Here is a 138,137-nt window from a genome sequence, read left to right on the forward strand (position 1 = left end):
CAAAGAGGGAGGGTGAGACAGAGATTTCTTATGCCCTGGCTCACTACTGACCAAAGTAGCTGGGGCTGGACCAGGCCAGAGCCAGGAGCTTCATCCAGGTCTCCCGGGAAGGAGGCAGGGGCCCAGGGACTTGGGTAGTTTTCCAGTGCTTTTGCAGGCCATAACCAGTGAGCTGAGCTGGAAGTGGAGCAGACCCTGGGAGGCAGCAATGAGGGCTCAAGGTGCCTGAGGAGTAAACCGGTAAAGGCAGCTCAGCATGTCTGTGCCCATGTGTCTGCTTCTCCATAAAGGAAACTGTAGCCTGTCAACAAGGCAGCTCCTTTGCTGTGCCCATGAACACAGATGGAAACCAGGGGGCCCAGAAAATGAGCTAAAATTACTGCAGGGACACACAAAACCATTTTAAACAAAGCAGCAGAAAATATTGTGCTCATGCTAACTACAAATAGATCCCACACACACCCCTATGCTCCTCTGGCACAACTCCCTAGTCCAAAGCTAGGCAGGGCTGGGCAATGGAGTGTCCCCGAGGGCCAGTTCCAGCTCAGACCCAGTCTGAACTCCAACTCCATCCATCTCCTGCTGCAGCCATGGGCCATGAGGCAGGTGGTCAGTTGTTTCTGGACTTCAGGATCCCCTCCCACCCCACAAGCTGGGAAATACGCAGAAAGCAGTATTATCAGCCCAGTGAGGCTGTGTTCACCCACATGCCACACCTGTGACTCAGCAAGGCCCACATGCACACGGAGGCTCATCCATTCACTGAGTGGCAAGAACAGCTCCAAAGTTCTGCCCAGTTGTTAAGGCCCATTTCAAAGTTGCATCCTCCATGATGCAAATTTTTACACAGAAAAGGGCTATGAGGATCCAGTGCAGTGACTCAGTGGCTACATCTTGCAAGCAAGTACCAGGATCCCATATGGCACCGATTCATTTCCCGGCTGCTCCACATCCCATTCAGCTCCCTGTTTGTGACTTGAGAAGCAGTAGGGAATGGCCCAAAGTCTTGGGACCCTTCACCTACTTGGGAGACCCAGAAGAAGGTCCTGTTTCCTGGCTTGGGATTGGCTCAGTTGCAGCCATTGCAGTCATTTGGGGTGTGAACCAGCATGTGGAAGACCTTTCTCTCTGTTTCTCCTCTTCATTAGTTTGATCTGCATATGAAAGCATGCCAGACACCTTGGTACAACGGGACTGCTCTGCTTGGGTGGCATTCTTTGGACATCAAGATGTAACTTTGTGGTGTGGCAGGTTGCGCCACAGCCCATACAAGCAGCAGCTGAGTCCTGGCCGCTCCGTTTCTAATTTGGCTCCCTGCTGATGCTCCTGGGAGATTGGAAGGCAGCCCAAGTACTTCGGATCCTGCATCCGCGTGCGAGACCTGGATGGATTTAGGCTCTTACAACCATTTGGAGAGTGAACCAACAAATGCAAGATCTCTATCTTTATTCCTCTCTATAACTCTGCCCTTAACGTAAATAAATAAATCTTTAGGAAAGAGCTAAGTGATCAGTAGCAAAATAGGTACTGAGTGTCCTAAGTGAACTGCAGGTGCCTGTGGGAGGGCATTGTCCTTGGTGCAGCACCTGGCACAGGCAGACACTTAGGCCCAGTGCCTCCCTTGCCCTTTACAGAATCAGAAATCGGGGACCAGAGAGGCCCAGCACACACTATATGCCTCTCCTGGTCACCCCCAGCCCGCCCCTCCTGTAGGGGGAGAAACAGGTCACAATTGTCATCTAATCCCCCTTCTTCCCAAGTCTCTTCTGCACAAAACCACCCCCGACCATGCTCCTTGAACCCCTCGGAAGCTGGAGGACATCAGCACCCACTCCTGGGAGGCCTGGTCCCAGATGCCCCTCCTCACTCACCCTGGACCACACGGTGGCTCCCTGGGCACTTGTCCACAGAACCGTGGAGAAATGCAAGGGCTGTCTCCGCACTAAACCAGAGTCCTCCCAGGACAGTGATGCCAGCCCGCAGCGACCTTACTGGGCACCAGGCAGCCTAAACAGGAGCAGATGTGAATACGGAGGCCACTACAGTGCTGAGGAGGGAATTTCAGTACCCAGGGCCACAGGGGAGAGTTTACACTTCATTTGATGTGCTCTGTGCTTTTCTCATTTTAAAAATCAAGTGCAGGAGCTGGCATGGCACTGTGGATGAAGCATCTGCCTGTAACAGGCATTCCATATGGGTGCCAGTTTCTTCCTGTGTAAGATGGGGTAGGCAGTTGGATTGCATGGGCTCATTGTTGAGATTCAGTGTGAACGAGTGAGCAAAAGCGAGGTGTCACGGGGTGGCTGTGTGTGTCCGTGGCAGTGGTCATCCTGGTTTCTACACAGCATCAATTGAGGATCAGCCTGCCAGAGTGGTGGGGCAGGTCTTGTGTACTGGCCTTCTCTGAGGAGGCCATCTCCCAGCAGGCTGGGTTGTTTACCGTTCTGTGGCTCTTGGCTTGTGTGCACAACCATCCAGCTGTCAACAAACAGGATGCAGTGAGATGCAGGGGCCTGGGAGATCGTAATCTTCAATATTTGTGTCCATGATGCTTTTTAAAAAATTTTTGAAGATGTATTTATTTATTTGAAAGGTCAAGTTAGGTGGGGAGAGGGCATGCAAGCAAGCAAGGACTTTCCAATACTTCAGCCTGGAGGCGCCACTGTTCACTTCTGCCACATTTCATTGGTCAGATCTGATCACAAGACACCCCCCCCTCAACTACCTGCGAGAGAACCTGTTAGGAGGGTTGGTTGAGCAAGAGGCCGAGTAGCATGGTGCTACTGATGGGCGGTAGGGACATAGATTGTTACCCCACTCCAGTCACTGCTGGCCGTGGCCAGTGAAGAGCAGAGCCTTGGAGGGGAACGAGTCTGTTTGCACAGCACAGGGAAGGTTCATTTCTTTGAAAACTTTTTGATTTGGTTTTAAGGAATTCAGTGAAGCATTGCCCTGCCTCTTTCTCCCTCCCTGTCGTAGGAACAACAGAGTGGATCTAGACTGTGACAGTGGGGACTGCGGGAGGCGTCTCAGCACACCTGCAGGAGCTCCTGCCCCACTGGCGTCCTGGCCCCACCCACAGGGCACACGTGTGTGCTGGCTGCTTGACCTTTAATGCGTTTCTATTGTGGCATGGCATGTTCTCTGGGCTTGCAGCATTTCAGGCGTGTGTCTGTGATATAGTTCTAACCCTGTTTGAGTTTATAATAGAGGACTTCATTTCATTCACAAGGGGGCAGGTTTGGGATTTGCATGACACTGAGAGATTCCCAGTGGCTGGGAATTACTGTGCCCCATCCCCACTGCCACCTTTTCTGCGTGGCTCTGAATGGGCAGAAGTCCCTGCCTTTGTCCTGTGTCTCTGTGCTCAAGGATGCTGATGGCAAACCTTGTAACCCAGTTCTCTGTATTTCCTGAGTGCCCTGCAGTAGGCAGGGGTCATGTGACCAGACTTGGCCAATGATGTGCCTTTAAGTAGCAGTGATCCGCTCTGTTTTGTTGATGGTTGAAGTTCTTACTGATACCTCTGGATTCATAGCTAAGATTTGCTGCCGTTTCCCATTTGTTGTCCACATTGTTTCAAGTCTTGTCTTACGTTTTTTGTTCTTGTTTTAAGATTATTTGAAAGTCAGGGTTACAGAAAGGGAAGAATCCGAGTGAGCTCTTCCACCTGCTAGTTCACTCCCTAGATGGCTGCCGTGGCTCGGGCTGGGCCAGACTGGAGACTCCCACATGGGTGATAGAGGCCCAAGCTCTTGGGCCATCTTCCTTATAGAATGGCTGGGATGTGAACCAGTGCCCGTATGGGATGCCAGCGTCACAGGTGGCGGCTTTACCAGCTATTTCACAGCGTCCCCTTGTCTTCTAGTCTTTTCCTTCTGTGGTTTTAAAGTTTCCATTTTCTCTTTCTGGATATATCAGGTGTACTTCGTTGTAAAGCTTTAGTGTAATTGTGCAGTTTTTGATACACATTAAACCAAGTAACTGACACATGTGGAATGCCAAGAGGTACTAAGTATCCAGTCTCCTTTAGTACCTCCTCTAACTGGGCTGTTGTTCACTTCCTTTTTCCATAAATGGTCATCGTTGAAACACTGTTGTTACCCTGGGATGTGGTTCCCTGTGCCCCTGGTAAGAAAAGCAAGTGTGTATCTGACTTCCGCTCATCCCCTCTGAAGCTCCTCCCTTCTGATGGGGGTCTGAGTTTCCCGGTGATGTCATTTTTCTCTCTCAGGAACTCCTTTTAGCCTGTTTCCCAGTCCCATTGGTTTTCAGTCTACCTGACAAGTATTTTGGATTTTATTTTGGCCTGAACCACTACATGTTTCATCTTCCCTTTTGAAGGATAAAAGATTCCAGGATGGAGGGTGTAATTTTTCCCTCTAAAAATCCCAAATATGTCATTCCTTCTTGCTTGCATGGTTTTTGAAGAGAAGCCAAATGTACTTTTTACCTTGCTTTTCTACAGGGAAGGGGTTTTTCCCCCTCTTTTTTGACCTATTTCAGGATTTTTCCTTTTATCTTTGGTTTTCTAACATTTGGATATGATTTGCCTACATGTAACTTTTTTGTTGTTGTCGTTACATTTTTCTTTTTTGATGTCTAGATGAAGATTAAAGATCTGTGGTTTGGTGCCTGACTTTCCCCCCCCCCCTTTTTTAAGGTGCATTTATTTATTTGAGAGAGTAGTAGGGCAAGGGAGACACGTACAGAGCCATCTTCCATCACTGGTTCACTTTGCGTGACTGCCCAGCGCTGGGCCAGGCTGAAGCCAGGAGTCAGGAGCCTCTTCCAGGACCTCCACATGGGTAGCAGGGGCCAAGCTCTTGGGTCACCTGCTGCTGCTTTCCCACGTGTGTTAGCGGGGAGCTGCAATGTAAGTGTAGCAGCCAGGACACCAATCAGTACCCATATGGGATGCCAGTATTGTAGGTGAAGGCTGTTGTGCCACAATGCCAGCCCTGACTTTGATTTTGAAAAATGCATGATTTCATTGATTCGAGAATTCCTTCATGTTCCTTCTCTATTTCTTTTCCTTCTGGTCTTTCTCATTATGTGCGTGTTGCATCTAGCCTAGTTGTTATACTTCCCCCCAAGGCTTTTCTTTGTCCCCCCGCTTCCTGGCTTGGAAGCATTTCTGGGAGCACCTTCAGGCACACTGACTTCTCAGCTGTGTCCAGTCTGCCAGCAAGCCTGTCAAAGACAGGAGGTGTCGGTTTGTCGTTTTGATTTCTAGTGTTTCTTTTTTGTCTTTTCCTGGGAGTTCTATTTCAGCTGGGCCCATCTGTGCCTGCGTGCTGTCTGCTCTTCCTGTCGGAGCCCTCTGCATGTCAGTTGCAGGTATTTTAAAGCTGTGGTCTGGTTGATCCAGGGTGTCCGGTTCTGCAGTCTCGATCCTCTCTCCCCGAGCCGTGTTCCCTGCCCTGTAGTGTGCTTGGTAGTTTTAGTGCTGGTCGTGGTGAAAGCCAAGTGGGTACACTTGGTCAGAGGAACCTGGATTGGTTCCCACGAAAGTATCTTCCCGGGTGAGTTAGCATTCCCTGTTTCCACCCATCTGGGGCAGCCTTTTGCTCAAGGACCTTGGATCTCTGACAGAAAAGTGGCTGGTTTCCGTTTTGTGTGACGACGGTAGTCCTGTGGACTTAACCTTGGGGGAGCTGCGACTTCCACGTTCCTCACGCTGGACCAGAAGCAGAAAGCTGGGTTCAGTTCTTCCCGTGTCCTGCCTCCTCCCTGCTCTCTCTCCCTCCTGTAGGGTCCCCTCCTCTGTTTGTTGCAGGACTTTGGGGCAGGTGACCATACACAGTGCTGCCCTAGTTGGAAGTTTCTCTGGTCCTGTTTGGGGGTGGCATGACAGTGTGGGACCTGGCTTGGGGATTCCTGGAGATGAGGCTAGTGTTGTAGACTCATCCACATTAGTGAAGCCTTTGGTCCCGAACTCAGCTGCACTTGTCTTGTTTGGCACAAATCATGGTGGGTGTGTCGGGATCAGGGGTGGAGGCCGCCCCTGGGCGCTGGGACCATCCCCCATGCCAAGTCTGGCTCTTATGGGGTCCCCTGCAGCCCTGCCCGTGGTCCTGAGCTGTAGAGAAAACTGCTGTTCCTGTGACTGGGGCCGTGACAGGCGATGCTGCCAACTGGAGGTGGCAGGGGTTTGGCCTCTTCCTCCTTGCTTAGGGACAGAAGTTGTGGCCCATGGAGAAAGCACGTTATAACCAATTGTCTGAGTTTATAATGCCTGGGACGTTTCCTCCTAATGTGCGTCTGGAGACACTGGAAAGCAGCTGAGCTGAGTCTGAGCAGAAGGGACCTTGGGCTGTCAGGGGACCAGCAGCCTGAGGGCAGCATGCTAGGTCTTGCACTGCCTTGATCCCATGCCTGAGGCACAGCAGCTGTACAGTGAGCCCAACCAGGGATGGAGTGCTCTGCCCACTGCACAGAGCTCATCTCTGAACCCCTCCCCCAGGCCTGTGGTCTTACAGATGATGACAGATCAAAAGTACACAGCTTTCTCTACCCCAGAGCAAGGCCAGGGACCCCCGAGGGTCAGGCACAGGGCCATATCTAACCATAGAGAGGGTGCCCAACTGGCCAGTGTGGGGAGGGGCCAGGTCGGAAGTGCTGCATGCCCCTCCCCTTCCACACCAGCAGGGTGGGGTCACTGTACCAGTCTCCAGACTTCTGTGTCCCTCCATCTCATGGGTCCTTCTGCCTGGACTCTGTGCAGATGCGCCCTGGAGTCGCTGGGGAGGGGAACTGGGATGTTCCTGCAGCTCAGCAGATGTGCAGAGGGTCCCTGGTGGGGCTGAAGCCCTTCTGCAGCTCAGGTACTTTGCTCGGTGTCTGAGACCAAGTCCCTTAGGAAGGGTAGAAGGTGTAGGCAGACCAGGCCAAAGGTGAGGCTGCCCAGGACCTCACAGGGTGCCCCCTCTGCGTTTGCTGGGCTTTCCTCTGATGCATGAGGGCCACAGCTGGTTGGCTTGCCATTGTGTTTCTATAGCTATTATTTTCTCTTTAAGAAGAAATAACGTTTTTATCATCATTTATGTGAAAGGCAGAGGGAGAGTGACCAAGAGAAATCGTCCATCTGCCGATTCACTCCTCAAATGCCCACAACCCCTAGGGCAGGGTGCAGATGGAGCCCGCAGCCCAGAACTCACTCTGGATCTCGCAGGTGGGTGGCAAGAACCCAAATACGTGAGCCCTGACCTGCCGCCTCTGAGGGCACGCGCCAGCAGGAAGCTGGGTTGGAGGCTGAGGAGCCGGCTCTCAACCCAGTTACTGTGGTGAAAGATGCAGGAATTAGCGTGGGGGCTTAGCCTTTGTGGCGCACACCTGCCCCTGCGACCTCATGTGGGTGTGGGTTGCTCCCCCAGGCCACAAGCTCTAGCCAATGCCCATGAAGATGCCGCTTGGCTCCCCCCTCGGAGCTCATTCTCTGTACCCGTTCACAGGGTCCTGCTTGGGAAGCAACTGCTTTACAGCCATGCTGGGGAAGACTCCCTTGGTGGGCTGGGTGACCACTCCCGCTGTGACCCCTCATCTGTAACTGAGCCTCTGCCCGAGCCATCCTGACTGCTGGAGTCACCGACCTGGAGCTCCATGGCCAGGCAGAAGGCTTCTGGTGGACAAGACGCGTGGCCTGAGTGCTGGGGACAGTGAGGAGGTGCTCGGAGAAGGCCCTGGGAGACACGGAGAGGCACATGCAGGGGACAGCCAGTGAGGCCTAGAGTGGCCCCCACCAGGCTCAGGCTAGGCTGTGTGGCAGGGCACAGTGTGGAGACATGGGTGCTGTGCCCATGGCTACTTCAGCCCATGTGTGTTATCAGTTGGAAGCAGTGGGGAGCCTGCTATCCCAGGAGCCTGGCTGCGGCAATGCCTGGGCCCAGACTCAGAGAGGCTGCAGACATAGGCAGGTGACTGGGAGGCCCAGACATAGGCAGGTACACACACACACACACACACACACACACACACACACACCCCACACCCCCACACTCCCCTCCCCCCCAGGTTACTTGGGAATGGGAATGTGCAGGCCTGGGTCTGTGGGGTTATCTCATCTTGAGGAAGTTGTGGTCCCCTGGAAGCATCATGTGAAACTTGTTAAAAGTGCAAATCTGGTGGAGGTGTGCAGAACTTGCCAAGGGGTTGTGGCTCACATGTGAGAAGCGCTAGCCAGTGCCTTGAGTGGCAGGTGCTGGCCCATAGGTGCCCTGGTTAGGGTGTGCCGGGCCTGCCTCTCACTCTGCTAATTTGGTTTCACTCCTGTCTCCAGGATCCCAAGTGATGGTGGTTTACCTGGAGGATGTGCTGAGCCCCGTGCGACTGGTTAGCACAGTGACGCTGGCAGCCACGCCTGCCGGTGGGCTGGTGTGAGCCTCAGGTTCTCTCCATCCGGGCCCCAGAGGAAGCATGTCGAAGAAGGGGCGGAGCAAGGGCGAGAAGCCCGAGATGGAGACGGATGCTGTGCAAATGGCCAACGAGGAGCTGCGGGCGAAGCTGACCAGCATTCAAATCGAGTTCCAGCAGGAGAAGAGCAAGGTGGGCGGCAAGGGGCCCCTGTGGGCCTCTGGTCTTTATCGAGGACAGGGCCAGGGCCCCTCAGGACAGCGTTGGCCTGGGCATGTGTGTGTGAGGGGATGGCACCATGTCTGCCTGCTTTCAGCTCGCCCTCCTGGACGATGGTGGTGATGTCTGCAGTGAGTGCAGACTGCTGGTTGTAAATCTCCCTGCCGCCTGCTGGCCATGACCCTGGTCAAGCTACTCACTCCCACGCAGAAATCTCCCTAACCTGCAGTTGGTATCCTAACAGTGCTTTCTGGTGAAGCTGTGCTCAGAACTTGGTACAACAGGCCTGGGAGGGCCTGGCTCTGTGCCACGAGCGGGTCGGCCTGCAGGATAGTGCCCGGCTTGGGTGCCAGCATATGCTGTTGGGACCCCAGCCACCATGCCCAGCCTGTCACAGTGCAGGGCAGAGGGGATCCAGGTCTTTGACCCACAGGGTCCTGGCTTCGACCCTCAGCTGGCCCCCAGATGGCCTCATGAATGTGGGCCAGGGGCTTCCAGTCTCTGAACCTCTGTGTTGTCAGTTCACACTGGGCATAACCACAGCTGCCCAGCTCAAGGTGGTCTTAAAGATCCCACATGATGGGCACGGCACGTGTCTAGTGCCCAATCACTGCCATGGTCCTGGCTGCCGCCTGGCTGGCCCGGCCTGGGTGGGTTTGAGGGAAGAGCCAGCCAAGGCCTCTGTGAGTGCAGAGGAGCCTCTCTGTTGAGCATGGGAATGGGAGGAGATTTGGATTTGCCCAGGGGTTGGATGCAGCAATTGGGGTGTCTGACAAGGTCGGGGGGGGCCACACCCAAGTCCCTGAGAGTGGCCTGCAGGCCTTGCTGCAGCACCGGGAGCATGGGAGGAGGCTGTGTGAGGGGTGGCAGCAGGGCTGCCCAGGGTGAGTCCAGTCCTGAGGTGGGGAGTGGGCTGGGCTCTCAGCCCGACCCAGTTCAGCGTGGCTGCCTGGATAGCTTTGACCTTATGTCACATCTCTCAAGACCCAGCTTCAAACAGACTCGAGTTCTGAGGCCCTGGGAGTTAGGGTACCTGCACATGACCTTGAGGTCAGCAGACGTGTAGGTGGGGGTGTGGGAAAGGGAGCCAGCCTCAGGGACCCCACCAACCCCCAGGCCAACCCCTTGCCTTGGGGACACACGGATAAGGCCACCTTGACTGTCCCAGCTGCACCTTCCCCCAGGTGTCCGTGTGTCACTAACAGCACAGCCCGGGGGACGAGGTGATTAGTGGCAGTTTTTTGGAGACTGATGTCACTGTCTGACAAGTGATCTGATGGAACACGTGTTGGAAGGGTTGGAGAAAGCATTTGGGAGCGTTTGACACAAATACCCTCTTGGTGTATTTGATGACGTGTAGACTGTTTGCTGATGAGATGGGCAGACTCAGGCAGGACTGGTGGCCTGGCACCTGCAGGGCACAGGCTCTGGGGAAAGGTGTCCCTGGGCACACGTGGCTGTGCCCCTGGCTCAGGCAGGTCCTGGAGCTGTGTCAGAGCCACTGCTGCATGCTTCCTAAGGCTGGGAGAGGTTCTGGTGGGTCTGCAGCCCAGCAGTGGTGGTCCCTTCTCCTTCCACCTCCGGAGACAGATGTCTGGGGCCCTGGAGATGTGTTTCTGGCTTAAAAGGTTTCAGCCCCTGTGAGAGATGGTTTCTGCCTGGTGGGTTTTGCACCTGTTAACACTGGCCTTGCCCATGTGGGCGGAGAGGCTCAGTGCTGCATCTCCAGGTGTTTTTGTTGTTTTTAATCTCTTGGGGGGAAACTCAGAAACATTTCCCAGTGGGAGAGGATGGGGTAGGTGTTGTGGAGGAAGCAAGAATTTGGGGCAGCCCTGGGCATCTCCCCTGACTGCAGCTTCTCCCTGCTCTGGCTGCAGGTGGGCAAGCTGCGGGAGCGGCTGCAGGAGGCCAAGCTGGAGCGCGAGCAGGAGCAGCGGCGGCACACGGCCTACATCTCGGAGCTCAAGGCCAAGCTCCACGAGGAGAAGACCAAGGAGCTGCAGGCGCTGCGCGAGGTGCTCATCCGGCAGCACGAGCAGGAGGCGGCCCGCACCGCCAAGATCAAGGAGGGCGAGCTGCAGCGGCTGCAGGCCACGCTCAACGTGCTGCGCGATGGCGCGGCGGACAAGGTCAAGACGGCGCTGCTGGCGGAGGCGCGCGATGAGGCGCGCAGGGCCTTTGACAGCGAGCGCCAGCGGCTGCAGCAGGAGATCCTGGAGCTGAAGTCGGCGCGCAAGCAGGCGGAGGAGGCGCTCAGCAACTGCATGCAGGCCGACAAGGCCAAGGCGGCCGACCTGCGCGCCGCCTACCAGGCGCACCAGGACGAGGTGCACCGCATCAAGCGCGAGTGCGAGCGCGACATCCGCAGGCTGGTACGTGCTCTTGCCCGGAGCCTCGCCCGGCCTGAGCGCAGCGCCCCTCCCTTCCCGCACCTCACCCCCACGGGCAGCGAGCGCGGTGTTTCCAGGACCCGCTGCGTTCCAGGGATTGCTGCGGGAATGTTCCCGTCGGCCCAGGGGCCATGGGGTTGTGCACATGTAGTGTGTGGTCTGTGACAGAGCAGCCCTCAGGCCTGTAGTGCAGTTTCCTCTTTGGCAAAAAGGTGAATAGGGAAAGGCTGGGGTTGCAGCCAGAATCTGGGCGCTCACAGGTTCATCTGCTAACCACGGTTAGGTTAAGCGTGTTAGGTGGAGTTCTGACTCCAGGTAAGAGGTGCTCCGCTGGGCACTGCAGCCACCTGGCTGCCATCATGGCTGTTAAGTGCTGCCTGCAGGCAGGCGTGCTGCTTAGGATACTGGAGAGCTGGGGACGCTGTGAGGTCTGACTGGGCCCCAATCCCAGAGGGAAGGACCGGGAGCCCTTCCCAGTCTGCCTGCCAGCCGCTGCCCCTCCCTCCCATGGCTCTGGGGCTCCATGGCTTTGAGGTTGAGACGGCTGGCTCCCATGTCTCTTGGGCTTGGCACGCAGGGTCCTGACTGGGGCGGTTTGCTTATTGGTGCTGGGGGGATGACCAAGCAGCCTGGGCGCAAGGGCAGAAGGACCGCTCCCTCGGCCTTGCCAGCCTGCGCTGGCCTGCAGCAGAGGCATGGCTGGTCTGTTCTCAGACCCCTGTCCGACTGGGAACCTGGGTTGTGCAGGAGGTAAGAGGCGCACCAAGCTGCAGTTCTCGGGCCCTGAGACATCAACAGTGCTGAGCGGAGTCACATCCGAGTTACGGGCACAAATGGTGGGGATGTGGGGCGAGAGACACTGCACGCCCACCAACCGGAAATGGAGCTGTTTGGCTCTTTCAGTGTCTCAGACTCTGAGGCAGAAGGCAGCACTCGGGGGATGGTGACGTTCACGATCCAGTGCAACAGGACTGTGGGAAAGGAAAAGTTACTCAAACTGCAAATAGAGGGGTTTGTGGCACAGAGAGCTAAGCTGCCGCCTGCAGGGCTGGCATCCCATAGCAGAGCACAGGTCTGAGTCCTGGCTGCTTCGCTTCCAAAGCTGCAGGGGGTGACTTGGGTGCTTGGGCCCCTTGCTGCCCACGCGGGAAACCCAGATGGAGTTCTAGGCTTTCTGTTTTTCAAAGAAATAAATAAATCTTAAGAAGCCACCACAAGGAGCAGTAGAATGATCCACAGTTGTAGCTGGGATGAGCACACTTTCATCAGCAAGTGATGGAAACACACTTGAATGAAGAAGAGCAAGTGCAGTGAACTTGAGTGAAACCGTGGCCGTGCATGCCCCCCTTCCGTCTCGCCTCCGCCCACGCTCCTGCAAGCACGGCTCTTGTGACCTGACACAGGGACGTGGGGCTTCCCCAGTGAATTCCTCCACGTGTCTGAGGAGGAAATAAAACCTGGCCAGACTCGCAGAGTCCATGTGCTGACTCGCGGATGAAGCCTGCTTCTGCGACCCACGCTGGTGTACAACGAAGAAGTAAAAAGAAACTTGAGGATTTCTTGTGAACCTAGCCCCGAGGGTGCTGGAGCTGGTCTGCCTGTTACTGCGGGCTCCCTGGCGTGAGTGCCTGCCTGCCTCAGCCCCAGCTGATGGGGCATTTGAGAGGTTCACCAGCAGGTGGCAGACTCCCGCCTGTCTGGGTCTGCCTTTCACATGCTTGGCTCTGTTTTCTAAATCCCATCATTGCGTGTATTTGGTGCAACAGTTAAGCCACAGCTTGGGATACCTGCTTTCCAAATCAGGACAGCTGGTTCAAGTCCCGGCTCTTCCACTGCTGATCCAGCTTCCCGCAGCTGCGCACCTGGCACAAGCAGCAGAAGATGGCTCAAGCTTTTGAGCCCCTGCCACCCACGTGGGATACCGAGGGTGTATTCCAGGCCTTGGCTTTGGGCTGGCCCTGTCCGAGCCTGTGTGGGCATTTGGATGGAAGATCCCCTGTGATGATAATTTTTGAAATGCCTGCCTCTACAGTGTTCGTGATGATAAGGTATTGGGTGTATCCACACAAGCTCAAGGCTAAAACAGACCAACTGCTGCCACCGCTCCTGTTCAGCGCAGCACTGGAGAGGATGCCAAACATAACAGAAGTAAGAATTATGAAGATTGGGAAGAAAGGGAAGCTTGTCAGTTGAGATGCTACAGGTGAGACTCGTCTTGGTCTGTCCCCGTTGCTTTAGCAGAACGCCAGTGCCTTAATTACAGATGTTTTTACTTTATTTCGGGAGGCCGGAATGTTCAAAATCAAGGAGCCAGCAGGTTCAGTGTCTCGTGAGGAAGGGATGGAAGGCGGGCAGAAGGCCGCTAACCTGTTCAGAGGGCTTGGCCCGCTCACGTCCGCCCCACTTCAAGGACTCACCTTTTGATAACTGTGCCTCCCCACCCAAACAATAAGATATTACAGACCATCAAAATTACTGCTTGAGTTTATCTGTCTAGGACAGGTAAATACGCAAATGTAGTGGTTGTGTCTATGTGCAGTCAGTAACTGCAGAAGTGGAGAATTGAAAATTACTGTCTGCAGTGGAACACACACATAATTCAAATGCCTAGAAATAAACCTAGTGAAAATTATATGAGATTGTACACTGAAAACTTCAAAACCCCACCAGGAAAAGTTAAAAAGGGGCAGGCACTTGGCACAGTGGTGGAGACACGGCTTGGGACGCGTGTCCCGTATGGAGATGCCTTTCTGGCATGCTGCTGGTGGCTGGTGAGCAGGTCTGTGTCGCCCACGTGGGGGCCTGCTCTGGGCGTCTGGCTCGGCTTCAGCCAGGGACGGGGGCGCCTGGGGAGTGGATGAGAAGGTTGTAGATTTCCATCTCTCTCCCTGTCTCTGCCTTTCAAAATAGATCAAAATTAAAATGGCGAGATTTTTTTTTGTAGATGTGGCGAGTCCGCTGAAGTACCAGTTTCCTCAGAATCTGGTCATAGATTGGGTCCATGTGATCTCTACCAAAAATCCTCGCAGACTTTTTTTTTCCTTAAGATTTATTTGTTTTTCTTGCAAAGGCAGAGTTTAGAGAGGATAGAGAGAAAGATCTTCCATCTGCTGATTCACTCCCCAAGTGGCCACAATGGTCGAGACCTAGCCAGCCCGAAGCCAGGAACCAGAAGCTTCTTCCGGGTCTCCTAGGTGCAGAGTCTCAAGGCTTTGGGCCGTGCTGTCCTGCTTTCCCAGGTCACAAGCAGGGAGCCATCATGCCACCTCCCCCACCTCCTGACCCCCCCGCCCGCAGGCAGACTTGTGAACTTTGGCAAGCAGATTTTCTAAACAAAACCAAATTAAAACAACAAAACAGACCACGACAGTTGGTGGAATGTTGACCCCGCCCCCACCAGGCCATCTGCTGAGATGAAGTCTTAGTAAAAAGGGAAGCGTTAAAGCTGCTGGAAGGAAACTGAAGGCCCGTGTAAGGATGTGAAGCAGGTGGCGAGCAGGCCAGGGACCGGGATACACTGCAGGAAAGGCGCAGGGCGGACATAGTACCACAGAGGGCGAAGGTACTGCTGGGGCGCACTGTAGTCATTTGAGGAGCTCTTTCTCTGCCTTTTAATGAATAAATCTTTGGGAAAAAGAGCCATATATTCTAGAATCCCATATATATAAGAGTAGTTAAATCTGTGGGTTCAGAAAATCAGGCCTTTCTCGGTGTTGAGTGGGGGTTAGCTGCAAATGGTGTGAGGGATCTTACTGGTGGTGACGAAAACAGTCTAGAACAGATTCTAAACATGATTGCATCACTTGGCAAATTCACTGAAAATTGGTAGACTTAATGATACAGCGCTTATACCTAAAAATGAGAGAAATGGGAAGTCTAGGAAATTAAAGCAGTATTTATGAAAGTGTATATGTGAACCTTTATTTACATTAAGAAGGAGCTCATGTGTGTAAGAGGAAGACTGGCCCGCAGTGCCGCACTGGCCCACCGTCACTGGACGGCCCCTGAAGAAGGCTGAGATGACACGAGTGAAGTCACCGGAACTTGCTCCGTGTCCCCATGTCGTTGGAGTCACCGGAACTTGCCCCATTACCCCGTGTCATTGGAGTCACTGGAACTTGCCCCGTGTCCCCATGTCATTGGAATCACTGGAACTTGCCCCGTGTCCCCGTGTCATTGGAGTCACCGGAACTTGCCCCGTGTCCCCGTGTCATTGGAGTCACTGGAACTTGCCCCGTGTCCCCATGTCATTGGAGTCACCGGAACTTGCCCCGTGTCCCCATGTCATTGGAATCACTGGAACTTGCCCCGTGACCCCGTGTCATTGGAGTCACTGGAACTTGCCCCGTGACCCCGTGTCATTGGAGTTGCCGGAACTTGCCTCGTTACCCCATGTCAATGGAGTCACTGGAACTTGCCCTGTGTCCCCATGTCATTGGAGTCACCGGAACTTGCCCCATTACCCCATCATTGGAGTCACTGGAACTTGCCCGGTTATCCCATGTCATTGGAGTGCTACAAAACTAAAGCCTCTGTCAGCTTGGGATTCCACATCCAGCAAAAGCAGTCTCTAAAAGGTAGGGGTGAAATGAAGACATTCACATGTGCATGGCAGCCAAGCCGAAGTGCCACGGGAGCCTGTGCTCCTTGAAGTGCTAAAGACAGTACCTGAGAAGGGAAGCCGGACAGGTGGAAAACGCCCCAACGAAGGGAGGCAGGATGTCAGACATAGGCAGGATGTGAAGGCAAGCCCTGTTAGCTTCTTGAAAGCACATGTGACCGTTGAAGCAATGACACTGGTACTGGTTTGTTAGGTGAGGGTGGCCTGCTGATGGAACAGTCCACGTCCTCACTTGGAGCTGTGTGGTACCTGATGCTACTGATTCTAGGAGACAGAGAAACCAAGGACTGAAAAGCAGCACAGAGGCACAGCTAAAAAGCTTCTGGGGGAAATAAGACTGTATGCTAAAAATCCTGTGTGTACTGAAGAGGGTAGGAAACCAGGGGCAAGGGAGAAAGAGCAGATGGGACCTGTGGAAAAGGTAGGGCCGACACATTGGCGCATTAGCCTCAGCCTCTGCCTGCAGTGCTGGCATCGCACAGGGTGCTGGTTTGAGTCCTGGCAGCTCCACTTCCGGTCCAGCTCCTTGTTAATGTGCCTGGGGAAGGAGCAGAGGATGGCCCAAGTCCTTGGGACCTGCACCTGTGTGGGAGACACAGAAGAAGCTTCTGGCTCCTGGGTTCAGATCCCCTCAGCTCTGGCTGTTGTGTCTGGGGAGTGAACCAGCGGGTGGAAGATTGTTGTTCTCTTATCTCTCCCTCTCTTTCTGTAACTTGGGCTTTCAAAAAAAAAATTTTTTTTTAATGAGAGAGATGATAGACGGGCAGAATTTGACGATCCTCACAATAGTTCCATTAAACATAAATGGACTGGGGCTGGTGCCAGCCTCCACCTGTGGCCCTGGCATCCCATCTGGGCACTGGTTTAATTCCTGGCTGCTGCACTTACTGCCAAGTTCCTTGCTTATGGCTTGGGGAAGCAGTGAATGATGATTCAAATTCTTAAGCCTGTGTGCCCACATGGGAGACTTGGAAGAAATTCCTGGCTTTGGATGAGCCCAGCTCCAACCACTGCATCTATTTGTGGAGTGCACCAGTGGATAGAAGGTCTCTCTGTTTCTCCTTCTCTCCGAGTCAGCTTTCCAAATAAATAAAGAAAGAAATCTTTAAAGCATTTAAAAGAAGGATTAAGAAGAGATGTGAATAAACGAAATGTGAATAAACTAAAAGGTATTGTTAGACTGGATCCAAAGACACTTCAAGTAGAGTGGCTTTCTTTGAAGTGTGCAGGTGGAACAGGTGTGTGCACCGGCAGCCCAGCTGGGGGATGGATCACGCGTGTGCAGTCGGTTAATTGTCAGGTGTGAAGAGTTAGGTCCGTGTACACGCAGGGACACGGGTCATCTCAGGGGCTGGACGCAGAGCACAGGCCGGCAAGGTCAGCAGAGAGCCTGCCTCACGCCCGAGACAAGGAGGCTTTATTTGTGGTGCCCGGAGCAGGGAGGTGGATTTCCCCGGGGGCTGTGGTGAATGAGGTGTGGGCATGAATTCCTAGATACTGGGAGCGTGTGGACCCTGGCAATGGCTGCATCAAGTGTGGGTACCAGCAGCAGTCCCTGGCATGCAGCCAAACTGGTGCCTGTCTGAGCCGTGTCTGTGTTAAGCTTGAACCTTTGGTGGCCGGGGTCACACCCAGACTCATGCCGTGAGTGGACTTGTTTCTGCTGCGGGACTCGGTGTGGCAGTGGTGTCCTGAAGAGTGGAGACAGCATGTATCAGAATTCTCTATGGAGCCATGTAATACTTCAAGGGGAACAGCAAAAGTTAAAAGGAAAATTAATTCCTGGAAGAGTTGAGTTTGAAGGACGCCACATGCACGCCCTGTTGTCTTCTGTGTATATTGTGGATCATAGAAGAACGAGACAGAAGTGTTGGGAGAGGAAGAAGCCATTGTCACCGTTATAACTGATGAAGGCTGGGTTGGGAGAGAGCATTTGTCACAGGCGTCAGATGGCTTTCTACTCTTCTTGTGCCCCACCTAGACTCGGTGGCATCGTCAGAGGGGATGCCTGATAGTGACGTGCAGTTCCCAGGCCTCACTTGCACTGGTCCCTCGAGATAGGGATGGCGCAGTCCCCCTAATGCGAGAGCTTCCAGGGAGGCGAGTGGGACAGTGACCAGAGCCTCCTCCTGGATCCCTGGCGTGGCTGGACACATACCCATAGCAAGGATGTTAAGTAAGGAAACCAGCCGACTCAGATAACTGCCAACCGAGGGTGCCCGGCTTTGAGCACAGTGGGATCTGGGCCTCCTCCCTATGCCGTCCCTGAGTTGTGGCACTGCCAGGCTCGGTGGGTGGACAGCCTGGCTGCAAGGAGCGTCACTTCCCCCAGCTCTGGTGAGATGGAAACGGCAGGTGGCCAGGGTGGCAGGAGCCGCTATGGTGGGTTCTGTCTTTAGTTTCTGTCTTTGCTGTACTGTTCATTTCCTGATGACTTTTTTTTATCCTTTTAGCAACAAGGGAGTATACCTGATTTTATAAAAAGTGCTGCTGTTGAAAGAGAAACCAAGGTGCAGGGGTGGGGGCGGGTCAAGGACCCAGAGGCAGAGGGGCCTGAGGTGGTCGCCCTCAGGCCAGGTGTCAGGGCCCCTCTTGGGCTGCTGAGCTCCTGTCGGCTACTTGCTGTTCCCTCAACCTGCCTCCTGTTGTCAGCAGAGACTCAGTGTCCATTTTTTTTCTGTTTTATTTTTTTAAAAATTTATTTAGGAGAGACAGAGAGGAACAATGATTCACTTCCGTCCAATGATTCACTCCCCAAGTGACTGCAATGGCTGGTGTTGCACTAATCCGAAGCCAGGAGCCAGGAACTTCCTCCGGGTCTCCCACACGGGTGCAGGGTCCCAAGGTTTTGGGCCGTGTTTGACTGCTTTCCCGGGCCACAAGCAGGGAGCTGGATGGGAAGTGGGTGCCAGGATTAGAACTGGTGCCCATATGGGATCCTAGCACATTGAAGTCGAGGGCTTTAGCCGCTAGGCCACCACGCCGGGCCCTTATTATTATTATTTTTAATTTTTAAAGTTGTGCTATTTATATGAAAGGCAGAGTGATGGAAGGGGAGGCACAGAGAGACCTCACCTGCTGGTTCACTCCCCAGAGGGCTGCAGCAGCCAGGGAAGAACTCCGGGTGGTGTCTCATGCACGGCGGGGGCCCGTGGCGGGGCCTCTTTTGCTGCTTTCCCAGGCATGCTCTCAGGAGGCTGGATCAGAAGCAGAGTAGAGAAAGCTGGGACTCCAGCCAGCGCTCTCATGCCGGCAGCTTGCCACAGTGCTGGCTCTGCAATTCTGATTTATCTGCAGTATTGAAGGACAGAGCCCCCATGTGCCGATTCATTCCCTGGGTGCCTGCAACAGGCAGGGCTGGGCCGGGTGAAACCAGGAGCTGAAAACTCCATCTGGGTCTCCCACGTGGGTGGCAGAGACCCAAGAACTCCAGCCGCCACGTGCTGCCCGCAGGGTGCCTGTGCGCAGGAAGCCGGAATGGGAAGGGAGAGCAGAAGTGGGACCCAGGCACCGCAGCACGGCGTCCAAGTAGTTCCTTAACTGTGCCGAACACCTGCGCTGTGCCGCTGTCTTGCTCTGGCACTCGGTCACCGGTCAGCGCTAGATCCAGTGCACGTTTTGCTAGTCCAATGCCAAGACTGGCAGAGGAGACGTGTGGTTTCGAGGGTTTGAGGTTTCCGACCTCGACCAGTGCCGAGTTCTCAGTGGCGTTCTCCAGCCCGTTTGTTTCCAGTGTGCGGGCAGGGCCCGTCTGTGTGTGTGCTGACATGGCTGACGGCGTGCCTTTGCTCGGGGGGAACGTCTGTCGGCCTTGATTCTGGACTCACCAGCTGTTGGCCCTGTGACTCTGGGCCAGTTACTCCCTGTCGCCGAGTCTCACAAACAGCTTAGTCACGCCCCAACTGCTACGTGCAGGACACTTGTAGAACGTGTTCCTCTTTTTCAGGAGAAAAATTCTGTTTCGGGGTTGACATCGCAGTGTACTGGTTTAAGCTGTCTTTTGTGGTACTGGCATCTCACCTGGGTGCTGGTTCAAGTCCTCAGTGCTCCACTTCCAATCCAGGTCCCTGCTAATGAAGACTGCCCCCATGTGGAGACTTGGATGAAGCTCTTGACCTCAGCCTGGCCCAGCCCCGCCGCTGCATCCATCTGGGAGTCAAGCAGCGGATGGAAGCTCCCTCCTTCCCGCACCTATAGTACATCTGTGCCTCTCAAATAAATAAAATAAGTCTTGAAAAAATATTGCATTTTAACGAGGTGAACCAAGGAAAACCTCCCCATGTGCCTACCTACACAGGAGGGTGCTTGAGGTTAATTTGGGCGCTGCGGGCAATCAGGCGCGTAGCTAGTGAGGAGAGGCGCCAGCTAAGAATCTGCATCCCATGTCAGCGTGGGCGCTTTGGATTCCTGGGTGCGGCTCCTCCTGTCTACCTCCTGCTGGTGTGGGTCCTGGGAGGAGCAGGTGGTCCGAGTGTTTGGGTCCCTGCCGCCTTCAGGGGAGGTCCAGATGGAGTGCCCAGCTCCTGGCTTGGGCCTGGCCCCACCCTGGCTGTGTAAGCCTATGGGGAGGGAGGGAGCCGGCACGTGGGAGCTGTCTGTTCCGCCCTCTCTCAAATGAATGTTATGTGCCAGGAATTGAGCAACGTAGCACCTGTTTCCATCCTGCTGCCCGTGATCTCCAGGTGTGTGCCATGTCCTCTTGGAGTGCCCGGCCCACTTAGGAGAAGGGGTGGGAAGAACAATGCACTTGCTCCCATCACCCTGTTGGGCGTGTGTTACCCCTGCGGCAGAGCTGTCGCCTGTGCTGCTGCCATGGCAGAAGGCCAGCTGTTTCCTGTCCTGGCTGCTGGGGCACGTGAGAGCTAGCATTCCAGGTCTTCACCCGCTCGTCACTGTGCCTCCGGGGCAGTTACAGTCAGCAGGGCCGACAACTGTTCGTTCCTCCTGTTGAGGAGTAAGGCCTGCCTGTGTGTTGTGGAAGACACCCCCAAGTCCGCAGGGGCTGTCACAGTTTCTCTTACTAGCCTGGAGGGTGGCAGAGCTTTGAGCACCTTAAATGTCTGCCAGCTCCTGCCTCATACCTCCTCGTCCCCGCGGGTGCCAGCCATCACTTCCTTGTCCCTTGGTCGTGAGAGGCAGGGAAAGAAGGGTATGTGTGGAGGGGGTGGGGGGTTGATTTCATAGCACTTTGCTTCTCGGAAGTTCTGTGAGCTTGTGCTCTTGCCTCCTGGGCCAGAAGCTGTTCCCTGTGTTGCACCTGCCCGTGAGGTGAGCCGGAAACGGAGTTCTTCCTGCCTGTGGTCCCTGCAGCTCCTGGTTTGTACCAAGCACCTCATGCTTGCTCACCTCAGCCTGGTGTGCCCTCATCTCATACTGAGCCCCTGTTCCCAAGTGAGGTGACTCTCTGGGAAGATACGGCATTTAGGGGGGTCACTTCATCACAGGTGGGGTCAGCATGGGTGTTGGGTGAGTGGCTGCTGCATCAGCCCTTGAGCCCCCACACTTTACAGTGAAGTGGAGTCCACAAGGTTATTCACGGTGGCAATGCGCCGGGCTGTGGTCTCCGCTGACACACAGGTGCTGGTGGTCTGACCACTGAGAAGTGACCGGATCCTGGTCCCGTGGGATAGGGGACCCTGCGGGTTTGCAGCGGCCACCTGTGTTTGTGGTGGCTCTGTTGCTAGATGGAGTGTGAGCACATTCACCTGTCCAGCCTCGTGTGGGATGGGGTCTTTTGGACTGGTGGCACAGTGTACCCTCGCTCCCACTGGCATGCACGCGACATGAAAGGCATCATAAGCTCGTTGGTCTTTCTCTCTGTGTTAGTGGGTTCTTTTTAGTTGCATGTAATAGAAATCCCCCCTCAGGGAAGCTTCGGCCAGAAGAGTGTCAGCTCCGCCTGGTGTCCAGTTGTGGGATTGGCTGCAGCCACAGCACCAGGGCCACTCATGATGTCGCCCAGGTTCTTTGGGTTAGGGTCAGGTGTCACACTGGGCTGCCACATTGGGCTGGTCAGGTGCACTGCTGGGCCAGAGCCCGCTCAGAGATGCCCTCTGCATATCGTTGGCTCTGATTAGACCATGCATCCAGCCCCAAACCAGTTACTGCCGGAGGGCAGGCTGTGTGGGTGGTGTGAGCCGACAGGGGACGCCTTGGGACCTTGAGTGGTGTTAGTTCCACCCCTTACTCTGCATGCTGACTGCGGAGGAGGGAAGGTAGCCACAGGAAGGAGAGGGGTGCAGCCTGCACTTGGTGAAGACACAGGAGACTTCAGGGCGAGTCTGTATTTCATCCTGGTCCTGAGGGCGGGGGAGTGGAGTCTCATGGGGGGCTCAGGAGAGCTGAGAGCCCAGCCTGGGAGCCATGTGTGAGGTCAGCAGAAGGAAAGTGTGTGCTAGAAGCTGTGTGAATCTGGCCCTTTTTTATATTAATTTTTTTACAAGATGTTATTTAGTTGAAAGGCAGTTTATAGAGATGGGGAGAAAGATCTTCCATCTGTAGATTCACTCTCCAAATGGCTGCAGTGGCTGGAGCTGAGCCAGTCTGAAGCCAGCAGCTTCCTCTGGCTCTCCCTCCCGGGTACAGCCCAAGCACTTGGGCCGTCCTCCTCTGCTTTCCCACATGCATTACCAGGGAGCTGGATCAAAGTGGAACAGCCAGGACTTTAATCTGAGTACACGTGGGAATGCCAATGTTGCAAGTGGTATCTTGACATGATATGCCACAATGCTGGCCCTGTGGCCAGGCTTTTTTTTTAAATTTTTATTTTGGTAATCTTTACATAGCTGATTAAGGCACAAAGGGTCAAGGACTACAGGAAAGTGGGTAAGACCATTGTTTCCACAATATTATTATTATTATTATTATTATTATTATTATTATTATTATTTCTGTATCTGGGGTAAGAGAAGAGATAAAGGGAGAAGCCCTACCCAGCCCCCCACCCATCCCAGGTCCCCGAGGTTGGGCATGCTCCGAGGGTCCTGCTCATGCAGTTTTGATAGTTCAATAGTTCTGAATTGCTGTCAATCTTGCCGCTCCAAGCACGATGAAATCTCTTCAGAATCCCCTGACTGACAGTCTCTTCATGGTTGGAGTTCTGAGACCGGCAGCTCAGTTGGAGGGATCCCCAGAGAAACTTCATCTGAGGTGATCCCAGACCTGATTCTTGTGTGTGCTTCCCAGTACAGGATCCGGTACAGACCGTCGCCCCAATCAGCTTATGCACATGCTGGTGGTTGCAATTTCTGGGCCAGTTCTGTTTCCAGCCCTGTCTTCCTCGTGAACCAATGGTTGTTGCAGTCCAACTCAATCCTGCCCACTTCATATCAGGCCCTCACGCAAACCAGAGGGAGCTGCAACCTAGCCGGGGTGACTCCTTATAACCCCCACCAGTCCTGCCCCTACCCTAGTTCCAGTGCTTGCCAGTATGTACTGCTGACTTGTTCAGTCTGTCCCACATCCCATTTAGCTCTCACACATGTCAATGGGCATTGAAGCCTAGTGCAACCCAACCAGCCCTGTGTGGCAGTCAGTGATGCTCTACACTAACAGCCCATCTGAGGATTCCCATGTGACTTGATGAATCAATCTGGCCTAAGTAGAACTTCTGGACTCTCCCCTCCAAACCCTCAGATCTCAGTCCCCATGCTTGCAAGCAACTTCCGTGACCCCATCGCTAGGAATCACACAGAACTCACCTCTCATGTGCACTAACTCTAGCCTTATCCCTGGATGTCCTTAGGCAGCAATTACATACCCTAAACACCCTAGACACGCCGGGTGACCAGCAGGCAGAGCCTGGCACCCAAGAGCACACTGGCTGCCCAAAGCCTAGGACTTGATCACTGTGTGACGATGGTGCCCATGGGCCAAGTCCCGGGCATTGGGTCCGACCTAGCCTGGGTACTCTCAGCAAGCCGGTCGCCACCACTGCAGATCACCAGGGCCGCCGAGGTCCAACTCCAACCCCTAGCCTGGGTACTCTCAGCAAGCCGGTCGCCACCACTGCAGAGAGCTGCTGTCACCGGGGCCGCCAAGGTCCAACTCCAACCCCTGGTTTCCTGCCGCCACAGGTGGTGGTTGCAGGGCGGGGCTAGAGGCCTAATTCCATCCCAGGATTTCCTCATGGTGTACTCACCGTGGGAGGAGAAATCTCTCCGTGTGGAAGCAGGTCCCGGAAACCAGGGTTTTATTCCTTTGATGTTGTGGAGGCCAGGAGCCCCGAATGAAGTGGCAGCCCTGCCACACCTGTCCCGAGGCTCCGGGGAGTAGCCGTGCAGCCTCTTCAAACTTCTGCTGTCTCCACGCCTTCCCTGGTTTGCGTTGCATCCCTCCAGTCTCTACTGCCTTCCCACAGCCTCCTCTTCATCTATCTGGCCTCTCCTCTTCCTATAAAAGCTGTCATTGGGTTAACCCAGGGTGGACTTATTTCAGAATCCTTGGCTTGGTGATGTCTGCAGAGGTTCTTCCCCGGACGCTGACCTGCACAGCTGCTGTGGCCACAGCAAACAGAAGCAGCGTTCCTTTACCACAGACTCAGTGCGCTGTCACCCGGACCACAGTCAGCCGCTGGGCACTAGTTGGGATGGGAGGACAGACTGTCGTCCAGTTGCTGCAGGGCAGGAGGGCACCGACAGCCACAGCCAGGGCTGTTTGGGAATGGGAGGGGCTTGTGGTGATTGAGTAGGGGCCTGGAGGTGCGGGAGCAGCCTGTGCTGCAGAGGAAGCAGGGAAGGACTGGGACACTGGGTGGTCAGTCTTCTTGAATTGTCCCTGAGTTGGAAGGGACACACACAGGTCGAGCTGGTGTCTGCAAATCCTTGAACCCACAGCCCTATCCCTGTGCACGGGGAACAGTGTGTCCTCCCGCGGCTGTACGCCTGGCCACTCCGGCTCCTGGTTGCACCTTCCCTGTGACTCAAGCCCCAGGGGTGGGAGCCATCCCTCTGCCCGGGCCGTGAGTGCCCTCTTGCCCATGCTCCCCCTCTCTCCTCCAGATGGACGAGATCAAAGGGAAGGACCGTGTCATCTTGGCCCTGGAGAAGGAACTTGGTGTGCAGACGGGCCAGACGCAGAGGCTGCTCCTGCAGAAGGAGGCCCTGGATGAGCAGCTGGTCCAGGTCAAAGAGGCCGAGCGGCATCATAGCAGCCCCAAGAGAGAACTCCCACCTGGCATTGGGGACATGGCGGAGCTCATGGGCAGCCAGGTAAGGGCACCCCTTTCAGCTTGCTCCTGGTCCCACTGGTCTGCTGGCCCCGCCTTCCCTCCACCCCATCAGTCCCTCTTTCTTTCCTTCTGGAGTTGGCCACTCCCGGTGTGCCAAGCCGGTGCCAGAGCTGAGTGCCTTCACCTGCTGTAGCCTCGGACCATGCGGGGGGCTCTGGGACCAGGCAGGGAGTGCCTTCAAGCCAGAGGCCTGTGGGCAGGGAGGAACTTAGCCGGGGGCAAAAGCAAGTGCAAGGGAGTTGAGGCCACAGTTTGCTACTCAAGGCCTACAGGAGGTTGAAGCACCATTCATTCATTTATTTTTTTTTTAAAGATTTATTTATTCATTGGAAAGTCAGATATACAGAGAGGAAGAGAGACAGAGAGGAAGACCCTCCGTCTGATGATTCACTCCCCAAGTGAGTGCAACAACCGATGCTATGCTGATCCGAAGCCAGGATCCAGGAACCTCCCCCGGGTCTCCCACACGGGTGCAGGATCCCAAAGCTCTGGGCCGTCCTCGACCGCCCTCCCAGGCCACAAGCAGGGAGCTGGATGGGAAATGAAGTTGCTGGGATTAGAACCAGCGCCCATATGGGATCCTGGCACGTTCAGGGCGAGAACCCCAGCCGCTAGGCCACGCTGCCAGGCCCCCCCCTTCATTCATTTATTAACTCATTGTTTTACCACCGGGGGGCTGTTGCAGGAGCTGTGTGCTGGCCACTTTGCCAGGCACTGGCCCTTCCTTGCTGAGTGTCTACCCTTGAGCAACAGCAGGTGGAGTGGGAGGGATGCAGGGCTGGGCAGGGCTGGATGGTGAGGTCCCAGCAGTTCAGTATCTCAGGTACCTGTGAGATGACAGTGTCTTCAGCAGTGTCTCCTGGCCAAGTGAGTGGCAGACCCAGGGTTTACCCATCTTTGAATAGGGAGCTTACCTTTTATATTATTGCATGGGTTTTCTAGAAGTCTCCATAAAGTGCTTTGAATCACTTCAGCTTCTTTAAAGGATTTTTTGTCTTAACTCTTTCTTTTTTTAGGATCAACATATGGATGAACGAGATATGAGGCGATTTCAGCTAAAAATTGCTGAACTGAATTCGGTGATACGGAAGCTAGAAGACAGAAATACCCTGCTGGCAGACGAGAGGAATGAGCTGGTAACGAGGCCCCGCCCCAGAGAAGCAGCTGGCGTGGGGCTGGGGAGGGGCCCCGCAGCTGGGGAGGGGCCCCGCAGCCGGGAAATGTTCCAGAACAGGACAGACACCTGCTGTGCACGCCTCTGGCTTCCTTGCCTTGCCTTCTCGCTTCTCTGCTATAAAAATGTGGCAGGTGCTCCATGAAGAGGTTGCTGGGGATCTGGGGGACTTGTGTCCCCGGCCAGCTCTGAGGAAGCCAAGTGAGAAGTGTGGGAAAGGCGCCCTTGCAATGCTGTTTATAGCCTACCCAGATCCAAACCCCCGCCGCTAAACACTGAAGTACCAGCTATGGGACATTTCTGTAACGCATTTTAGGCAGACATCAGAATCCATGATGTGGACCATGTTCAGCTGCTCTGGGATTTCATTCATGAGAAATTAACAGATGAAATCATTTGTGGAGTAAAACACACTATTATTTTTTAGGCGATATGATTACAGTTTTATTGACTTATTTCACTTAGGAGGCAGAGAGAGAGAGAGAGAGAGTGGTGGGGGAGAGGATTTCCACCCAGTGGATCACTCCCCGGATGGCCATGATCCAGTCCGCCTGTTTGCCAGAGTCACCTGTTGATAATTCCAACAGCGTCAACGAAAATTCATTTGCTTTCTGTGTTCTTAAAGACGTGTTTTCTGTGGCTCTAATCAGAGTGTCTCCACTTTTTACTTAAATGTTTGTGAGCTAAAAAGACACTCAGGGAGCTGCCTAATCATTGCCTGGGTGATGTGGAAGAGCAGGCTGCCTAAAGCAGCGGAGACCGCCCTGGGCACTGGGGGTGGGAGTCACTCCTCCGGCCAGCGCCTTCATCTTGTTTGTTTCTTTGTTTTTAAATTTTATTTGTTTATTTGAAAAAGTGACATAGTTACAGAGAGAGGCAGGGAGCAACAAAGAGAGAGAGAGCGCAAAAGATCTACCTGCTGGTTTATTCCTCAGATGGCTGCAACAGCCGGGCCCAAGCCAGGAGCTTCATCATGGTCTCCCAGGTGGTGCAGGTACCCAAGTACTTCTGCCAGGCGCATTAGCGAATAAGCTGGGTCACACATGGAGCAGCCGGGGCTCACACCTGCGCATGTGAGCAGGGAATGCCGGCATTACCCATGCGCCATGGTGCTGGCTCTCGGCCCTTGGAGTCAGAGCTCTTGTTGGCGTGGGGCATGGGGCTTTGTAGACATGCTGTAGACACCCAGCTTGAGAGTTGTTTTGTGCTTGCAAAGTGGGACTTCCCCCACCTGCCAGGTACGGTTCTCCCCATGGTGTTCTGACAGCAGTCCTTTGCTCATCACACGGGAAGATCCGTCTGCCATTTTACTTTTGAAGATTCGCTCAATTATTTACTTGAAAGCGTTACACAGAAAGATTTTCCTATCTGCTGGTTTACTGGCCAGAGAGCTGCAAGGACCAGAGGGCTGGGCCAAGCCGAAGCCAGGAGCTTTGTCCAGGTCTCCCATGTGGGTGGCAGGGGTCATCTTCTCTGCTTTCCCAGGTACATTAGCAGGGAGCTGAGTTGGAAAAGGAGCAGCCTGGATGGGAACTGGTGCCCACACGGAAGGTTATCGTTGTAGGCATGAATTACTTGCTAAGCTGCCATGATGGCTCCTGATCTGCCTGCTTTTTTACCCAGCGCTGCACTCTGCTGTGTGCTGGGTGTGCCATAGTTGGTCTGCACGTGGCCTCCCAGGACCGGGGTCGGTGCACTCAGCAGGGCCATGTGTGGACCACCCGCCAGGCTGTCTCCCTCTCTCCTTCATCTGGGACATCCCCTCCACCCCAGGCCACCCCAGGCTCTTTCAGGGGGTTGCATGGTTCAGGGAGCGTCCTGACGGGGAAGTTGGGTTCCTAGGAGCCCCGCCTGAGCCCCCGCCCTGCATGTTCCCCACGCCCACGCCAGCTGAAGCGCTCGCGGGAGACGGAGGTGCAGCTGAAGCCGCTGGTGGAGAAGAACAAGCGCATGAGTAAGAAGAACGAGGAGCTGCTGCAGAGCATCCAGCGCATGGAGGAGAAGCTCAAGGCGCTCGCCCGGGAGAACGCGGAGGTGGTGCGTGCGGACACGCCGCGGGCCTCCCAGGAGCCTCAGGGGCAAGGCAGCGCACCCCACCGCCGCCTCCTTGCTGCTCCCCACTGCAGACTAGGATGCCCTGTCTGTCCTGTGGGTGGGGTCTTACCTCTCTGACCCCACCGTCTCTCTGCCAACTCCCTGGGGTTCTCTCTGACCCTCTCCCACCATGTCCCACAGGGCAGAGGGCACTGTGGGCCACCATCACCCGCTCAGGAGCCCGGTGGCAGCCGCCCGCATCTCCCTACTCCCACCTCTGTGTTGGCCTGGCCCTCGGAGGCCAGGCTGTGGGGAGCCCTTGGCCTTGGTGCACAGGGCGCTGTGGGAGGGTGAGCCGCAACTCGCTCTGTTGCCTCCTGCAGAAAGAGAAGCTGTCGGCGCAGGCTTCTCTGAAGAGGCACACGTCCCTCAACGATCTCAGCCTGACACGGGACGAGCAAGAGCTCGAGTTCCTGAGGCTGCAGGTGCTGGAGCAGCAGCACGTGATTGACGACCTCTCCCTGGTACGGCCTCCCTGCGGGGTAGGGGGAGAACCTGGCACAGTGGGTCGGCAGAGCAGGGGGTGGCATCTGCCTTTGTCCCTCCCCAGCCGGCTCCCCTCCTGGAGGGCGCACTCCTGCTTCATTCTGCCACCAGACAGTCTGGGATGCCTTTGGAAGGCATCCCTGGTAGCAGGTGACAGTTTCCATGGCGACCGTGTCCGCAGGCCTGGTCTCCTGGGTGCTGTGGATAGACAGATTCAGGGGACGTGGTCTGTCCAGAGAGGCCTTTGTGGAGGGGGTGTGGTTCCTGGCCCCTGTGACTCCCCGGGATGAGGGCTGCGCATCTGCGGCCAGTGTGTTGGTGCATAGAGACAGGCCGTCTTCTGCGTCCCCAAGAGCTTGTGGGAGGCTTCTGGCGCCGGGTCCTGGAAGCGCAGAAAAGCCCGTACAAAAGACTTGGATCACATTCAGTCTGCCTTTCTGTTTCTCTAACTTTTCCCTCCCTTCCCCCATCCATCTTTGCTTCGTTACACTCAGCGCAGCTTAGGGTGATAAAGCCACAGTCAGTAAAAGGACAGTAATGTCAGTTTTGGATTGCCACACCCAGTGAAGCCCAGGGCATGCCGCAGCGTGGGTCAGGATCAGGTCAGGGCCGGCCACAGGGCTGCTGCTGGGCACTTGGGTGTGTCCCGTTGCTGTGCCAGATGCCGTTGATCTACCACTCACCTGCAGGGGGCGTGTGTCCGGACCGCAGCCACCAGGCGCCTGGCGTCTCTGTGTCTCAGAGCAGTGCTGTGGGGCAGGAAGGGAATGAGACCTGCAGGAATGAGTGTCGGGGAGGCCCAGCCATGTCGCAGCTGGAACCTATCAGTGCCGCAGAAAGGGGCTCTGTGCTGTGGGCGACCTCCCACCCAAGAGGACAGACTGGCAGCTTCTGGGACCAGCAGGCCTGGGTGGCCTTGGGGAGGCAAAGGGTCAGGTCCTGAGAAGGATGTGGAAACGGAGTAGCTCTGTGAACGCTCGGCTGCCAGAAGGTGTGTCGGGGGAGGGGCGTGGAGCGTGCGGACCCTCCCACGCTGGTGCTGACGGATGGACATGGCAGCTGGAACTGCCCAAGGTTTGCCCATGGCTGTGCTTTGTTGCAGGAGAGAGAACGGTTGTTGCGTTCCAAGAGGCATCGTGGGAAAAGCCTGAAGCCGCCCAAGGTAAGAGGCTAGGGGATGTGGCCACCCGGCTGCCCGTCACTGCTCCAAGGGCAATGGGAGCCCTGGGCACGAGCCCTGTGTGGGAGGCCCGGTTCTGCTCCCCGGTCTGGTGATGACCGTGTTAGCGCCGTCTCTCAAGGAGGCATTAACCACAGTCACGTGGTGTGACCCGGTTATGCAGCTTGTGGGTGGAGCAGAGTCTGGTTTTAAGCCCCAGGGTGTATGCTTCCAAGGTTAGAAACATGAACGCTTAGATTTGAGGGGGAGGATTTCGGGGTCCCTGGGTTTGGTCGATGGCAGCTAGGTCCTGTGCAGAAAGCCAGGGCTTTGCACATCTACAGTGAGGCAGACCACGTCCTGGGGTCAGGGGGCAGTGGGAATGCACGGTGTCTCCTTGCTGGCAGGATAGTCTGAGTGTCTTGGGACCAAGCTGGAGAATAAAAAACCAAATTGGAGTGGGCACACATACACATGGTTTATCTGAGAGCACGCACATGTGCGCGCACACACACACACACACACACACACGGTTTATCTGAGCAGAGTTGGGCTATAGAGAAACTTTCCTTTCTAAAGGGAAGTAGCCGTTAAAATGTGATGGTGGATGGGCCAGGGCCCATGCATGGCACAGTAGGGGGTGGTGGGAACTGTGGCAAGCCAGGCCCTGCATGCTGGGCAGGCCAGCCAGGAGGGCCAGATACCCTAGTTGTTCGGGAGACGCTGAGTGCCTAGAACTGTCTTAACAGTTCTGCCAGCAGGTGGCTGTGGAACTTGGAGAGGTCAGAGGTCAGAGACCCAAGTGTCAGCATGGTCATGCCTTCCCCCTCTGAGACATGTTGGCCATCTTCCAGTATCTTTCCAGCAGTATTAGCAGGGAACTGGATCAGAGGTGGAGCAGCCGGGACTCAAATCAGCACCCAAATGGGATGTTCAGTCGCAGGCAGTGGCTTAACTTGTTAGCTTGGCCTCTGTATGTGTGTTTTTGCTGTAGAGACCATACAGGCCTGTCTACACCGAGAATGGGACTTACCTCATCGTGGCCAGTGGCACCGACACGCATCGCACCACTTGCCCCACACGTCGTGTATTTCCATGCTGTTTTTTTAAAGATATGGTGCTACATGCGTTGAACTCTATATGCGCTGTCATCATAAATAGGAATTTTTCTGGCTGCATGATCTGCCAGACAGACACGCCATACATCTGTTGGCTGTTGTGCTGCTGGGCATGTCTGCATCCTGTCTGTGGCTGTGATGGATGGCGCTGCAGTAAATGTGTCTCTGCCGACGGAGCAGCTCTCGCTGGACCACTTGTGTTTGATGACGGCTGCTGGCATTTCAGTAAGCGCTTCTACTGGGCTTATTTAGCCTTTCCCCTGCCACTGGGCGCTCTCCATCTGTAACTGTCACTCCCTTTGGCAGAAAGTTGTGTCCCTGTGGTCAGGTTCCCAGCAGTGGGAACTGTGGGGTGAATGTGCATGGCCTGCTGGGCTGTGCGAGAGTTGCAGGGGCAATTGGACACCTCCCACTGTTGGTGGGATATTGGAAAGACTGTATCTAAAGGGTGTGGAGCTTGTCCCATTGCTAGACTCCATTTCACAGGGGTCCCTAGATGAGGCCCCCAGGTCTGTGGCTCGGGCGCAGCCCAGGAGGGCCTGAGACCAGGGCCTCATCGTGCTGCTCACCTCTGTATCTTTGCGAGGTGAGTGCCTCATACCACGTGTGCCTGCGGCCTCTGGTCCCGTAGGAGAAATCAAGCTGACCCCTGTCCTTCAGGCCTCAGCCTCCCCAGTCAGGTGGGCCCTGGTGCAGGGCGCTGTGGCTTGTGGCTGTCCATGCCGACATCCGTCTCCCTAGGGAGTGCTCAGAGACTCTGGTCGAACGAGTGAGTGGCAAGGCCGAGGCAGACAGGCTGGGGCCGGCACTGTGTGTCCAGCAGCCTGCTCTGATGGCTGATGCCTGGCTGCTCAGTCTGGTTCCTGGGTCAAGTCCAGGCCAGAACCCATGGCCGTCAGACACCTGCCTTGTCCAAGCAGGCTCAGGCCTGAGGCTGCCCACAATGACTCAGGCTGTGTGTGTGTGTGTGTGTGTGTGTGTGTGTGTGTGCGTGCGCAGGCGGGGAAGGCTGAGGAGACCTGGTTCTCAAGCTGTCCTGTCCCCTGGCCTGTAGTCCTTAATGTGGGCTGTCTGCTGTGGGCATGGCGGGCCATCAGTGACGGGCCCAGCCTGAGAGCAGAGGTGAGAGCAGACCCCGCTGGACGCAGCTCACGTGGGGGCTGACCCTGCCAGATGCAGCTCACGGTTTCTGCAGAGCCGAGGCACCCCAAGGCCCAGGCGGCTGCTCTTGAGGAACCTGCCAGGTGGCGACAAGGTCCTCTGGAGGAGCAGACTGTCTCAGAATGGACTCGCTTGCTAGGCCTAGTCCAGTCCCCATTAGCCAGGATACTTTCTGTTTTTGTGCAAAAAATTCACGTGAAAGAAAGGCGTCCATGTGACTGACAGGCTTCAAGCACAGCTGGATCCAGGTGCTCATACATGGTTGCTAGGAACCCACATCTTTCTCTCTCAGTGCCGTGTGCCCTGGGCCAGCCCCTCAGGTGAGCAAGCTCTGGACCTGGGCTGACCCAGGTGGCCCTGGAGGCTTCAGGCTGGCTCTCCCCCTTGTAGGTGGTTCTGGCAGAAGTGCCAAGGCTGGTCTTTGGCAGCTGGACATGGACCCATCCAGCCCTGGCAGCTTGCAGGGAGGCGTGACTTAAGGGGCCAGTGAGCACTGAACTGACAAGTGTGGGGCCACACTGTGGGGAGGGAGGCCCTGGAACGAAGAGTGGCCCAGAGGCCACTCTCTCTTCTTTTATGAAAAGTGTCTGTTTAAAGCAAACAAACTGCCTATTTAACTTGAAAGGCCAGAGTGACAGACGAAGAGAGGCTGAGAGAAATCTCCCATTTCCTGTTTCATAATGGGCAGCCCCGGGCCAGCCGGAGCCCAGGACTCCTGGCAGCAGTGCCACGCGAGTGGCCGGGGCCGGGTGCCCAGGCTGCCAGTGCAGCTTTGGGAGGAGGACCAGGCCAGGGACGCAGGGTGCAGGCCTCCGTGGCAGGGGTCAGCGTGCTGTGGCCCACGTGCCCCCTGCCTTTAGATGCCGCCTCGGGGTCTGTGGGGGAGCGCCCGGCTCATCTCTGATGCTCACTTTTTCCACGTGGAGGCTTTCACTTTTCTTTTGAAAAATACTTTCCTTTTTAAAACAGATTTTATTCCAAAAATAGTGTTACAGACATCTTCCATATGCTTTTCACTCCCCAGAGGGCCATAACATTTAGGGCTGGGACAGGCTAAAGCCAGGAGCTTCCTTGAGGTCGCCCATGTGGGTGCAGGGGCCCTTCCTCGGCTGCCTTCCCCAGCCCATTAGGAGGGAGCAGGGTCAGAAGTGGAGCATCTGGAACTTGAGCCGGTGACTGTATGGGATGTCAGCACCACAGGTGGCAGCCTAAGCTGCTGTGCTACGGTCAGGGCCCTGAGCTTTTGCTTTTGGGGGATGCTTGGTGAAGTCCTGTTAGGAAGTAGAATTCCCCCACACACACCCTCTCCAGACAGATCCTGTTCAAACAGCATGGCTTCTCAGCTGGATAACTGCTGATGATGAGACCAATGCTGCCAATTAAAGCACCAAGCTTACCCAGTCCAGACCAACGTGGGGCTCACACCGTCCAGGCCAATGTGGGGCTTACCCAGTCCAGGCCAACGTGGGGCTCACACCGTCCAGGCCAATGTGGGGCTTACCCGGTCCAGGCCAACGTGGGGCTCACCCAGTCCAGGCCAACGTGGGGCTTACCCGGTCCAGGCCACACGTGGGGCTCACACCGTCCAGGCTACAAGTGGGGGGTCGAGGGCGATCCTCCCAGATCTGAGCTGCGGCCCCAAAGGAGCACCTTAGTTAGTGCTGTCCTCAGCACCTGGCGCTGCACACAGCTGGCTCTCAGCAAGGATGTGTCCTGGGGGTAAAGTCCCCAGCGGATACACTGGCTGGGAAGCTGTCCCCTGACCCCTAGCCATGACGCACGCAGCCAGCCCTGCTCCTGGAGCTGCCCACAGTCCTGGTTGCAGAGCGCTGTCCTCAGGCTGCTGCAGCAGGTGGCTCCTGCCTGTGGCGGCCTTGGGGAGCACGGCGTGCTGTGGGAGGGGAAGCAGGCAGCTTTCAGAAGTGGGGAGGGAGGGAAGAGTTTCCAGTCGGAGCCGGCACGCGCGGGCCGCCATGGAGTACATCCTCTTTGTACTCTACTTCTCTTTCTTCCTCTGCCTCTGCGCCCTGGTGTGCCTCTACTTCTCTGGCTGTCAGGAGATGACGTACAGGCACGAAGGTAAGCGGCCGCAGGGCTGGATTCGGCTGTGGAGAGAGCAGTCGTCAGAAGGGAGCTGGTTCTGGGTAGCAGGTGTGCCTTGCAGCGGGCAGCTGCTGGACTGTCTGTCCGTTGGAGGTGTCCCTGGAGTTGGAGTAATTGAGATGTCGCAGGCATGGCAGTTCTGGCGCTGGGCCTCGTTTGAAGTGCTGTGCGTGTCGGGCAGTGAGGGGTGGGGTCTTCTGGGTGGCTGCTGGACACTTGTGTCTGGGAAGGGGAGGGGGAGACAGCTTGCACCGTCTTCAAGAGCCACCGAGTCTCACTGTAGGCGTTATAAGGGAGTGATTTTCCTTGTATGTTAATAAAGGTGGAAGCAAGTGGAAAACATTTGGGCTTCTCATAGAACAGAATCCCGCTAACCAGCTAAGTGTTCCCAGGAGCGAAGCAGTGTGCCTGCGTGGTGTGAGAGCTGGGACTGGGTCCTCAGGCAGCCCTGTGCTCCTGGGCGTGTCGGGTGTGCCATGTCCAGCCGGGGGTCCACACCACCGTCAGGCTGCCCTCCACGCCGCTTCCTGTTCCACTTGGGGCCTCCACACTCCACACACCGCTGGCTGGTTGACAGAGCCAGCTCTGCCTGACACGCTGTCTGTTAGCACCTGGTCGAGTCCCTGCCTGGCGCCCCGCGAGCTTTGTCCTGGATGACTCAACATTGAATTGTGAGCCCATGGTGGGTGGTCAGGGGCCAGCAATGTGTGTGTGTGTGTGTGTGTGTGTGTGTGTGTGTGTGTGTGTGTGTGTGTGTGTGTGTGTGTGTGTGTGTGTGTGTGTGTATGACCTGATGTCATCTCCTGGGGCCACATCAGCAGGTGTCGCTGCCATAGCAACAGTCCCGGCCTGTCCCCTGAGGCCTTGGCAATTAACTGTGTTTACTGGAAGCAAAATGGGCCCTGAAGTCCCTGAGGAACATGGGGACTGGCGCTGGGAGAGGTGGCATGTGTGCAGGTGAACTGTCACTTACTGCTGTAAGCAGCTGTCACCACTGCCCTCCAGTGTCCTGGCCACTGCTCTCTGGGGATGCGGGAGAGTGTGTGAACCCGGGTCTGCTCACCTGGAGAGCAGACTGGAGGACAGGGCTGTCTTTGACCCTGGCTGAGAGAGTGATGCCAGCCGAGGTCTGGGCAGCCTGCTCAGGCCGCCCCCTCCACCTCCGTCACTGCTCGCTGGGGAACGGTGCAGCCTGTGTGCAGAGGCAAGGGTGCTATGTGCCAGTCTGGAGCTGCCTGTGGCTGGGCACACCAGCTCAGTTCTGAGCTCCCTGAGAGAAGCAGGTCTGTGATGTCTCATGTGACTTAGGTAGGTGTATGGGGCGGCAGTCAGAGCACTGCGGGGAGCGGAAGGACCACTTCCTGCTTCCGTGGAGATTCCGTTCTGGGGGTGACACGGGCAGGGGTGTGTCTTGTCCCTGGAGGTGCGCAGTGCTAAGAGGAGGATGGGGTCTGGGCAGGGCTGGGGGAGGGTGGTGCAGGGACTTTGCTGTGGTGGTCAGAGAGGCCTCTGCCATGTAGTTGTGTGTGGAGACTGAAGGAAAGCGAGGGAGAGCTGTGGCGGGCATGTGACAGGTGCAGGTGCCTGCTTGGCACCGTGGGAGTTTGCCCGGATACCAGTGGCTGCTGTGATCAGTAGGCAGGACCAGCCCCATTCAGCTCTTGCTTTCTAACACTCTGGCCACTAGGGGGCAGGGTGGAGCAGCGAGTTGGGGTGTGCAGGTTGGAAGCAGGGCGGTTCTGGGTTTTGGGTGCTGCTGCAGGTTTGTGGGGGGACAGGGCTGCTGTGCAGAGCTGTTGGGGACCCTGCTGGCATACAAATCAGGGTTGGGAGAGACACCCGTCCCATGCTGAACAACAGGAATGACCTTAGAGTGGACGCCGTTGGGGACATCCTAGGTGGTGGGTGCCTCCTGTGTAACTCCCCCCCCACCGTGTGAGGGGACAAGAGCACCCCCATCTTCCCTGCCGTTCCCTTGGCTGAAGCTTTTCTGATCCCATTGCTGAATGTGACATACTTCATTTTTCTTGCACTGGCAGACACACGCCAGATTACACAGTGGGGTAGGTGGGGTCATTCCGTCTCCCCCAACCCCGCCACGAGCTGAGAGGAAATGGTTACTGGCTGGAAAAGCCTGCGAGCCAGAGGCTGGGCCCTGCAGTTCCAGGGCGCTTTCTCTGGGGTGAGAAAAATATCCTGATTGCGGAAGCAAGCAAAACCTTTGTTCCTAAAACAGAGGTGTTTGACTGTGGCTGGCTGTTGGCACCAGGTGGCCCCGGGCCTCTGGCGGCTGGGCCTTCGCTGCTTCTGATCCTGCCGCTAGCCTCTGTCCAGCCCCGCACTCGGCCTCTTGCAGGCGCTTGGCCAATGTTTGCTGGATGAATAAATGTGTGCATGAGTGAATGAATGAGCAGAGTTCTACAGGCTCCTGTCTAAGAGAACAGCCGTGCAGGCTCAGCTCAGAGCGTGCGAGCTGCCCTGCGGCTGACTGATGGAGGCCTGAGGGGTTCCAGGTTTCCCACGGCACCCTCAGGTTTGGTGAGGTCTCTGGGCGTGCCCCCGCACTGCCTACTGGCTAGTGTGCTGGGTCACTGACCTCACCCCCTGAAGCCCTGCCCTGTGTGTTGGTGTCATATCCTTCCAGACTCTTCTCTCTGGGGCTGGCTATTGTCTTCCTAGGGCAATAGTTGTGCTGCCTGCAGGGCTGTCTGCAGGGAGGCCCCCATGGTGCTCATGGGCAAAGCAGTGGGTTCGAGTCTGGGCCGGCCGCCTCTGCCTGTGGCCCATGCTACTCCTGCCCCCTCCTCTGCACGTGCTGTCTTACCAAGCGTGCTAGGTGCACAGGTGTCACAGGCAGCAGTTGTAGCGGTGACACCGAAGGCCCCGGGGCCGCGCCCCCGGATTGTCCTTGACGCTACGCCCATTGCCTCTTGCAGAAGCATGTTGTGGAGACATTTTTTGGATTTGACGAGGAGTCCGTGGACTCAGAAACGTTGTCCGAGACCTCCTATAACACGGACAGGACAGACAGGACCCCGGCCACGCCTGAGGAAGACCTGGATGATGTAAGCCAGCACCTGTTTGGGCCTCCCCAGGTGGTGTCAAGGGGCGGGCGAGTCCACCTTTGAGACTCACACGCGTCGCTCCTTCACCTCGAGGTGACCCCAGACCACCCAGCCCTACCTGTGAGCGTCATCCACGCTGGCGGCCCTGGGGGAGGGGGCGTCCACTGACCGGGACAGCACAGAGAAGCATCGAGAATAAGTGGGAGCCTGAAGTCCTGTTGCCCAAGGTCACCTGTTGACCCCTGCCTGTATCTGGACATGCTCAGGGCACAGTCCTGCTGCTGAGCACCCTGTGTTCTCCAGTGTGCACCTGTCGGCTTCCTGGGCTCCTACCCTGCCCCTTGGCATCTTCTCAGCGGCCCCTGTGGGGCCCTGTGCCTCTCCGGAGTCACGTACCTGTCAGATCCCAAACCTGAGACTCAGCACAGGTTCCCTGCCTCCTCCTCCCTGCCAGTCCTAGATCAGGCCCAGCTGCATTGCCCACCGTGCATCGTGGCCTCTCCTCTCAGCAGCCGTTCCACTGGGGGTGGTTTTCTGAGCTCTGGCTGTCTGGACAGGAAGGCTGAGTGTAGACGTGCAGGGGAGTGGGCCTGTGTGGTGAGGGCCCTGGCTGGGACAGGATGTGGGAGCATTGTTGCTCCTCATGGGGTTTCTGTGGGTCTTCACAGGCCCCCACGGCCTGCAGCTGGGGGCGGAGCCTCCCTCCCTGGCTCCTCCCACCAGCACTCCACCCACTCCAGGCTCTTCCCTGGGCCCTGTGGCCTTCACCATGGTGTCCCGTCTTAGAGTGACTTCCAAGATGGTTTTCTTCTGTAGTCCCTGCCACCTCAGACCCAGGGAGCCCTCCTGGCTGTTTGCCCAAGCCTTAGGGGCACATGCCCTGTCTCTTAGATGTGTCCCTCCCCCTGGTACCAGGAGGAAGGGGCCCCTGCTCTACCTCCACCCTCGAACACAGTGGCCACAAACTTGTGTGGGCCTCAGCAGCCCTGCACTGGGCCATGTGGTACCCACTCACTGCTCCCTGCCACGGCCCTGCACTGTACTGGCTCATCCCTTTGATTCCCATGTGGGAAAATTCCAGAGAGAGAAGCCCTGCAGTGAGGGCGGCCCCCTCTTCCTCTTCCCCCTGTTCCCTGAATGGGCATGACTTGGCTCCCATCCTGATAGGGGCCTGTGTCCTGCTCTGGCCAGCAGAGGCGCTGGGGCACAGGTGTTCAGTTGGCCCATGTCCACCTGGGTACATGGAGGCACATGTCTGACACTGTCTTTCTGCCTTCTGTTAAGACCACAACCAGAGAGGAGGCTGACCTGAGGTTCTGCCAGCTCACCAGGGAATACCAGGCCCTGCAGCGAGCCTACGCCCTGCTGCAGGAGCAGGTGGGCGGCACGCTGGATGCTGAGAGGGAGGCCCGGGTAAGTGCCACGGTCCTGCTGGGCTGGGCGTGCCCCCGCCATAGCCGGGTTGTGATTCTGGCAAGGGCCCTGCCCGGGGCACCTGGAGGGGATTCGGGAGGTGTTGGGGAACTTGTAATGAAGTCTCCATGGTGGCCAGAATCTGGAAGGGGCTTTGAGTCCTCCTTCGTGACAACATTCCTGCGTGTTCCAGATGTGAGGAACTGTGGAACATTGAGGAAAAAGCAGCTGCCCCCCTACACAGAAGACACTGATGACCCTGTTGGCTGTCACCCCTCGTGCTGGCCTGAGCTCTTTGCCTTGCAGAAACTTCCACCCACTGGCCGTTCCCCCACATCCAGGAAGCTCGTACAGACCCGGGCCTGCAGGAGCTCGCAGAGGGCCCTGGTGCTGCCAGTTTTCTCCTGTCCCCGTCTGATTCCCACGGTGGCTCTGTGAGGAGTGAGCCCCACCTTCTGGAAAACGACACAGGCCCCCCCAAAAGAAACTCTAGGAGCTTGGACAGAGGTGCTGGAGTAGCAGACAGCTGGGGCGCAGCTGGTCCCCGGGAGGCCGTCTGTGGGGAGACCCCTCAGAGAGGCTGCTATTGGTGGTGCTGAGGGCCGTGTGGGGTGTGGCAGGCCTGGCAGGCCATCCCCGGACCTCACGCTCCTTCGCTGCCCCTCACTGTGTTACTGGCCAGGCCCTGGGCCATTTTGATTTTCAGACTTTTCCTGTAGGTGACAAAGGCTGAGCAGGAGCCTGAACCGGTGGAAATGTGTTTGGCTTGTGGATTGTAGAGGGAGCAGACTCTGATCTTGCAGGAGCTGGGCCTGTGCCCTTGGCCGTGCCTGCCTTCTGACCCCTGTCCCCGACCCACTGCCCCCTTGCAGGGAGAAAGGGGGTCCCTTCCCCCAGGCTCCTGTTTCCACACTGGGCCTGACAGTTCTTACTGGCCGAGCATCCCTAACCCTAAATGGAAGCCCAGAAAGGTCTGGACCGGTGACAGTTGTCAACTCTATGGAAGCCAGCCCTAAGATCTCTGCAGATGTTCCCACCCCCACAGCCTGTGCAACTGGAGCTCCCTGTTGTGGGCATCCTGTGAAGGGCTGTGGGTGGGGAACGGCCATTGGTCCCCGAAGGGTAGTCCCTGCTGGTGTCTGATCTGCTCCAAGTCTCCGTCCATCCTTCCGTCTAGCCCGCTCACCGCTGCTCTGTTTGCTTGCAGACTCGGGAGCAGCTGCAGGCTGATCTGCTGCGATGTCAGGCCAAGATCGAGGACCTGGAGAAGCTGCTGGTGGAGAAGGGCCAGGTGAGGAGCCACGACCATGTACCCCATGACGGGCACTGCCCCTCCACTCGCTGTGTCCCGGGGCTCGCCTGGGTGCCCAGAGGTGACCTGCAGACTGCTACCTTTGTGGCACCTTTATGACCAGGCAGCTGCTGATTGGACAGCTGGTATGGCCACAGAGCCCTGTGAGGTCACAGAGGGGCAGCCAATCGGAATGCTCCCTGTCACCAGGACAGCCACATGGGCTTATACAAGTGAAGCAAGAGTGAGGGCTGAGGACATGGTCCACCAAAGTTGGTGTGCTGTCACCTTCCTGTTGGTCCAACTCATCCATCCCCATGCCTGCGAGCTTCCTGTCATCTGGAGCTCCTCACCACCTGTGGCAGTGGTTTACAATCCTATGAGTGTCAAACGTCTATAATGGCCCACCCCCGCAGCCCCACCATGCCCTTTTTTCCCAACTGCTCTTCATACTCGCCACGCTTTAGGTACACTATGCCGTGGGTGTGATGGACAAGCTTGCTGTAAAGGATGGGATTACATACACGCATCCTCTTTGCTTGGTTAGGAGAAGGTGCGGCCTTGTTTCTATGCCATCGGAAGGGAGCCCTTTTCAATAGTGCTGTGTCACTCGTCTGTGTGTTGGAGGCGTATATGTGACAGTCTGGTTGGAATTAAGAAAACCACGTTTTAAAACTTTTGTCCTGTTCAATGTGTTTTCTCTAGGGTTGCAGGAATGGATTCAAGGACTTTTTTTTTCTTCAGAAGAGGATCTCGGGGTGTTGTGTTGAGTTTGTGGATGTGACTCTGTTGCCCGTGATGGAAGATGGGTTTAGATGTTGTAGTGCCCTCTGCCTTTGTTGGTGTGTTGATGGACGACCTGGTCATCTTATCTCTCCTCGCCTCACGGGGGAGCCTCAGGTTTTGTGTTTTCTGTTGGTCGGTGGTCTCCATGAGCACATTTGCACTGTAACTTGGAGACTGGTCCTGAGAAGATGGCGACCCAGGATGGATCCAAGCCCAGGGAAACACTCAGGAATCCTGTGTTGCTTGGATCATATGGTATAGGTTTATTTTTGACTCTCTGAATGAGATTAAGCAAGTTATGATTTTTTTTAACTTTTTGAATATGTCTTGTGCCTAATTGTGGGAATTCTTCCATTTGTGGTGTGTTTCTTTTGTTTGTTTGCTTGGTTGGTTTTGTTTTGTTCATCGCACCATTTCGCATAAGCTCAGGGACTGCACCCCCTGTGGGAGCGTGTGAAGTCGATGGAAAGCCCTGCAGGTCGAGCGGAATCTCTGTGCCCATTGTCTGCATCCATTTGGGCCAGGCTGAGAGAAAGGCAGAACTGGGGCATGAGACTAAGTGGTTCTTTGGGGCGGCAGCAGCAGGAAGTCTTGGGGCTGCCCAACAGTGAGGTGTTCCACCATCCCAAGTTCTCTGGTCCTTCTGTGGGCAGAGGACCATCTGTTGTATGTGGTGCAGTATGCAGCCACTGCTGTCTTATAGCTATTGAATCTAGAACATTCCACTGCTGGGCATGGGAGAGGGAAAGGCCGAGCTTGCCTTGATGTAAGTCACTGACTGGTGTCAGTATTGGTGCTTCTACCACAGGTGGTGGCAGTGTGTGGGCAGATGGCATGGCTGGTGGCTCCCCTGCAACCCGACGTTGGCTAGACTGGGAGGGTTGATGGGGGCTGCCACAGGGCCTGGTGGGAGCCTGGGAGGGGGTGTGGTGGGCATGACAAGAGGAGCTGTGAACCACTGCAAGTGTAGCAGGGAGGGACTCAGGAAGGGCGTGGTTCTTGCAGGAGGGGGCTCAGGGTCATGGCTGAGACTCAGATGCAGGCAGCCAGGCCCACAGACTGTCCCTGGAAGTGGCATGGCTGAAGAAGTCATGGCATCCATCATGGTGAGGGCGAGGGACCTGCTTGGTCCTGGTCTGATCTTGGACAGTTCTGTAATCTGTGCCTCATCTTTAAAATGGGGCTCACACGCGTCACCACATTTGGAGGAGAAGCTGCAATGGGCAGTAGCCCAGGGATTGGGGGCGTTGAGACTTCTGTCCACCTCCATCCTGACCTGCCGCTGGCCTCGGTTTCCTTCCCAGGCTGAGCTCGCATCCATGAAGCTTGTCTGAACACAGCTGCCCACTCAGTCCCTCCCCGCCACCCAGCCACGTGTGCTGCGTCCTGTTGATTTGTTCACAACATGTATTTATTCACTCTATTCTGTGGGCTGGCTCAGTGGGTGGCTCTTCTGCCAGTATTCCCTCAGTTCTTTCTGGAAGCTTCTTCAGGTGGACTGCAGGGGCTGAGAAATTCCTCCCTATGTGTCTGTCCTGGTGGTAGTTGTGGCTTCCTCCAAGGCGCTAGTCCTCCCTCCCCTCCGACCCCAGTGGTCTCTGCGCAGGAAGAAAGGGTGGGCTGCATGGTACAAAGCCTTTACGAGTCTTGGCATGTGGCACACACCTGCTCGTGTCTTGGTGGCTGACCCATAGACCAGCCAAGGCCAGCCTCTGCAGGACCAAGAGAGTCTGCCTCCTGCTAGGGGTAGCTGTGGGTCCTATGGCTGGGGGGCGATGGGACTTGGAAGCCCACACCAGGTCAGCAGGGCCACTGTACAGACTGGTAAACAGCTGGCACAGGAAAGCCAGAGGTGCTGGGGAGCTTCCGTGTTGCATAGGTTAGACCCAAGGCAGTGTCCTGGCTCTGAGGCATGCCGGAGGTTGGGGCTGGGCCAGAGGCCTCCTCCCCTGCTCCTGTGCCTGCTTGGGTCTGGCTGCGTGCAGGCTGTGCCTGTGGTGGGAGCCGTGGTGAAGGATAGTGACCTGTGCCATGTACACCAGGGACTCAGAAACCCGGGGAGATGGTGCAAGGCCAGGCAGACATGGCAGAGCAATCAGGAGGGGCCTGGGGTGTGTGTGGGCCAGACTGGGGCTGGCCACCGGGAGCCCTGCCACCAGGCACTATCCCCACAGTGGGGATAATGAGCCTGCTGGTGACTGTGCTGGGAGGTGACCACGCTAACCCTGCCTGCCGCCCGGCTGCTCATCTGCGGGGCCGGTGAGCGTGGACACACTCCGTGTTCTCCCTCAGGACTCCAAGTGGGTGGAGGAGAAGCAGCTGCTCCTTAGGACCAATCAGGACCTACTGGAGAAGGTACGTGACCCCTGTTCTGGGGCCCTCGGACCGCCTGCGTCCCCCGCAGCCCTGGAGGTCCTGCCATGTGGGCTCTCCTGACAAGGAGGACTCACTTCCCACTTCCTGGCCCTGGCCTCTGGGAGGGCCTTGGATGTAGACCACTCTCAGGCACCTGTCATCCTGACGTGGACATTCCTGCCCGTCGCTTTGGGTTTCCAGAACCTTCTTTGTCCAACAGCTCTGGACCCGGGGTCACCTCAGACTAGTAGTACCAACCCTAACAGCAGCGGGGCCTCTGGCCTTGGCTCTTTGGCTGTGGGGCTTTCTAGAACTTTCTGAGATGTACATGGGGGTGAGGGCTGATGCTGTGGGCTGAGCTGTTTCTGCACACTGCTGTTCACCTCCCTGTATGTCCCTCCAGCTGGGGGGTCCATTGCAATGTGGTTTCAGACATTCTCAGCACCCATGGACGTACCCTGCCCGTTTGTAGGCCCCTGTCCCCTCTCTCAGACATTTCCTGTGTTGGGATCCCCCACTCTAGATTAGCCTTTGCTTGTGGCCAAGCCTGGCCTTCCCTCTGTGGAAGAGACTTCGCTTGGTTAGGCTCTGCTCCTGGGCCTGCTGAAGCCATGGCTGATTCCCAGGTATGTCTGGGACACCACGGATGAGCCCAGCCCTGTCATGGGTGCAGCCCTGTTGGTGGTGGTCTCGGCACCCTCTGGGTTGTCACTAAATCCTGGGAGTATCAGACTCTCACGTGTTCCCACAAGTCCTGGAGTGGAAAAACCCCACCCTGAGGGCTGACTGTGCTTGGGGCTTGGCAACCAGGGGCATGGCAACCAGGAGAGCCTACTGAGGGCTCAGCCAGGGCATCGAGCTGCTGCCACCAGTGGTGCCACCCTTGCCCGCTGGTGCCTAGGGGTGGCACCCAGGAGGCTCCCTTCCCAGACTTCTCTGTGCGCTCACCCTCAGGGAGTCTGCTGCCCTCCCGGCTTGCCACAGGAGCCCTGTAGGGACTCTGGAGGGACCCGCTCCCCTGAACTGTCTGGTCTGGGACTCTGTCCCTCATGCTGATCCCGGCCGGTTGGGGTGGACAGGCCCAGGCAGCAGAAGCCCCCAACCTTCAGCCTGAGGGGAAGGGGCTCCTCATAGCTGTGTGTCTCAGTCTCCCGTGGGGCTAGGGAGTGTGAACTTGGCATGTTGCGGAGTGCGAGAGAGATCACCCTGGACCCAAGTATAGGATGTTCGGAGGAGTCTTAGTTGTCCAAGCTTGGTGATAGCAGTTCCTGCCACACTCCTAGAGTCACCGTGCCTTACTGCAGAAGTCGAGTTTTTAAGCTCTCATCCTCCAATCAGAGTGACAGCCACAAAGTACAAACAAGTTTCCCTGTGCAGGAGGCAGGAAGGGAGCTGTGGGAGCCCAAAGTTCTCCTGCAGTTAATTAACCTAATCTAGTAGAGTAGGAGTCAGGAGGGGCCGAGTGCTTGGACTCCAGAGCCAGTTCCACTGTCAGTTGACCTGAATGGTGTGGGAGGCAGTGGGGGCTGGGCACACACAAGGAACCCCTGGGGCTGGTTTCTTGGCTCTGTTAACTTGAATGGTGTGAAAGGAGGTAGGAAGGGCAGGGTGCGGAAATTCTGCGCCCTGTCACTGTCCGCTGTCAATTAACCTGACAAGCGGGTGTGAGCCATCACTGGCTGCACCCCGTCACAGGCCCAGCCTCTGAGCCCGTCCTTGCCGCACCGGCCCTTGCTCCCCACTGTCCCCACCTGCTCACCTGCAGATGTCTTCACCCTAGATCTACAGACTGGAACTGGAGGAGAACCAGCTGAAGAGCGAAATGCAGGACGCCAAGGACCAGAACGAACTGTTAGAGTTCAGAGTGCTAGAGCTGGAAGTAAGGGACTCTCTCTGTTGTAAACTCCCCCACGGAGCAGACATTCTGTTTGAGCCCAAACTGAAATTCCTGTGAAGCCCCCACCGCCCCCCGCATGTGCACGGGGATGGTGTGCTAGTTCCTACTTTCTCCCCCTTTTTTCTTTCTTTTTTTTAAACCTGTATGTTCAGAATAATGTCACTGCCTTAATGTGTTCTCGGAGAAGGAGCGCTCACCGGTCTGTGGACTTGTACCAGAGCTCCTAGTTATCGCCTATGGCTTGTTTTTTGCACTTAATAAAATCATTTGTTTTTGCAATATTTTGCCTTTTTGATTTGTGTTTCATTGCCATGACGACTCTCCTGCATGCAGAGCCGCCGGAACGCCCTGCCACACCCGGACAGACGCACTGGTTGCAGTCAGAGACACAGCCTTTTTAAGTGTTCATGCATGCAACCGATCTCTCACCTTTTGAAACAGCAGGGCCTGACCTGGCAAGCCCGGGGTGGCCTTTAGTCCAAGTTCACTGCCACTCAGGGCCTGTTTTCTGTTTGCCAAGGTAACCCCTCCCCCCACCCCAGGTAAGTAAGGACAGGCTGTAATTTGCATAGGTGCTGGAGAAAACCTATGTGTTGCTTCAGCTCTGTAGGGAGCCAGGGATCACAGCCATGCTGGATTCAAGAGATTCTGACTTGTAATCAGGCTGGAGCTAGCACCCTGACAGGGTCCTGTGTCATCCCAGTCTTTGTCCTGTGGGCGCGTCACCCCTCCCCACCCCCAGCCTGTGCACTGAGTGGGACAGAGTGAGCGACCCTCAGACCCTCACAACCCTAATTTTTTGTTTGATGTTTCCAGCATCGCTTGAGTGAGTGATAGTTTTGATGCGGCCCTGCCCCTCCCCGCTGACCGTGCGTGGCATGTGTACGGCTCCCTCTGTCACAGGGGAGCTCCACTCTCACCCTGCAGTGTCTGTGGCTTCTCCTCCCAGCTTGAGTGAAAGACTGTCTGTGTTCGAACCCACTGTCCGCTCCTTGCACTGGCTGGGCCCACGGCCTGAGCCTTGGCGCCCGTGTCGCTCAGGGCTGGCTTGTGTATGGGCCTCAGCACAGATCCTTGCCGCAGGGAAGGGAGGCTGTCAAGACGTCAGCTGCCTGCCAGGAAGCCTTGCACAGGAACCGCACCAGCCCTGCTTGCCTTGTGGAATTGTCTGGCTCTGCCCTGTCTCACGGGACCTGGGAAGCAGGTCTGGGAAAGCATTGCTTCTAGGGCCGCATTTGTAGGGCTTGACCCTCTAGATCGTTGCTAGCCGAGCCAGGTGGGGGCTTCGTGGCAAGTGATGACATCAGCAGCCCTGGCCTCTCCCGGGAGCAGTGTTAGACTCGCCTGGCACACTCCAGCTCATCTTGGGGTCATTCCTAAAGGTAGAGTTAGAAAGAGGGAGAGCTTCCACCCACTGGTTCACTCCCCAGAGGGCCTGGTGGCTGGGCTGGGATGAAGCCAGGAGCTTGGAATTCCATCAGGGTCTCCCCTGTGGGTGGCAGGGGTCCAGGTACCTGGGCCGTTGTGCGGTGCTTTCCCAAGTGCCTCACTGGGAGCCCAATTGGAAGTGAGAGCCTGGATTCAGACTGGCCCTCTCTAGGAATGTCGGTGTCGCAGGCAGTGGCTTAGCTCACCGTGCCGCAGTGCCAGTCCCTGGCTTGAATTTCTTAGTTGGGTCATGAAGGAAACCTGTTGGTTCCACAGATCTCAGATTCTTCTGAGGTTCTGAGCAAATATAAGCTATTTGACCAACACGGTGATTTGCAAAGGCCTGCTATGCTGACACGCCACACCTCTTTGTGCCTAGTTGAAGGGTTGAAGTTTGTTCTTGGAAGCAGACACATTTGAGACCAACCACTGAGCTGTGTGCGTTGTTCTATTCATGATGACGTGGAAACCCTTCTGGGAAAACGCTGGTTGCTTCCTCTCTCAGTCACGGAGCTCTGACTGTGCGTCCAAGGGAGGCGCAGAGCTCTAATCTTTGGTTGTGCCAGTCTGGGTCCCAGAAATGGTGGGTGGAGACCGACAGGGAGATCCTACCGGGAGGAAGGCAGGGTCAGGGCTGGGCTCCTGGCCTGGCTTCTGTGTATGACATGAAGGCGATGCTGCCGCCTCAAGGTGCAGAGTGTGAGGGTCACTGGGGGGTGTCGATGTGCCCAGCCCCAAATCACACTCCACCACGTCCGTGGCCTCCTCCGCCTGTGGTGATGTAGTGTGGTTGTTTTGATTGAATGCTGTGCCTCTGTGACGTCCCGTGGTATGGCCCTTGCCACAGGCAGCCTTGGGACACCTGCTAACCGTTTCCTCATAGCCGAGTCGATGACAAGTCCCCATGTTCCTGCGGGAGAGCTGCTGCCATGCAGACACGTGGGAAGCTTCTGTTTGCCGGACAAGGAGCTCGTGTCAGCATGCGCACTCGGTAGTCACGCTGTGGCCAGCCGGGATGCCCTGATGGCTGCCGGATAACGTGGGAAAATGGCAAAGTGGTGAAGGCCCGGGTGGAGTTCTGTCCTTAAGCCGAATCTTTTCCTCAGGAGAGAGAGCGGAGGTCGCCAGCCTTTAACCTCCAAATCACCAGCTTCCCTGAGAACAGCAGCAGTGCCCTCCAGCTCTTCTGCCATCAGGAAGGAGTGAAGGTAGCGTGCCTGGGGAGCCTCCGCCAGCTGGCACCACTGCCAAGGGGGACGTGTGTCCTTGTGATTGGGCTGGGATCAACTGCACCCTGTGTCAAAGGTCGGAAGGGCTTGTTTTTCTAAAGGGTCACCCCATGGCGCTCTGTACCCTTGTTCAAAGAGCAGGGTTTTGGGATGGAGCCAGCTTCGTTACCACCCAGCCATGAGAGCTGGTGTGACAAGGGCTCTAGATAATGAATGGACACAAGGCACTTGTTGCAGTGCCTGGCCACAGCTCCAGGGAAGCCTGCTTTGGACCAACCTGTCCAGTAAACAGAATGTGTCCTGGCCCTGGTGGCCGAGAGGAGCGGCGGGGAGGATGATGGGCGAGCACTCAGGGTGTGGCACTGGGAAGTGGCACAGTGAGTCTTTGTGCAAAATGAACACTGAACATTTTTTCCAGGATGTGAATATTTCTGAACTTATGAAGAAGCTAGATATCCTTGGTGATAACGGGGTAACTATGACGGTGCTTCCTGGTTCTGTCTTTCCTCCGACCCGGTGTATCTGTGTGACTTCTGTTTCATTTGTTTGGAGTTCCTCTTTTGTTTCAGAGGTCCTAGAAGTACAATGTAAGCTTTTGTATGGCCGTGTTCCTGGGGGTGGGGGCGGGGTCAGATAGGCCATGAGTGACCAGGGCAGGAGGCGCCTGACCGGAGAGGGATGCTATGTCTCCCTAAACCACTGGCTTGAATGGGCCTCGATTTCTTGGGCTGCATTCCGCACCCCGAGGGGCAGGAGAGGCTGGCTGCCATCCATGGGGAGGACGCCCCTCCAAGAGGAGCCCCAAAAATGGCTCTGAGCCACTTGAGTTTGGGACCTGTGGAAAACGTGCTCGCCCATCTTTTGTGTTTTAGAATTTGAGGAATGAAGAACAGGTTGCAATAATCCAAGCAGGAACCGTTCTTGCCCTGTGTGAAAAGGTTAGAGCTCAGCGGCATTGCTGTGTGCACACCTCGGCCGGCATCCAGCACCATACAACAACCTGTACATTGTCTCACCCGGCAGGGGCGGGCGCGCATGCGTGGGGCCATCTGCGTCGGCACGTGCCTGTGCATGCCTTTGTGTTGGGAGGAGAGAGTCACCCTAGCGCGGTGGAGATGGTGACGGGTCGCAGCAGGAGGTGAAGCTGCCTACAGAAAAAGCCTTACTCTATAGGTTTCCCCCGACACTCATTGTTTTCAAAATTTGGTTGAAATTGTAAATGGACATCTGTTTTTTTCTTAATTCTGTTTATCATCCTGCAAGCTGGCCGGCACCTTTTGCTCTGGCTCTCAGCCTCCCTAGCCCAGGCCAGGTTCTAGAAGGGGAACCTGTGGGCCAAATGATAAGAATGTTCCAGAAAAACTGCACCTGTCGCCCTCTGCACTGGTTCATGCCACTAGTGAGGACTCTGGCAGTCAGAGACAGTGAATGAGGCAGTGTTTTAGTTTCCATTGACTTGGGTGCTAGTTTCATGTGTATGATTTTCTTCTCCTTGTGGCTTCTAAGTGTGTTTGCTTTGAGGCTTTTCCTCTGAGTTCGTCCGTCCGTCCATCCATCCACCCATCCACCCATCCATCCATCCATCCATCCATCCATCACACATGCTTTTGTACAGTTGTGTTTCTCATTGACTCCCCTGGGTGTGTTGCCTATGAAAGACACGGACTTTCTGACCCACTTGCTGAAAACAAAGCCCTTTTTTGCCTTCTGCCTTGCTTTGGGAAGTAGCCCTAACTCCAGATGTATTCCTTTCAAAGGCACGTGAGTTGAGCTTGGTGATGTTCTTCCTTCAGGCACTTGTCCATTCCTCCCCTCCCCAAGTCAAGTTAAGGCACTAAATGTTGCAGGCAGACCTATGGCATAGCCCTGCCCAAGTTCCCCCGGGAGTGGGGCCTGGCTTTCTCCTGCCCCTCTCTCTACCTAGTCCTGCTTGCTTCTGGAGGTGTGCGGTGAGGCTGAGGATGGCTCGCACCTGGCTGGCTGCTGGGCCCAACAGGGGCAGGTCCTTGGTACAGTTACCCAGCCTGACACAGCGCCCCATGTGTCGTGACAGGGACTGCTGGATGAACATGTGGGTTTTCAACATTCATCCGAGCATCCACTGAGAAAGAACATAGAGCCTGGCTCCTTAGGACCCGGCTTCTCTATCAGCCGTACCCCTTACCAATGGCAAGGGGTTCAGCACGCACGTCCCCCAGTTTCCTGGAGCTGGGGTGCTAACAGGGCTAGTGTTGGGATTCGGGACACCACATATCTTACTGGAACATGCCCCGCTTCCTGATGTGGTGAAGGCTCCAGGGCTGCGTGGCTTGAGGGGCCACAGCCGGCAGCAGGTTGCAGGCCACGCTGCCTGCTTCCCCCTCCAAATCCTTCTTGATGGGATTCCCCACACCAAAACTCCTTCCTCCTCCTTGCAGTGGGTATCCTGTTCCGTCTGGAATGTGGCTACCACCCACTAGGCCAGCCCTGCTGGCCCCGGCTGCTGTCCTGCCTTGTGCTGACTGCTGACCCCGAGCCTCCAGGACAGACAGACTTGCCTGGCGCCTTGCACAAATGCTCTAAATGTTAGAGAGTGGGGCTAGTTGCCCTGGGGATTTGAGGGTGCAGGGGGTGGGGCCTGAGGCATGATTCTTGCTTAGGGATTGCAGAGAAGCTCAGCCAGGGGACAGGGACCCTGCAGAGACACTGTCGTGCAACCAGGCCCCAGGGCTCAGCGTTCTCCAAGTCACCCAGGAACTGGCTGGAAAGCAGCACAGCTGTGACTTGCACCAGCACTGACGGGGGATACCAGCGTTGCAGTTGGTGGCTTAACTTGCTACACCACAACACCAGCCCCCATTGTTGAGCCTTCTCCTAATTTCTCTTCTGTTAGTCTGGATGGAAGATCCAGGAGAGAGACTGGGTGGCTGGCTGCCCCTGGGGTGCCTGGGACCACTCTGTCTCTCTGTCCTGGGCAGAAGTGGGTAGGTGGGGCTTGGGTGCCTGCAAGGCTCTGTGTGTGAGTGAATATGAAACTTTGCCCGGTCAGCACCTGGGGGCCAAGTCTCTGGGGTGAGCCTGTGTGGCCACAGCTTTGCCAACTCTTGTTCTTCCTATAGAGCCGCCGCCCCTCACGCCCTCACACCCCCTCCATTCAATAGACCTGCGTGCCAGGCCTTCTGCTTGCAGAGCAGGTGCAGTGGGCCCCAGCATGGAGGCTGGGGCAGGGGAGGGAAGCAAACTGCAGCATCTTCCAGGCGGGCACAGTGACTGGACAGTTGCAAGATGGACACAGGAAGCAGGCTGAGCTTCTAGGAGGGGGCGACAGCTCCCTTGGGGCTGTTGACTTGGGCAGGGCCCAAGCTGAGGCTGGAGCGGGGAGAGGCTGAGGTGGGTGTGCTCCCATAAGTGTAGAGCCCAGTGGAGGGCAGGGGTGTGACCAGGGCTTGGGCTGGCTTGCCTTGTGGCAGGGGGAGAGGGTGTCCTGGCAGGATTACAAGTGGAAGCAGGGAAGGTCCTCTAGCAATTGAGTTGAGGATATGCTGTCTGCAGGCCAGGCCAGGCCAGGGCGGGGACAGGAGGGAGGCAGACCAGAGAGGGACTGAGCTGAGTGCTGGTCTTAGGAGGGAAGAACCAGCTGCATCCCCCTGAGCTGGGAGGCCAGAGAGTCCTGGAGGAGGCTCCTTGAGGCCTCGGAGTGTGCCAGAGGCAGCAAGTGCATGGGGCGCGGACCACAGGGGGCTGCATAAGAGAGAGCAGAGACGTTGAGGGAGGGTGGGATCCCATGCCCCTGGTGGAGGCAGAGCCCCAGGGAAGGGCCAAGGGCACCAAGAGGTCAGGGTGGCTGAGTGTGGCTGAGCGCTGTGGCCAGCTGCGGGAGCCTCAGGGTCCAGGGGCAGGGACAGACAGCAGGGGACAGGGTGGCTGAGTGTGGCTGAGCGCTGTGGCCAGCTGTGGGAGCCTCAGGGTCCAGGGGCAGGGACAGACAGCAGGGGACAGGGTGGTGGAGATGGGGCCCGGGATCTGGCTGCATGGCCACCGAAAGGATGCTCTGTGGCTGGGAGGCAGAGGGCAGCCTTTCCATGTTCTAGAATACGCCTCTGTCCCCTAGTTCCTCCCACAAGCAGGGCCCCATGACACACATCTCCTCCCCCTCCATCTGAAGTGCTGCTGAAAGGGCACACCCAAGCCCTCGGCTGCCTTAGCGCCTACCCAGCCTGTACCCCTCAACCACCTGCCGTTCCGGTGCCTGGCTCTCACCCTGTCTGTGGTGGCCCCTGCTCTCACCTGCTTCCCTGCCTTCGCCCAGCCCAGCCCTGGGCACTGCTGCCTGACCTGCATGCCCACTGTGCTCACCTGGGCCGCTTTAGGAGCTGTTCGCTGTCAACGTACACAGCCTCCCTCCCACGCGGCCCCCACGCAACCACAGCCCCCCGTGCATGTGGATCTCTTACCCCACTCTTACCCCACCCATCCCTAATCCAACGCCTGCCATTGATGAAAAGGAGGCCTCTGTGTGGCTGGGAAGGCTCATGCCCCAGCAAGAACCAGTGCTCATTTGCCCCACCCTCCTGCACCCTGTTTTGTAGTGGTTGAAGCAAATAGAGGGGACTGAGGCGGCCTTGACTCAAAAGATGCTGGACCTGGAGAAGGAGAAGGTAAGATACCCCACTGGGGCTCAGGGGTGCAGGGCGGGAGGAGCTGGAATTTCGCCCCCTAGTGGCCGTTCTCAGTATGCATCATCGGTTCTCATTCACTCACCTAATGCATCCTTTGGGAGCCTCTGTTGGGTCCTGGCTGACAGCTCACACCAGCACAGGCTGAAGGAGGTCGGGACACTCAGCTGGGCCACAGGGCTGATGGACCCTGACTTTCTCCTCAGTGGCCTGGGCCTTGCTGGGCTGTGGGGAGGAGACTCCCACAGTACTCCTGGTCATCCTAACCGCCAACAACAGTGAGTGTCACCAGGAAGAAGGGTGCCCACCTAAGCTGGGAGCTCCTGGCCATGGTGTACCTGTGCTGCGATAAGCCGTGGGGTCCATCCAGGGAGGTGGAGGCAAGAGGAAGCCTCAGGGCAGGAGGAGGGTCACATGAGAGGATTAGAAGCAGTCCTTCTGCCTGCTGGGGTTGGCGATAAGGATGGCTTAGGCCCCAGTGTGCTGGCAGGTATCCTGGAGCTGCCTGTGTGTGATCTGTGGTGATGGCCTGATGCAGCACCGTGCATGGTCTCTGCAAATGGCTCCCCTTGGAGGCCACCGGCATCTACCCCAGCTTTGTCCAGGCTTGGCACCTTGGCTCCCCGGAGGTGGTTTAGTCACCAGTTGGCTGGTTTGTGGGGGACCCATCGGAAGGTGGGAGGCCATTGGGCAGAAGGAAGTGTCAGGGCCAACAGCCTGGCCAGGGCAACCAGGGAAGGGCCCTGCGATTTGGACCTGGGACTGTCTCTCTCTGTGGCACGGCCGGGCACTCAACAAGTCCAGAGAGCCCCTGACCCGGCTTCACCTGGGCAGTCACACGGGGCAGCCATTGGAAGAGCTCATGCTGTAGGGCATGCTGGGACAACCAAGGCCCTCGTCCTGAATCAGCGAGACCGGTCCTCTAGTGATGCCATCACCGATTCTCCATCTCACTGTCCCTCCCCAACGGCCCCTCCCTGTCTTCTAGGACCTGTTCAGCAGGCAGAAGGGCTACCTGGAGGAGGAGCTGGACTATAGGAAGCAAGCCCTTGACCAGGCTTACCTGGTAGGACCAGAAGTGGGTTTGATTGACACTTTGGTTCTTTCGGGTCCACGCTAGAGGCTGGTGCTCCCACTGAGGCAGAGACCGTGGGTTGAGTGGCCCCTGGCTCATTGTTTTTGGAATGGCCATACATGTGGCCACTTGTTCCAAGTCCACTGGAACCTCATGGGGGTGCTGCGTGGGGGAGAATTTAGAGTCTGGCGCCATTCCTTGCAGGAAGACAAGGTCTTGGGTAGGTCTTCGCCCAGATCCTTTGCTGTTAAAAATCATTGTTCTGGGGTGAGCATCTGGGGAGCAGTTAGGCTGCTGCTGGTACACCTGCATTCCACGTTGGAGTGCTTGGTTCCCATCCCAGATTCTCCACCTGTGATCCAGCTTCCTGCTAATGTGCCCTCCGCTGAGGGGGGGCAGCAGGTGCCAGGTCAAGGACTTGGGTCCCTGCCTTCCACTTGAGACTTGGACAGAGTTCTGGGCTCATGGCTTCAGCCTGGCCTGGCCCCAGGTGTTGCAAACATTTAGGGAGTAAGCAAGTTGGTGGAAGATCTGTCTGCTGTTCAAATGAAATGTAAATAAATGCTTTAAGGAATTATTTGTGTTTGCACACAAGAGGCGCGGAGGCTGTAACTAAGGTCTACCCTCCAAGCCTGGTTTCCTGAGAGCAGCAGGACGGAGAGCAGACAGCTGGGCTCAGTGCAGGTGGATGCCTCGTGGAGGCTCTCGGCCTCCCCGGGGCCTTGGGTGCCCCTGCAGAAGCTGCAGGGCAGGGAGAGGCTGAGTGGGTGCTGGCTTCTCCAGCCTTCGCTCTCCGTGTTCCACACTGTCATGTTCCCGTTTGTCCTTGCCCCTTGGATCTCCTGGGTCTTCCCTCCCCATTTTCCAGGTGTGGTCCTTCTGTGGATGTCTACCTACAAAGGCCATGGGGCATGGGGCTCCCCACAGTGCCTCCTGCCAGGGATGAATGTGTGGGAACCCCAGACTATTTGCAAAGCAGAGGCCACATAGTGAAGTCTTGGTCTGCTAAAGGCCAGGCGAAGACTCCCATGATGGAGGTGGTTTGCAAAGGTCCCTGTCCCTTTCTTCAAGGGATACCCGGAGGGCTGGCTTTGCCTGTAACGTACTTGGAAAGCCTCCAGCTTTGGGGTTGCCCAATGGAGAGGGGTTGAGCTGGCTCTGGCTAGAAGCCAGGGGTCAATGACCAACTCCTGGTGGCTTCTCCTGGGGTCACTGTGACTTCTTGCCCTTGATCCCTGGTGGGCAGCGGAGGCATGGCTCGTGGCCCTGCCACCCACTTGCTTCCTGTGGGTGTAGCTGACCCCCCCGTCGGCCCCTGCATGCACCCTTCCCCTGCAGTGCCTGTCCATCTGCCCCGGGTGATGCTCAGCTGTCAGTGTCATCTTGGGCTATGCAGAAAATCCAGGACCTAGAGGCCACGCTCTACACGGCACTGCAGCAGGAGCCGGGCCGCAGGGCCAGTGAGGCGCTGAGCCCCGGACAGCGGGAGGACCTGCAGGCGGCCGTGGAGAAGGTACGCAGGCAGATCCTGCGGCAGAGCCGCGAGTTTGACAGCCAGATCCTGCGGGAGCGCATGGAGCTGCTGCAGCAGGCCCAGCAGGTGAGGCGGGCATGTGACTCCTGGGGACATACACTGGGGTCAGGATGATGGTCAGGCTGGTTTCTGGGATGCACTGGGCATGCAGATGCCATTGTAACTCAGCAGGTGCATTCTCTCCGCTGTGATGGGACTTGGCAGGTCCACCTGGGCACTATAGCTAAGCCTTCATGCTTAGCCCACATTGCGGCTGGCTTGCACATGAACCAGTTCTTCCCGGCCCCTCTCTCTCCAGCTCCCTGCCCCGTGGCATGGGTCAGCTGTTGGTCACCATATTTAGGGACGAGAATTGGCTGGGGATGGGACCTGGGCGCTGGACTTGTGGGTTCCTCTGGAAGCCTCAGTGTACTCCAAGATCCCATGCTTTGTGGGATTTTCATGTGTTGCCTGGCATGGAGAGGGGCAGGTCCTGACACTCCTGACAATGTGCAACGGAAGAGGACGGCAGCGGTTGCTTTATATCTTGGGGGATGGGCCGGTCTGGCCTGCAGGACACACAAGGCCTACAATGCCCCCGGTCGGCAGCTGCAGGTGGGACTGGCGAGTCGGCACATTTGTCGCAGGCTGATGTTTAAGTTGATGGTCCTGCATGGCCTGCCAATGATGTCGCAGGCCATGCAGGACCATGATGGAAGGGAGTGGAAGCTGGGTGTGGCTAAGCCCACTGAACAGAGTCCACAGGAGAAGGGTGGTTCGGCAGGCGCAGGACCCAGGGCTGACCAACTGCCCTGCATTGCTAGAGTTCTTACTCCCCAGCGAAGCGGGTGGAGGTCACCTAGTGCAGCAGGGGTGGTGTGGACACTGCAGATTGCAGGCTCCTGCCCTTCCCCCACCCCCAGCTCCCTGGCTAATTAATGTCGGATGAATGTGTGATTGGAGCCACCTAAAATCCAAGACCTGAATCAGTCTACCCACGTGCCTGTGTGTTTCCATCTGCTCTGGCCAGTGGCATTCTAAAATATCTCATCTTTAGGATATTTCACCTTTCTAGTTCCATGAACTTCAAGAACAGGCAAAGCTCATCTTAGCGGTAGAAGCAGAACCGGGAGCCTGGGGTTAGGGGACCTCGAGGGGCTGTCCAAGAGCTGTCCAGGTGGGCAGGGTCCGGCGAGCCATCAAGCTGCCTTGGACCATGTGCTAGGACTGGGACATGTGGCTGCCTCTGCAGCCCTCAGTAAAAGCCCAGCATGAAACTTTGATCATGGGCACCTGTCTGCTTGGCTGACATGTGGCTTGATGTGTTTCAGAGGATCCGAGAACTGGAGGACAAACTTGAGCTTCAGAGGCGGCACCTGAAAGAGCTGGAAGAGAAGGTATCTGCCCGCTGGGTGCCGGGCGCTGCCCGCTGGGTGCTGGCCATGTGGGGCTGGCTTCTGCGTCCTGTCCGTGAGGCCTTAGTGCAAGGGTTTCCCTGCCAGGGCTGAGGTCCAGAGAAGTGGGTCCGTCTCCATAGACTCAGCACCTGACTTGAATAGTTTCTGCTAAAGGTTCCTTCTTACAGGTTCTACAATGCAGGCATGTAAGCGTGTTTGTGCGCACATGGACATGTGTGTACCTGTGTGAGCTGTGACATGTATGCATGTGAGCATGCGTGAGAGGTGTGCACATGTGTCTCTGTGTGTCGGAGGACTACATGTGAGCATGCGCGAGAGGTGTGCACACATGTGTGTTTCCGTGTGTCGGAGGACAACATGTGAACATATGTGAGCGGTGTGCACACATGTGTATGTGTGTGTCTCTGTTGGAGGGCTACATGTGAACATGTGTGAGAGGTGTGCACACATGTGTGTCTCTGTCGGAGGACTACATGTGTGAGAGGTGTGCACATGTGTATGGTATTGTGCATGTATGAGAAAGACTGTGTGCACATGGGACGTGTGTGCCTACGTGTGTGGGTCTTGTTCCACCAACGCCCTCCCCCACTCCCATGCTGCCACCCTCCAGGAAGCTCAAGGTGCCTTTATCAGAGGATGAGTCCAGGGAGGCCGGGCCGTCTCCCGAGCACCCTGTCAGTGAAGTGACCCTGGGAGGGTCCGGAAGGTGCAGTTTCTGCCCCCCTCCACTGCCCACCCATCTCTTAGCTGCTTCTTAGCCTGTCCCCACAGCCCCAGCTCTCTGCAGGCAGGACCATTGTACGGGTGAGCAGGGATAGGACCTGTGTCCACACTGCACAGCTGCGAGGGGGCAGCAGGGGACTCCTGGGCTCGCTCGGGCCTTTGCACCTCTGAGTTTGTTCCTGTTTTCATTGAGGCTGAGAGGCACTGTGTCAGGGTTCACATCTCAGACATGAGGCTCAGGGTGGCTGCCCACCTGTCTGGGGTCCGCTGGCCAGTGGACCCAGCGGGCAGCCCCGTGGGGGTCTCCAGGTGTGATGAGAAGCAGGCCAGGGAACAAAATGGGGGGACACTTGTGGGTTCTGAGTCTGGGGCTGTTCTTGTGGGAGAGAGGGAGTCACCAGAAAGCACTAGAAGGCAGATTTCAGGGCTTCCCAGAGATGGGTGACCGTCGCTGCCCTTGAGGGGATCAGCATGAGACGGAAAGCGAGAGCAAGTGAGAGGCGCATGAGACCAAGCGAGGGAAAACGGAGGTCCCAAGGAACCGAGCCGCCCGTGTGCCTGCAGCTTCGGGGCTCTGCGGCCTGGACAACCAGGCCTGGGGGCAGTAGGGGGCTCTGCCTGAGGCCCCCCCCAGCAACCTCCCAGCGCCGGTGCAGACCACAGGCTGCCTCACTTTACAAAGTGCCGGGCAAGCAAGGCAACTTTGCAGGCAGACCCAGGGGCTGGGTGAGCCCTAAGGTCTTGGGGTGGGGGTCTTCCCTACCCAGGCCTTTTTCTACCTGGGCCTGGCCTGTGCCTGCCCCTCTCCTGGAGTGCCTGTGAGGCCGGTGTTAGGTGGAGGTGCTGAGAGTTCTCGGCCCTAGGCCCAGACCAGGCGGGTGGGTTCTGCCCGCGTTCCATCTCCCTGGTGGCCGTGTGACTTCCGTCTGGTCGCAGAGCAAGCAGGGCCAGACCTCGGCCGCAGCTGCTGCTGATGATTGGCAGGTTCCATGTTGGCAGGTTGGAGACACACATGCTGATGCTGGCTGTGTCCTTGAGGGGAGAGCCTGTGTGGAGCTTTGGTCCACCTTCCTGGCTCTTCCCAGCTCAGTGTGTGTGGAGGGGAGGCCTTGACTCCCCCTGCCTCCCTGGCCTAGACTGGAGCCCAAGGCTACTGTAAGGAGCCAAGGGCTGGCTGGGGCGGACTTGGGTGAGGGTGTGAGTAGGTACCTGCCCATCAGCAGAAACGACTGGTGGCCGCTGGACAGGCTACGATGGAGCGGGAGGGGCTGCAGCCAGCACAGTGCACAGTGGCTGCGAGCTTCTCCTTGCTGCAGTCATGGTTGCTGTGTCACAGGCAACAGCTTAACATGCTGTGCCACAGTCCCCAGCACATGCAACCCTTTGCCCTCTCGACCCCGAATTCAACCAAGGACAATCCTGGAGTGGGGGAAAGCTCGTGAGTGTGTGGGGGCCTGTGGCCTTTTTCTTGCTTGTTGTTGGCTGTTAGAACACAAGGCAGGGCCTGTGTTGGCCGCAGGACTGGCTAACAAAGAATCTTTAGGGCCTTGGCCGTCTGGACTTGAGTGTCCGATGCACCAGTCTGCACTGGGCAGCCAGGGAGACCGGGCCCTGTGGAGTCGTGACCACGGCAGTCCTTCCCGGTCGGGGGTGTCCAGGCGTGGGGCCCTGGAGAGGGTGTCCTGAAGCCCCGCTCCCTCCATCCCTCTCTGAGCCCTGCCCTGTCGAATCGCGCGTCCTCGTGAAATGCTGTCACCAAGTTCCCTGCCTCGCAGCTCACCTCTTCTTCTTCTTCTTCTTTTTTTTTTTTTTTGTCTTTTCTTCTCGTTTTCGTTTGGTCTTATTTTATAGTTTCTGTTCCTGTTTCTGTTTTTCTCGCTAGCCTTCATTCTGTGGCCTTGACGATGCCCGCCAGCTGGGAACGCAGGTTGGTACTCTCATCTTGGCCCTGGGAAAGCCAAGGAATGACCAGACAGGAGCCACTCGGCCCTCTCGGGATCCTGCTGGCCCTAAGGGTTGAAGCTCCTGGTGCTGGGCTCACACTGCTGCCCAGGGGATTCCTGCAAGTCCCACCCCTGGGGCAGGTCCTGGTGGGCAAGGTGACTAGACCCCAGAATCCTGGCCTCCTGCCTGTTCCCACCAAGGGGCTTCAGTGGGTCCTCACAGGTCATTGCCGGCACTCGCTGAGGGCCATGCAAGGTGCAGAATCCTGGGCAGTGGGCACCCTGGACTGGCAGTCTGCAGGGGATAGGGGGTGGGCAACCCCGTGTGAGGCCAGACCACAGCCTGTGTGCAGAGAGCTAAGGGAACTCACCCCTATGCCCAGGCTTAGCTTCAAAGGGTGTCTGTCCTCAGAAACTTCTGGAATGAAGCCGTCAGAACAGCTGATCTCGGTGTGACGCTGGGGCCCTGGCGTCCCCATCACCTGCTGTCACCTGAGTCTCTCTGTTCTCCCTGTGCAAATGCCCAGGTCAGGGTTAGGGTCCTGGACATCCTTGGGCTGAGCGCTGAAGCCAGGGCCGGAGGTCCTCAGGCATCCTCGAGGCCGGCGCCTGCCCAGGAGGGTTCTATTCTGGAACCTTCTGTACCGCAGGGCTGGGCAGAGACTTAGCCTATAGCAGGTCTTTATTCAGTGTTTGGGGAACGGATGCTGGGGTGGTCTCAGGTCTCAGAGGACAAATTAGGTCCTAACTACTTCCCTTCTGCTCAGACCTAAGGGTCCCCTGGTGTGGGGACCTGGGGTCAAGATGACCTGGGACTGCTGCCCCTGTGCCTCAGGTCAGCCGGGGTGCGGTTCAGGACAATTCTGTGGAGGGTGGAGGGCACGTGATCCAGGGGTTCCTCCAGCTACTGTAACCTGTGTGTGTGTGAGAGAGATCTCAGGCTATTTGTTTATCTTATAGGACAAAAGAAGAATTTATGGAACACTCTGAGAACCCCCACCCCCTCTCCTCCTCGAAACCAAAATCCAGCAGCAAGTGCAGACTTGTTCCAAGTCCACAAGCCGCCGGAGAATCCACGCCCACCTGACAACAGCTTTTGGGGGAAACCTGCTGGGGGCTGGGTGTGGCGGGCCCGAACTCTGAGCACCCCAAAGGGGTCGGGGTGTGTTTGTGTGCAGGGGGGTTATGGCCCAGGGGTGGCGCCTTCCGGAACCTGAGTGACAGGAAACGTAAGTGCAATTACCAGAAACCAAGGATCAGAGAGCTGCCTCCCTGGCCAGGGACCGACCCGGGACCTTGTCCCCTCCACAACGCCTGTCTCCCGGTGCCCACCAGGACTTTTCCTGAGCTGGCTCTCTGTCCACCTGCAGCCTGCAGGTATCCTTGTGACTGAAGCCCAGCTCAAGCCCCGTTGGTCCAACCTGGACATCTCAGAAGCAGCAGAATGGAGAACCCACATGGACCTGGCTCACGTCTTGCTTGTCACCTGTAAGGGGATGCTGGAGAAGAAACACTGGATGGGAAGTGGCCGGCACTGCTGGAGCCACTGGGGCTCCTGGTGCGGCTGGAAGCCAGCCCCTGAATCCACTGGGAGGCTTGTGGGTGCTGGGGGCCTCCCGCCAAGGTGCAGGGGGTCGGTCAGGCTTTGGCTGGTGAACTTTAAGTCCCAAGGAGACCCCGGGGAGGAGAAGTTGCTATTGGCTGATGGACGTCCTTGCTGGCCTGTCACCACAGATTGGGAGTGGGATTCCACAGAAGGTGACGCCTGCTGTTGCTGCATCCGCAACATGGGGAAGGGAAGATTCCAGAAAGACGTGGGGAAAGAAGCACTGACCAAGAGGACAGACGGGGCCGCTGCCGGCCGAGGGCAGTGCCGCCCTCCATTTTTCTGGTGCAGAAGGAGCTGATCCTGCACTTTCTGATGAGTACAAATTTGGAGACAATAAACGAAGAAATTCGAGCCGTGGAGGAGAGCTGGGGGCAGGGAAGGGGACCCCACAGAAGAACGGATCCCAGTGTGCCCACCAGGTGGGAGGCCTGGGCAGAGACCACCATCCAGCCAGCCAAGAATGACCCCTTCTGGTTTTAGAATCCAAATGCTTCACCCCAAATTGTGCTGCCCCAGCCCTAGGGACCACCCAACAGCTGGTGGCCAAGTCTCCATGCACTGAAGTGCTTGCCTGGAGAACAGACCCTGGGACAGTGTGCCTCTCCCATCTGCTCAGTGCGCGTACACACGGACACACACATGCACACACACACACAAACACCCTGGACACCCTGGCTTGGAAGTCCGACCGTGTATAGTCACTCGCAGCCTGGTTACCTCCCTGCTGTGACAGCCGGGATGGTGCCTGCAGCTCTGGGTAACCAGAATCACAGGCCCGAAGCCTCGCCTCCTGAAGCGTCTGCTGGGAGCACCAGGGCAGGAGCCCTCTGCAAGCCCTAAGAGCCCAAGGCTGCTGGCAGGAGAGGCGGCACGAATTGTCTGCAGAAGCATCCGCACAGCCCATCGGGGGTGGGGAGAGCAGGACCATTCTCTCTGGCACAGGTGTAAGGGGACAAGGTCCCCCAACAAGCACAGGAGGGACCCTGCTGGCACTTCCTGCTGGTAGCCAGCCTTGTTGTAACTGCCCGTTGCCTGGGAGCCTTGGTGCCATGATGGCCAAGGTCACACTCAGTTCCTCCACAGCGCCCAGTGCACAGGTGAGCAGCGCCCCGCACCCCACCCTCTGGGGCTGTGGTTGTGGCTCAGGGGTGGGCCGTGGCTTCCTGGGCAGCAGGAAACAAAGTCGGGGCGAGCCGGGCCTGTCATCACGAGGCCCACATTACCAGAAGACATTGAGTGCCGTGTGTGGGCCTGGCTCAGCTGGGTGCCTTCCTCTGTGCACCTTCCTCTCCTACGGAACAGAGCAAGCTCCGGTCTTAATGGCAGGAGGAAACTCAGCCACGTGGAGTCGGGCACCTGCCACTGAGGCCACCTCCTCTGGCCGGGATGGGAGCTGAGTGCTCAGGTTTCACCAGCAAAAGGCTTGTTTAGCTTCTAGAAGGGTTTGCTGTCAGCCCTCTGTAACCATAGACTCCCCCTCTATAGGGGAGAAGATGCTGTGTCTGGAACAGGTGCAGGCCTTTCAAACTCTGCTTATTTGAGAGGCAGAACGAGACAGGGAGTGCTAGTTCCCTCCCCACATGCGCCTGGCTGAAGTCAGCAGCCCAGACTCCACCTGGGTCTCCCACTCGGGTGGGAGAAACCCCACATCTGTAGAGCTTCACCTGCTGCCTCCCAGGGTGTGTGCGTGCAATGGGTGGATGGGGAACGAAGTGGGACTGCTACGGCATATGGGCGTCTCCGGTGGCGGCGGTGGAACCCCCTGCACCACTCTGCCGGCCCCTCCGCTTTGTCTTGGCGTGATTTCCTGAGCAGCACAGCGCATGCGCCAGCGTCTGTGCAGCCCGCGCCTCGTGAAAGGTATCCTGGAGTACCATGGAGGTGACCGGGCTACAAGTGACTCCATACCTGGAGGAGACCTGAAGCCTGGGGGAGAGGCCGAGTGCAGACACAGCCTATGACAGAAGGCACTGGAGCATGTGTGGGCTTGGGTGCCTGGGGGGAAGGGCCTGGGACCACCCCCACCCGCCCCCGACACTGGGGCCGACTGCTCAGGGCTGAGGCAGGAACTTCACAGCTTCCTTCCAATGCTCCCAGCTTCACCAAGGTGCTGTGAGCACCCATTTCCAGCTCGTGCCCGTCTGTATGTCGCTCCGCCCTGGCCCGCCTGTGGCACCTGTCCTCTCCATGCCTCCTGGTCTGGCTGGCCCTGGGGTCACCCCGCTGTCCAGCGGACAGACACTGAAGCCTTTGAGACCTGCATGGATATGGTCTGCACCTTCGGGAGCCCCAGTTCCCCTTCCCTGTGCCCACTGGCTCAGTCCCTCTGTTCCTGTCACCTGCCATGCTCCTGCCCCAGTAGGTCCACGCCCACAGGTGCCCATCTGAAAGTCCTTTCTCCTGGGATTTCCGAGCCTCAGCCTCTTCTGGGCTTCAGGCTCCATAATTCCAGGTCACACTCAGAAATGTGTCCTGACTGTGCAGGACCCTTCCACCTGCTCAAGTGTCAGCCTTACCATCTGTGAAATGGACCCATAAATGCTCCCTTCTTAGGACCCTGGGGAGAATCAGAATCAGTCAGGCATGGGAGGACCCTGGGGCACAAGTGGTGCCCCAGGCAGCTTCACTTCCCAGGCCTTTCGTCTAGGCCCGAGTCCTCCATGAGCAGGGTCTGGGCTCAAGGAAGTTTGGGACACAGCTCACTGCAGGGAGGACACCCAGGCAGCTTTAACTGCAGAGGATGGCAACATTCTGGTTGCCTCTCCCGGAGCCCTTCCTCCTTGTCTGCCTCATGGGGCATTTAATTCCAAGTGGGATTTCTGTCTTCTTGCTGCAGGGAGCCTGGGCAGGCCGGCCTGCAAGACGAGAGGCGTTCATGCATATTGCATGGCCTTCGTGCGAGGGACACCGAGGCACTGCTCATGAATAATCCACCAGCCCCGAGCCTCCTCGGAGGATTTTTCTGTGTTTTCCTGTGGCCACCTCCACATCTCCGGTCCATGCTGTAAATTCACTTCATCAGAGCTGCGCCCCACACGATACCTGCGGGATGGAGCCAGCCACGGCCAGAGGTCCGACTGAGAAGAGCTTCAGCTACGTGGTCCAGACGCCCAGTGGTGAGGGCTTTGACACAGTCACTGTGAAGGTCCACACACACTGGGTGTTCCAGGACGCGGAGGGCACTGGCGAGGGGCAAGGTTGCCTTTCAGAGACAGCAGCTGGTTGCCCCGACATGGCCGTGCCTGAGGAGCAGTCCTCCGAGCAGAAGCCGTGGGCAGCTGGGGACACAGACATGGATGAGTTGGAGTCTGTGCTGAGGAGCAGGTAATTGTACTGCCAGAACTCTGTGTGTGCACCTGCACAGCCTGGTGTGCTGTGATCGTGGGAGCTGGCAAATCCAGGTGGACATAGATGCCGCTGCTGACACCCTGGTCCTTCCTGCTCGGCTCCCGTGGGCCCGGCCCCTGAGCTTTCCCAGGCTTCTTTGTTCTCTGCTTCACCAGGGTCTAGTCGTGGGAAGCCTGACAGGGAGGGAGGGGCTGGAACCCTGGTCTCCTCTGCTCTGACTGTAGCATCCCCTGGGGCTCGACACCTGCTGGTGGCCTTGACCCTGGCTCCTCCGGCTCCTGCACATAAGTGCCTTTCAAGTGGCTTACCCAGGCTGTGGAGACACACCTGAGATCTTGGAGCGTGGCTGTGATCGCTGGAGCACGCCTTCTATGTTTGCTGATCTCTGTGGGGTTTCCTTGATGCTGCAGCTGGCAGGGTCCCAGGGTTGGACACAGGATCCAGTTCATTTCTCCAAACCCACGCTTTCTCCTGGAGAGGAGGCGAGACCTTCCATCAGCTCTACCCTGAGCACTCCCTATGTCTCCGTGTGGCCACCCCTCTGCCTGAGAGCCCCTTCTTAGAAGGATGTAGTCCCCTGCGGTCAGGGCCCTGCTTGGCCACCTGCTGCGGTCCTGGCTTAGGCCTGCAGGTGGGGGTTTGGGAGAGATCAGCCCTGCTAGTGACTGAGCCCTGGATGTTGAACGCTTGAGGCAGGAACAGCTGGGCAATGTGCACCTGTTGGCACAGTTAACTCTTCCTCCAGAGACTGACCAGGCCAACCAGGTCCCGGGGCGGTGGGGTGGGGTGCCCCTCCACTGGGAGAGCCATGGAGGCGGCCAGGAGGGGGCCTCTGTGCTGGGCTCCCCTGAGGTTGTTCTTGACCATGTTGAGCTACTGTCTTTGCTGATGGGAGCCCCAGCCTGCAGGACAGGGGTGCGTGGGGGCAGAGGTGTGTGTAACACGGGGGTGCTGGATTTGTGGCAGGGGTGAAAGAGGAGAGGCAGCTGGCATGGAGTTGGGCTCCCTCCCCTGTCCGCATCCCACGTGCTCTCATGCGTGGGTGGGCTCGTATCAGCTGCACTTGCAAGGAAACAGGCCTGAGCCCGTTCATCCGGGGCTGCCAAGAGCTGAAGCCAGACTCTGCTGTGCAACCCTGGCACAGGCCACAGGCTGCAGGCTCGTCTCCGAAAGGGCTGGCCTAGCTGGGGCAGGCTGCCAGGTTGTACTGCCCCTCGGACTCCCTCCCATGGCAGCGTCCACCAGTGCAAATCTTAAATCTACAAAGAACACAGCGGCTCATCAGAGATGGGGGAGGACAGCCCACCCCCACTGCTCCACAGGCGGCGTCATGCATGTTCGCTTCCAACCTGAATCCAGCTAAATGCACGGCCACGTGCTCGGTGCCACACTGCATGGCAGTTACCCACTGTAATGTAGTGTTATCACCAGCACTTACAGAACAGGTCATGCAGAGTGGCTGAGCCTATCTATCCACACAGGGGCAGCTGGGACCTGCATCCAGGCAGTCCGCTGGGCAGTGGGGAAGTGGCCGTCCTGGGCAGGTGCACCTGCTGCCCCAAGGGAGTCTCCCGAGGCAGAGCGCTCCTCACACTTCTGCAGGTGGCTGTTGTGGCAACTGGTCATTCCTCAGGGAAGCGTGACCTTCACAGTCCATTTGGTAATTGTGTGTGCCTCGGTTTCCAGTGGCAACAGACAATCACAAACCTGGTGGCTTGGAATGATACGAGGTGGATGGCCCTATGATGCAAGTCAGAGATGAGCCTTATGGGGTTGGCATGCTCAGGAGCTGGCATCAAGGTGTGGCTGGGGCTGTGCTCTGTCGAGTGGCTGTGGTGGCGTCTGTGTCCCTGGCCCCTGGCTCTCCCTGCATCTTAGAGGCCAGCACTGCTGCACCTTGTTCCTGTCTGTGAGGATACTGTGGCTGCAGAGGATCCCCCACCCCGCGCCCCGTGGGTGGCCCGGGAATAGCCCCATTGCCAGGCCCTTGACTCAATCACCTCTACAGCCCTGGGCTCCAGGGGCTGGGCCTGGGACTCCTTGGTGGGGTGGGGGCCGGGATTCACCCACTTGGGCTGAGTCCTTCCTAGCCTCGCATAGGTGTGGCAGAGGGCCAACGTCAAGTGTAGGCCCCTCTTCCTGTGTCCCACAGATGAAGGAGAGATTTTCTTTCCAGAAACAGAGAAAATGTCACAGCCAGCCTGCAGGTCCCCAGCCCTCCTCATGGAGACCCCAGGGGCAGCTGCTCTGGGCCAGCTGGGACAGTCTGAGGCCATGCACACAGCAGAGCTCTCCCCGCCCCTCCCTTCTGGGCTGACCGGTACTGCAGCTCACCTTTACAGGCTTGCGCTGAGCTGCACCCTGTGGCCTCTCTGCTCACACAGGAACACAGAAGTGAGGGTCCCAGGGGTGGGCTAGTCCAAGGAGGGCCCCGAGGTCGGCTGGATGGCAGGATCTGGAGGAAAAGCTAGGGTATTGCCCCGGGAGCAGAGAGTGTCCTGGCCAGTCTGCCAGTGGGCGCTCAGATGGGGGCCAGCAGCCAGGCAGAGAATGTCACAGGGGTGCCATGGGCTCCCATCTTCCAGGCAAGGGCGGCGGCTCCAGGACCCAGGCAGGGACAGGCAAGCCTCTGTGTTCACTCTGCTTCTGGTGGGAGCTGTGGTCCCACTTCCTCTCAGGCTTTCTACCTCCATCCTGCGTGGGTCTCCTTGCAGTTGAGCTCTGTGAAAGCCATCCACTTCCAGCTGGGGGCTTCCCCTGTCTCACCTGACCTCTTGGATTCCGATACCTGCGTGTGGTTGGGGTCACCTGCAGGCTGGCCATGCGATGAGGTGGGCCAGTGCACAGACGGTCCTACTCAGTGGCTCAGCTTAGTCGCTCTCAGCCAGTCTTTTCAGAATGCAGGTGACTGCTTTCAGGGTGAGAGCATCTGTGGGTGGGATGCTCCACTGTCGTGACACCAGAGGAGGCAGAGTGGGTCCACCCACGTTGCACCCTCCCCTACCTACCACATCTATGTGTTCTGATCCCAGCCCGAGCCCATGCCTCCTAATGCCCAGGCCCTGAACCTGTGCCCCCTGCTGTTTCCCACATTGCAGAATTCAGGAGCTGGAGCTGTCAGAGAGGAGGCTCCTGCAGAAGCTGGACCAGCTCGGTGCCCGCGTGGTCCGGGAGAGAAGTGCCTCGCTCCGCACCCGGGAGACGCTGCAGGCGCTACAGACAGAGCTGGCCGGCCGGGTACAGCATTCTCTCTTCTTCCTGCTTGGGTGGGGACATGTGCGGTCAGTGTAAGGCAGGCCTGGGGGGACCCCTTCCAAGGGTACAGGGAGTGGCCTTGGCTTCACCCTTTCTTGCGCTCCTCCCTAGTCTCCTTTGGGATGCCCTGGGGCAGGGCTGGTGGGAGAGCATTGCTGGGAGCTCTCACCAGAGGGTCGTTGTAGTGGACTCTGTGCCTGAGGTGGACCAGGGCCAAGACAGGAGGAGCTGTGCAGACCTGTCCCCAGGGAGCTCTCCTGCAGACGGGGGCTGGGACAGCCAGGAAGCAGGTGCAAGCACTGCAGCGGGCGGGAGGGCTGGGACCCCTGTGCGGGCACTAGCAGGTGGGGCCAGGAGTGGGTCCAGGTGAGTTGGACTGTATGGGGAACGGTATGCTGGGCCCAGGGAACAGAAGTGTGGAGGAGGTGTGGATGAACCTGCCAGAAGGGCAGAGGGAGAGTGGGCAGGAGGGAAGGAGAGGCCAGCTGCAGGCGATGGGACGCGGGCTGTGGGGGATGGTTCGGGGTCACCTGGCTGTGTTATGGACAGCATTCTAATGGCTGGGGACAGAGACATGAAGGAGCCTGGGGGCAGTTAGAGAGGTCCCCAGAGTGGTCAAGGGGTGGCCCCTGGAACCGGGCCATAGCTTTGCCAATTACTCGCTGTGTGGTTTTCGGTAGCAATGGTCTCCATGCAATGGGAATAATGTGATATTGAGCCCTGCCCTGCGTGGCCGTGAGGGTCAGTGAGCTGACAGTGCGGCGCCCTCACAGTTAGGGGTGGGGGCGTTTTGCCCACACTGTCCGCGTTGGGAGTACAGCGTCTCGGAGGGAGGAGAGCCGTCGCAGAGCAGAGGCAGCTGCCCGCGGTGCGCTCAGGTCTCTGGTGGCTCCCGGCTCAGGGATGGTGGACATTCAGAGCATGGGCTGGGGGAGGTCGGGGCGGGCGAGGTTCAGGCTGCAGGTTGCACCCTGCCAGCCAGTGGGATGGGAACTGCATCTGGTGGTGGGACTCGGGGCACAACTCATGTGGAGATCAGGGGGCTAGAGACGGCCTCGCCCGCACTGTGGGGTGCTATGGGTGGGTGTGAATGCCAGGAGCTGGGGTGCCACATATGTTCTTTATGGTAAGAAGTCCCTGGGGAGCTGGGGGGACACTAGTCACTGTTAAGAGTGGGGGTGGGGAGGAAGAGGCCAAGGAGAATGCAGTGAGTCACTGTTAAGAGTGGTGGGGGAGGAAGAGGCCAAGGAGAATGCAGTGAGCCTCTGAGGTGCCCCAGGGGACGGCCAGGCCCGTCCCCCATCCGCACTGGATCCCGGCAGGCGCAGGAGGTGTGAAAACTCCCACTGGGATGGTCCCGAGAGGGTAAGAGCCGTGGGGCGTGAGTCCCCACCACCAGGGACAGGCGCCCTCTGGGGAAAGTTCTGGAAGAGTTTTTGAGTATAGCCCTCTATATGAAGGGAATTTGTTCAAATTCATGGAACACAGAATAGGAATGTAACTATTTTTGGCAGGACAAAAACCCTAAATTTCATGCACCGGGTTGGGAGGGGGTCCTTACGAAGTATCTGGAAAAGGTGTGCTGTGGCAGACCAGGCACAGAGGCAGCTGTGTCTGCAGGCTAGGGAGCTCTCAGTCCCGCGTGCCCGTTTATCACCGACAGTGATGTGTGTGCTGGGAGGGCCCTGTCGCCAAGCCCCATTTCTAGCTGAGGGGCGAAAGTTCAGAGATGTGGTGATGGAGGCAGGGGAGGGCTTGCATAAGCGCCCCCCCCACTACTACCCAAAACCCAACCTCCGATCCTAAATCCACGAGAGACATCTGTGTTTTGAAAAGAGGTTTTGCAGGAGTTCACGAACAAGGCTCCTAGGCCCCATGTGTGTGGCTTGGGGCCCGGGGTCCCCCAGGCATCTGTGCATGCCCACCAGTGGGGGCCATGGTGCACCCAGTAAGCACACTGTGCTGTCAGGCTAGGGTAGGCTTGCTTCCAAGAGTTTGGCCCCCAGGTGGTCATCTGCTTCCCAGTGCCCCGGGCTCAGTGTTCCCCAAACCTCTCCCTCCCACCCTAGGAACCTGCTCCTTCTTGGGGGGGGTCTGCCCACAGCAACCCCAAACAATGCTTGACCTGGAGGTGGCTGCACCTACTGGCCTGAGCTATTTTGGAAAAGCAAGAAATTTTGCATGCTGGGGTGTAGGGTGTTGGGGTGCGCCCGCAGGCTGGCTGGCTCACAGCCAAGGGAGGGGAGTGAGACCAGCGTGAGAATGGACACAGGCCGGTGGCCCCATGGGACGGGACAAAAGGCTGAGGCAGAAGAAAGGGGCTGCCGGGTGACCCCTCCCCAAATTATTTCCAAGGGTGCCTGCAGAGGCAAGAGCCAGGCTGCTGCCAGGTGGCCCTGACAGCTGATTCTGGGTGAGTGGTGAGGCTGGAGTCTCTGGCAGCTGCTCTTTGCAAACACCTGGATGGACGCCCCACACCGTGCTTGTTGCTGCCTGTCTTGCCTGCTGTACTTCCCTTCCAAGGACCCAGGGGTCTGGTGGGTGTACAGGCCCAGTATGGGAGCGGCGTGTCAACTGCAGAATTTAAGGGGATGTCCCCATAACCCTCCAGCTAGCGAGAAAAGTAATATTTTGATGCAAAAAAAAGTTGATGGAAAAATGCATCGTGTGTGCAATATGGAAGTGTTTACGACCAGAGCCACTGCGACTGCGTGGGGGAATCCTTCCTGACCCCTCCTCCCCGCCAACTTATAGGTCCGGGAGCAGGAGAGCACCGCCCGGCGGCTGCGGGAGCGGCTGCGGCGCAAGGACGAGCTGCTGGGGCAGCAGGCGGTGGCCTTGGAACGCTGCCGGCGGACCCAGAGACGCCAGCTGGGTCTGGTACGCCAGCAGGAGCGCGTCCTGCGGGCGCAGGTGAAGCGGCTGGAGCGGGACGTGCGGCGCCTCTGTCGCGCTGCGGGTCGCCTGCTGGCCCAGCTGGATGTCGGAGCCCCAGCGTCCGTCACCCGGGGCAGCCCCCAGGCCCTGGTTCCGGCCCACGCGACAACGGGAACTGCGGAGGAAGCAGCGGCGCTGGCGGCTGAGCTGCGCGCTTTGCAGGCCAGGGCGGAGCAGGAACGGGAGGAGGCGGCGCGCCGGCTGCGGGCGCAGCGTACCACCGAGTGCCGGCTCCGCGCGCAGCTGGAGGAGCTGCGATGCTGCGTGTTTGGGCTGCAGCTGTCGGAGATCGGGCTGCAGGGCCGCGTCGAGGACCTCGCCCAGCAGAACCAGAGCCTGCGAGAGCAGCTCGGCGCCCAGGCAGCCCCTGTCTGGGGCGGTAGCCTGGTAAGTGGCCAGGGCCAGGGGTAGGAGTGGTGCGTGCCTTTCTTCTCACTTTCCGGTGCAGCCAGCCACGTGGCCAATAAGTCCCTCCTCCATTTCTCCACACCTGCCCATCCAGGCACACAGCCTCACCTACCCGTTCAGTTTCACATCTACCTCCCTACCCGCCTGTGTACCCACGGTTGCGCCATCTGCCCATCCTCTCCCCTTCCCATCGCAGCCACCTCTGCACCTGCTGCCCACTTGCTGACCAAACCAGCCGGTGTCTGTGATCCTGGCACATCCAGGCCACCCTGACCCGGAAGGGGCAGCTTTGTAACTGCAGAGGTTTCTTGTGTGGCCAGGAGCCCCAGGTTCAAGGCCCTGGCCCTGGAATGTCATCATTCGCAGATGACTCTGCCCCCTGTGTCCTTCCATAGGTAGATGGTAGAGGGGGAGTGACCAGGGCCTGTGCCCCCCCCCCTTTCCATGAGCTACAGTTCCATCTGGTGGGGGAGTCCACCCGCATGGCCTGGTCACAGGTCTGTTAGTGCTGCCACTCAGGGGATTCCACTGTGGGCTCTGCCCACCTGCAGCCCCCCAGCTTCTTGTGTACCCCAGCCTCTGTCCTCCTGTCCTCGTCCAGCGGACAGCACACCTGCCACCCTGTGTCCCTCTGCCCCTTTAGCATCTAGCCAGGGCTGCAGGTCCCCAAAGTCCTTCCTGGCTGTCCCCCCTGTGTAGCTTGCAGTGTCCAGGGCAGGGTCCATGGCAGAAGCACCCAGGAAGCACCTGCCATTGGGTCCCTGCATGGGTCTTGATGTGGCCAGCTAGATGACCCGGATCGGTCCTCCACTTAGGGGTAATATCTTCCTGTCATGTGCTTGCTATCTTCCTGAGTGCTTTGAAAGATGTCATTTTACTTTCTGCATGAGGTGGCTGTGAGGGCAGGTACTGCCGCAACCTCCATGTGCGCATGAGGCAGTGTCTAGCATAGCTGTTGAGGGTCAGAATTGACATTTGGCCAGGATTAGAAGTGTGTCTGCACAGCATTGTCCCCTGGTGTCCTGGCTCATAAAACCTGAGCCCAGCCTCCCCAGGGCCACCTGGGTTCTGCTTCTCCCCGTGGGCTGATTTGCACCTAAAGGAAAAAAAGCATCCATGCACAGCCTTAGCTTGGAGAAGAGTGCCTGTCACAAGGAAAAGCACCCAGTTCCCCTCAGGCTCGGGTGATCTTTCCTGAGCAAACTGGCCCTGGGACTCTCCTTGTTCTCTCAGGGCGACTGCCTTGCCCTGCACTCTGCATTTCCTGTCCCCGCCCCTTCCCTTGTGCTGGCATGAAAGCAAGGTGCGCCTCTAGCACTGGCACCTCATGACTTTTTCCAGAGAGAGAGATTTCCCATCTGCTGGTTCACCCCCTGCCCCGATGCCCACGACAGGCAGGACAGTCCAGGAGGAAGTCAGGAGCCCGGAGCGTTGTCCGGGTCTCCTCTGTGGGTGGCGGGGACCCAAGCCCTTGAGGGGCCATCTGCTTGTTACCTCCTGGGAGCTGAGAGAAAGCTGGCTCAGGCGTGGAGTGGCCAGGCCTCGAAGCCTGGCACTTAGCCATAGGGTATGGGCACTTAAAGCAGGCATTTCAACCATGGTGCCCTCATGCCTACCCCGCTGCCTTGTAATTATTTGGTAAATAAATTGTGCATCCTTGTGTCTTTTGGAATTCTTTCTGTAATTTTCCTTGGCTTAAGACCCTCCATCTATCCCGTATGTTCTGCTACCTGCTGTTTCTTTGGGCTGATTGCTGGAGACCTAGAGTGAGCACTAACGGTCAGGAGGCACCTGCTATGTGCCAGCCCCTTTGGTCCTCAGCCTGGAGAGCGAGCGGGCAGGGCTGTACCCTCCGAAGGCACACAGAGAGTGCCAGGGAGGGTCCTTGGCCACAGGTGCCAGTGAAGCTGCGGTTTGGTGCGCAGCGGTCTGGGGCAGCTGGAGTGCTGCCCACTTGTATACTCCTGCCCCTCGGTGTGCACTTGTGAGGTGGTCTGTGTTTCTGGTCCCCTTCCTCTGCCTTCTGGGGCTGCGACAGCTAGAGACCACCGCAAGAGCTCCAAGCCCTGCAGCCCTCCGGGCTGGAAGCCCAAGGTTGGGCAGTGCCTCCAGTCGGCTCCTAGTGAGGGTCCCTGGGCTGCTTCAGCCCTTGGCAGGTGCAGAGAGAAGCTGGACACTGGGCTCCAACTGGACTGGCAGTAATCCCTCCACGAGTGCCCCCTGGTGACAGTTTGACCTTCGAGCTGGCTGTGTGTGTGTGTGTGTAGATTGCCCACTCGGGGCAGTAATGGAGTCCCACTCTCCCCATATGGCACGTTGGTGTCATGTTTCAGCTTGCCTTTGTCTGGGGACAGACTTCTCAGGCTGATGTGCAGCCAAGATCTGCTACCTGCTGTGTCCCCAGCCAGTGCGCCTGGCACCAGCTGAGCCACACAGGAAGTGCGAGTTGCCTGTTTGGAACCTCTGGGATGCAAATGTTCTCCTTAAACACCGGTAGCGGGGTGGGGTGATGCTCCCAGCTCAGGTGTAAGTGGGCACCCTCGAGGGAGACCTGGCCTAGCTCTGCTGCTCCAGGCAAGCCGCTGAAGTGTTGGGGCCTTGGTGCTCCCAATGGAGTCAGTACTGGGCTGACAATAGTAGTGATCAATGCTTTGGTGACAAAGTTGGCACAGAAGGTGCCTGGCCTGGTGCCTCCTGAGCAGCCGACCACGGTCAGTCTCCGCCCCATCATCGTCACGACCACCGTCGCCGCTGTGGAGTCCTGGGTAGAGTGCCCTGTACTGCCTGTGGGGGACTTGGTGAGGAACTTGATGGGCAAGCAGAAAGGGGTTTGCTCCCCACTGACCGTGCGAAATGGAAGCCTCTGGCTGCAGGGATGGCCTTGTTACTGCAAGGCCGGAAGCTGAGCCGTGAACCCTGGGGGGGGAGCACCGGTCCAGCCTGGGGATGTGGGTGCTGCCTGAGTCTAGTGCTAGTTGCTGCTCAGTTAGGGTTACTGAGGCAGGGTTTCGGCCCATGTAGGGCGGCTCAGCTCTCCCCCCAGGATCCGCCCCAGGCTCTCCCCCCGACCCCCAGGCTGTGCCAGGAGGTTACCCCATTTCTGATTGTCTTTGAGCACTTGCTCAGGGTCCGGGTCCCCGGAGGAATGGGTCACCAGCAGGACAGACCTTGACTGAGGTGGGGGCGGGGCTGAGGGCATGGGAGGGTGTTTCAGTGAGGGTCCTGAGTGGGAGGGGCCGTGGATGGCAGGTCACCACGATGCCCAAGCACACACAGCCCCGTGCTTTCCCCTGAGTGTGCGATGGGTGCTCCCTATGGACAGGCAGAGTGTGGGATGGGAAGGAGAGAGATTCTTGGCTGGGCTCCTGGCTCTCGTGGCTTGCTGTGTGACCTCGCACAGGCTGCTCTCCCTCTCTGGGCCTTGTGAAGGGGAAGGGGGAACAAGCCGGACGGGGGGCAGTGACTGTTTCAGCATCGTTCACCTGTGTCACCCCTGCGAGGCCAGGACCTGTGTGTACCCGCGCCAGGGTCCCCAGCTGTCGGCCCTGTGTGTGACATGCTCAGCATGTTGGATTGACCTGAGGCCGGAGTGTCCACATAGGCTCCAGGTGGGGTTCGCCGTGGAGGGTGGGCGACAGTGGCCTTCGACCCGTGGGAGATGTGGACACCCCCAGCTCCAGCGCCTCTTGTTTCTGGTTTGTTTGTTTGTTTTTGTCTTCTTGTATGTCCTCTTCTCCACCTTGCTCCTGGGGTGACTTCAGGCAGGAAAGCATACAGCAGGAGCAGGGGGAAGGGTGCGGGCTTCGGGCCAGCCACAGACAGGTGCCCGTCAGGACAGAATGCTGCTGCCCTGGCTGTGTGGTTCCATTGGTTTGGGTCAAGGCACTGGGCTGGCTGTCTGAGCTTCTGGGTGACTCTGGTGTGGGCAGGACTGAGGCCCCTGGTCTGGGAGCAGAAACCGCTGTGGCACAGCTTGTAGCCGGGTGGTCTCACTGCTGGGCACGAGGATGTATGCCTGGGACCTACCCCTGGGGACACTGGTTACGATGTCACCTTTACACTGAGCCCAGAGGGGGCAGCCAGCAGGGTCGTGAGTGCAGGAATGAGGTCAAGGCTGCCCCGCTGTGTGTGCCGGGCCCTGAGGCAGGTGGCAAGAGGTCTACTCCAGGAGCACAGGCAGAGAAGTGGGAGGCTTAGCTGGGCTTGCTCTGCAGGACAGGGGGAAGCTCCGGGGCTAGCAGCCTAGGCCCTTGCTGTCTGAGTGCTGCAGGGAAGGGAGCAGCCTAGAGCCACATGCTGGGAGGCTTTGCCCAGCAGGCAGCAGGCTCAGAATGTGTCAGCCAGGCCCAGGAAGGACATATGTAGAAGCACAGAGGCAGGCAGAGGGCAGCCAAGCTGACTGCAGAGGGGACTGCGGGGGGCGGGGGGGGGGGCGGGTGGCAGGGAGCTGCTGAGGGCAGACAGGCAGACCAAGAGATCTGGTTGGCTGTGGCAGCCTGTGGGTGACCTCCAGCGTTCGAGGGGCTCTGGGAGCCTGCCAGAGCCGAGAGGGGTCTTGCAGGTGTGAGGTCTGGCAGGATGCCTTACTGGCAGCGGAGAGGATGCACGGGAGGCAGGAGGCTGGGGCTGAGGGTAGGCGGGGACCAGCCTGCACCTGTGGCCTTCTGGAATAGCACCTGCTCCTGGTCAGGTGTTAGCAAGTGTGTGTCAACTCAATGGCCGAGCATGCCTCCAAGCTCTGCCTCCAGCAGGTGCTCCGTGCCCATCCCTCTGTCAACCCTCTTCAAGGTCCTCTAACGGATAGGGGTGTGGACAGTGCGAAGAGGCTCCAGCCTGGTGGAGAGCCAGGGCAGTCAGGCAGGGGTCCCTGGGAGAACATGGAGATATGGGATACTGGGACCCTGGAATGCCCAGCCTGCAGCCCCCCGTGGGTGGGTTGGCAGGGAGGGGTGTCTCTGAGGGCCCAGGGAAAGGGGCACTGTCCAAGGTAGCCGGCTGCAGCATTTGGGCCTTGCTGACCTGAGATGGTCCAACATCCTACTGGGGAGGGTGAGAGAGGAACTCCCAGTCACGGCTTCCGCTGGCACTCACGGCTCTTCTGAATGCTTTATCTCCCTCCAGGGATCCCTGGGCCTTGTCCAGGGTGCCCTGCTTCCCCCACCTGGGGAGGAGCTGCTGGGCCTCTGCAGCAGCCAAGGCCAGAGCGATGGCATGCCTGGACAAGCAGCCCCCACAGGTGCATGGGGGCCGTGGTGCAGAGGGGTAGGGGCACCACCTGCTGACCACAGGTGGACTCACTTCATCTTCTTGATGTCCCAGTGATGCAGAAAGGCTGAGCCCTTGCTTCAGGGTCTCACACGGCTGTTCTGGCTCAGCTGGAGATGGAGACTGGCACCCTTGATCACCTGACATAGCCTGGGAACAGGGCGGCAAGAGGGACCAGTCTTCTCAGAGGGGACCCTGTGGTGACCAGAAGGTGTTGTGTCCTCGCTCACACCCTATCTGACCGCCTGTACCTGGAAGGACAAGGCCACTGGAGCTGAGAGCTCTGTGCCCCACCTGTGCCCAGCGTGAACCTTGTCTGTCCAGCTCAGACTCAGAGCTGTGGTGTCCAGTGGGGCAGCTGTGGGCAGTGGAGCTCTGGCCCAGCACAGCTTGGAGACCATGTGCATGGAATCTCTATGCTGTAGCCACTGCCCACGCCCCTCTGGAGCCCGCTGCCAGGTCAACCCCAGTCTGGGCTGGAACTAATGCATCAGTTTGCCCTTCCCCTTGCCAGTTGTGCAGGGCTGGGCGTGTGGGAAAAGGTGCACCTGTTGAATAGACAAGGATGCTGAGGCTGTGACAGGGTTTGTGGACTGTGCCTGCCCTTGGGCTTTGTGGTTGGTAGAGTGGCCTGGGTCCCCCGCTCCGTGGGGACATGGGTGTGGAGTGTCTTCAAGCCTCAGACTGTATGTGGCAGCTCTGTGTTTGTCTCCAAGAGTGAGAGCAGCCACTTAGGGAGGGAAGGCGGGGGGAGTGAGGCTTCTCTCTGTGCACCAGCTGGAGGCTCTTGGTCCCAGACGGGGCAATGCTTTAGCCTGAAATCTGAATAGGATGGTGGGTTGGCAGGACATGGCCGATGAGGGACCACGTGGTAGCTGGGAAGTGGAGAGGGGTGGGGAGCAGCAAGGGACAGGAAGAAGAGAGAGAGGAGAGAGAGAGGAGAACGAGAACGCACACCGAGATGGGCAGGAAGTGGACAGGAGGCTCCTCCTTGCCCACATGTCCGCCCTGTTGTGGGGCTTCAGCCCAGCACCCTGATGGGATCTGGTCCCTCCCTGGAGGCCCATCCTCAGACACCTTCCCAGGGTCCAGGCTCCACCTAGATTTAACCCATTGACTGTGAACATGAAGGCATCGATGGTTAACAGAGCGCTTTGGGAGTTCAGTATCTGCCTGGGGTCTGGAAGCCACATCCCTCTGGAACCCGCCCACGCTGACGGAGAGCTGGGACCCTCAAAGCCACCTTTGGGAGAGGCGGGAGCCCCGAGGCTGTGGTTTTGTCCCCTACTGGCAGATGGTGTGGCTAGTGGCAAGCATGCTCCTGTTCCTGGAAGTGTCTTTAATCCCTGGGTTCACGTTGCTTCCCAGGCCTACGGAGGGGTCCTGTGTGGGGGGCTGCATCGGGGCTGGACTAGACCCCCGTGTGCTGTTGCCAGGCCCAGGGACTGTGGGCAAGCTGCCAGGAGCCCCTATGGGCTGCGAACAGGTGAGGCCCAGGGCCTCAGAGCAGGCAGGGTGGCAGCCAGGTCCTGTCAGCTCCACTGTGTGCACAGCACCAAGTGCGTGAAGGGTGTGGGCAGCAGCAGGACATGGAGCAGGGGCTGAGGGGTGTGAGAGTATGTCTCCCATTGCCCAGCCCTCCAGGTACTGCCAAGGCCCTGGGGCGCCAGGAGCAGCAGTGAGGGCTGACAGTGGGAGCCAGGCTCCCATGCCTATCCCACACCCCGTCCGAGAGGCCCCTAGGTCGCCCAGCTCATGTCCTTCCTGTATGGATGCACAGATGGCATAGTTAGTAATACAAATCTTTTCAGAAATAGCCAGGCAACACCTCCTGTGCCTTGGGTCAGCTTCGGCCACGAGAGGGCGCTCACGAGCCCAGCGGCCGCCTGTCCCACTGCACACATGCCAGCTTCGCCACGTGCTGCTGGCTACTGCACCGTGAGGGTGTGAGGCTGCAGGACCACTGCACAACGTGGATGTGGCCACGCGAGGATGACTGATGGGGACAGACGGTGCTGCAGGAGAGGAGAGGTGTGAGTGGCAGAGCTGCAGAGCTGCTCTGGGAGGAAGGAGCTGCAAGGGCTCTGGACGAGGCCATCTTCTGGGCAGAGTTGGGGGCAGCCGTGGCCTGTGGGCAAGAGCGGGGAGCAGGTGCCACAGGGTGAGCGAGCACAGGAACGGCGGGAGGTGAGGTCATGGGCTGGGTGGGGCTGCTTCACACCCACTCTGCTTCCCGCAGGTTCCTCTGGCTGAGCCTGATTTGGATGAACACAGCTTTCTCCTGGTGTGCGGCGGCCCCCCAGGGTCTCTCCCCCCCGTGGACCTGGCCTGGATGTCAGAGAGCCTCCCAGCCAACCCGGCCCAGCAGCCCTCGGTCCTGGTGCAGACTGTCACATGGCCTCTCGGGGAGTCAACTGGGGACCCCGCTCCCCTGCTGCTGCTCCTACAACCTCCCCCGGAACTTCACACTGAGGAAGGGCTGGGCACCGGGCACCCCTGTGCGGCTCAAGTCAGCAGACACCCTGGCTGGGCCCGTCCCCGGACTGCGAGCCAGGATCTTCACCTCTGCCAGGAGTCCTCACATGCGTCCGAGCGTGTGTTCCCCAGAGATGCTTGGGCCTGGGGAGGAGGGGCCACTGAGACAAGGACAGAGGCGGAGGAGGCCCGGAGGAGGGCTGCGGAGACGACCGATGGAGCTCCCGGCAGTGAGTTGCAGCTGGGTCAGGGAAGCCAGGAGGCCATGACCTTGGGGAGTGGGCTTGGAGTCCTTGAGGGCGTGCAGGGCAAGACCCAGCCTTGGCAGGGGTGCCCAGTACCTCTTCTGCAGGGTGAGGCTTCTGTACCCCTGCAGGGGAGGGAAGGAGCCGGCAATGGTGGGTGGGGTGTCCAAGGGGGGCTGTCCTTGGAAGAGACAGCAACGCCCTTGGCTGGTCGTGCTGGGACAGGAGAGCCTGGGCCCAGAGGGCAGGAGAGAGCAGCCAGGTGCAGGGGAGAGTGTGGGCTGGGGCAGCTGCTGAGGTCTGCAAGTATGCCGCTTCTGTGTAAAGACCGTTGCTGGGAGGAGGGACAGGAGCCAGGGGTGCCATGTCAGGAAGGGTACATCCCCGAGGAGGTTGACCCTGAGGACTGGGAAGGCCTGGGGGCTTCGTCTGGGGGAAAGCGCAACTCACTGTCGTGGCCCAGATCAGTTACCTCTGCCAACAGGCATGGTCCATGGGCTGCTGGCCAAGGCCACCACAGGTTCACCCTTGAGCTGGAAGAACTGGAGCAGGAGCTGGAGGCGTGCTTCCAGCAGCTGGCCCTCCTGCAGCCTGAGCAGGCGGCGCCTCCGGCTTGCAGAGAGACTGGGAGTTTCACTGCCAGGCCCGATTTGCCCCAGGTTTTTGGAAACAAACATTTGGAAGTTTGTGCCAACGAAGCAAAACCCCAGGAGGGCAGTGGCCTTGTTAAACAGGGACAGGCTGCGGGTCTAGCTCCAGTGTCTGGCTGGGAGGAAGCAAGCTCACATCCTCCAGAAGGGCCCTCGGGGTTTGGGGGCCACTGGCAGTCGCTGCCCTGCAGGGCCCTGAAGAGGATGAGGTATCAGCTGCACCAGCTGCTCCCTAGACTAAAGTCAATCAGGAGCCTGGCTTTTCACTATAACACCAAGCTTCAAGGGGGCCAGGGCAAGCTGTGCGTGCTGGAAGAGCAGAGAGCGAGCGATGCAACAGGCCTCGCCAGCCTCGTGGAGCCTCACAGCGTGCTGCAGGGGGATGCCACACGCCTGCAGGGAGAGTTGGCCCAGTGCCTGCAGGTCATTTCTGACCTGGAAGACTGCAACAGCAAGAGTTACTGCAAGATCCTAGAGCTGGAGGAGGAAAACGCAAAACTGAAGGAGCATCTGGGTGCTGCCGAGCGAGCGGTCCTGCAGAATCAGGGGCTGGAGGCGCTCCTCTCGGGGCTCAGGGCCAGCTACAAGGAGCTGACCCAGAGGGTGGATGGCATGACCCAGCTCCTCCTGAGCAGGCTCCACGTCCTGGAGGCAGACGTGGCCGCCAGGGCGGGCCCGGACGCTGTGCAACGTTTGGTGGGGGAAGGGGAGCCGTTCCAAGAGGCGACGGGGAGAGTGGAGAGCAGAGTGCATGCTGTGGACAAAGAAGTCCAGGCCGCTCCACCCTCGGGGCCGCTGATGGCCAGAGCCCACGGGCCGCCCAAGGAGGAGACAGCAGCTCCAGCTGCAGGGCCGGTGGGTCCCTGCTCAGGTGTGGAGAATTCCGGATGTGGTGTTGGTTCCATGGCTGTGGCTGCATCCAGTGGCCTGCAGGGAAGCCCCATTGGAGCAGGGGACCAGGAGAAGCGGCTGCCAGGCCCCGGCCTCCAGGTATGGTGAGTGTAACTGCTGCTGTCCCATCCCCCAAACCCTCCGCCATTCCCACACCCGCCTGCCGACTCAGGTGGTCCGAGGAGGAGTGACTTGCCAGGGTTGTGCGGTGGGTGAGACTCAAGGCTCCCCTGGGGTGTGTCCACTGTGGGCATGGAATGGAATATCATGCTTTGTGTTCGGGGCAGAAGTGTTCCAAGCGACCTGTTGATGAGGCAGGGCCAGCCCCGGTCCTGCAGGTGTGGATCTGGGATCAGAAGCCCGGCTGTAGTCCCTCTGCTTTCCCAGCCACTTCTGTGGGCAGTGCTTGGCCCGTAAGAACCCCAGGATGTGCTGCCCAGGTGACCTGAGGACGCCTCCGAGTCTGCAGGGTGTTGTTGAGTTCTTTGCATTTAATCATAGCCACTCTCTCTCTTGTTTGAAGCTTCACTGATTTATTTTCATTTGTTTGGAAGAGAGCGAGAGCTCTACCATTTGCTGGTTCACTTCCTTAGTGGTCGTAACAGCCAGGGTGGGGTTAGGCCACAGCCAGGAGCCAGCAACTCGGTCCAGATCTCCGTGCGGGTGGCAGGGGCCCGGGCGCTTGGAACATCTGCTGCTCCCCCAGGTGCGTTAGCAGGGAAGTGCCCTGCTGGGAATTGAACCAGTGCCCATATGGGATGCGGATGTCGCAGACCATGGCTTGGGCTGCTACGCCACAATGCTGGTCTCTACTTAGAAATTCCAATGCTGAAGCCTTCTGATGTTTAGCTCCACACGTTCTCTTACTTATTTAATTGTTAATTTAAAAAATTTACTTACTTGAAAGGCAGAGTTAGAGACTGAGAGAAGTCTCCCACGTGAGGGCAGGGGCCCTACTTGGTCCATCCTCCACTGCTTTCCCAGACTCACTAGCAGGGGCTGGATCAGAAGCGGGGCGTCGGGGACATGAACCAGGACTCGGGGACGTCAGGGCCACCAGCAGTACTTGATCCACTAGGCCAGGGCGCCAGCCTCCTTATTGCTCATTTTTGCTGTCTCTGTTACTTCTATGTGTAGTAAACCTTCCTGGTCATTGTGCTTGTTGTTTATGCAATCGTCAAGCAATAATTCCTGTGTCTTCACTGTTTTTGTGGTATTCATTCTTCATTCTGCTGTGGCTCTGTTGCCGTCTGCCTTAAGAGCTGTTGTGTTACCTAGAGTGAGAATTTGCTGCTGATTAATTCTCTGATGCTCTATTTTTGCAAATGTTTTCTGATCCTCACTTTATTTTTTTTAAGATTTATTTTATTTTTATTGGAAAGGCAGATATACAGAGAGGAGGAGAGACAGAGAGGAAGATCCTCCGTCCAATGATTTGTAACAGCTAGTGCTGTGCCAGTCTGAAGCCAGGATCCAGGAGCTGTTCCAGGTCCCCCACACGGGTGCAGAGCCCCAAGACTTTGGGCCTCAACTGCTTGCCCAGGCCACAAGCAGGGAGCTGGATCGAAAGTGGAGCTGCCAGGGTTAGAACCGGCACCCATATGGGATCCTGGCGCATTCAAGGCAGGACCTTAGCTGCTAGGCCATGGCACCGGGCCCTCTCATCCTCACTCTAAAAAAAAAAAGATTTATTTTAATTTTATTGCAAAGTCAGATATACAGAGAGAAGGAGAGACAGAGAGGAAAACATATCATCTGCTGATTCACTCCCCAAATGTCCACAACTGCTGGTGCTGCACCGATCCAAAGCCAGGATCCAGGAGCTTCTTCCAGATCTCCCACGTGGGTGCAGGGTCCTAAGGCTTTGGGCCGTCCTCCACTGCTTTCCCCCTAGGCCACAAGCAGGGAGCTGGATGAGAAGTGGGGCTGTCAGGATTAGAACCGGCATCCATATGGGATCTCAGCACGTTCAAGGTGAGGATTTTAGCTGGTAGGCCACTGCGCTGGGCCCTCATCCTCACTTTTAAGTTATTTTTCATTGAATGTACAATTTTAGGCAGATCAATTTCTCTCTTGGTTTTTTTTAAAGATCTTGTTCTATCGTCCCCTGCCTCCCATAATTTCATACAGAAGTCAGCTGTCATTGTCATTCATCTGTTCTCTGCTTTGAAGATTTCCCTTTTCATATTGGGATCCTGATGGTTTGATTATGGAGTGCCTGAGAACAGTTTCATTTGTGTGTGTCCAGCCTTTTTTTTTTTCTGTTTGTGACTTCTTTCAGACTCAAACAATTCTTGGTCATGATTTCCTCGGGTATTTTCTTATGTCCGATTTTTCCCATCTCTCTGTATTTTGTCTTACATGACAGAAGGACGGGTAGAGACTGTAGGAGCTCTCTGATCTACTGGTCCCATTCCCAGGTGGCCACAATGGCCAGGATGAGGCCAGGCCAGTGTCAGCAGCCTGGAACTGCAGGCTCTCACAGCAGTGGCAGGGGCCAAGGATTTGGGCCATGATCTGCTGTCTCTCAGGCATATTAGCATGAAGTTACATTGGAAATAGAACAGGTGAGACCCTGCAGGTGGCAGGTCAGTTTGCTGAGCCACAAGACCAGCCCCTCCCTCCCCGTCTTTCTGGATATGGATTTGTTTTCCTTATATTCCCTGTCTTTGGGAAGCTCTGTCCATGTCCCCCTTTTGTGCTTCAGCTGATCCAGCCCTCCTTGGCCTCAAGCCCGTGGTCCTGTAGCTGTGGCTGCCCATATTCCCCCTAGAAGAATTTCCACACATCTTAGCAGGTGGCCTAGCTGTCCAGTGCCAGCCATCCTGACCCGAGGAACTGGGACTCTGAGCTGCGGGCTGGATGGTTAGAAAGGAGGAGCGGGTTTCAGGCAGAAGCAGAGTGGTTGGGCTGTGGACCAGGAGGGGCCTGCTGGTGGTCAGAGCAGCTGCACAGTGGGAGGGAAGGGTGTACCAGGAGTGGAATTGGGAAGCCACCACGAGATGAGCATTGAGAACCGACGCTGTGGTGTTTGGGGAGCCCTTAAGGGCTTTGAATAGGAGAATGCTGTGTCCCAGTTATAACACAGCAGGGCTCCCCATATACTGATAGATTTGGGAGAATGGGCAGCTATTCCTGTCTGGCCACAAGGTGAGAGATGTGGGGCTGAAAATGATGTTTAGGGTCAGATAGGAGCTCAGGGTGGGGGTTACTGAAGTCAGGGTGGGGGGACGGGAGCTCAGGGTGGGGGTTGCTGAAGTCAGGGTGGGGGGACGGGAGCTCAGGGTGGGGGTTACTGAAGTCAGGGTGGGGGGACGGGAGCTCAGGGTGGGGATGCTGAAGTCAGGGTGGGGGGACGGGAGCTCAGGGTGGGGGTTGCTGAAGTCAGGGTGGGGGGACGGGAGCTCAGGGTGGGGGTTGCTGAAGTCAGGGTGGGGGGACGGGAGCTCAGGGTGGGGGTTACTGAAGTCAGGGTGGGGGGACGGGAGCTCAGGGTGGGGATGCTGAAGTCAGGGTGGGGGGACGGGAGCTCAGGGTGGGGGTTGCTGAAGTCAGGGTGGGGGGACGGGAGCTCAGGGTGGGGGTTGCTGAAGTCAGGGTGGGGGGACGGGAGCTCAGGGTGGGGGTTGCTGAAGTCAGGGTGGGGGGACGGGAGCTCAGGGTGGGGGTTGCTGAAGTCAGGGTGGGGGGATGGGAGCTCAGGGTGGGGGTTGCTGAAGTCAGGGTGGGGGGATGGGAGCTCAGGGTGGGGGTTGCTGAAGTCAGGGTGGGGGGACGGGAGTTCAGGGTGGGGATGCTGAACTCAGCTATGCTGGGTGTCTGCCTCAGGGGTCGCCACCCCTCCCTGCACACTGTGAGTTATAATTTGATTCTCCACTGGCCCCACCCACTCCTCCCTGAACCTCCCTGCCTCCTAGGACCGGCTGCACCTCTGGCACTCTCACGTGGGGGTTGGGGGAAGCATTCCAGGTGGGACTCAGCCAGATGTGTGTCAGAGCTGACCCTACCCACCTGTCCAGCTCTGTGCTCGGGGGTCGCTGTTGGTGCAGCTGGGGAGTGCGGTTGTCTGTTTGACAGCTCCAGGAGGCTCTCTGTGCAGTGCTGTGCTGAGTCCTTCTCCTCCCCAGACAGATCTCCTGGGGAGGTCAGGGTCGGTGCTGTCCCCCAGGCCAAGGGCTGAGTGTGGTCCCAGGGAGCAGGCTGGCCCCACACATACTGTCCTCTCTAGAACACATGGTGGATACTGTCTGAGAGCCAGGGACAAAGGCCTCATTTGTGTCCCTGGCAATCATGGTGTCCAGCTTCCCGAAAGGCCAAGTTGTTTTATAGCCTCAGAGCTGGATTTCCTGGTGCCACTCAGGGCCCATCTGTTCCTGACAGGCCCAGGCTGGGCATCTCTGCCCATGTGGTAGGAATTTCTATTCATCAGAAAAAAAAAAAGAAAGAAAGAAAGAAAGAAAGAAGCCACAAATGTATTGCTTTTTGCTTGTTTTCCCTTGTGAATCCAGGAGCCCTGGAGTGGTACTGACCTCCCTCTGCCCTCCACCGGGTCAGCCGCGGTAGCGAGAGGAGGCAGCCCTGGCTGTCGTAGGGATGTGGGGTCCCCATGTGGAGACATGGACAAGGGGGCGGAACTTCAGAGAAGCCTCACTTTGCAGACCCCCAAGTCCCTTACAACTGGACCTCTTACCAGCTCAGCCCCTGCCCAGGCCCTGTGAGTGCAGAGTTCAAGGCGCTCCTGCCCTTTGATCCGTAATCGCACTCCCCCCAGTGCCAGAGACCAGCTCCAGCCGAGTTTGGAACTCGAGAAGGGTGCCTGGAGCAGGTGTAGAGAAAAGAAACAGATCGCTACAATGTTAGGATCATAATGGACCGTGCAAGAACGCTGTCCTCTTTATACAGAAGTCTCCACCCACTTTGGCATAGACTTTTCACACCTGGTCACGCGGGCATTCCTAAGGATAGCTCCGCCAATAGTTTCACCTTGAGGCAGGGCATCAGCTGTCCCAATCCTGTGGTCAGGAAGTTCTCAATGAACGGCACATGTCAACCAGTAACACATTCCTACTACAATCCTCATCCTACAGCTCCGTCTTGAATCAGTTAAGGGAGGAAGTGCATCACAGAGGGAGGGAGCTAAAGATCCGGGTTAGAGGGAAAGGGCCCTAAGCATGCATTCCCGCTACAGCCAGGGACTCAACGGGGAAGGAACACCTTAAACAAAGGTTCCTACATGTAGAGACTGAACACACTTGAATTCTCAGCGGAGTTGTCCGGTGTCCTTGCAAAGGGAGGTGGAGCTGCCTTCAGGTGGTTGTAGAGACATCCGCTGGGCCCTGGCGCGGCGGGACATTCCTTGCGGCCTTGCCTGCAATGGAACAGTTCTTTTCACACCTTCGTGTTCTCCACACCCACCGCATGGACCCCAGCACCCCAACCTTGGGGAAGGATCACCAGGGGATGGGGCTGGTAGAAAGGCCACAACTACAGGCTGTGGTGTTTGTGTTGTCTTTAACATGCCATCTCCAAAGAACGGACATAGCGTTTCTGTGTTAGCTATTGGGAGAGCAGGGCTGGCCTCCATAGACCCTTTCCAACCTTGCTTCTGTCAAAACCTGATTCTGTCGGCCCTTTGCTGCGACAGACTTGTTTCCCATCTCGATGTGTGTGCACGGTCTGGGAACCATGAGCTGGAGTTAGGCAGGCCTGCCACTAACCCCCGGCCTCCTTGGGTTGAGATGAGAACTTCCTGCTGCCACACCCCCTGGGAGGCAGTGGGGTTGGCTCAGCGACCGGTCCCTGCCATCTGCAGCAGGTCTCAGCTCCCTGTCCTGGCTTGGCTGGACTCTGCCAGATGCCTATCGAGGAGTGAAACAGCGTTGGGAGCTCTCTTTCTCTTTTGTTTCTTAGCCTGCCTTTCAGGTAAAAAAATTCATGAAGATGTGTATTATGAAAAATCCTATGCATGGACCAAATCCAGTTTGGTGTCAAAAGAAACGTATCTTATCATTGCGGATGCACATCTGTTGTTAAAAACCCAAGCCTGGAGGTCCAGGCCTGTGGGCAGTACCACCTCCGCTCTGGAGGCTACGCCAGCCTGGAGCTGTCCTCTGTCCCCCTGCGCCCGCCGGAAGTTGCTTTTGCTACCCACGTGACCTCTGCTGCCCTCCCGTTAGCCCCAAGGAGGGTGGGAGCAGTTTGGTTCGGATTGGAGTGAAGTGCTTGGGGGAAATCCTGCCGTGTTTGATAGAGACAGGCAGCTGTCAGATCACTTTTGTTCCAGCGTTGGCCTCGGCCGCCACGTCCTCTCTGTCTGGCTGTGTGTCTGGATAATGATGGCTGACTTCCAGAACAGGAAAGAAGATGCTAGGATGCCAACCTGAGCCCCACGGGCACGTAGTGCACGCATGATGGTGCAGTAGGGCTGGGTAGGAAGTGCCTGGAGTTTGTGCTGGATAAAGGCTTGCGGCAGTGTCTGCATTTTTTTTTCCATTGTGAGAAAAATGTAAGCAGATGCAAGGAGTCAGGGAGGGAAGTTGGGAGCTGCCCGTCTGCCAAGGCGTGTCCTCAGAAGGGGAAAACTTTCGACCCTCCGTCCACATCTGTGCTCTCTGCAGCTCCAGGTCTCAGGGGCCCAGGCTACCCAGGAAGACCCCGGGCTGTGTATCCGTCGCCTCCACCACCAGGTCCTGACCCTGCAGTGTCAGCTCAGAGACCAGGCATCTGCTGGCCGGGAGCTGCAGCTGGCGCGGGACGCGGCCGTGCGGCACCAGGAGGAGCTCCGGGGCCAGGTAGGCCAGGCTGGGCCGGGACGTGCTCTCCCACCTGCAGCTCTCCCACACCACAGCAGGTTCCCACAGCGAATGTCTCAGTGGCCTTGTATCCGTTAGATCTATAACGGGTAGGACCGTTTTCAAAGACAAGCAGGGGCCTGCAGTCACTGCATGAGCTAATGGGTGTGGCCTGAAAGGGCCCAGGAAGCAAACTGAGAAGTGACATTGTCTTTATCTGAAAGACAGGGTGAGTGAGAGAGAGAGAGTCTTTCTTTTGCTGGCTTTCTCCCTGATTGTCGCATTGACCAGGGTGGGGCCATTCTGAAGCCAGGTGCTCCTTTCAGGTGCCCTGTGAAGGTTGCGAGGCCCAGATAGCCCTCTGGGCACCTGAGCAGGAATTTGGTTGAGAGAGAAGCAGGGGACCTGGAGCTTGAACCTGCACTGTGCCATGGGGGACCAGTGTGGCAAGAGACTCACACCTTCCAGAGGGGAAAGCAGTGAGACAAGTTGACGGTGTCACCTAGATCAGGGTGAAGAGCTCCTGCCTGTTCAGGACCTTGGACAAGGTGCTGAACGTGGTCCGACATCACAGAACTCTGTGTCTCTCTCACATACATGTGTGCACACACGCACACCACCACCAGAGAGGCCTGCATAAAATTGCTGTTTTTAAGCATTTTCAGTACGTTGGTTGTGGTGGTTTAGAGTTGCACAGGGAACTGGGCACACAGACGAGAGCTTGCCCTTTTTCTCACAGCCATTTGCAAATCTAGCAATATCTCCATGCTTGCCCCTCTAATGAAGTTGTTCGGTTTATTGGATCTGTAGGAATTATACATGATCTTATCTTAAAAAGCCCTGAAGACTCCACAGATGAGCAGCTTGGCTTGGTGAACAAACTCCGGAACATTGCAGCGCACAAAACCAACATCCAAGAAATCAGCTAGTGAGTGCCGAGGACAGACCGTCTTTATAAGAAATTCAGAAGGCAGTTGTGAGGGAGGCGTTGGCGAGGCGGCTAAGCCGCTGCTCGGGACGCCTACAGCAGAATGTCTGTTCCAGCCCTTCTCTGCTTCCGGCCCAGTTCCCTCCTAATGGATTCTGCATAGCAGCAGGTGGTGGCCCAAGCGTCTGGGTTCCTCCCACCCTCATGGGAGACCCAGATGGAGTTCCAGGCTCCTGGCTTGGGCCTGGCCCAGCCTTGGCTGTGCTAGGGACTGGGAAATTATACCAGTGGGTGAATTAATTTTCTCTCTCTTTATCACTCTGAATTTCAAGTAGATGAAAAGAATCTAAAAAGACAAAACACCCCATATTTTTTAAAAATAAAAGCAATCCCACCTCCACTAGTCACCACAAACATTAAATGCTGAGGGATGAAGTTAACCGGTGAGAGGGGACACAGGGGAACAATGCAGAGGGCCATGGGTAGCTCTGGGATGTGGCATTCCTGTGGCTGCACAGGCGCAGTGGCTGCCACGGTGCCGTCCTCGCTGCCAGTTATACTGGGACCACTCACGTGTCCACTGCCGCGGGTGGCCCCTCTGAGGGCGGCTCACTCCCCCTGGCATACTCTGTGATTAAGGGCTTGCAAAGATCTCTCTTTTTGAAGATTTTTTAATATGAAAGATTTATTTATTTACTTACTTACTTTTACTGGAAAGGCAGATTTACAGAGAGAAGGAGATAGAGAAAGATCTTCCATCTGCTGGTTTACTCTTCAAGTAGCTGCAATGACCAGGAGCCAGGAGTTTCTTCCGGGTCTCCCACATGGGTACAGGGTCGCAAGGCTTTAGCCATCTTCTACTGCTTTCCCAGGTCATTGGCAGGGAGCTGGATGGGAAGTGGAGCAGCCAGGACACGAACCTGTGCTCATATGGGATCCTGGTGCATGCAAGGCGAGAATTCAGTCACTAGGCTATTATAAAGACTTTTAAAAAATTTTTTGCTGGAAATATAGTTATTTCAAGAGAAGAAGGAAATACGGAGAAGAAGTAATACAGAGAGAGAGAGAACTTCCTTCCACATTTTCTCCCCAAGTGGCTGCAATGGCTGTGCCTAGACCAGGCCAAAGCTGGGAGCCCAGGAGCTTGTTTTGGGTCTCCCACATGGGTGCAGGGGCCCAAGCACATGAGCCATCCTCCACTGCTTTTAAGTGCATTAACAGGTGCCTAGATTGGAAGTAGAGTAGCCAAGACTTGAACCAGCGCTGTATGGCATGCAGTGTTGCAGGTGGAAGCTTGACTTCCTGGGCCACAATGCCTGCCCCACAAGGGTTTCCTAGGTAATCCATTCATAAATGCCCTAGTAAACACATCATTTGTGAATATTGGCTCCCATCAGTAGGTTAACGTTTTGCTTTCTTATTCACTTTAAACATTTTTCCCCATTTTATTGGGGGAAGTGACCACAACAGACAGTGGGCTGAAGGCAGAGGCCAGGAGCTCTGCATATGCCTCCCCTCTGACCCCCAGGTCTGTGTCAGCACGAATTGGGCCAGGGTGCGGCACCAGGGTCTCCAGTGTGAGGTGTGGGTGGCTCATAGGAGGACAGACACCATGGGGGGCAGGGGCGCTGGTGAGAGACTGCAGGATGTCACTGTCCTGAAGCCCCTTGTGTCCCGGACACGGAGCCGGAAGAGCCTGGAACTGTAAGCTCTGAGGGACCAGGCCTCCATGGTGTTACCATCCCTTGGGCATCAGGGGCCAGCACAGACTCTGGGGTGAGGGTGGAGTGGGGGATGGACACAGCCACACCTCCACGAGGGTCCCCAGACAGCCTCGGGAGTCTGCATGTACCGAGCACCGAGCAGCAGCCAGGCCCTCCTCTGCGAATCCATGCATCAAGTCCTCCCTGCTGGCCTCAACCAGGTGGACTTCCCTGTCCTCCCCAGGCGGGGAGAAGTGAGGCAGAGAGAAGTGACTTGCACAGGGTCACAGTTCAGGTCTTTGGCTGAGCTGGGGTTATGCCCCCAGGACCCTAGCTTGGGGGACCCTGGCTTGGGGGGAACCATCAGAGGGTCCTGTGGCGAGTCGGGGACAGTGTCCTTTCAGGCAGAGGTGACACCAACATGGCCTGGGGATCCACATGTGCAGCCTCTGTCTCCCTCAGCCCTGACCTCCTTGGCTTCAGTACCATGCCCCTTGGGCTCAGAGGATTGCAGGGTGGTGGCCTCAGCCCCTTGCTTCCGTTTCAGCTGGAGAAGCTTCAGAGAAGGCAGCACGAGGCGGACCTGGCTGTGCCCCCTCTGAAGGTAAGCTGCTCCCAGGTCGGTGACGACAGCCCCTCCAGCAGGGCACGGGGATGCCTTTCCATGACACGGGAGCCAAATGTGGAGTTCCCCAACGCCCGTGCGTACCCAGCATGCCTGAGCTCTGTGTCTTCTTCGGGGACCTAAGCTGCAAGGGCTCTCCCAGGGGTGCCTGCCCCTCTAAGGCTGCAATCACCACCCAGCCACCTCTTCCCATGGCATTGCAGATCAGAACTGCACCAGGGATCTCCCAGGCCTGCGGCACCTGACTTGTTCCCTACTATGCGGACCTGGGACATGCTGAGGGCGACCCTTGTGCAGGGCCTGAACTCTGGATCAGGTGGGATGGGAGGGCAGCCCCTGCCTCAGGTCTGCTCAGAACCCTGTTTGCCCTGGAGCCTCTTTGTCCTCGCCTGTTAAATCGGGAGTGTGAGCCGTTCGGTCCGTGAAGTCATTCCCATGCCCAGGGCCCTGTCAGTCGGAACCCACCTTTGCAGCCACAAGACAGATGCATGGTCATCCTTCGTGAGGCTGTCAGCGCTGGAGGAGCAGGCAGTGACTAGGACGCTCAGCCCACGGCCTCCCTCCTCCTCCAATGAACCCTCGTTGTCCTAGAGGCAGGGTTTGCTCAAATGAGGAGGCAAAGGGAGCACCCAGGCGCTAAGGGATGTGGCCTGTCCTGTCTGCTTTATTCTGGTACCCTCAGCAACTCCTCAACTTGCCCATCTGTACAGTGGCATACTGGGCAGTGGCAAGGTCAGTGCCCTGGGCGCCCTGCTAATGTGAGCCTGCTCCGACCCCCAGTGTTGAGAGGGCTGTGGGGAGGGAGTCCCTCCGGGGGTTTTGGCTTCTGTGGGGAGGGAGATGGCGTTGCAGGGAGGAGCAGGGAGTCAGCCGCATGCTTTCCACTGCCTCCCTTCAGGCCAAGCTGGCTTCCCTGGTGCGCAAATGCAGGGTGAGGAACCACCTCATCACACACCTGCTGCAGGAGCTGCACAGACGTGGGCCCGAGGACCACGCTCTGTCCCAGCTGGCACAGAGCATGGCCGATGACACAGCGCTGGCCGAGTACACGGTCACGTTCCTGGCCCAGGACAGCCTGGATGCTCCAGAGGTGGGTTCCTGTGCACTGAGCTGTCTGGCTTCCCTGGGGGCTGTGGGCAGGTCCACCCCACCCCGTCCACCTGCCTGACCTGAGCTGCCCCTCCCTTGGCCTGCCTGACTTCTGCTCTGGCTGGCATGGGGAGGTGCATCTGGGCGTGGCTGGGACAGCACAGAGAGCAGCCCAGCTGTGGTCCTTTCATGCACACTTGGAAACCCTGCACTTGCTGCTGCCTGGGCAGAACACTCCCTCCACCCAGCCCAGAGGATGCTCAGGGAGTGTTTGCTGAATGACAATAGATGAAATGAACCTGGTGCTTCCAGCAAAAGAAGTCACAGCAGTGAGGAGCCTCCCTGGGGGTCATGGGCAGGGGAAGGGGCTGATTCTGCTGACGTGGTCTGCACAGCTGCTCCTGGGCTCTGCTTGGCTGGCTGTAGGCTCTTCCTCTAGATGCTTGTGGGGCCTGGTTCTGCTCCCTGTTCTGACAGAGGCAGATTCCAGCCTCGTGTCTGGGTACCTGAAGAAGCGTTTGCCCTGTGTGCCTGAGCCTAACCCTGGCCTCTGACACTGCAGCCACGTGGCCCAGCAGCTGGCTGGAGTCAGCCCAAGGCAGACCCTGGAGTGCTGTGTCTTGGCTTAGGGTCTCCATTCAGCTTCCTAACTCTGTGGTCTCGGACAAGTCGTTTACCTTCTCTGGGCCTCTTTGCCCTCTGGGACCTCTGATCAAGGCTGGATGGAGCAGCAAGTGTCAAGTCCTGGCAGCAGTGCTGGCTGTGCAGAGAGCAGTGGGCACTCACTGCTGCCAGGTGAGCCACGGGAGCAGCCAGTGTTGGACTGCCCTTGCCCTAGCCAACAGGAATGACATGAGCCTTAAATCATGATGGCTTTTTGTCTCTGACCAGGGCAGAGTCAGTAGCAGGTGGCAGAGTCCTGCTATAACCAGTCACCTAATGCTAGGATGGACTCAGCCGTGGACAAGGTCCACACAGCTGTCTGTGTCATGCTGGGAGGTAGAGGCAGGAGACCCGTGACCAGACAGGAGCCCCAAGCAGGAGCAAGCAGGGTGGGGTCAGGACCCAGCTTGGATCACAGATTCATGGGGAGAACTCCTGGCTTCCCACCCAGATCCACCTCTTAAAGGGGCCACCTGCTCCAATCCACAGGCATGTAGGGGACACTGAAGTGGGACTCAGATTGTAACCCCGCCATCTCCTCAAGTCAGTGCAGGGACCTCCTCTTCCAGGAGGCCTTCCCAGCTTTCTCTGTGCACCCCCCTCTTGGTTGCTCCTCCAGCACGTGTGTGGCCCTCTCTGTTAGCTTGGTCCAGGTGTAGGTGTGTGTTCCTGAGTATAGGGGCCCCTGGGGTGTGGGGCCAGGGACAGGTCAGGCGTGGCTTGTGGGGAGGTGTCCAGCAACTGTGATTCCCGTGCTGTGCCTCCTGCTCCTGTGGCAGCCTCCTGGCCCTAAGGGAGCAGAGACACTGCTGCCCCTGCTTGCTGGTTGCCCTCCACTCATGCTGCCCGTGAGGCCCAGGCATGGCCAGTGGAGGGAGAGAGGCCTCAAAGGCAGGACCCACATCTTCCTGGGGGTGCAGTCTTACAGGGGCTGCTTGTGCCTGGCTCACACTCAGGCAGTGGGGCTACAGGGCAGGGGTGTGCACCCATACAGGAAAATGTGCCTGACGAGAGCTGGTGGGAGGGTTCAAGTGCAACAGTGCCTGGGTGCACCTGTGGGCGCGGTGGGCAGCCAAGAGAGGCTGCTCGCTTTGTGGGGAGGTCGCTCCCTCTCATCCCTGGCACCGGTACATCGCCCCCATCTTCTCCCCTTTTCCGCTGACCGGGGGCGTTCAGCAGGGAGGGATGAAGTTGCCAGGATCCTCAGGGTAGAGCTTCCTGGGCCCCCTGTGCGTACCCGGTGGAGGGGGAGAGGGTGCGTTGTCATGGAGGAAGGCGGCCACAGTCCAACGGACACTGGGTCCAGCGGATGTCAGGCACCGGCGTCACCCTCCTTTGGGCAAAGGGTGTGATGGGCAGAAAAGCAGAGACCATTTCTTTGTGTTCTTGTCCTCAGCTTCTGCCACCCACCGTGGGACCTGTGCCTGACCCTGCAGCGACCCCGGCGGTTGTGGCTGTGGAGCCAGCATTCCCTGCACCGCGTCTGCAAGCAAGGGGCGGGCTGTTGGGTCCCGCTCTCCCGGCCACAGGCCTGCCCCTGTCCTCGGAGCTCCAGAGCCCGGCCAGGATCCTGGCTTTCCACCAAGAGCTCAGACGGAGCCTCAGCAGCCACGTCCAGGGCAGCGCACCTCCGCTGGAGGTGTAATCTCCGCAGGACCACGCTCTGGCAGGGGCACGGCCCCGTGAGAGCAGGAGGACATGGCTGTGACCCAAGCCCTCACCTCGTGTTGTTGGGGAAAATTTTGCTGACTCCACAGAACGTCTGCTTGCCACCCCGGCTGTTTTACACACAAGATCAGGAAACCTGACCAGAAGGCTCTGAGCTGTCCATCCAACCAAGATCTGGGTCAACCCCGACTATGCGCCAGCTAGTGCACAGCAAGTGGCAAGATGTACCATGCTGTGGGTGCCCACCCCGGGGGACACACAGGGATATGCACAGGTGCCGGGGATGTGGGAGCAGGCCCGGGTTTCTGCTCAGCTTGGGGACTGGGAAGTCAGCCCAGAGGAAGGGCCGGGCAGTGGCCCCAGGCCCAGGAGCTGCTCTACAGGGCTGAGTGGCAGGTGTGCTGGTCAGCGGCAGCGGCATTGCAAGGATGAGACAGGAGACAGGCCGTGGCCATGCGGCCAGAGCAGGGATGGGCAGTGTCCCAGACCCTGGGCCCTGACCTGGGGTGCCCTCAGAAGAGGAGGAGCAGCTGTAGCCTGGAAACAGGTGGCCCCCCAGGAAGGGCCCAGGTGTGGAGGGGCCTAGGCTCCGAGCATTTTGATGGAGTTGAGGCTTCTATTCTGCAGTGTCTATGCTTTCCCAGCTGGCCCCATGGGTGCTACTGCACCTGAAGGATCGTGGTGCGGCCGGAAGCCAGTGGGCTGGAGCCTGCGGAGTGCTGGGGTGCCAGAGCTGCTCCTCGCAAAGTCTGCCTGTCAGACCTCATGGTGGTTGTCAGATCCAGTTGTTCAGGAGACATTTGTGGTGACCAAAGGGCTATGTGCCTGGGACTGTATGGAACCTACTGGAAACCCCGAGCCTCATTCCTACCCCTGGGGTGGGACTCCCAGAGTGGAGGCCACTGCTGCCATCCTGTCTTCATCCCAACCAGCTCGGGGATCCCTTGCTTCTAGAGCAGCACAGGAATCCGCCTTGGGCCCCTCCGCTTCTGCTCCCCTCTGCCTCTGTGTGGGCCCGAGTGTCAGGCCTGGAGCCCAGGAGCCTGCCAAGGGGGCACTGCCAAAAGCTGGGTAGTGGGCTGCCCCCGGGGCCTTCATGGTGTCTAGGATGCTACTGAGAGGCAAAAAGCCCAGTTGCTTCAACCTGGCAAACCACGTTCCAAGCCAGAAGCCACTTACACAGGTTTGGCCTGGGTGGGGACACCAGGCGTCTGCCCCGTCCTGGCCTGCTTGTGGACCTCAGTCCTCAGAAGGACACGCTGCCCGTGACCCCCTCACAGGGCCATATGTGTCCAGATCTGCCTTGCCTCCTGGCCAGGGGCAGGCCCTTGCTGGGGTGGCCAAGCGAGGTGGCCAGCCTGGGACTCGACCTGCAGGAGTAGGTCTTAGCGCGCACGTGCCGGGAATGCCCATGAGTGACCTGAAGCCTCTGGAAGCTGGCCAGGTGGGACGGCAAGGCAACTGCAGAGGACGGCAATTCATCAGAGCGGCTGACAGCAGCCAGCAGCGGAGGACTTCCCTGGAGCCTGAGCCAGCCAAGTGAGTGCACCCCTCCCCCAACGCCCCCACCTCACCCTCCAGCGCGCCTCCCCTAGCCCTTGGCTTTTAAGAAAATCAGATGAGAACTGGCTTGGCCCACAGCCCAGCAGTAGATGGGGTGAGGACAGGAACATTTCCTGCAGTGCGTGCCAGGGCCGGTCCAAGGGGTCCTGGCTCCTTTGGCACATGGATGTGTATGGACAGGTAGGACAGACCAGGGCAGTGGCAGGGGCCAGGAGGATACAGGCTGCCATGTTGGTGACCACTGGGGAGTCAGGGAGGGCTTCCTGGAGGAGGTGCCAACTGAGCCACACCCCAGGGAGCAGCCGGGGGGGGGGGGGACGCCTCGGGGTAGGAAGTGGGGGTGGATGCACATGTCCTGTGGTCCTGAACGGAAGGTGCTGGAAGGAGGGCCTTGGTTTTTCTGCAACTCCACTGGGACGCTGTCCTTCCGTGGAAACTAAGATTGGGCATGCAGCTCATTGGCGCCTGCATGTAACACTTCCTGCCCACGCTGTTCGCAGCTCCCTCTCCCGCAGCCAAACATATGCAGGGGTTCGGGAGAGTGCATGGACAGTGTATATCACGAAAAGGCTCGGCCATCAACATGTTTTCATCAAAATGAACATCTTTTCCATCTTTCCTTTAAAAAGGGGGGGGAAAAATCTTTGAAAGGCAGAGTTTCAGAAAGAAAGAGGGGGAGACAGAGATCTTGCACCTGCTGGCTCACTCCCCAGAGGACCACAGTGCCACAGCCAGGAGCCTGGAACGCTGTCTCGGTCTCCTCCGTGGGTGCCGGGGGCCAGGCCCTTGGCCCATCACCTGCTGCTTCCCAGGCACACCCAAGCAGAGAGCTGGACCAGAAGAAGAGCAGCCAGGGCTCCAGCTGGCACTCCCAGACAGAATGCCAACACTGCAGGTGGTGGCTTAGCGAGCTGCACTGAGAGGCCCCCCGGAACTGCCTTTTAATTCACTATTCCATGCACGTTTGAGAGTCCCTTGTGCATGCTGCTCCTTGCACCCCAGCCCCGGTAGCCACTGGCCCTGTGTTCACCCTTTGCTGCTGTCACTCAGCTGTCTTAGCAGAGAGCGCCTCTCTTCTCGGGACAGTTGCACCTGCTTCTGCTGCGTGCACTTGAGCAGTCCCCTGGGTAGTGGTTGTCGGAGTGCTTTCCTGTCTCCTGTCGTGGGAACCAGAACTGTCATGAAAATTCTGGGATCCCCACACACATGGCTGCCTCTAAGGACACGCTGGTCAGAGAAGATGAGCATTTGTGGCATCATGGTCCAGGGCCAGCCCCGTGCCACACTCCCCTAGAAGCTATGGCTGTTTGGGTTCCAAGCCCGCCTGCCCCCAGCAGGCACTGTCACATCTTGGAAGTATCACTGGCTCATCCTGCCTGTGGTTGGGGGACTCAGGGCAGGTGTGCCCTCATAGTTGAGAAAGCCCTGGGGGTGGGGCTTGAGCATGGAGGGGATAGAGCCCCATGTACATGCCCAACGTCCACCATCTATCGTCTGGCGGCCTTAGGACAAGGGCCTGGGAAGACAAACACTGCACCAGTGTGACATGGGCTTCCCCGGCACAGCCTTGTGAGCTGTCCAGCACTGCTGCCACCACCCAGGGGCCTGAGCCTCCTGCTCCTTCTGTGTCCTGTCATGATGGAGGGGTTAGCGCAGGAGCAGGGTACGTCTGCCCCGTTTGTTTGCATCCAGGCCTAGGGTATGGCTGAGTGAATGACCTGTGCCCCTGTGATCTTAGAAACCACGGCACATGAAGTGTGGGTGACAGTGCTTGCAACTGGACAGGGATGGTGTTGGGCAGGGATGGAGGTCAAATGGATGGCAGTGCCCCTGCTCCCCAGGGCCACCCAGTAGCATGCTCAGGGCTGCCAGACACCTGCTGGCACCGTCTCTTGGTCATTCTGGCAGCCGAGGTGGGGCGGGGCCCCTGTCCCTGCCGCTGCTGAGGGCCAGTCGGGGACCCAGCACGGTGAGCTCTGTGCCCTCTGTGTCCGGCTTGCTCTGTGAGAGCACTAGTGTTCCTGCTGCGAGGCTGCTGCTTTCCCTCCACGCAGGCCTTTCTGAGCTGGCAAATTAGACCTGGGCAACCACCTGCTACAGTCCCAGAGGGCTCGCAGAGGAGGCTGGGGGCTCAGCAGGGCAGGGGACGCCTGCTTGGCTCCCCTGTACCCTGACACAGTAGTGCTGTTTTTCAGGGCTAGTGGACCTGCTTGTAGCTGGGCACAGAGGAGGCAAGTGGGAAGGATGGGGCAGGGGACCATGGGGCTTCCCAGCCTCAGCCCCAGGGTGCTGCTTGTTGCCTTTCATCCAACTAGCCACCCATCCCCATCAACACTGCATCCCCACCCCTAATTGCGGAGGGAAGCCTGCAGTCAGCAGCCATGCTCGTGTCCATTCTGGGGAGGCCTGGAAAGCAGCTAGGTCCTGGGTGCTTCCTGCCGCTCAAGGTAGCCTGGCAGAGGAGCCTGCATCCCCATTGCCTGCCTTTCCTGGGGCCCGGGGATGTCTACAGGCCCTCAGTGGCTTCTGTGGCGTCCAGAAGAGCAAACTGCAGGCTCCCCACTTCATTTTTTAAAATCTTTTATTTTTATTGGAAAGGCAGATTCACAGAGAGGAGAGATGGAGAGATCTTCTATCTGCCAATTCATTGCTCAAATGGCTGCAAAGGCCAGGGTTGAGCTGACCTGAAGCCAGGAGTCAGGAGTTTCTTCAGGATCTCCCACATGGGTGCAGGGACCTAAGGTCTTGGGCCATCCTCAACTGCCTTCCCAGGCCATAAGTAGGTTGAAAATGGAGCCACCAGGACTAGAACCCGTGCTCATATGGGATGCTGGCATTGTAGGTGGAGCAAGGGAACTCTGAACTGGTTGGTCGCCATCCTCTGGCTCTGGATCCCCTTGGAGTTGGCTGCTGACTGGAGGGGTTGACTGTAACCCAGGTTGTTTGTCAACTGCCCCTGTGAGGGGAGTGCTTGCTTTCTCTCTGTGTCATGTCGGCACCTGCACTCTGGGATGGTACAGTGGACATAATTCTCACCCTGTTGCTTCTGCTCCCCTCAGCATCTGGAGATGTTCCTAGAGAGCCACATCTCACCTGCCCTCAAGATTGGTGGGCCAGGCTCTGCGCTGCTCCCTGGAGCTGGCATGCGTGTGGGAACAGCGTGGTGGTGCCTGCATGGTGAAGGCAGTGGCCAGCGGCCGCACTGTCAGACTGAGCGTCTAGCCTCAGAACAGGTGCAGCTCGGACGGGGCCACCTGCATAGCTGCAGCAGGTGAGGGCAGCCCAGAGCCCAAGCCCTGTCCTCCATCTGTCACTTGCACGCAAGACAACCCTGTCCCCCAGGCTCAAGCTGGCTAAGCCATCGGTGGTTTCCTTGGTGACTTCTGGCCACCTTGTGTTACCAGGGCGCCCCATGTCACAATGGCCAGGAGCCAGCATCACAATGGCCGAGCTTTCTCCCTAGAGGAGCTGCTCCTCAGCCCACATTCGCAGCCTTCCACAGACCTGCATCCCTGCCTGCTGCAGTCACCACCACCCTGCAGGCCTGTGATCCGCATGGAGGGGGCGTTGGTGAGGGCTCCTCTTTCTCCTCTTCCTCACCTTGTGAATCCAGTCCTGGCAGGAAAGAGGGGATGGTCCTGGGAGGCGTGGCTGATAAGACACAGGCAGTGTGTGTAGGAGGTGACATGAAACAGGATCACGAGGCTTTAACCAGCCCAGGGTCAGAGGGCGAGGGGACCGACTGGGCCACTGCCACGCCTCCTGCTGTGGCAGCAGATACCTGGAGGCCCTGGAAGACCTTCCCTTCTCCCCCAGCCTCCTGGTGCCTCCCACTGGCTCAGATGGGAAGCCCGAGGCCAAGGAGCCCAGGGGAGGCCAACCTCTGGCACCTGGTTTAGGAGCTGGCCACCTGCAGCCCAAAGCAGTCCAAGGGCTGGAGGCAAGCATGTTAGAACACACAGCAAAGGCAGGTGAGGAAGCTGGGAGGGAAATAGAGCGAGTCCCCTAGAGCTGACCTCAGCCAGGACCTGGGTGCCCACAGGCAGGTGGCCTGTGGGGAGTGTGTGTGTGTGTGTGTGTGAGAGAGAGAGAGAGAGAGAGAGAGAGAGAGAGGAGGAGGAATACTGATGACACTGGTGCTGATGGAGCCATGCCCTGCCTACCGACCTGCCTACCGACCTGCCTACTGACCTGCCTACTGCACAGGGCAGGGCTCTGCTTGGTGTCAGCTACCTGTGCACAGTGGTGGGGGAGCCCCGGGGCACCTAGGCATCCGGTCCTGCTCCCCGGGAAGGGTGGTTCTATTCCCCGCCCGGAACATTGGCCCAATGCACACTGCGAGCTGGAGCAGTGCATCTCCCACACTCAGGAACCAGGGCAGGCAGAGAGGACAGTAGGGGTCCTGGTTCCCCTCCCTGTAAGGAGTGAGTCTGGGCTGCACTCCTGGCCTGTGTCTCCATCCTCTCTCCTCCGAGCTCTTCTTTTCCCCAGGAGAAAGCCTTCCTGGTACCCTCTTCCTGCCTCTGCTCCTGGGGTGCGCCCCAGCTTCCATTTCCCACCAGCCACACATCCTTTTCCCAGCATCCTTGTCCCTGCAGCCTCGGTCTGTGTCCCCCTGGGTCCTGTGCTGCCCCTACCCCTGCTGAGTCCTGTGTGTGTCTTCCGGGCCAGCTGGAAGCACCCGGACTTTGCCTGGAAAACTGGCATAACCCATGCCTGTTCCCACGCACCAGAGCCGCACCAGGCCTCGCACAGCCTGACAGTATGAGCATGCTAAATAACATTTTTGTTTTTTACTGCTGACTAAAATTAATCCATATATATAGATTGATTTGGATAAATGGGGGGGGGATGTAAAAAAAAGCAGCAGGAGCACATGGAATGCCAGCCCTGGGGAACGATGGCTGTGACCGTTCTGACACGTGTCCCTCAGTGACCAGACTTCAGAGCGGCCGGTCTCACTCATACTGCATGTCGTCTTAGTGCTTTGATGTCGGTCCCATTCTTCATTTCACAGATGTGGCCAGTCACTGGCCAAGTCATGTTGTCACATGGTCATGGGGACACCAAGATTGCAACCCTTTGAGGGTCCAGTCTGACCCCCATCACCTCACCGCTGGCTGCTCGGATCACCCCTCCTCCCCCAGCCCAGCCCTGAGTAAGGCAGATTGGTACCTTGGACGGTGCGACTGACTTGTCTGGCATTGATTGCTGCTGCTTCCTGGGGTGGGGTGTGCAGCGCAGGTGGCCTTCCCAGTGAACTGCAGCTCACCTAGTGCCCTCAATTAGTTCCCACCAGCTGCCACCGCTCCCTGAGGCTCCCTCAGCAGCTGGGACCAACATTCCCCCCCCCCCCACCCCGCTGCCCTGAGAGCCAGCCTTTCCCCCAGCGCCTGCCAGATGCCTTGCATTCCATAAATGTGCATGCAATTAGCTGAAAGCCACTCTCCACAAACCAGTCCTGGTCCTTGGGGGCTCTTGGCACAGAGGCCAACAACCACAAAGGGCAGAGAGGGAGCAGAGTCTTTAGATTGGAGGACATTGCAGTCATGCAGATGGAGCTGAGGAGCCTCCAGTAAACCGGGAACAGGCTAGGCCTTGGTGCTGATGTCTGTGTGGTCCTGCTGCCTCTGCTGTGTGAGGACAGGGGTGAAGCTGCCTCCCGCAAGACTGCAGCAGGGCACACCCGAGGGCTTTTGGAGTGAGCAGATGGCCTTGGGACAAGGGGAGCAGCGGGATGCCTGGAATTTGTAAAGCGCTCAGAGCCTGGCCCAGAGGAAACACCTGGTTATCTGTCACTGCCCATCACTGCCGCCATGGGCAGAACAGCTGGTCATTGAAGAAGACATGTGTCAGCTGTTGTGGTGCCAGTGAGCTGCCGCTGAAGCCAGCTTGGGTCTACTACTTACCGACTGACTTAGGCTAGCCTCGTGGCTGGGCTCCGCAGGGTGGTTTTCTGCTCATGTCACTGAGGCTGTTCATCAGACAGCCTGCCTGGTGCTGGGGGGTCTAGAGGGCCTCATGCATGGTGGTGGGTGCTGACCACCAGTTGACCAGGGAGCTAGGAGGCTGGTCTCTGCTCCATGGGGTCCCTCAGGTTTCCATGCAGAGTGGTCCAAAGGCAACATTGAAGACACAGCAGGGTCTCCAGCCCTCCTCAGAGGCCCTCACCGCCTTGCTTGGGGCATGGCGGGGAGCAGCAGGGAAGCTGTGCTGTGAGTGGAAGTGTGCATGGGAGAGGCTGTGCTGGAGGGGACTGGGGCACAGTCTCACACAGCCCGTGGGAGGCCTTCCCGTGCTGTGAGGGCAATTTAAGCAAAATCATGCAGAGAGCTGTCACTGTGGGATTCAGGCTGCAGGCCAGGGCTGGGGGCGGGGGGAACACAGGGGTTCTTTCCCACCCTGAGAGTCTCTGGGCCCCAGCAAAGGCACTAATGATGACTGTGGATTGGTGAAATCCCCAAATGTTTCCTCTCCTGAATACTCGCACCTGTCAGCAGAAGCAGGTAGTTCTTCCCGTAGGAGGTAAGAGAATGGCGTGATCTTGGGGAGAGTAGAATGATGTTGCCACACACTGTCTCCCGTGGAGAATCTGCAGGATGTCGCTGTTCTGTCCGTTCATTCTCCTGCCTCGTTCTGCCTTGTTCTCCTGCCTCTGAACTGGTAAAGCCTGCAAAGTTTTGGTTCTAAACTGCGGTGCTGTGCTGGGTCACGTGGGGTCAGCAGCAGGAACAAGGAGAGAGAGAAAGCGCGCACTCAGAGCCTTAGGATGGGAGGTGGCATCAGTGAGAGTGGCCTGGGGTGACACACGGGGTGTCTATGGTCTCTGCCCTGAGGCTGGGGCAGCCTGGGGACAGGGGGCCAGCCTGAGAGTCCAGGCCCCAAGGGCATCAGCTCCTTGGCTGGTTGTGCAGACATCTGCCGACCCTGCAGCGTGCAGAGGGCAGAGTGGAAGCGTGAAGGAGCATGCAGTCGAGTTTGCCGCGGGCGTGATGTTGTTGCTGAGCAGCAGGGATCGGCGCCCAGGCCAGAAAGAGGCACTGGACACAGGGAGTGCTGCTGCAGCGGGCTCCTGGTATCCGTGCAGCCTGAGGGAGCTGTGAGCCAGGCCTGACCTCAGGGGACTTCGGGTGAGGTTTTAGATCCAGCCTGGAGGAAGAGTTGGAAGGGCAGGGAAGGCAGAAGGCGGGGACAGTGAGCAGGACAGCGCGCGAGGGGCCGCGTGGCGCTCGGTCTGTTCTGTCTCTTCCATGGATGCGGGAGGAGCGCGCCTGATGAGGAAGCCATCTGTCTCTACCACAGCTCGCGAGGATGAGGGTGACACAGGCGGGAAGGAGGCGTCATTTGTCTTCGGTGATTAAAAAAAAGGAAAAGAAAACTGACATTCTATTATGAAAGTGGGTTGACAGGTTTTTGCAGTGAGAGAATTTGTCTTGATCACTGGGATATTAAGTGCAATTGAAACTCGGGATGAATTCAAATTAAGTTAAAAAATTGAAGCGTAATCTAGAGGGTGGGGCAGGCCTAGCTGCCTGCTTGGAGACTTGGGGTGGGGGGCTTGCTCAGGGTGGCAGGGAATAGCTGGGGTAGGCCACATGATCCTGCTCCCACCCCCACTTGCCTGTCATTTCCTCCCTCACCTGGGCCCTGGGCTGGGTGCCATGTAACCACGCCCTCTCTGGGTAGGAGGGGCTCTGGTCTGCAGTCAGAGAAGGAGAGGGTGCTGGGGTGCTCTGTCGCTGCTTCCTTCCTCCACTCATCTTCCCCTGTGGCCCACACTCAGCTACGCCAGGGTGTGTGCGTGTGTGTGTGTGTGTTTGCTTTCTCGCCTTTTAAATAAACTCTACCACATGCTGTGCCTTTTCTGGGCCTGTGCTTAGAACACCTCTGCAAGCAGAAGTCAAAGTCCTGGAATATCAGACTGCACCTGCGCACTGCAAAGGGGCCCTGTCCACAGATCACAGAACCAGCCTAAGAGGGAGTGGACGGAGCATATAGCAGTTGGCAAGGCGTGGTGGAGACAGGCCCGCCATCCCTGGGGAACAGAGGAAGTGGGGGACCTTGGCTATTCTCCCAGTCTCAGCAGGGTGCCCCCTAGTTTCCATGAGGGTCTTGGGTCCACACTGGCACTGAGCAATGCACTTTCCCAGCGTGCACTCCTTCACCTGGCCAGTACTGTGCCTCCATGAGAAAGGCATGCAGCTAAGGCAGCCAGGATGGCGGGGCTGTCTGGGCGTGGGGGTGGGTGGGGGACTGGCCTTGCAGGGGGTGGGCACTGGGAGGCAGTGCTGCAGAGCCAGGCTCCAGCTGGGCTCCGACTCTGTGTTCCTCATGCCTGGCTCTAGGGGATTGGTTAGAAAAACCAGAGATTGAATGATGGTGCTCAAATAATCCCAAGAGGTCTGCTACTTCTGGTGCCCCTGCTGTATGCCAGTGGCTGTGCTGTAAGTCCTAGATGCATTTTCACATTTGGACTCTAATAATCTGAGAAGCTAGTGGGGCTGTGAGTTAAGCCACCACCTGCAATGCTGGCATCGTATTGTGGAATGCAAGCTCAAGTTCTAACTCTTCTATTTCTGATCCAGCTCCCTGCTCATGTGCCTGGATCCCTTGCCACCAATGTGGGAGACCCAGAGGGAGTTTCTGGTTCGTTTCTGGCTTGGCCTGGCCCAGTGCTGGCTGCTGTGGTCATTTGGTGATCCGGCAGGTGGGGGATCTGTCTCTGTCTCCACCTCCCTGTTGCTCAGCCTTTTAAGCAACTTATGTATGGACTTAGTAGTGCTCCCCCTGTGTGGATAGAGAAGCAGATTTGCTGCAGATCTGGGGCTCAGATCCAGCTGTCTGGTCTTTAAACCCCTGGTCCCTTCAAACTGGGGTACCCTGGACAGCTGCAGGAAGCTGCCCCTTGCCTTCCCCCCACCCCACCCACCGGCTCTTTGCTGGCTAGGTTATGGAAGGGAGCCCAGCCTGGCTGCTCATGCACGATCCGTGTAAGTGGGTCACCGGCAGAATGTGCTGGGTTGAAAGAAATTCCCTCTTTTGCTCGTGAGGGCATTCAGCCATGACCTGCCTGTGAGCATTAGTTACCAGCCCACGCCTGCTGTGCTGGTCTGGTACAGAAGTACAGGCATTACATGGGTAAAGGGAGTGGGGGCCAGATGCCGTGGGGTGAATACGCAGAGAGCTACCAAGCCATACGTGCCGTCCTGGGAGGGCAGGTGTGAAGCCAGGCGTGACACGGGTGAAGGGAATGGAGGGTGCAGTGTGCTAGGAGGAGATGTGGCTCGAGTCTTAGGTGACTGTCAGCACGCAACTGGTGTGTCTGTGTTCAGCCCCTCGCCTAGCTCTGAGTGGGCGTGCCCAGTCCCCTTGCCTTCTTCCTCTGCAGGTACTTTGCAGGTTTTCTTGACTAAATGTGTAGAGAGGGGAGGTGCCAGGGCAGGAGGCTCTATGTTGAGCTTGACAGGCCCACCCTGGGTCCACAGAAGGGAGGCATCTGGGAAAGCTTCCTGGAGGAGGTGGGATTCTCCTGCAGAGGGCGAGGAGGGTCTCCCCAGAGCTGTAGAGGGACAGTTGGGCACAATGTTTGGAGCGTGGCAAAGCTGGAGGGCATGTTTTTGGTTTCTTGTGGCTTCAGAGTAGTGTGACTGGGGGACAGTAGCTCCTTGCCCCTAAGCTTCCTCTTCTGTGAGATGCGCATACTGACGTTCCTTGGCTTAGGATGTGGCCCCATCCTCCTGGCCGTAAGGTGAAAGATGAAGTCGAAACACCCACCTGAGGGAGCATCACATTGAGTCCCCCCTCCCCTGCCCTGTTCTGTAAGCGTGCGGCTGCCTGGAGGCAGTGCTCTGGACCACTGCCCAGTGTCAGAGAGTGTCTCCGACTGGGCAGCGCTAGCAGAGGAAAGACCCAAGTCCATAATCCAAGCATGGTTCTTATTGTATGTGCCAAGCAGCAAAACAGTAGAGCCTGCGTAAGCGGGGGCTGTGTGAACTTGGCAGTCACCAGGCCTCGAGCATGGAAAGCCTGGGGTGCCCATGGATGGGCCCTTCCCCGAGGACACCCAGTGGAAGGTGTCCCCTGTAATGTGCCCCCCTGGTGAAGGGAGGCTGGGCAGTCACTGGCATCTCCTTGCCCTGGCTCTAAACGTGCAGACTGCAGGCACATACCAGCCACACCACCCAGACTGAGAGTTGGGGAGTCGGGGGCTTGCTCCATCCCACACCTCACATGTGGCACTCCTTTTCCAGCTAGGTCTGACATGTGGTTCGTGGGATCCCCAGGAGTGGGGCGTGGCACTAGGCCAGGGCCCCTCACTCCCACCGTGGCCTCTGCCAGTTGGACCAGCACAGCGTGTTCTCTCACAGGCAAGGCACTGGGGTGGCTAGGATTGTCTCTCTTGTATTTTAATTTTGTTTTTATGGTATTTATTTGAAGGCAGAAACAGAAAGGCAACCCTGAGAACTACAGGCACTTGTGCATGCACTAATGAGTCGCAGCCCAGGACTGTAGGGAGCCCGGGCAGCTGGCCCTAGTCAGCTCAGGTGACCCTGGCCCCATGTCCCTTATGTGAGAAGCAGTGACTGTGCTGGGGGGTTGTGCAGACACACCATGATTAGGCTGAGCACTGTCTCGTGTTTGGAGGTCCACAACACCCGAGCCTCGCAGTGTGAGGGGTCAGCCACAAAGAAGCGGTGCAGGTAAGGCTAGTGATGGTAGAGCCTAGGAGTTGAGAGTCCCTTCCCGCAGGGGTGCGGAGATGATGCTTGGCTCAGCGATGCACAAGATGAGATGGGCTCAGCCACCATTGGCTCTCACGGCCTCGTAAGCGAGGGAGGAGCCTGAGGCCCAGAGAGAGGTGGAGCCCTAAGTTAGGTCCCACGGAGCGCCCATGGTCAGTGTAGGCCCTCAGCCTTGCTTCCTGATTCTCCCTTCTCCCATGTGGCTGCCGGGGCCCAAGCACTTGGGCTGTTTTCCACTGCTGTCTCTGGCAAATTAGCAGGGAGCTGGATGGGAAGTGGAACAGCCAGGACTTGAACTGGTGCACATATGAGATGCCAGCAGCATTAAAGGCTGTGGCTTTATTCACTGCCTCACACCACCAGCCCTGCTGACTCTCATTCTTCACAGGCTACCCCGACACAGGGCAGCCTCTGTTGGGGGCCTGGCATTGTCCTGCCAATCCTTATCATCATGTGTGGAAGTGCCACTGGGCAAGTCGGAGATATGAGCAAAATTTCAAGGCGGTCAACATCCACAAGGTGATAAAACTGTTGGGAGAAAGCCACCAGCAGGTCCCGTCTCAGGGGTGCCCAGTCGGGTTTGCTTGGAGTGTGTGTGGTTCCCATTAAGACAGTTATGGCCGTGTTTGTCACAGCAGCTTCACTGTCCCTGCACCTTCACCTTTTGACTACTCCTTCATTGGATTACAACAAAAGTAGGTAATTGCACCAAGCCCTTGAACTTGTAGCTGTCTCCCACTATGCACAGAGAATCCCCTAGCTGCCCCTGGGTTTGGTCTGCTGGCCTCAGGAGCGGCCCATGGCTCGGCGGCTGGCCTCAGGAGCGGCCCATGGCTCAGCGGCTGTTGCATTTGATTCCAGTTTCAGGACTTCATTTCCTGGGCTTTCTCCTCTCATTTTCCTGTAAGAGGTCGGCTGTAAATTTCCCTTTCTGTCGGTTTCCAGCACGAGCCTTTTATGAAAACACAACTCACTTCAATGCTGATTCTTTGGGATTTCTGCAAAAAAATGTATTTCACATTGGGTATAAACATTAAGAAAATTCAGTGTTATTCCTAAAGGAGTTGGTGCTGGCTTTTACAAAAACAAAATGTAAATTCTGACTGCCATGGCTATTGGGTTTGGGGTCAAGGAATGGCCACATAACTTACAGCCTTGGAAATCATGTCGATTGCTGGCTTGACCAAAACAAACAAACAAACAGCCCTCTGCTGGCAGATGAGCCCAGAGCCTGGCAAGTGGGTTCCCTCTCCACTCAGGAACAGCCCCTGGGGCAGCTCGTCAGTGGTCACGCAGAGGCAGCCACGGCACACATACAGGAGCCTTGCTCAAGGCATGATTCATAGATGCGGGTTATTAGGAGCAATCTAAGCGGCCAGCGGCAGGGAAGGAGTTACATAGATGATGGCACGTCCATGTGGTGAAATATGGGCCATTTCCCATGGACCCGGCACGTGCCGCTGCTGTGCGTACCAAGGACAGCGCTAGGCGGCCAGGGCGCGGTGACGGATGTGCCGATTATGCAGCGGTTAACAAAGGCTGCTGGAAAGATGACGCTTTGGGGAAATCTAGCAATGCTAAGTGCAAACCTGGAGTGGGAGTGGGGGTGGAGGATGCGGGAAGGGCTGGGGGAGGGTGGCGAACCTGTGAAATTTTATGACCTCGATTCTGTTCAAAATGTGCATTCACACGCTGGGAAAACGGGCTTGGCTGTTGTTTTGTTTTTGTCCCTATCCCCAAATATCTGGGAGGGGCCATATCACATTTCTGCGTGACAGTGTGGCAGTGCTGCCTTTTGGCCTGACGTCAGTCAACCCACGGGCGTGGCGCTGCCCACCCTGGAAGCCTTGGTTAGCGCAAACAAAGGGCACCTGCCTGCTGCCGCCCCCGGCAGCTGCTGGCCAGCGGGTGTGTTTATGAGAAACCCGGGACCCTGCCCATGGAGGACACTAAGTGGCACTAAAATGGATATTGCTCTGGGGTAATTTGGGGGAAAGATTTTTATTTTTAATTTTACCATCTATATCTGTTTTAAATTATCAGGTGTACTATGAACATTTACCTTTTATCGACGACCATAAATGTTATGTTCCTTAATATCACCAGGTCCCGGGTGTTGCATGCGACTCTAGATTCTTGGATACCTCTGAGGAGCCATGATGGGGCTGGGAGAGGTGGTGGGCAGGTGTTCTGTGGCCTCAGTCACATAGTGTGTGGCAAAACGGGCTTTGCCTCCACCTGCAGCAGCAGCATCCCACGTAGGCACCGGTGCGTGTCCCAGGAGCTCTGTTTCCAATCCAGCTCCCTGATCAATATATCCAGGGAAGTGGTGGACGATGGCCCGAGTGTGTGGCCATTGCCACCCATGTGGGAGACCCTGGTGAAGCTCCTGGCTCCTGGCTTTGACCTGGCCCAGCTCTGGCTATTGTAGTTAATTAGGGAAGTGAACCAGTGGATAGAAGATACCTCTCTTTCTCTCCCTTTTTTCTTCTCTCTCTGCCTTTCAAATAAATAAACCAATTTCTAATAAAGGTAAATACAGCATGTTGATAAAACTGACCTCAGGTAAAATGTACCCAGTCTACCAGTTCACCGTGCAGTTCAGTGGCTTTCATGCAACCCACGAAACTGCTGCCCTGTCAGCACTCGTTTCAGAGTGTGTCCATCACTGTGGGAAGGAGGCCTGCAGCTTCACGCGGCGCCCGTCCCTGCCTGTCCCACACCGGGCTAGCTGGAGGCTTCTGACCGTTTCTGCCTCTCTCGTGTTGCCTGTTTGAGACACTTCCCAGACGCCGACTCATACAGGCCACGACTTTGTGTAGTCTATTCACGCTGTACCATGTCTTTTTCTTTTGAAGTTATTAACTTACATGAAAGGCAGCGTGAGAGTGAAAGAAAGTCTTCCATCCACTGGTTCACTGCCTAAATGGCCACAGAAGCTGGGGCTGGTCCAGACTTGAAGCCAGGAGCCCGGCACTCTATCTGGGTCTCCCACCAGGTTGACAAGGGCTCAAGCACCTACCTGCTGTCTCCCAGGGGAAGCTGGCTATGTCACTGTGCTTCCAAGGTTCGCCTGTCTTGCTGCAGGTGGCAATCTGGCCTTTTCCTGGCTGAATAATATTTGTTTGGAGAGAGCACATTGGGGGAGCTTTTGTGCAGTTTGCACTGTGGGACCACGGTGAATCTTCCAGAATCCAAGTCAGTGTGAACTCTTCATGAAAACTCCTGAAGAGAGGCATATGCAGGGAAGAGGGACCTCCTGAGCCCCTTGTGAAGGTCACCGCCCCCAGTGACCTACGCCTCCACCGTACCTGAGACCCTCCCCACGTGGCAGAGCATGTGCCCAGCCCCTCTGCCACCCCCTGCCCCCACCCAGCTCAGTTCCTGAGGGGCCTCCAGCCTGTCTCTGTCCTTCCTTAGCCACATCCCTCACTCTGGTCCCCTAGGACAGGTGTCCTTCCATCCTCTGCCCAGCCCAGGACCATATGGCATCATCTCTGGGTCCTAGGACCTCACTCAGGAAGCACTTAGCTGGGCCTCGGGGTTGCCATGACAACTTTTATGACATCATGAAAGGGCAGGGTGCACCCACCCCTGGGATGGATGTGACATCATGTGGGTGCCTGGCCACCTCTGCCTGCAACAGCAAGGAAAATAAGGGACTGAAGGGCCACCCACTCTGCCTCACAGCTCCCCATGCCACTTGGCACCAGCCTCTGCCTCCCTCTTGCAGTTCTTTCCTCCACCTGAAAGCTCTCTGTTCTCTTCCAAGAAGGCCTCCAGGATTAGCCCCCATGAGATGACCACATCAAATCGTGGTTGCCTCCCTGAGGCCCCACCTCTGAACCCCAGAGAGAGAGGCCGTCCCTGCCCTCTCAGCAGCTCACGGGATTCTTGGGATGTGAACTGAGCTTGTTCTGCAGCCCTGGAACCATGCTGCTCCCGTGCACAGCTTCCTGGAGAGACACAATCAGTGTACATGGGATGCCCAGCTTGGGGCGCGTGCGAGCCCAGACGCACCCCGTCCTACCGCACCCCGTCCTGCCGCTGCCACTATTGGAGCCCACCTGAGGCTCCCAGCGAGAGCATGTGTTGAGGGAAGGTCAACGCGTGGGTGACGGTCACTGAAGGCACAGGCCATCGTCACTAAGTGCACTTGGGAGAGCAGATGCTGTGTGGAGAAGTCGGAGCCCAGGTCAGCTGGAGCAAGGTGCTGGAACCAAGCCGGGGCTCCCTGAGTCTTCCTTCCCTGGGAGCCACCATGGATCCCCAGCCCATCGCATGGGCAAGTGCTGAGCGGCCTCAGTATGCCATACACTGCCATGGGCGCTGGGGTTGGAGAGCTCTAAGGGTGACAAGCAGTTTGCAGGAAGGCAGCATGGCCCTGAGGCCTCCTCTTGCCCATCTCACACAGTGCCAGCCCCTTCCTGTGGCTCTGTGCCCTCAACCCCACCCCATCCACAGACCATCAGCTTGCTTGAAGCCAAGGACTGTGTGTTGCTGCACCCCCAGCTATCCCCAGCGCCTGTCTCGGGCTCTGACACCCGGAAGCTGAGTGTCAAGCAGTCAAAGCAGACTTCTGGACACGAACAGACCAGGTGTGTCTGCTGGCGCACAGCTGTGTTCTTTAGGAAAGTTGTGGTTTTCTGGTAGTTTTTACTGAAAGGCATGACGCTGGAAGCGGGGCAGAGACAATAGGAGTGGACAGATTAGTCCTTGCTGGCATCTGCCCTGGGGTGGCCCATGCTGCTAGAGCTTAGCAAGGAGTATCCAGAGTAAAACGCCGGGGAATACAGAGGGCTCACCAACAGATGGCTTCTTTCGCTGGAAGCATGGGTACAAACAGTAGCCTGTATCTGGGGCTGGCAGGACCTAGATGTGATTGAGATGGGAGCGAGTGACAGGGACAGCCAAGAAGGAGGGCCCGAGTGGAGCTGGGAGCCACCGAAGACCCTCTCGCTGGCTGGAGGGGAGACAGTGTGTCAGGAACAGATTCCCCTTCTGGCACAATGGCTCTGCTGGTCCTTGGAGGTCGGTGAGAAGTGTCAGTGGCCATTCTATGACTTGAGAGGAACTCCTTTCTCAGCTCCTCACTGGGTCCAGGAAGTGACTGGATGGCCACCCAGACGCTGAGGCGCATTAGAAATGTAGGGGATTTTATCCCAGCTGGGGAGCTGGACGCCAGGAAGGCCGCAGTCTCTGATGTTTGGTTTTACGGAAGGAGCTTTTATTTGCATTTCTGTGTGCATAAGCGAATTCCAGGCCCAGGAAGTTCCTGACTCAGCCGTGTCAAACAAGCTCAAGGTTAGGCCAGTCGAGTGAGGTGCAGAACAGATTACTACGACGCTGTGGGAAAGATCCTCAGAGCCCTGGTCTAGCCAACCAGAGCGATGAGACGTGTCCGTGTGTGCTCAGGGAGGCCATTGTATCCCAACTGAACTGTGAAAAAGTTTCAATTATGCAAATTAGCCTTAAGCAATGTAGGCTTATTACAGAAAAAAAGAATGTAGAAACCAGAAGCAGGAAAAAATCAAAGCTCGAAATCTAAACAGATTTGCTCCTGGACCTGAGGCCCGTGTCCTGGTTTCACACCAACGGGTAAATTCATGCAGTGTTTAGGATCGCTCACGGATCCTGCGTTTTCGTCTGCTCTCGGCATGCACCGACGGAGTCTGCTCTCAGATGCTCACCTGTTAGCTGAAGGACACAGAATGTTCTTGAAACTCCTGGGCTGCGTCCTCAGATCTGCTGGCACCAGCGACATTCTGATTTCCACTAAGTGTGTGAGTTTTTTCCCTCAGAGGAAGAAGACGGAGTTCTAGTAACAGAATCACTGTCTCAGGACACAGCCACAACACCTGTGGCTGGCGTGGGACTCTAAAATCGTGGTTAAAGTTAAAAAACAACAGGCAGTGCCATGAGAGAGCCAGCTTTCCGGATCCCTCGACCCGGGAAAGGCAGCCTGTAGGTTGGGCCACGAGGTCTGTGCACAATTTATGGCCATATTTCTAAATAGGATCAATACATCGGGGAGCCCCAGGGGAAATGAGATTCGAGGGGCCCCAGGTCCCAAACAAATCCATCAGCTATATCAAAGCGTTGGGAACACAACAGAATAAACAGCAAACCCATTTTATCTTGGTGCTCTCTGCTTCCCCCTGCGTCCTATGATGAAAGAGCCCCTGGAAACCCAAGGCAGGGGCGTGTGGTTTGCGGTCCAGGCTCTGGCCACACGGCACCACCCACACCTTGGCTGGCTGCCTGCCCCTGACCTCCGTGCCTGGAGGAGCCACTGCCTGTCTGCCAGGCTGCAGGAATCAGGTAGGGTGCTGGGAACACCAAGAACCGGTCAGCTGACTTCTCCTAAGTGTCCAGCCCCTCTCTGTCCCTCCCTGGGGCCTCTGACTGCTGTCTTTACCACAGCTCTGGGTGCAAGGGCTGTTACCTTCTTGTCCAACATGGAAGAGAATGGTCTGACCCGGGCCCCAGATCACACGGGCAGAGAGTGGGTTCGAAGCCGGTTGCTTTGCTTCGCCGTGGTTTGGACTTTGTGCGTTGTCTGTGGCTTTGCCTCCTGGGAGCCTGTTGGCTGGGAGAGATGGCTCCTGCCAGGACCAGCATGTTCTTCCATTTGTGTGCAAAACCAGTCCAGGGCATGCCTGGACTTACTTTCAGGCACAGCTGGAGCTTGGGCCTGTGTGCTTTTGCAGGCTATCTGGTCCACGTGGTTGACAGGGATGTCTTGGTGTGGCCCGTCCCCTGCTACTGAATCAGGAGGGCAGCTTGGGCTGTGCTTGCCCTGGCTCCTTGTCTCCTGGTGGGCGCCCAGGGCTGCCCAGCGTGGCGCTGCCTCGGGTGGGCCCGGTCTCCTCTTGCCGAGAACTCCAAGGACTAACCTCTTCTTTCAGAAACAGTTGTCTGTGTGTCGGCTGGGTGTCCACGGCTGACGGCCACAGTGCCAGGTGTGTCTAAGGCACCGGCACCCTTCGCCATGGTGTGTGAACACAGATGTGTTTCTGGAGCATGGCACGCAATGCTCCCGTCTGATCTCGTCATGGCCTTGGAGCAGCAAGGGGCCTCCTCGTTTCCACCTTGCAGCAGAAGAAAAGCACAGGCCAGCTTGGGAAACTGCCCTCTCTGCATGCTGCATGCATGGGGAGACTTAGGCCAAGCAGGAAGCACCTCCTGAGTCATGGGCTCAGTCTAGAGTTCAGGCTGACCCAAGGTCAACCCTGAGGGAGCCGGGTGACCCACATGCGACACCTCCCTCAAATACACTGCAAGGACAGGTTTCCAGATAACTTCCCCGGGAGTAATGAGGGTGCTCACTTAAAGCCCGTGACCCCACACACCAGACCCACTTAGAGTGGGCCATGGTTCACTCGTGCTGACATTCCTTAAAGCCCTGGACTCGGGCAGAGGCAGCAGACCACTCTCACACTGCAAAAGCTTTTGCTGGGGGGAGGGGCAGAATCATGAATTTCACATTGGCTTTCTTCCACTTGCAAGAAAATGCTGACTTCTCCCTAGGGAAATCTGCCAGGACCCGGGTTGCATTCGGTCAGTGTCTCCTTGGGCCGAGGTACATTGCATCTGTCCTTGCTCGGCACAGGCACCCCACCCCCAGGCACGGTTTCCTGTCTGCTTGGAGCCATCCCATGGGTTCTTTTCTCCATGACTTTCCAACTGGGGTACACCCCTGGGGGGCAGTAGGTGATGACTCCAGTGCTGAGCCCCCAGGCACCCAGGTAGGAGACCTGGGTGGAGGTCCAGGCTCCTGACTGCAACCTGGCCCACTCCCAGCTGTTGCAGACACCTGAGGTGTGAGCCAGTGGAGGGAAGATTTTCAGTCGCGTTGTCTCTCCCATCCCCCTTTGCCTTTATAAAGAAGATCATGGCTCACCACGCTCACTGGCCGTGCAACCTGTGGGAGCTGGAGTGTGCAGTCTGCAGGTGTTCACACAGCAGCCATGTGCTCTGCCAAGCAGAGGCGGGCAAGGCCAGGCATGACGGAATATTCCGTGAGTCCTGCCCCAGAGCTTGGGTGCCATGTGGCATGGAGCCAGGAGTGACATCATCTGCTCTCTAGGAATTGCGTCTGCTGTGCTGGGGGAGGGTAGAGCCAGCTGGGAGCAGGGAGCCAGTTGGGAAGGTGTCTCCCGTCCCATCAGAGCACATGCGAGGTGGGGGGCTGGGCTGGGGGCCTGGCAGTGCCAGTGGTGGGGGAGTAGTAGCCCCGATTCTCCACTTTTCCCCATGTAGCAGGCCAGGTTGTCCTTGGACCTATAGAGCAGGGAGGATAAGAGGTGACAAAGGGGTCTCCAGTGTGACCTGCCTGATCCACGCCCTCAGGAGGCTGCATGATGACCTTGGGGGTGAGTGAAGGGTGTCATGGGCCACCAGCGGGCACCTGTCTCTGCTGTCACACGACGCTGTCTCGGCAAGGAGCTCTTGTCACCGCCAACGTCTGCAACTAAGTAGGGCATGGGCCGGTGTCCCCATTTTTGCCCTCATTTTCTGATACCCCAGGGCTTCCCCACCTCCCCGCCCAGCCCCCCTGCGCTTCACTGTGCAGGCACCTCCTGGAATCTCCACTGTGATCCACTTAACACTGTGGGCTCTCTCACGGACTGCACTGCTAGTGGTAATTGGGCCTTACCCCCGCTCGCCCTGGGCACAGGGGTGTCCACTCTGGGTGTGTGGAATCAGCACATGGCAGCGGCAGTAGGGACCTTAGAGGTCAATGTTCAGTGCTTCCTCCCAGGCCAGGAGCCCTGCTAGCTGCTGCCATGAGCTGCTCATCCAGGAAGTCCACCCCAATGCCTCTAGTGAATAGACTTCCTGACTCTCCTGTTAGGTCTGTCTGGCCAGCATTTGGCTGCTCCGTTACTCGTCCGTTCGGCTCACTGTGAGGTCCCTGGGAAGGAGGGTGTGTGGCTTGTATTCTTCCCAGCATCCCCCTGAAGCCTTGAGCACAGCTCCTGGCATGGAATAGTTGCTTGAACACCAGGCGGTGCGGGAGTGAGTGGGTGGCTGGGCAGCTCTGGGCTTTAACTTGACTTCTGGCTGCTGGAGCGGGCCTCCTGTCCACCTCTCTCTGAGTCGGTGTCTGTTCCTTGACTCCACATGGACTGTTTTCTGCTTCCTCTTGCCTCTGTTTACAGGGGGCTGCCTGCGTCCCCCATGTGCCCCACGTGTTCCTGCCAAGCTTGTTTCTGCACTTTGACTCTCCAGGCCTAGGACCTGTGGGCACTGCTTTGCTCTCTGCCCAGATCTTTGGTGCCATTTGGCTAGTAGTCTCTGATGTCACCCCCTCTGAAAGACCTTTGCCATGCCTCCATCTAGACCAACTTCCTGTTCCCAGCTCTTGCGATCCTAAGTGATTTCCTCAGCTCTGCCTTCCGTTCCCCATGTCTCTCTTCAGCTGTGTCTGGCCAGCTGCTTCTCCTCTCTGCAGAGGTCTGCCAGTTACTCTGTTCTTTCTTTTGAATGCTTGTCCACTTGAAAGGCAGAAAGACAATCTCCCATGTGCTGCTCCCATCCCTAAATGCCTGCAGCAGCTGGAGCTGCACCAGGGTAAAGCTAAGAGCTGACGACTCTGCCTGAGTCTCCTGTGAGGGTGGTAGGGACTCAAGTACTTGAACCATCACCTGCTGCCTCTGGGTGTGTACAGCAGGAAGCTGGCGCTGTGAGGGGAGCTGGGACATGAACTGTGTCTTCGCCACCAATGTCCGCCCATTCTCTTCATCTGTAGGGCCGGTGTGGGAATATTGTGGGCATTGCTATTTCGAGGTTCTTTCTAGAACCCCCGTTACGTGCAATCCCCCCAAAGCGATTTTTGTGGTTGATTGCATCTGCTAACCATTCCTCAGCAGACCTGGAGTCTTTGTTATTGAAGTGGTTTTTAGATGTCACTCCTTGAGAATGACTGTGGACTCTGGAGGTGAACAAGCGGTATTTTCGTCGATTCTAAAACAGGTGCCAATTGCTGTCACTACAGAGTCAGGCATCTGCTCCATCTGTGTCAGGTGTGAGACTTGCCTGGTCCTGGAGCCACCAGCCTGCTTCCAGTGACCGGTCCTTGCCCAGAGCATTGTTCCCTGCGGTGGTAGGTGGCTGCCGGCCTAGGTGGGCTTCCTGCATGCCCCATGTGGTGCACAGCAGGGGCCCCCTGGAGCCCCACCCAGGGCCAGAGGTGAGAGGGTGGCACATGCAGCAGCCAGCCCAGGATCAGTTGTGGGGTTTGCCTGCAGCAGCCTGGCCCTGACGGCCTGCATCGGGCTTATTTTTGTCTGGCTGGTTCCCTCCCCCAAGTCAGCGTACAGGGAGATAAAAATATATCTTGCAGAGCAGACTAAAGCCACCCACGCAGCCCACAGCCCGTGCCAGTGGGAACTTACTGACTCTCAGGTCATAGGCAAGCAGGTGACTCTGTGCCAAGGGGGTGTCCCAACTAGTGAACTCATTGCAGTGTGAGGCATGTGTGTGAGCTTCTGGTGCTCAGCCCTGGGTGACCCGGAGACCTGGGACAGCTCTGGGCCTACAGAGGGACACTGTGCTGTGTTGGGGGTTCCATGGGTACCAGGTCTCCTCTGGAAGCTGTCACTGTGCCCAGAGCCTGTTACTCCTCTGGCAGCATGCAGGAGGGCTCTGAGTGGGCAGTTAGTTCTCCAGACCACACTCTGGTACTCCTGCCCAGCAGGGCCCCTCCCTGCCCGGACCATCCCACCCCTTCCAGCCTGTACCACATCACCCCTCCCAGCCCGTACCACCTCACCCCTCCCAGCCTGTACCACACCACCCTTCCCAGCCCGTACCACCTCACCCCTCCCAGCCTGTACCACATTACTCCTCCCAGCCCGTACAATCTCACCCCTCCTAGTCCATATCACCTCTCCCCTCCCAACCTGTACCACTTCATCCCTCCCAGACTATACCATCTCATCCCTCCCAGCCTATATCACCTCACCCCTCCCAGCACATACAACCTCACCCCTCCCAGCCTGTACTGTCTGCCAGCACTTGCTTTCTGCCTGGGGAACTCCTGCTCCAGTCTCACCATATGCTGGCAGCCTTCCTCCCATCCATCGTCTCCCACCAGCCTTTGTCCTAACAGAATCCCCAGTACTGGTGCTGCATGAACACCCTCCCCTGGCCACCCTGCAGCATCCTGCATGCGTCACCGCTGGCTGCTCAGCTCCGCCTGCTGGCTTCTCGTGACCCCTCCCTGCCACCCCATCCTCAGTCCCCGCAGGGCCTTTGCACAGTCCCCCCTCTTCCCCACAACTTCTGCTTTTCCTCCTCGGTCCAGCCTCACCCTGTGGTCATCTCACTCTTCCCTCCCTCACGGTCACAGCTGGGCAGTGCGTACAGCATGGCGCAGACCAGAGCGTAGGAGGAAATGGTACACATCGAAGGACACAACACAGACATAAAAGCAGCTTTTCGAGTGGGGGCTGGAGGGAACCTCTCCCCCTGAGAAGGGGAGGAACAGCTCAGCGGTGCCGGTAGCTGTAATGACCCCAACCCCTACGGCGTTTGTTCTGACACCGGGCCGCCACAGCCTCGTGGTTGGGGGGCATACAGCCTGCCATGTGGCAGGGACTGGGTCAACACTGGGCATATGACTGAAGCGATCTTTGACGGCTTCCGTTTCTTCCTGCCTCCAGGTCTGTCCCCTTGGCCATCGATCACAGTATGCAAGCCAGACCCTACCTCTGGACAGTGTGTCCTGCTGAGCACGTCTCGCAGTCCTGCTTTGTGTCACAGCCTCACACACAGACCGAGCAGGGAGACTCCACCTGTTGACCCCAAGCCGGGAGCAGCAATGTTTAAATCATAGGGAGCCCATGAGAGCAGCCCAGCACACAGACAGATGAAGGTGCCCCCCAAGCCCACCTCAGCAGCTTCCTGGTGTGCATCCCGTAAGAACTCATTCCTATGCTTTTGTCGTTCCAGCTGGGAAATGTCCACAGCCCTCCCCGTTGACCATGACGCCCAGCTGCCGGGGGGAACAGAGCTAACCTGGGATCCACGCTGCCTGCCTGGGGGCCGAGCAACTTCACCCTGGCTCAAGTTCTTCTTGGTGTGGTGTCACCTGAGCATCCCAAAGGATGAGTGTGGTTTTTGAGAAGCCCCTATTGGCTGGCACGGAGTGGTGAGAACCTGGGAGCTGCCATCCTGAGGACTGGCTGTCCCACGCCTGTGCTCTGTCCCTCCTCTATCAGACAACTGCTCCACCGTTCTGCTCTGATGACCACCGCAGCCAACATCTGGGACACTGTGGAGGGCTTCCCCGCCCTCTAGTCTGCCTGTGGCAATGTACGTGGGTCATGCAGCTCCATGCCTCTCATGGAAATGTGCTCTGTTCTCAGGACCCGTCGGGACACAGTTGGAGTGGGACGAAGCAGGACAACCCTGGCCGCCCCATGGACATCTCAGATCGCCTGCAGCAGTGCGGGCCAAGGTGGCCAGCCTCGCTGTGGCTCTCTGTTCCCCAGCCTCCCTTTGTTCATGTGATCTGCAGGTGATGCCAAGTACGAGGCTCACCAAATCTGCCTCCTCCCGGGGTGTGTCTCCTCGGTCACTGGCTCCTCTTGCAAGGCTCAACTTGGGCGGTGGGAGGGGGGTTCCACCCAGGAATGCCCCTTCACTCCAGATGGTTGTGACTGGTGTTTGTTCCTCAAACAGGCTGCCACTGGTCTTTTCTCCCACTGTTCCCTCTGTCCTGTCCAAGGTCCCCAGGACAGTCTCTGAGACCTGTCTGGGCCAGCAGGGCACCCTGGGATGGGGTGATCCATCCGACCACATGCCTGTGTGACCCCTCAGCATGAACTCTGCCTCTTGCCTCTCCTTTAAGATTTCAGTGAAATGGAGACAGGATGGGCCTGGCCTGCACACCTGCCTGTGTGGCGTCGCTTGACGACTCTCTGGTACAGACAGGACAGAGACCTCCCAGTGTTCGAGAGGGAGATGAGGTTAGGACCCAATGTCCAGGCTCTGGTCCCAGCTCTGCAGCTTTTCAAGTCCCAGAAGCAGGATCTGCCTCAGTTTACACCCCCAGCAAATGGGCTCAAAGAAACAACTGCCTTGGCACTTGGCTGTAAGCAGACAGGAAAGCACTTGGCACGGGTGTGGTTCCTGTCACTAAGTTCAGGCGTGTTTATTGTGCACCTGCAGTGGGCTGTTACGAGGCAAGGGGATCTGTTGGTGACAATATGGAAGACGTTCCTAGGCTCAGGCAAGACAAGGCTGTCAGAGGGCTGTGCCACGCCTTCGTTGATGGTGATTAGCTGCAGCCAGCAGGTTGGCATGGCAACGCTTCCCCATGCTGCGAGGCTGCGGCTTAAAATAGGTGCAGTGGAGGTGTGGTGGCAGAGGCACGCGGAGGCAGCGTGGTCCGATCTGCAGAGCCCTCAGGGGATGGCTGTGCAGGGTGCAGCGGCTCGGGGCTCAGACTCGGCCTCCCCTCCCGCCCCATCCGCTTCCCAGGTGTCGAGAGTGAAGTCTGCAGAGGCAGAGACATAACCGCCTCCAGGTGACACAGGTGGCACCTGGCTGTGCATGGGCTGCACCTGCTTCTCAGGCTCTGCAGCTGTGCCCCCGTGCAGGCTCTGATGACCCCCAAATCCAGGCACAGACCATTCTCATGATTCCCAGTCCTTTGGAAGCATGAATTAATTGCAGGAATTCTCACCCTTGCCCTGCAATCAATCTTCTTCTCCCAAGAGAAGCCCTGACTCTCCGAAAGCCTACTTGGCCAGACCTGAACAACGGACGCTTACGTGCACCCTGCCCACGGCCTCCCCTTCACGCAGCAGAGCCACTCAAAGCTGTGTGGCTCATGTGACTACAGGATTATTGTCCAGCGTTCAGTTCTCCTTCAGGGACATAGAGCTTGAATCTTCTTCAGGATGACTTGCTTCCTGCTTGTTTGACTCAGCAGTTTAGTGAGTCAGCTTTGTAAGCTGGACTGGGGTGGCTGCTGCTGCCCATCCCAGCTTCTGTGTAACAAGTCCAGGTTAAAAAAAAAAAAAAGCTTTCTGAGGACAGTCGGAGGACTCTCCCTGCTGCAGGTGCACTGCTGTGCTGAGCTGGTGCAGGACCTGGGGCGGGGGGCTCCTGCCTGGAGCTGGGGGTTCTCAAGTGCTCGCTGTGCCCTCTCAGGCTGTCTGTGGGACATGCGGATTGCACCCAGTGGTGCTGATTCTTCACGCTGGTTGCATGTCCTACTCACCTGCAGAGCTTTCTCAAAACTGGGCCCAGGCCTCTTCAAGTCACAGTGTCATAGGTGGGGCCGCGGCTTCATTTGCCCAGTGTCCCGTGAGCCCACTGCACAGCTGGCAAGGAGAAACACAGGGCCACAGCCTCATGGGGCTTCCCATGCTCCTGTGGCCTGAGCTCAGTAAGTTCCAGAAACTCCCTGAGTTTCTTCTGCATTCCACACATGTTTATTTTTACTGCTTGCACACTCAGAGCCGACAGGAAGAAACAGCTTTGGAGTATTTTTGACCGTGAGTCATCTGCTTGTCACTTCACCTGCAGTGGGCCTTGCAGGCAGCTAACGTGGCTCAGGACGATGAAATGCACAATGGAGTGGGCATGCCAGACACTGTGGCCACTGCACAGCCTCCTGGAAACCCCAGCAATGGGATTGCTGAGGCAACAGGCACATTGCATCCATCTCCCCGGGGATGACTGCCTGTATCCCATCCATCTCCCCGGGGATGGCTGCCTGTATCCCAAATGCTTTCCAAAGTCCATGTCCTACAACAGAGTTCTCCTTGCAGCCGCCCCCTGGACAACTATATTTCTAGTTGAAACAAATTATTTGAAGTTTTCTGGAGCCTTCAGGAGGTGGAGAAAGAACCCTGCTCCTGGGTCAGTTGGTATATTTAGTACTCTTTGCCATCTAGCAACAATTTCTGAAAGGGGATTGTTGGTACCTTGGCCCCTAGGACGGCTTCCGCTAAGGTGGCAGACTTGGAATTTAAAGACTGAGTTTTCCTGATTCCGTTGGACCTTGTCTGAATCCTGCTGTGGTTGTAGCCAACACAGTTTGCACTTCAGTCTTCTGCACCCTTGGTGTAACCACATGCAAAATCATAGAATGGTGAACCAAAGGATTTTAGTGAGGAAAATAAGGCTTTCTCCAATGCCGTTCCTAAAAACCCCTGTGGCTAAGGGTGAATGGATGAGCTCTCACATGAGGGTAGAACAAGGGAATGGAAAGATTGCTGAACTGGATTGTTAAAATGTCTGAAGACTTGGTGATAGATGTGCAAGGTGTCATCAAGTCAAGTGAGACAATATTTGTAAAGACAGCACTGCAGGTGCTTGGGGAAATGAATGTCTCGATGCTGGGATGTTGTAGCTTTAACTGGAACGTTGCACCCGGACGCGGATAAGAGGTAGGGAGGTGAGTTTTATGGACTGAGTGCCCTAAAGTATGACCAGGCTGCCAGCCACCTGTGTCAGTTTTCTCAGCCCCCAGTGCCTCCTTCCCCCTGCCATGGAAGCATCAAAAGTGTGAGGCCCTACGAGAAAGCCCAGGGCACTAAAGGACTGGGCACACAGCGGCAGGTGCTGGAGACCATTCCTCATGCCCCTTGAGGATGGACTGTCTGGAGACAGTAGGTGTTCCCGTAGGTCCCAGAAGCACCCTGACTACTCCATCAGAGACTCCAAATGCCCGTAGTAGATATGGGGTGGGAGTCCCAGTGCTCCAAGCCCTGTGCGTCCTCTTGGCACTGACGTCCTTCAGCAGTCCCTTGTCGGATGTAGGGACAGCAGGCCATCCCCTGGCCCTGCAAGGAGCAAAGCCCCAGGTGACAGGGGTGTAGTGTCCAGCTCAGCACCCGTTCCCAGGTTTCAGGATTGGGACCTTTGTCCTGTCTCCTGTTCAGAGGCGGCATTTTCTCTTGTTACCAAGATGTATTTTTCTATGTTAGTCAAATGTATAATTTGTGTAATTTTGTACATTAAAAAATGTATGATTTTCCACAATGAGAGATTCTCTCTTCCCCCCCACCTTTATAATGTTTAATTTCTTGTTGGTTCATCACAAAGCATTAGAAACCCTGACTCAACAAAAGGCAGTGAACCCAGAACGCTCAGGTTTTGGCTGGAAAGTGACACAGTGGATGGAAGATTCTGTGTGTGTGTGTGTGTGTGTGTGTGTGTGTGTGTGTGTGTGTGTGTGTATGTTTCTCTCTCTGTAACTTTGTCTTTCAAGTAAATAAACTCAAAAAGAGAAGGTAAACTATGGCAGGGGAGAACAGGTGCAGGCCTCATAGAGGCAGCACTTCACAAGCCATGCCGAGGAAGGGGTGAGCTGAGGGCATCACAGTCTGTGACACAGTGAGGCCCCTGTGTGTGTGTGTGTTGGCGATGTCCACTTGGCGAGCTGAGGGCATCACAGTCTGTGACACAGTGGGGCCCGTGTGTGTGGGGTGTGTGTGTGTGTGTGGTGATGTCCACTCGGTGAGCTGCCCTAGCTTGCACAGTGGGCAGGACTCCACCTCCAAGGTGCAGAGTCTCAGCAGCACAGCAGGTGCTTGTCTTGACTTCTCTCCCATCAGGATTCTAGGGGCAGGGGGAAGGGCAGTGCCAAGATGCAGGCTGCGGCAGCAGAGCAGCAGTTTCACTGGGGAAGCCTTATCTCCCCAAGCCTCCGCTGTGTCATTAGTAAAATGCGGCACATACAGTGCCCCCTGGCAAGCAGTCAACTCCGTAAGTGGGAGCTGTTATCTTCCTCGCCACGCCTTCCTGGCCCCACTCCCTCCACTCTCGACAGCTGGCCAGCCCTTCCGCACGAGAGGGCGGGTTCCACAGGAAAACAAAACAAAGCCAAAAAAGCACTAAGACCTCTGCCAGCATCGGCAGAGTGGAGAGTAACTGCCAGCAGGGAGGGGGTGGGCCGGTTCCCGAGTCCTGTCCAGCACTCAGTCCATGGGGTTGAGGGGAGATGCCCTATGCGGTCTTCAACAAAAGGTCCCCTGACCGGGATGTGCTGGAAGAGCATCTCCCAGGACAGACAGGTTTTCTTGGAAACACTGAAGACACCTGCAGTGCAGCCTGGAGCCCCCAGGACCTTAGGGGGAGCAGCTGTGCGGGGACTCCACCCTGGACAGGAGGCAGGAAGGGCCAGCTGGAGGGATGGGCAGGGGGTTACGCTTTCTGTTCTTATCTGCTGCAAGCACTCTGCCCCCTCCTAGGGCACACCCTTCCAGAAGGTAGGACTTTTATCTTAAAAACATTTACTTTTATTTGAAAGCTAGAGTTACAGAGAGACAAGGAGATACACAGAGAAAGGATCTTCACCCACTGGTTTACTCCTCAGATAGCGGCCATGGCTGGAGCTGGGCTGATCTGAAGTCAGGAGCCAGGAGCTTCTTCTGGGTCTCCCATGTGAATCAGGGTCCCAAGGCTTTGGGCCACCCTCTATTGCTTTCCCGAGCCACAAGCAGGGAGCTGGATGGAAAGTGGAGCAGCCAGGACAGGAACCGCTGCCCACAGGGAAGCTGGCACCACAGGGGGAGGATTAGGCTGCTACGCTACAGGGCTCCCCTGGAAGGCAGAACCTTATAGATATGCCCACCCTGCCCTAGGACTAACTGACTACCCAGGAGGTAGAGGAGGCTGAGCAAAGGCAAGCTGCACTCTGCCTGCTCTCCTCATCTGCCCCTGCTTACCACACCGACCAGCTTCTCCCATGGTTGAAGAGATGGCCAGTGCAGGCTAGCACCTGCTGAGGCTGCAGATCCCATGTCCCCCAAGCCCTCCGTCTGTGGGTCCCCACAGCCACGGAGACAAGAGGGCAGTTCTGCCATCTGTGTAGGCTCCTCACTGCATGGCCCCGATGAGCTCCTGCAGGACCAGGTGCTGAAGGAACAGCTCCCAGGGCAGGGAGAGGATGCTTCTCAGAGTGAACGCTTCTGAACTGTGCAGTGGGCCATTCCCTCAAACAGAGGGAGCATAGCTGGGACTGCCAGGAAATCATGGAGGCCTCAGGGCCTGTGGCCAGCCTCCCAGAAGCCAGAGGGATGCTGCAGTGAGAAGGTCACCAGAGGCCTCCTAGTCCAGGGCCCCTCAGGAGGCAAGCTGCAGGTCGCGGAATCGGACATCGGGGCGATCAACAGGGGCAGAACTGGGACTGCCCTGAGCTCTTTGTGTGTGCTCTGCTATTTCTTCTGTTTGAAGCCACACTGCCTTTCTCTCGGACATGGGTTTGTGTGTAAGCAACCCCACCTGGGGCTGTGTGTGTGTGTGTACAGTCACTTGTGACTTTGCCTTGGGTGCTGGCTCTTTGTCCCCGGAGTGGGCACAGTGTGCATGTTCCAGGCCCTGTTCTTGTAATAGAGTGTGTTTGCTTTGTGAGTCTGTGGAGTGCGTTCCTGTATGTGCCTGTCGCCCCACAGAGTGTCCTGCCTGGGCTTTAGCGCTGCCACCACGCACCTGGCAGGGACGGAGGTTTGGGATAGTATCTGCCAGCATCAGGCACCAGCAAGGATATCCATGTGACCGTGCTGAGTAAGTACTTAACCCAGTGCCCTGCTCGGATCGCACTGTTCATTTCGGTACATTGCTGGGTATCTGGGGTTGTGGGGCAAGGACAATTTCTGTGCGTGTGTGTGACACAGCATGTGTGCAAAGCTGTACGCGAGGAGCTCGGGTGCATGGTTGACTCGTGTGTGCCAGCACGCCTGTGCATGCAGCCAGCGTTTGCTATGATTGTGTGATATGCGAATACGAACCCGTGTGTGGGTGCGCGCGCGCGCGCACCAAGCTCCCACCCCTCGCTCCTAGCACCCTGCGCTCCGCCCGGGGGAGGGGAGCGAGGGTGCGTCTGGGGTACTGCGGTTCGGTCGCCCGCCCTCTGCGCTGCGGCTCGGGCGCGTCAGCAGCCCTCCCCGCCCCCCGGTCCTTTGTAGCCGGTGCTCGCCGGCGGCCTCCGGAGGCCCCGCCCCGGCCCGCCCCCGGCCCGCCCCGGCCCGCCCCGGTCCGCCCCGGTCCGCGCGCCCCGCCCCTTCCCGGCTGCAGTCGCGCCTGGGCCGCCGCGGGCCCGCACCGAGGCGCGGAGCGCGGCGCACGGCGGTGGCCAGGGCCGCGGGCGGGCATGGCGGACCGGCGGCGCGCGTGGAACACGGAGGACGACCTGCCCGTGTACCTGGCGCGGCCGGGCAGCGCGGCGCAGACCCCGCGCCAGAAGTACGGCGGCATGTTCGCTGCGGTGGAGGGCGCCTACGAGAACAAGACCATCGACTTCGACGCGTACAGCGTGGGCCGCCGCGGCTCGGCGCGCACGCCGCGCAGTGCGGGCCGGCCCGACGCCGTCGGCCTGCCGGGGCCCGGCGGCAGCGAGGACACGGCCAGCGACGTGAGCGAGCCCTCGGGTTCGGCCGTCAGCTCCCCGGGTGAGCGCGACGAGCGGCCGCCGGCGCTGCACCTCCGCTGCCCCGCGCCCCGCGACCTGCCGCTCGCCCGGGACAATGGCCAGGTACCCTCGGGGCGCGAGTGGACTGCCGTGGGGAGGGGCGGGGCTCTCGGAATCCCAGGGCTGGGGGCCCCGGAGGACAGCGCCAGGGCCGCGGCCACCAGGCTGGGAGGGCTACAGAGCGACCCCTCCCCCACCTCATCACGAGGACGTTCCCGGTGAGGTCAGGTCGGGGTTGAGTGGCAGCGTCCGGGAGCCCCGAGGGGACCTCCGAAGTGCAATCCCGGGCTCCCTGCCCGCAGAACCGGTTCTGGAGAAGGGAGCAAGTTGACCAGAGCTGCCATATGGCACCCTAGGACGCGTGAGGGGATCTCCTAGAATCTAACCCAGGGCAACCATCCCCTGTCTGCCCGTTGGTCTGCTCGCTTGTTAACTATGGAACGCCTACTGCTTACTCGGATCCGGAGAGGTTGAGCTGGAGTCACACGGGAACCGCCTCTGGGGAAGGACTTGGTTAAGGATTTAGATCGCCAGGTGGCTGGCCCCAACATCTCTCCCAGGGCCCATCCTGCACACCCATGCGCAGGCTACTGCCTGGCTCACAGCACAAGCTGGCATCTAAGCCGGCTCCAGCGGCTTCCCAGATGGTTGGGACGAGCACAGGCACGGGCACACCAGGGAGGAATGCAGGCTAGGCCTGGGGTGCACGGGGTCCTCTCCCAGAGAAGGGGGTCTCCAGGATGCTGGGGCAGAGTGGGGGTGGAAGATGGGTGGATGGATCTAGCAATTGCGGGGGTGGACAGTGTGTGCTGCTGTGCCCGGCACCCCGGCCCTACCCTCCAGAAGTTTCCCTGAAGATTGAGACAGTCTTGCTGTGAGAATTAAACCAGAGTCGTGGGAATTGGGCACATAATAATGTTCCTTGGTGAAGTTTTACCCTCCTTTTAATGATCCCGTCCCCTCTTAGAGACCAGGCAAAGCCAGCACTGGACCTGGGTAGAAATCTGGGAGTGCTTCCTGGAGAAGCAGGGAGGGGAGAGGATGGTGGTCAGCCCACGCGGCCTGAGGCCCGGCCCCAGCCCCAGCCCCAGCGGGGTTCCTGCCTGGCTCGGGAGCTCTCCGCGGTCCTGAAGTGGAGCTCCCGAAGTGGGGGTGCTGGCGGGAGCGGCAAGAATCAGGACTCCTCTTCCTCATTCCTTCCGCTTCGTAAATCTCCCCCGTCTGCTCCCATTTCTTGCTGGCCCGACCCTTGCTTGGAGGCCTGGGCTCTCCTGAACCGAGACGCCAGCTCTGGCCCTCGGAACCTTCAGATGATGCACCATGCGATGGGCTGCCATCTCCTTCCATCTCCGACCCAGCGAGGAGGGGTTCCCGCAGGTGCGCGCTTTGTGCACAGCCTGGAGCTGTCCGGAGGCGCGCTCCTGCTGCAGCAGAGGCCCAGGGCACCGGCGCTCCCAGTGTGGTCCTGGGCTCTGCCTGCGCCCGCCTTGTAGCTACACTGCAGCTCTGAGAGACGCCGGTCCCTTCTGCCCTTTCTCTGACACCGGACAAAAGGCCCGCGGAGAGCTCCGGGGTACTCGGGGGGTCAGGATGGTGCAGCCGGTAGGGGTTACTTTTTGTGACCCAGTGGCAGGCTCGGGTTCCAGGGCCAGGTTCTCCGCTTCTGAGCCGCGCGCAACCGGCGCCCAGGTCCTTCCCCGCCCAGCGCGCTCCTTCCTGGGAGGGAGGAGGGGGCTCTGGGGCGCAGGCGCAACGTTTGCCGCCAGTGGCCTTCAGGCGCTTTGTACCCCTGAAGTCTGCTTGGGAGCAGGGATCTGAATGGCCGATCGAAGGCAGGAGCTCCTCCCCCTGGCACGCACGTGGCCCTGTCCCCATCTCCGGAGCATCCCTGCCCAGATGTCCAGACGTTCCCCTAGGGAACGCCCCACTGCGTCGAACACGGAGTTTAGGCCCAAGCGGAGGATGCACTGGGGGCTGTGTTGGGGAGAGAGGGCGTTTCCATGGGTACAAGCACCAAGCCCTGTCCGGGAACCTGGGCTGAATGGGACGCAGAGGGCGCAGGGAACCTGGCTGTGCCGCAGCGAAAATGCTCTGCCCGTGGGGTGCATCATTTTACCTTCAATTTCCATCAGCAAAATGGGGATGTAATGGCCTTGTGCTTTTGGAATGCTGAAAACTGCCGGAGGCCTGTGGAGGACTGGGACCCCCACCCCTTTGCCTCCATCCAGAGGCATCCAGAGAAAGCAGAGTTTTTTTGTTTGTTTGTTTGTGTTTTTTTTTTTTATTAAAAACCAGAGACCGGAGTCTATGGGTGTGGATTTTGTAGGCAGAAAAAGGCCAGAGAATTCTGTCTGGTGCCTGGGGGTGGGGAGCTGTCCAGTGCTGCTCCAGCTGGCAGGTGCTCACCCTCCTACTGGGGTGATGGCTGTGGAGTCCACTCACTCTCCATCTCTCAGGCCTGTGAGTCCTGATGGACGTAGGGAGGCCCTGGCCACTCCCCTGCCTGCCCCCGGGATTGTGGTGGCTTTGCTCTCCGAGCGCATGGTCTGCTAGAAAGCCCGTGGGTGACCTGCTGGCCTCCACACCCAGCAGGCGGCTTGGGGGGGGGGTTGCTGCCAACTGCTGCAGGGGGTGGGCCGCCCAGCCATGAATTAGGGCCTTGTTCCCTGCCAGGAAGGGAAGCTCCTCTCAGGAGCCTCGGAGAAGACTGGCCCCGGGCTGGGGTGGCTGGGACAGGGAAGCCCTGGAGATGGATGTGGGAGAATACATCCTTCTAACCTTTTGTCTGGGCTAGGAGAGGGTGTGGCGTGAATAAAGCCTTGGAGCTGGCCTGGAAAGCCTTAGTCCATTCGAGGAGGGATGGCGGCGGGGTGCGGGGGTGGATGGACAGAGCGGCTTCCAGCAGCCAGGGCTGGTCCCCGGCTCTCTGGCCCCATCCCTCGCCGGCGCAGGTGTCCACGAAGATCCCGGGCGGGCGGCACCTGTGGCGCTAACTCCTCCTGCGCATCCCCGGGCCGGCTCTCCCGATTCAAAGGACCCAGAGCACCAAGACCCTCGCCACCGCGACAGTGAGGCCGCGGCCCTGCCCAGGGTGTGCGCGCGTTGGCGGCAGCGTGGGGGCGGGGGCGGGGGCGGAGAGCTGGGATCGGAAGGCGAGCGTTTCCTGGTTCGAGCCGAGAGGGGCGAATCGGGCTCGGCTCCGCGCCGCCGGGAGGAGCTGTCTGTCTGCAGCCCCCTCCTCCCGCCCTCGTCTCTCCTCCTCCTCCCGCCCTCCTCGCCGAGCCGGGCGGTGCTGGAAGCCGAGCGGCGGCGGTGGCGCGCGCCGAGTAGCCGGGCAGCCGAGCCGAGGACAGCCGCGGGCGCCGAGCCTCCACGCTTCTCCGCATCCCTTCGGGTCCTTCGGGCCACAGGGCCGAGAGCGAGGCCCATCGGGCGCCAGAGGGGGCCATGTCTTACCAGGGCAAAAAGAGCATCCCTCACATCACGGTAAGCGGCCCCGCCGCCGTGCGTCGCTGGGTAGGATTGTGTGTGTGTGTGTGTGTTGGGGGGTCGCAGCCCAGGTTCGGATCCGCAGGGGCAGGAGGGGTGGGAGACGGCAGGGGCGGCCCCCGGAGGCGCCGCGGACAGGGCGGGGCCGGTCTCGGCTTGGCGGCCTCCTCCCCCCAGCCTCTGGGGACGGCGCGGGGGGAGCCCCGCACGGCGGGGCGGGGCTGGCGCCTCCGGCCCCTCTCCCCGCGGGTTGGCCTCCCCCTCCCCCCACGGGACCTTGGAGGATGCGGAGACGAACAAAAGAGGGAGGAGCGCGGGGGTCCCCAACTACTCTACCCCCACCCCCAGGTCCGGGGAGGCGATGGAGTGGGGGGGGGAGCTGGGCCTCTGGCCTTCCCTTCGCAGCCCGGTTCCTTTCCCTGACAAGTGACCGGAGCCTCTGCTCGGGCGGAATGAAGTCCGGACCCAGAGACGGCGCCATGATGGAGCGCCTCCCACCTTGCTAAAAATAACCGCGTGCGTGTGTGTGTGTGTGTGTGTGTGTGTGTGTGGTGGGGGAGCGTGTGGCCGCTGCTGCCTGGGAAGGGTTAAGGTAGCTGAGGCTGGGCGGCATGGAAGGGTGGGGATGGTAACAGTCCTGGCGGTGGGGGGTGGAGGGTGCCGCCCAGTTGTGGCCCTAAACAAAGACGCCCTGGTCTGTATGCTTTGTCTGGGGCCCTGCGGTCCATGGCCACCTCTCCTGTCCCGCCTGGTATCCGAATGGAGCTCAGGATTCCTGAGAGTGGGAACCACCGGCTAGGAGCCTGGGGTGGGGCGCAGGTGCTGCCACGCGCCCCCACCCAGGGCAACCAGAGTGTGGTGGAATCCTGCAGGTGACAGACCTAGAGACACAGGGACAGACTGGGGTGAGGACTGGGGAGAGCCTGGCCTGTGTCGGGGGCAGATCTTCCAGAATCCCGGCAAGAGTCCTCAGAGGCAGGCTTTGTTCATCAGGATTCCCAGGGGTGCAGCCACTGGAGGGCAAGGGAACCTGGGCTCTCCTGTCCTGCTCCTCCTGTGCCCCCCTGCCCTGTGCCTCCCTTGGGGGCAGCTTCAGGCCTGTGGGAGAAGAGGGCCAGCCCAGGCTGGGTGTCATCTGAACAGGTGCCTGTCTCGGGGATCCGCCTCTGTCATCCTGGTTTAGCAGGCTGGCTTCCAGGCATCCTGTGGAGAAGTGTGGGAGTGCCAGCCCCATGTGATCCAGTCTGCGGCTGGCTCAGCCACTGGGGCACACCTGCCCTTTTTGGGTGCCTCTGAAGATGGACCGTTGACAGAGCAGGTGCCCACTGGAAGGACAGCATTTTCCGTGGGTAGGATGAGGCAGTTGGCTTTGGAGCAGTGTCTGAGCTGGCTGCCTTATGGACAGAATGGACTGTAGCTGCTTCTGAGTGAGTGGCAGGGAGGGTGCTAGCCCTCAGCCTTCAAGGCTGTCTGTGTGAGAGATGGGGGGCTCACTGCAGCCAGCTAGAAAGAATGATTTGTGGTTTTAAGGAGAAAACCACAAACCACAAAGCCAGGCCTGGGTGGGGCCGCCTTGCAGGAGCAAAAAGGTCGCCTTGTGACTGCAGGGCAGCTTTCAGCATGTGCCACCTGTTACGTAGCAGCTGCTGGGTCAATAGGAAATAGTGGGTGTGCTGGGTGCCAGGGAAATAGGGCAGAAGGTGGGTGCCTGCAGCTTAGCCTGAGATGGCCACTGAAGGTAATGGGTGTGGTGAGGGCGAGTATTGGGCTGGAGGACCCTGGTGGGGACACTAGTCCTGGGTGGGAGATAAGCAGGTGCTTCCTGGGGTGTGTAGGGACCCAGGGCCATGGGAAGTGGCTGTTGGAGAAGCTGAGAAGATGTACAGGCACCCCCCACCTGCTTGTATGTCCTGGAGTAGCTTCTGAAGGAAGCCATGGTGTGTGTGGCCTGTGGAGCAAGGGGTGGGGCAGGTGCTTGGGAAATCAGCCAGGAAGGAGTAGGCAGAGGCATAGTTCTGGGGAGCAGCCCGGGTACCCACTTCCTGAAGGCTCGGTCACCCAGTGCCTTTCCCAGGCTCCACTGTCCCGTCTGAGCTGTAGGGACAAAGACTCCAGCATCCCCAGTGATTTCAGAGGTGGTGGGAAGAAATGAGGAGAAGCAAGAGAAGGAGGGCTGTGCCAGGCAGGGGCACCGCATAGCTGGAGACGGGCTGAGCTGGGAGAACGTCCTCACGTTCCTTAGGGTGCTGTTGGGTGGGTTCTGCCCTCTTCTGCAGAGAGCAGCCTTTCTCTGAGAGCAGAGCCCTCACCTGCCAGAAAAAGAGGAGGGAAATTGTAGGAAAGACGCCTGCCCCAAAGCTCCTGCCTCCGAGGACGTTTTAAAATATTCATGCTGCTCTTTCCTATGTGGCTTTTTCCGTAATGAATGGCTCAGGCGGGGATTAACATAGCAGGAGCTGCTGCTTCTCCCTGCGTGAGTAGTTAGTGTGGAACACCCTGGGCGTGGCTCTGAGCAGACAAAGGCACATGGCTCCAGGTTCCAGAGAGAGCCACCCAAGGGGTCAGTAGGCTCGGTTGTGGGGGGTTGTCAGGAGTGTCCCCCACAATGGTGACACCACATTATTGTTAAAAGTGAGACCTTAAGATTGCAAATGTACTCCAAGCCTTTTTCTTCATAATTTTCCTGATCTCCCACTTGTTAAGGAAAGCAGCCCATAGGTGGTCCAGGTCTTGTTTTTGTTCTCAAGATATTGCATGGCATAAGAGGGGCTCTTTTATTAGCATGGGTGGGCAAGATTTATGGTCAAGTCCATGTTCAAGTAGGGAGAGAAGATGGGTTGGGTTCCCTGCTAAGAGAGTTAGAGCCTGCATTTGTGTGTGTGTGTTGCTGTGTGCATATCTGTATTTGTGAGTACACACCTCTAGCATGTAATGTGTGTGTATGTGTGTGTGTGTTCAGTGAGATAGGAAGAAATGTCATGTAATAAACGGTGATTTTAATATGCAAGGATGTTAAAGGGTGAGACCTGTTGAGTGTCCCAGGGGGATGGTGCCACCACGGGTGTTAGGTTAGTCCCTGCCTCTTTGCACAAAAGATTCAAAATGCCTACAACCACGTGCCTGCCCATGCCCATGCAGGTCTGAGGTCTGGGAGGAGACTGTCAGTGCCTGGGGCTACTGGAGGGCTGCCCTCCTACTGGCCTGGTGCCACCAGCCCGGACGGAGAAGCAGTTCTTTGTCGCCAGTGATTTCAGAGGTGCCAGGAAGGAGTGAAGCACTACCCAGCTGACGATCAGAGAGGAAGGGTGGAGAAGCCACATTCTATAGGGAAAATATTTTTAAATAAAATTCTTTAGAACTGCGTCAGAGTGGATGTGAAAGTGACACATGGCTTTGCCTGCCTGTTTCTTGCAATGAGCGTGGGCAGTCAGGCTCCCCAGAGCACACAGTGTGGTGTAAAATGGTGCACCTGGCACCTAGCAGGCCTTTGCTCTTCAAGGCCAGGCGCCCCCTTTGAGAAAGTGGCACTGGCCAAAGCAGCAGGAGATGGTTCCTGGGGTGTGGAGGGTGGCAGGCACCAGCGAGGCATTGAAATGTTTGGATGGTGGGGAGAAGGGAAGAACAAACAGGCAGGTGCAACAGCTTGGAGAAGGGCTGGTGTGTGGCCACGGGCGGGGGTGGGGGCAAGGAGTCTGGTACACCTGGGCCAGAGGGCAGGGGAGCAGCCTGGGTGACTGCGGGCAGATCGCGCCTGGGATGCAGCTCTGTCTCTGCTGAGCTGTTGGATCCTGGACAAGTCTACTTCCTCTTCCTGAACTTCCGACTCCTTTTTGTCCCAGGGCGAGGGTTAGATTGTGGACTGCAGCCCCAAGATGGGAGACTGCTGGCCGCTGTTGAGCTGGGAGCGGAATGACAAGGGCAGCGTGCAGTCCAGGGGCAGCGCATACGCTGGAGTGGCGGTGTTTGAGTCCCAGCTCTGCTGCTGACTCCGGCTTCCTGCTGTTGTAAGCCTGAGAGGCGGCAGGGGGATGGCTCACGCTCGGTTGAGTCCCTTCCTCTCCATGGGGGAGCCTGGGGCTGGGCTCCTGGCTCCTGAATTTGGTCTCTGTTGCAAACATTTGGGGGAATAAACCAGCAAATGGAAGATCTCTATGGGCATTGAGAACTGTAGATTGGGGTGGGGGAGTCAGAGATGGGGACCCATGTGCCCTGCTGCCAGATCTGCCAGCTGGGTGGCCCTCAGGCCGTGTGCTGTAAATATGGGGTGCACTCAAAAATTCTTCAACAGAGGAATTGCTAAACTTCAGTCAGCATTTAAAAAATATATATTTATTTGAGAGTTACCAAGAGCAAGAGGAAAGAGAGCTTTCTTCTGCTGGTTCACTTCCTCAGATAGGTGCAATATCCAGGGCTGAACCAAGCCGGAGTAGGAGCTTTACCTGGTCTCCAGACGGGCAGCAGAGGCCCACGCACGCGGGTCACCCTCGGCTGTTTGTCCCAGGCCATTAGCCAGGAGCTGCCTTACAAGTGCATCTCACTGGCACCCACATGAGATGCCCCATGCACAACTCCAGCCCCTGTGGTCAGCAGTTTCTGTTTGCTCCAAACTAGAACTACGCATTGTTCTGCCAGTGTCTGGCAGTTGGTTGGTGTTGATAGTCTGATATTACTCAGGTAAAAGGAAGCTTGTGCCTTGGGAAAGGAATGGCCCAAGATGATGCCAGGTCAGCCTTTGGAGCAGTGGGCAGTGTTGTAATGCTGAAGGGTATATCCAGGAGCTGTCCAAGGCGCTGCAAGGCAGACACGGTCACACAGTGCCAGGCAGGGGTGGTGTGGCCGTGGTTACTGACTCGGTTGGTGTTGTCTAAAGGTTTTAATCCTCCTCTCCCCGCCTGATCCTGAACCCAGGAGAGTTGAGAGCCATTGCCCAGGGAGTCATAATGATCAAGTCACACACTGTGTTCTGAGCGAGGGCAGCTCTGAATTGGTGCTGATTTGGGATGCCAGCCTGCAGCCCAGGAGCCGGCAGGTAAGGGCAGGTGATGCAGGTGGACAGCTGAGGCTGTGGCTCCTCACCCCTGCCAGGCGCCAGTGCTTTTGGACTAGAATGTTCTCCTTAACACGCCCTGCTGGACCCTCCATCAGCCATGCCTGTGCCCTTTGGGGAACCGTCCTTCTGGGGCTGGACTAGTGACCACCCGCCCCACTGTGGCTGCTTGGGACCATGAGCTAGTCAAGGCCTGGCTGATGGCTGTTCTCATCTCCCCGGGAGCCCTGCTGGGTGGTGGTGCCACGGAGCATGGCATCAGCCCCGACCATGGGCTGTGCTGCTTTGCTGAGTGTGGTGGTAGGTGCCCCTGCCTCGGGCTCCTGAGCAAGTGCCAGTCTGAGGATCCAGTGTGAAGGAGCAGGGGAAGGGGCTTCTGCAGAGTGCCTGCGCGGTGGGAGAGGGCAGGGAGGGCTTCCTAAGGGGCTTCTGAGCCTTCCACGCTGAAAAGCAAGTGTGTCCTGCAGTGAGCCTGTTCAGGGAGGCTGGAGCACCGTGGGGCATGTCACCTGCTCTTCCAGGGCCGTGACTGAGCGACCGATCCCTGTGTCCCTGCCTGGGAAGGCTCAGTGGATTCATGCCACATTGCAGAGAGCAAGTGGGTGGCCCTTGAGGAGCTTGGGTGATGTTCCTGGTGTAATTTTTACCATATCCTGCACGTGGAGCCTGGGGTGTGCATCCTAATACCATCTCGGCAGATACTTGGCTTCTGTAGCATTGAAGTTGAGAAGCACCTTTCCAGTAAGCATGCTGTGTTTTCTCTCGGGAGGCAGGAAAGAGCATCTGCCTGTTGGCCCTCCCCTGCCCCAGCCTTCTCCCCTGCAGGGCGGGAATGCCAGATACCCTCTTCTTGCATACTTCCAAGGACAGGGGGATCACTACTTTATGCAGAAACCAGCTTTCCTCCCGGACAGCTCTGGTGTCAGGAGGCTGCTTATGTGCAGTGGTAATCTGCCTTCCTCTCACTTCATGTGACCTTGCCCTTGGGAGACTGATGCCCACGTGGCAGGCTTAGGAGCTGTGGGGACCGCTCAGAGCTGCCAGCCCTCTCCCTCCATAGCTGCTGAGCCACGTTGCCGCAAGTGCTGTGTGGGAGTTCCTGGCGTGCAGGAGGTGCAGCCCGTGTTTGTCAGACGCAACAGCCTCCTGTTTGTTGTCGTAGCCCTGGAGAGCCCTCAGAGGGGCGCAGGGCTACTCGAGGTCCTCTGCTCTTGTCACTGCCATTTTCGGCTGCACTGGGAGACACTCAGCCCTTTCTGAGGACCTTCTTCCTCGGGAAGCCAATAAAAGCCACAGAGGCATTCTGCGGCTTCCTCATGTGCATGCATGCAGAACATGGGCATAGAATGTGTTGAATTTATTTTTAAGATTTATTATTTTTATTGGAAAGTCAGATATACAGAGAGGATGAGGAGAGACAGAGGAAGATTCACTCCCCAAGTGGCCACAACGGCCGGAACCCAGCCAATACAAAGCCAAGAGCCTAGAGCCTCTTCTGGGTCTCCCACGTGGATGCAGGGTCCCAAGGCTTTGGGACGTCCTCTACTGCTTTCCCAAGCCACAGGCAGGGAGCTGGATGGGAAGTGGGGCTGCCAGAACATGAACTGGTGCCCATATGGAACCCGGTGCATGCAAGGCAAGGACTTTAGTCACTAGGCTACCATGCTGGGTGCATGTGTTGGATTTTATGTGCTAGCTCATGGGAGCGAGTGCTGGGTCCACAGTCTGTGGTGATCCCGAGAGTGAGGGCCTTTGACAAGCTCCCCGCCTGGGGATGAGGCTGCAGCCCACAGAGCTCCCCTGCTAGAAGCCTGCACAGGAATGAGCCGTTGTCCTTGGCGTCAAGTCAAGGATCTCAGTGTCTGAAATAAGACACATCGAAGTGAGATGGGAGACACGGCATTGGGAACCAGTGCTGCAGACCTGCCTTTTGCTTGGGAGCTCACAGCATGCTCTGTGGCTGTGGATTCAGGACGCTGCACTGGATGAGGGCTTTGGGACTGGGAGACGGGCAGGTCTGCCTAGAGTGCCGCGTGAAGGCTGCAGGAGGTGGAGGCACAGGTGTGTGCAGTGCACAGGTGTGTGCAGTGCACTGGGGGAACATGAGGGTGGGTACAGGCTGAAAGGGGACCTGCTGGCTCCAGGGGGTCTGTCAGGGCCTTGTCAAGTGGAGAGGACAAAGTGGGCAGACAGGTGCAGTGAGACGTGGAAATCAGCCGATGGTGCCAGGCGACTCCAGAGTGAGGGGACCCAGTCCAGAGAAGCACTGGGTTTGGGGTGTGAGGCTGGGACAGAAGCTGAACTTCATGTGGTGATGAGGACCATGTCCCCGCAGTGCAAGACTGTTGGAAAACCCAGCACTGTCCCGGCTGCTGTCCAGATGTTCCTTGTCTGTGTGTGCAGCTGGGAGATGGGTGCACAAACCCACGTGGCAGAGTTAGGAGGTGAGGGGTCTGCCCAGAACACAGGCGGTCTGGCCTCTGCATGGTGGCCTTAGCTGGGAGCCATGCTGTCTCAGCGAGCACTCGGGAGGGAGTGAAGGCTCCTGACACGCAGGAGGCGTGGTCAGCACGCGCCAGGCCAGCCCAGTCTCCATGTTGCTGTCAGGAGCTGGAAGGGCAGGGTGCGAGGGTGGATGGTGTGTGGACACTCTGGCCTTGCTGCTGCCTGTCTGGTGGAGGAGGGGACTGGGGTTCCGGCGTGCTGCCTGAGCATCGTGGCTGGAACGTGGCGAGGCCTGACTGCTGGGTGGCCGCTGTCATGGTGCCGTGTGCCCTGCCGTCTCTGGCCTGTGTGCTCTTGAGTAGACAATGTCATCGTGCTAAGTTTTTTCATCAGTAGCCTTGTTCTGTGGCTCTGCTTGGTGGGTGGAGATGCTAGGGCTTCCAGGGGCTGGGACTGTGCGTGTCGGGGAGTGATGAAGGGACTCATGAGGCTCTTGTGGGACCCTGAAGAGCAAACCTGGCCCTAGGATCTCTGTTTGTTTCCCCGCTCCCTGCTTTGGCACACAGCCCCTTGCTGCTCCTTCTCCCTCACTGGTGGCTGCCAGGGGTGTGAGCTCCAGGCGCTTCCTTCCTTTCTTATCTATTTTTCAGATTTATTTATTTAACGGCAATGTCTGGGGCAGCTCCTGGCTCTCCATCCAAGTCTCCCACGTGGGTGGGGCAGGGGTCCAAGCACTTGGGTCACCTTCTGCTGCCTTTCCAGTCTCATTGGCTGGAGCTGAGCTGGAAGCGGAGCAGCCAGGACTGAAAGCAGTGCTTCGAAGTGGGACTGCAGCACTTGGGCAGTGGCTTGCCCCTCTGCACTGCCACGCTGGCTGCAAACGCATTTCTCAGTGCAGAGCTCAGCCTCCGGTGACAGCAAAACGAAGGAGACTGATCCACAAACCAGAGCTGACCACCCAGACATGCAGAACTGACACTTGGCATGAACTCAAGCAAGGGATGTGTTTTTCTTAAAGGTGAAAGATTTCTCTAAGCAGGTGTCAGTGTCTGGGGAGAAGAGACGGGAAGACAGTGTGTGAAGGTGTGGATGTGGCTATGGCTTGCATTGTCCTGCAGCAGCAGAAAGGCCCTGTCTGGTCTTGGGCTCACGAGAGAATCGTAGTCAGATGAGCAAACCCTGGGGGAGTGCTTGCTGAATGCCTGCAACGGACGGTGGGGCTGCGGTTGTCATGGCAACACATCTGTGGTCACAAAGAAGCCCTGCAGATGGCCTGCTTTTCTGATGTACGGTGGAGGAAGAGCCCCCTGCAGCAGGGAGAAGGAGTGTGTGTGTGTTAGTGTCAGCTCCCGCTGCTTTACTGGGGAAGGGAGGCCAAGGACCTGTGGCGAGTAAGCCGTTCCCTGAGGCAGGTCAGAGCGAATTAGTGAGGGGTGCAGCTGGGCAAGACTGCATCACTGCTGTTGATGTGGACTGGGGGTGCAGAGCCTGGGGGAGGGGCCCTCCTGATACAGACTGGGGGTGCAGAGCCTGGGGGAGGGGCCCTGCCAATGTGGACTGGGGGTGCAGAGCCTGGGGGAGGGCCCTGCCGATGTGGACTGGGGGTACAAAGCCTGGGGGAGGGGCCCTCCTGATACGGACTGGGGGTGCAGAACCTGGGGGAGGGCCTTGCTGATGGAAGACAGGGACAGCATTGGGGATGTGCAAAGCTTCTTGGGAACAGTTCAAGGCCCCATCTCAGAACCTTTAAAGTGCATTGATTTGCTATGATGTGATAATGCTGTGAAAGAAGCCCCAGCTCTGGGGCTTTTCCAGCAAAACTGTCCAATTGCATCGGGACTGTGGTGGCAGACGCCTCTGGAGCTCAGCTAGGTTGGCTTTCAGGCTTCCGCGGGTCACGCCTGCTCCTCCCATCTTGGGGCTGCTATTGCTTGGTCAAACAGCTTTCCTGGCAGAGAAGGACTTTCAA

At 57.7% G+C, this 138,137-nt stretch overlaps 3 protein-coding genes across 8 annotated transcripts in view; all 3 read left to right on the forward strand.

Moving 5' to 3' along the window:
• Positions 1-8,275: 8,275 nt before the first annotated feature.
• JAKMIP1 (janus kinase and microtubule interacting protein 1) lies at positions 8,276-58,859 on the forward strand. Of its 5 annotated transcripts, none has more exons than XM_040965830.1 (20): positions 8,276-8,544; positions 10,449-10,943; positions 24,582-24,791; positions 25,828-25,947; positions 27,876-28,022; positions 28,403-28,543; positions 29,668-29,727; positions 37,043-37,171; positions 38,456-38,584; positions 39,792-39,875; positions 42,954-43,016; positions 44,797-44,895; positions 47,448-47,549; positions 47,989-48,042; positions 48,443-48,508; positions 52,139-52,207; positions 53,214-53,291; positions 54,697-54,900; positions 56,145-56,210; positions 58,806-58,859. In XM_040965830.1, exons 1-20 carry the CDS (start codon positions 8,416-8,418, stop codon positions 58,854-58,856), a joined length of 2,496 nt encoding a protein of 831 aa, XP_040821764.1. In that variant the 5' UTR covers positions 8,276-8,415; the 3' UTR covers positions 58,857-58,859. The 5 variants fall into 5 exon arrangements, with proteins under 5 accessions (XP_040821764.1, XP_040821763.1, XP_040821765.1 ...); XM_040965829.1 differs by having other exon boundaries at positions 8,416-8,544; positions 53,214-53,303; positions 58,806-58,856; XM_040965831.1 differs by having other exon boundaries at positions 8,416-8,544; positions 24,582-24,770; positions 58,806-58,856.
• Positions 58,860-63,555: 4,696 nt separating this feature from the next.
• CUNH4orf50 (chromosome unknown C4orf50 homolog) lies at positions 63,556-93,424 on the forward strand. The gene is made up of 9 exons (XM_040966313.1): positions 63,556-63,830; positions 66,953-67,091; positions 69,864-70,433; positions 77,959-78,217; positions 78,950-80,079; positions 86,598-86,771; positions 89,950-90,006; positions 90,926-91,117; positions 93,176-93,424. The coding sequence occupies exons 1-9, from the start codon at positions 63,556-63,558 to the stop codon at positions 93,422-93,424; spliced, it is 3,045 nt and encodes a 1,014-aa protein (XP_040822247.1).
• Positions 93,425-124,869: 31,445 nt separating this feature from the next.
• Positions 124,870-138,137, forward strand: part of CRMP1 (collapsin response mediator protein 1) — a 45,984-nt gene continuing 32,716 nt past the window's right edge. Inside the window, exon 1 of one of the 2 annotated variants that reach the window (XM_040965912.1) lies at positions 124,870-125,250. In XM_040965912.1, coding sequence (XP_040821846.1) covers positions 124,870-125,250 — 381 coding nt within the window. Of the gene's footprint in view, positions 125,251-128,640; positions 128,674-138,137 lie in introns of those variants that run through there. The other variant, XM_040965914.1, reaches the window with a different exon arrangement.

This window comes from Ochotona curzoniae, unplaced genomic scaffold (genome assembly GCF_017591425.1).
Source record: "Ochotona curzoniae isolate NIBS_2020 unplaced genomic scaffold, NIBS_Ocur_1.0 scaffold_4505, whole genome shotgun sequence".
NCBI lineage: Eukaryota > Metazoa > Chordata > Mammalia > Lagomorpha > Ochotonidae > Ochotona > Ochotona curzoniae.

Bases quoted from the DNA above. Each gene is read 5' to 3' on its own strand.
- CUNH4orf50 (XM_040966313.1), top strand. From the start codon at position 63,556: ATGGAGCCAGCCACGGCCAGAGGTCCGACTGAGAAGAGCTTCAGCTAC. The intron at 67,092-69,863 runs GTACAGCATTCT...GCCAACTTATAG, and splicing joins AGACAGAGCTGGCCGGCCGG to GTCCGGGAGCAGGAGAGCAC. The intron at 78,218-78,949 runs GTGCGGCTCAAG...CTGCTGGCCAAG, and splicing joins GCTGGGCACCGGGCACCCCT to GCCACCACAGGTTCACCCTT.
- JAKMIP1 (XM_040965829.1), top strand. From the start codon at position 8,416: ATGTCGAAGAAGGGGCGGAGCAAGGGCGAGAAGCCCGAGATGGAGACG. The intron at 28,023-28,402 runs GTGCGTGCGGAC...TGCCTCCTGCAG, and splicing joins CCCGGGAGAACGCGGAGGTG to AAAGAGAAGCTGTCGGCGCA. The intron at 44,896-47,447 runs GTAAGGGACTCT...TCTTTTCCTCAG, and splicing joins TCAGAGTGCTAGAGCTGGAA to GAGAGAGAGCGGAGGTCGCC.